General features: G+C 43.4%; 1 protein-coding gene and 1 pseudogene across 1 annotated transcript; both read right to left on the reverse strand.

Moving 5' to 3' along the window:
- Positions 1–36751: 36751 nt before the first annotated feature.
- LOC118758875 (zinc finger protein 271-like) lies at positions 36752–96695 on the reverse strand. The gene is made up of 6 exons (XM_036494906.2): positions 96646–96695; positions 48099–48156; positions 41433–41559; positions 41100–41192; positions 40490–40550; positions 36752–39201 (listed from the first exon to the last, which is right to left on the reverse strand). Exons 2-6 carry the CDS (start codon positions 48132–48134, stop codon positions 36849–36851), a joined length of 2670 nt encoding a protein of 889 aa, XP_036350799.2. The 5' UTR covers positions 48135–48156; positions 96646–96695; the 3' UTR covers positions 36752–36848.
- Positions 96696–101973: 5278 nt separating this feature from the next.
- Positions 101974–102838, reverse strand: LOC101535628 (terminal nucleotidyltransferase 4A-like; annotated as a pseudogene).
- Positions 102839–144179: the final 41341 nt, after the last annotated feature.

Genomic DNA, 144179 nt, shown 5'->3' on the forward strand with positions numbered 1-144179 from the left:
TATGAGCAGTCCTGCGAGGTATACAGGCACCAAGGGAACACAGCTGTTTTCTCCTACATCAACTCAGATGGCAGTGGGCCCCTGGCACCTCTCCGAGTGTACTGCAATATCACTGGTAATGGTGCAAATTCCTTCTCACATTCACCCTTGTCCTTTAGCATAAAGCTAAAGGGCCTCTCCTTAAACAGAACACATGCTGAGCTAAATGTTCAAGAACACATGAGCAAGAAAGAGAAGAAAGCATGACTCTGATCTTAACAGTTTTTCACTGAACCAATATTCAGTTGTGAAGCATTTTGTGTAAGGTTTGCTATGGATATTTATTCATTAAAATTCATAAACAAAGAAAGCAAACAGTGAAAAAAAAAAGACTAGAAGCCATTGGGACACCCTCCCTCTGGAAGTCAGAAAGCTTGATTTGTGTTGAGTACTGAGGCCTGCGAGTGAGGAGCTTCAGCTGCATCTGAGTGAGATGGGACGTTCCTAGTCACTAGAGAGCTACAGATTAAGTGCTTTCAGTTATACTGGAACAGCCAGCCTGGTTGACAAGCCAGAAGACACATCACAACAGTGGAGCATTGCCTTTGAAAATGGGAACCTCACCACTGTTTGAAGCTGGCTTCCAAATTTCAGAAGCACAAGGTCAGAGGTAAGTGTTACACTGACTTAGAGCATGTGATCACGAGTTCACTCTGAAGCAATCTACCACAAAGACAAACCCTGATGTCATGGATATTTGTTTTTGGTCATGGATGTTTTAAGATCCAGTTATATGAGTAGTTCTAGCATTGTGAGCATAATTAATTGCTAAGTTTTCATTTGTTTTTTCCAAGTATTGGTCTTCAGAGAGGCCAGCTGTATCATGTGGAACAAAAATGTGGGGGCCTCACAAGGCTCTGAGAACCCCAAAGTCCAGCATCTCTGCCACCTGGCCACCACGTGGATAGAGCTCTCTGAAGCCAAACATTGCCCAGGACTGACGGGCACACAGAAATAATATCTAGGAATCAAAGTAACACTATGTCATAAGTGGCAATGCAGCCCTTTGCACAATGCTGCCCCAGTGCTTATCTTGTAAGAAGTTCCTTTGGTTATTTATTTCTTCATCTCTAAGGGGCTCTAGTCAGTGTCTAGGAAAGCTGTACTTCTCAGGATGTGAAACCAGTGCTTATCATGGTGTTTACATGTCAGGTATCTGGTTAACCCCTAGTTCATGCCAGGGCATACAGAGGTATTCCAGTTCAAAATGATTTGTTGAGATACCACATTGTATGCTATAAACTTGCTGGCCCCATACACAAGCACTTAATATGAAAAGCCACAAAAGAAAGTGATCAAGTCTTTTTTTTTAATATCTTTTTTTTATTAATTATTTTGCATTATGTGACAGTTTCATAGGCTCTGGGAATTCCCCCACCCCTCCCCACGCCCCTCCCCCCCTGGTGGATTCCTCCACCTTGATGCAGTATTACAGTTCAAATTCAATCAAGATTCTTTCCTTTTTCCCAGTGCATAAAAAAAAAAGTCTCACATAATGCAATGTAATTAGTTTTAAAAAAAGGAAATGCAATAAAATATGTTAAAAAAAAAAATCCTGTGACCAGGACACGTCCCCTTGGCAGTGGCCAAGAGTAGGTTGACACCTGCCAGACAGTAAGCTGAGGAAATACAGCCACACTAGAGCAGGTGCTGGAAAATGACCCATTGGAGAAATAGAGCCCGCCAGCTGTTTCTGTATGGCCAAGAGTTTCTGTATATGTGAATGGCTGAAACAAATATTCTAGGAAAGCATAAGATATCCTGATGTGAGCATTATGTAAAATTAAATATTCAGTTTCTATGAACACACACAGAAAAAAAAAGTAAATAAAACTTTTAAAAATCCCACTTGGTTCTGCCTTTTAAACACATAAAAATGTGTAAACATTTAAAAAGTTTACTGAATCAAGTCAAATGCTCAAGCCAAGATAAGGCCCTAATTAAAACTGGAGGGATTCACCTGTGTTACTTTTACCTGTCTTTGCCCAATCCATCCACAGTCTGCAAGCTTCTAGCCTTGAGTAGGTAATACCCTGATTGTTGGTCTCACTCTACCGGTTATGAATAGTCTGCCTAACTTGAAAAAGGATGAGGAAAGCAGTCAATGGTGGTTTTAAAAGCTTCAAGGAAACTGCCAAGTCTAAATTTTTTGTCAGAGATCTTCAGAGACCTGGAAAGTCTAGGTGAGAAGCTGAGATGAGAACTGGAGTAGTTAAAATATCCAAAACAGCCATTTATGCAAGAAAAATAAGAAAGTCATTCACATGCACAGAAATGCACACATTCAGAGAAAATTTAGCCCTTTGATTCTGATAATTCTAGAATGACTCAGTGCAGTTTCAGCTGAGGATGTGTGCCAATGGCTCTTATGCAATGTTGATGGATATTGTAGTGGTTTTTGCACGCTCTCTCCTTCTCTCTGTGTGTGTGTGTGTGTGTGTGTGTGTGTCAGCTTTAAGGAATGTATGTCCAGATCTTAGCTGAACACAAGCTGAAGGAACACAACTTCAGTGAACATGATTGATGATGTGTGTTTACAGAGTAATTTGAAGAATGTGCAGGCGAAAGACTGATGTGGAATTTACAATCAAGGCAAAGGAAAATGGAAAGTCTCAGGAAAGAGAAGGCTTTACAGAATGCACAAAATTATTGTAATAGGTAAGTTGCTCATTAAAATGCATTATAAGGAGGTTTTCAAGTTCATTTAAAGGGATTAAATAAAATTACAAAAAATATCAAGGAGTAAATTCAAATATTAGTTACTATCCAAATATTTTTGAAGTGTTTTTAAAATCAATTTCTTCTTCTTCTTCTTTTTTTTTTTTTAACAATCTTTACATGATTAGGGTAAAAAGGTTCAAGCACCACAGGAAGATGGGTAAGACAATTAGTTCCGTATTGTTTCCTTAATATATCTGATGTAAAAGGGGATTTTAAGGGAGAAGCCCCACCCAGTCTCCCACCCACCCCAGGTCCCAGATGTGGGGCATGCTCCAAGGGTCTTGCTCAAGTGGTTTTGATAGTTCACCAGTTCTGAATTTCTGCCACTCTCACCCCTCCAAGCACGATGAGGTCATTGGAAATCCACTGATTGACATAGTCCATCATAGAATCTCCACTTGCCTAGTATTTTGCTGCCAACATATAGCTGAGGTGGCTGATTGACCTGTTATGTCCTCTGCCTTTTGATGGTTAGGGTTCTGAGTCCAGAAGCTCGATTGAGGGGATCCCCAAAGAAACTTTGTGTGAGGTGTTCCCAGACCAGATTCTTGTGTGTACGAGCAAGCAAAGGGCCTGGCACAGTCCATTGCCTGGATCAGCTGGTGGTTACAATTGCTGGGTTGGTTCTGTTTCCATGCCTGTCTTCTACTGGAACCAATGGGTGTTTGTAGTCCAGCCTGGTGCTCCCCAGCACATACTCGGCCCTCATATAAACCAGTAGGAGCTGTAGCCTAGTTGGAGTGACCCACAATAACCCCAAGCAGGTGCGCCCCCTACGCAGGTTTGCCAGTATGTGCAGCAGACTAGTCCAGTCTGTCCCACATCCCATTTGGCTCTCGTACATGTCAATGGGTATTAAAACCTTGTTCCATCTAACCAGCTCAACTATCCAGCCTTCACGGATGTTGTTTGGTGTCTGTCTACCCACCCCAGCCCCTGTCCTGGTTTTCCTGCCTTTCCATAGCGGATGATAACCCAAGAGGAAGGAACCCACTATTTCCCTCCCAGGCTATTCCCACTCCTGGAACATGCACTCCCCAGGTGGTTCTGTGGTTTAACTTGACAGAATTAGTCCCCAGTGCCAGCTTCTGCCAGCTGATGATATGGCTAAGCCCCAAGAACCCTCACCCACTCTAATTGTAGATTGCAACAGTAGGAATAATCATCCCAGCCTGGTTTTTCCCTGAACTGGTCCACATAAGGTGCACAGGTGTGGTAACCCTGCCTAGTCTGGTCTGCCCCCAACCCGGCTCACGCTCTCCAGTGGGAATAGCTGTCCAGCAAGGGAAGCACCCCTTATTCCCCCTGCCAGCTCTGCCCACACCCTTGCTGATTCTCATGTGTGCTGGTTGGGTGCTGTGGTCACATGTGGCACAGGCACCTCACCTTGGCATTCCGTGTTGTGCACTACTTTTGTTGTGACCAAACCTGGCTCGACCCACACTCTGTTCTGGCATTCGGATTTGCCAGTGGATGACGTTGGTCTACCCCCAACCCTTGCCAAATGTATGCCAGTGGGACACTTTCCATGACCTTTTCTGGGCTGTTTCCCTCCATGCTTCTTGTGCTTACCTGCTGGGTCTGTGTCCTGCCAGAGGAGTTGCCCAGGCTCCTCCATCAGAACCCCTCCGAGTGCCAGATTTCGCACATACCAGTGGGTCCCTGAGCCAGCCCTACTCAGTTTACCTACTGTCCTAGCAGGAACAGTGGCTTGTCCTAACTGGCCTTCAACCCATTCTGGTTCTTGCTCTTGGATGTTTCAGCCCAGCCATGGTGCATCCATACTCACATATAGCTCATACATGGCTCAGTTGGGTTGAGACCTAGCATAGTCCGTCCCACATCTACCCTGGTCCTCTAGAACACCAGAAAGTGTTGCAGTCTGGCCCGACCTGGTACATCATGTCCCAGTCCACACTTGTGCCAAGGGAGACTACAACTGTATCCTGACCAGAACGCAGCCCCATTCCAGCTCGTGCACCCCATAGTGGGAGCCTTCACCCAGCTAGGGTGTCCCCTTAGCTCCCCAACTGGGCCTGTTCCCAGCCAATGTAGCATGCATGCCAATGGTTGCTTTGACTCAGCTTGGCAAAGCCCGTCACCTGTTGCAACCCCTGCCTTAGATACTGTGGTTCAGCGTCCATGGCTCATGCAGACCAGTTGGTGCAAGAACCTAGCTGGGCATGTCCTGTGCTCCATCCTAGTTATCCAAATTTTTTAAAAAGATTTATTTATTTATATTTCAAATTCAGGTATACAGAGAGGAGGAGAGACAGAGAGGAAGATGTTCCGTCCGAAGATTCACTCCCCAAGTGACCTCAAATGCCAGTGCTGCGCCAATCCAAAGCAAGGAACCAAGAACTCTTCTGGGTCTCCCACGTGGGTGCAGGGTCCCAAGGCTTTGGGCTGTCCTTGACTGCTTTCCCAGGCCACAGGCAGGGAGCTGGATGGAAAGTGGAGCCACCGGGATTAGAATCAGTGCTTATATGGGATCCCACCACATTCAAGGCAAGGACTTTAGCTGCTAGGCCACCACTCCAGGACCTATCCTAATTTTTTTTAACTAATCAAACATATTCCAGATTCCCAAGTAAAGTGGATAAATAAATTAGGAAATTAAGAAAATACACATAGACAAAATCAGAATAAAAATTGTGAAGAAAAAAGAAAATCATGGTGTTGTAAATTTCCATTTTTCTTCATGTTCCTGGTTTTGAATTGTGGCTTTTCATTTAAAAGGAGTATGTGGTGACTGTGAAATGGAGACTATTGTGTCCAGCTGTGAGGATGCAGTGCAGTGTGCATCTCTATTTTCTCAAGAGGTGTTGATAGTTCAACAGTCCTGAATTGCTAGCGATCCTCCCACTTCAATCAGGATGAAACCTCTCCTGAATCCACTGTCACGAAAATAAAATCAATGTCTCCCACCTGCTGAAGATGAAATGTAGCTGAATTCTATGACCTTTGAAAACAAGGGTAAAACAGCCATACTGAAAGACAGAAATCCAGCAGAAGAGGGATGAAATAACTCCTCTTTGTAAAAGGAACAGTTAATGATTTTCTGTAGATGAAAATTCCCAGGAATGTTTTCTTGCCTTTCAAACCCAGTAAGCAGCAAAAATGAGGGAATCAAAATAACTCTCTGCCACTCTGAGGTAAAAGGTCCTGTGTGTGTGCGAGTTCAACAACATGCCAGACAGGTGACCTTGAGAACATTGTTCATTCTTATCTTGGAAGTGTCATGAGTGAACATGACACATTCTCTTATTGTTTTTCTTTTTTTTGCCAGAGGGATTTCTATTTATAGACTTGTATTTTAAGGGGTGATTTATGTCCAGGGTTCCAAAGGTGAATTGCATCATGTTGCATGCTAGGTACTCAATGGAGAAATGGAAAAGAGGGACTGCTTTGAAGAGAGATTCTTAGATCTACCTCCAGTTAATCTTAGAGATTGTGTATAATATTTTAATATAACAGTCTGCCTCCTTTATATGGCTTGAAACCTGCGAAGATTGTGTGCTGGGAAAGAGGATGTACTAGGGAAAAATTCCTAAAATGATTTTAATATGGAAAGGGAAATGAAAAGAGCTGAGTGTATTCTTGAGGACTCAGCTATAAACTCTTACACCTACAATTGCCCGAGCAGGGAAAGTGACTGGATACAATAAACTAGAATTTATTGATCCAATCTTTTGTTCTATACTTACCTATAAAAACAACTCTTCCACTTAGTGAAATGTATTTTCTGAGAAGTTTATCTGATTTGCCAAAAGTCTTTGATTTAAGATACAAATGGTCAGGGCTGATTGTCCTAGTCGTTAAAACATTGCCTACGATGGCTGTAGCCCATGCTAGAATGCCCACTTAATATTCCTCTTCCTCTCCCTACTAATGTACAACCTGTGATAGAAGAAGGCTCAAGTATCTATATACCTGTCATGCACATGGGAGACAGACTGGAGTCCCAGATCGCAGCTCCAGCAGCTCCTTCCCAGGCCACTGCTAGTGTGTAGGCAGTGAGCCAGTGATGAGTTTACTCAACATTCCCATGTGCCTTTCTCTTTATCTATTTACATGACTTTCAAAATAAATAAGGAAAAAAAGTTTTTAGAATATCAGATGATCTTATGTGTGAATAGATGGTATTATGTAAGTGTTATATTGACAATTCAAATAAATTTTTGGTTCTTTATTAAAATGTTTACTTAAGAGATTACTAAATAAAGTGCAGGATGTTCTCACTTATTTGAACATTCTGTTGTTGCGTATAAAATATTACATAAAAACAGAGAACTGACCTTAAAGAAAAGCACCAACCTGTGACAAGAAGTGGTTTCTGCCAAAATTAACTGTTTGACATTGAGGAAGTTAGTCTCTTTAATTATCATTTGAAATAGGTGAAGGAGCTGAGAGTGTCTTATCAGGAGCCAAAAACATCTGGTGTGAAGGTTTGTCTTGGAACAACCAAGTCCCCATGCTATCTCTTCTTCATGTCTCCCTCTGGTTGTGAGTTAAGGAGGAAGCCTCCCTAACCACAATGCTCTCTCCCTTTATCCCTTTGCTCAGGTTGGCTCTGTTGCTGTTCCCTTTTGACTTTCCTCAAATTTAATTAACATAGAAAACCCAACCATACAGACTCTTAGTTCCACCTAAGATAGGGATGAACAAACCTTGCTTAACTTCTTGTAACAAGAGCTTTGACACACTGGATTTTGGGGATATTAAGGTGTATGTTCTTAGAAAGGGAGTATAATCCTACAAGCATGGATGATGGTCACAGTGAAGTTTAATAAAATTATCTCTTCTTTAAGCATATTATCACTGTCTGTTCCATCAATCCTGACATCTGGTGCCACAAACAGGGACCTGAGGAAAGCTGAGAGAAACAGAAAGGAAAACAGGAACGTTCAAGGTAAATTAATTTTTGGAATTTTATAATGGGAAAGTCCTCTTCAGTTAGGAAGCAGTGTATTGATCTGCTTCTATATTGGTGGGAGGAACAGGGGTTAAAGTTAACTGCAACACTTATAAACCTCATTTGATACTACTAGTTGTCATTGCCACTGGTTTCACACTACAGGGAGTGTGTACTTAACTAGAAGGTATGATCTAAGGTTTTGAGGGCTTTAAGAAGGACACAGCAGAGAGGAGAAAGACTCCCTGTAAACGTCTGGACTCTGCTCTTTAATATCAATGAGGCTTAAGCCCTTACAGTCAGACCCAGAGGCATGTAGGGAGATTGTCACTGATGCAGAATATGGACTGGAGCCCCCACCAGTGATGAGAATATATCAATCTGCTGTAGAAACTGCAGAGAAATGAAGAGAGTCCTATGCCCCACTACCAAATTTAGAGAAAAAAGAAAAAAAAGAAAAGTGTGTCTAACCCTGTGGCAGCGCTAGAGCAGGAAGCCTCTTCTGTAAGTTCTGCATCACTCTCTGATTCTGATGATGATTCAGAAGGGGAGTCAGATATTGTAATTACTAAAGCACAGCACAAAAATTTGCTGAGTGAAGTAAAAAAGTTGGCTAGTGAAACAAATAAAGCTGAAATGCAAGAGAAAAAGAAACAAAGGCCTACAGTTCTGTCAGATATCATAATTAAGTGAAACACAAAAGTCTGTTGAAGGAGATACAAAAGCTAGCCAGAGAATTAAATAAAACTGACATATAAGAGAAGGGAACCAGAGCCTATACCTCCCTGGCCCACGTCCCTATTACTGCTGCCTCCCCCACTGGATCCCCCAGCTTGGAGACAAGCAGTGCATACATACCTACAAATATTACACATGCGCCTGTCAGACAAGCTGGTCCCGAGTACACAGTTCTGTATTCTATTCTGTTAGGTTTTAAAATGCAGTTAAGTACTTAAGATTCTTTTTTAAGATATATTTTTTGTCTTGATAATATTTACATAGTTGATTAGGGCAGAAAGGTTTAAGGGCTATAGGTAAGTGGGTAAGAATATTGTTTCCACACGAATATCATTTTTTTTCTGTACTTGGGATAAACGCGAGATAAAGAGAGAAGCCCTACCCAGGCTCCCACCTGTCCCAGGCCCCCCATGTGGGGCATGCTCCAAGGGTCCTACTAAAGCAGCTTTGATACTTCAACAGTTCTGAATTGCTGTCAATCTTGTCATTCCAAGCATGATGAAATCTCTCCATAATCCACTGGCTGACATAGTCTCTTCATGGTTGGGGTTCTGAGATCAGCAGTTCAGTTGGAGGAATTCCCAAAGAAAGCTTGTCTGAGGTGATCGCAGACCTGATTCTTGTGTGCGTTTGTCAGTACAGGGTCCAACAAAGTCCATCACCCCAATCAGCTTAAGTACATGCTGGTGGGTGCAATTACTGGATCAGTTCTGTCTTCAGTGCTGTCTTTCGCACAAACCAATGGGTGTTGCAGGACAGTCCGATCTTGCCCACTTCATACCTCACACAAACCAGTGGGATCTGCAAACTACTTGGGGCAACTCCCAATAACCCCCACCAGGCCTGCCACCTGCCCTGGTTTCCATGCATGCCAGTATGTGCCGCAGACTTGCTCAGTCTGTCCCACATCCCATTCAGCTCTCCTACATGTCAATGGGCATTGAAGTCTAGTTCAACCCAACTAGCCTTACTATCCAGTCCACACACATGCTGGTAGGTGCCGTTCTGTCTAGCCACATCTGCCATAGTCCTGATTCCATGCTCTCCAGTGCGAATGGTAACCCAAGAGGGAGAAGCCCACTATTTCCCTACTAGGCCAATCCTACTCCCGGAACATGTACTCTCCAGGTGGTTCTGTGATTTAACTAGACAGAATTAGCCCTAAGTGCCAGCCTCTGCCAGCTGATGCTGTGGCAAAGTCCAAGAAACCCTCACCCACTCTAGTTTATGCTTGTACCAGTTGGGACAGTCAGCTCAGCCTGGCTTTTCCCTGATCTAGTTCACATGAGGCCCACAGGTGTTGTAGCCCTACCTGGTCTGGTCTGCCCCCATCCCAACTTATGCTCTCCAGTGGGAGTGGCTGTCCAGCAGGGTAGCCCTCTACATTCACCATACAAACCTCCCTTTCCTGGTTTTCACGTGTGCTGGCTGGGCACTGTGGCCAAGTCTGGTATGGTCTACATCACCTTGGCACTTGCCAGTGGGTGCTGCATCCTGGCCCAGCCTGGCCAACCCCAATTCTAGCTGATGCTGGTGAGAGTTACAGCCTAGCCTAGCCCAGCAGGCACCTAATCCCAGCTTTAATGTGTACTGGTATGTGTTGCAACTGAACCTGGCATGACCCACATTCTGTTGTTGTGCCCAGATTTGCCAGGGAGTGATGTGAACTGGGTCAGCCTGATCTGCCCCTAACCTATGCCAAATGTATGTCAGTGGGTATCTTTTTCTGGTCTGGTCTGGGTTGCTCCCTATTGTGGTTCTTGCGTTCACCTGCAAGGACTGTGACCTGATAGAGGAGTTTCCCAAGCTCCTCCATCAGAATCTCTCCCATTGTCAGATCTCTCATATACCAGTGGGTCCATGGGCCAGCCCTTCCTAGTCCACCTCCTGTCCTGGCAGGAACAGTGGCCTTTCCTGACTGGCCTTCAACCAATTCCGATTCTTACTGATGGGTGTTTCAGACCAGCTGGCATGACCCACATTCTGTTCTGGTGTTAATTTGCCAGTGGGTGGTGTGAACTGGTTCAGCCTGGTCTGCCCCGACCTATGCCAAATGTATGTCAGTGGGCATCTTTCCATGGCCTGGTCTGGGTTGCTCCCTATTGTGGTTCTTGTGCTCACCTACAGGGACTGTGTCCTGATAGAGGAGTTGCCCATTTCCTCCATCAGAACTTCTCCCAATGCCAAATCTTGTGTATACCGGTGGGTCCATGGGCCAGCCCTACTTAGTCCACCTCCTGTCCTGGCATGAACAGTGGCCTTTCCTGACTGGCCTCCAACTAATTCTGGTTCTTACTGTTGGATGTTTCAGACCAGCCTGGAAAAGAATTTTACTCCTTAATGAAGCATGTGTGGAGGGGCCTTCTCCTGTACCAACTTCTCACAAGGACTTGAAGCAGGGAGTCCCAGCGACTTCCTTGTGCACATGAGACATCTAAGCTGAGATCAGTTGCTGAACCATTTCTGGGAGAGAGAATCTGATCTGATTAAATTCAAGAAAGAGCTCTATGAGACACTGAGCTAATTGTTCCTTTATGTTATATGAAGTCCTATCAACATCTCAACCCAGTTAAGTGTTGATTCTATACATTGAGTCTATCAGCGAATCACCATGCTTAGCCTTCTAGCCTGTGATGTTCAGGGTTAAGGAGGCTGATTTTCTTCCAACTTTTTTTTAATATATATTTTTTTCTGGATGGACGGGTGTTTGTATGAGACCAGAATTATTATCTCTAGAATTCCCTCTCTTCTTTTCAGAGACACAGGACTAATTTTTTAATATACTTTCTTTTGTGAAAAGCAATTATTGAGTTCCAGAGAAAGCCTACATTGTATTTAACTAGATTACAAATCAAAACATATCCCAAACAAAGCCATCATATCCACAAGGTGATTTTTTCAAACTCCCTTAGATATCTTCATCTAATCATTAGTCCAAAAATATCAGTAAATTTCTAACACAAATGGTAGCATAATGTAAGAGATTCCTTCTTGCTCCAGGAAATGGTCAAATAGGATTAAAGTTATACAGCTGGACATCATGGACATTAAGAAAATTGCTGACTTCAAACCTTTTTATTTCTTTTAAATGACAGTACAGCACACATAAATGAGGAAATCTCTTTCACATGAATACAGTGAAGTAATGAAATCCAGTTATTGCCTCTTAGTGCCAATTCTTCAGTTGTAAAAAAATAACAATTTCATTTGGAATGATGCTAATTTAATTTTAGGGCAGATAGCTAGTTATAAAATTTAGGTGCATAAATTTATTACATTTTAGGAGTATGAAACTATGTCATCTGAGCATTGTAGATGAATTAGTCATGTTGATATGTATAGCAGTTATAGGTAGCTATATAACTGAAAGCATTAATATTCATTTAAATTGGAGATATACTTTTTGTAAAGTTAGGAACACAGATTATACTTCAGTTAGAGGAATAGATACTTTTTGTTTGAATGTAGATGCATACGTTTGGATGTGGCAATATCTGCAGAAATTGTCAGTATAGGAATTTACCAGAATTAGAGTGTAAATCTCTAACTAGGCTACTGTATAAATATCAGTTTATCTCTTATCTTATTATGTTGAACCATGGATCACACCATTGAGCCCCACCTAACAAGATATATTATTTATGTTTTTTTAAATTATAACTATACTGGCAACTAAGAAAAAAATATTTCGGGCCCGGTGCCATGGCCTAGCGGCTAAAGTCCTCACCTTGAACGCCCTGGGATCCCATATGGTTGCCAGTTCTAATCCTGGCAGCTCCACTTCCCATCCAGCTCCCTACTTGTGGCCTGGGAAAGCAGTCGAGGATGGCCCAAAGCTTTGGGATCCTGCACCCACGTGGGAGACCTGGAAGAGGTTCCCGGTTCCCGGCATCGGATCGGTGCACACCGGCCCATTGCGGCTCACTTGGGGAGTGAAACACCGGACGGAAGATCTTCCTCTCTGTCTCTCCTCCTCTCTGTATATCCGGCTTTCCAATAATAATAAAAATCTTTAAAAAAAGAAAAAAATATTTCATTAGTAATATGCCAGAACTCAGTTGTTAGAAATATGAAGTTTATGACCATAACAGAAGCAATTAAGTGACAGATATGATGTGTCCCTGTGAACTTTCAATGACATAAATAAAGGGAATGTTTGAAACATTCATAAAGGGACCAGAGTTGTGGTACAGTGGGTTAACACATTGCCTGTTTCAGTGGTATCTTGAATTGGATGGCTGAATGTGAATCCAGATGATCTGTTTCCATTACAGCTTCTTGCAAGGAATACAGCAGATGATTTCTCAAGTAGTTGGGTCCTTGTCACCCACATGGGAGAACCAGTTGGAGTTCCCTGCTCCTGACTTCAGTCTGCCACACTCTGTGCCATTGGGGCCATTTGGGGAGTGAACAAGTGAATGAAAGAATCTACCCCCCTGCCTTCTCTTTGTCTCCTCTCCTTTCCTTTCCTCCCCATCTCTCTATCACTCCATCAATAAATCTAAAAGAAATATGCAAATGGAAAATGCCCATTAAAATATTTCATGAACTGTTAAAATACCTTTTGTGTTACATCATAACTCCTCTTATTATTCATTATACAATATAAAATGAAGCAATACGGAAGATGAAAATATATCCCAAAATTCTATCCCTCCCTGATGCATTTTTCCCAAGGACCCTTAAGTTGGTCAGGTGAAATCACGGCTCTGGAGAAACCTATGATGTTGTGAGTTTGTATTGTGCATGTCACATATTTTGAAGATGAGGATACACTGGGAGGATGCCACCAGAGGCTTAACACAGAAGGCAAAACTCAAAACCAGGAGCCCATTGAGCTCTTAGCAGGCAGAGGACTAACATGGACAAGGAAGCATTCAGGTCCTCAAAAGGAAAGTCATTCAATTAAAAGCCCATATTATTATTGCAAATACTGTTCCTACAGTATCTATCTGCCATCTGCAGAGCAATGGTGACCATTATATTAACGTATAAAGAGTTGTTATAAAAAGTTTACTCTTGTGTGTCATTATATAGTTGCATTCATTACTACATATTAGTGTTCTTTGTAAACCATATAAGTTCTTGTGAGCTAGAACCAGTCCACTCTGCTGTAGAATTCTGAGTAGTTTCTGTTGTCTTGTAACTGAATTTTGGTAATCATTATCTAAACTTTTTGTCTGATCATTTTCCTAGATTAAAAAAAAAGAGTAAATGAATCAAATTTTAGCTCTGCTAGTTGTGTTTGTGCTGTGTTTAATTGCCCTTTCTCTGTCATTATCATATGCTCCGACTTATTGCTTATTTAATTTATTTTTTGGGTTAAGATTTTTGCAAAAGAAATTTTGTTCATGGGTTTTAAATGCTTCTCATTCCAAATACATGCGTGTAAATGTATATATTTAAAGTTACTTTGCTTGCATTTCTCTAAAAATACTATCGATTTTAGATTTCACTAATATTAAAATATTTTTAATTTTGTTTGGATTTTCTTCTTCTCACCATTTGTTTACTAAGAAGTGCATTGCTTAGGGGAGAGGCATCGGGTACAGGCACGTATAATAAGACTGAGAATATTTAGACAGGGTGAATTGCAATAAGTAGATTACAGGGAAAAATAGGGCTCAGGCGGTAAGCAGGGGGTACCTGGAGACCACCCGGACACAGGGAAGCTGTGGCAATGGGGCAGCAGTGTTGTAGTAGACTGAAAAATCCACCAGCAGTCTGCGAGCAGCAACTCAGACCCCAGCAATCCAGGCTCTGGTGAGCAGGCTTCAGCGATCCCTTTCCAGCACCAGCCAGACATCCAGCAGTGGCCTCCACACAGATGTTGTGACTGCTAGGTGAGAGCCTGGGTCCGCATAGGGAGCTAGGAAGGTGAGTGCAGTCTGGGACTGGGCAATCAAGCTGGGTGACTGGGACCAGCCACAGGTGGAGAGAATAGGAGACTCAGGGCGCCATCTTGTGTGGAGAGGCAGAAGGTGGAGTTGACTGAGCAGCATAGAGGAGGCTTCTATCTGGCTGATCACATGGAACTGATCCAACTGGGGAGGGTAGCACCAGCTTCACTCCCTGCATGGTCAGTGTGGTCCCTGGAACTGAAAGCCAGCAGCTGCAATTCTCCAACAGCGTCCTGCCTGGCGCCATCTCGGGTAGCAGGGCAGCAAGTGTGGATCCCAAGTGAAGGTCTACAGTGGAAGTGTTACTTGCTAATTGCACTGAGGTGAGCCCACAGCACCAGCCTTGCAGCCTGTATGGAATCTGTGGTCCCTGGAACTGCTGGCCAACAGCCCCCTGATCTTTGTTGGTGCCCCTTGGACACTGAGGCAAGTGCTCCAAACACTGATAAACTGCAAGAGGAGGAGTGGTAAATTGCACATGTGCCAATGTAGCAGCTCTCAGATAACAGTGTCATGGGACCAGACACTGTTACACTGAAGGGAGGACAGCTGAGCTGCTCAAGAACTGACCTTGGCTATACATGTTTGGATTTCCTTCTGCTGTTTCTATTCTGTGCCATGATCTTCTTCTCTGTTTCTGTACCCATACCAGACTGGTTTTTTTTGTTTGTTTGTTTTAAAGATTTTATTATTATTGGAAAGCCAGATATACACAGAGGAGGAGAGACAGAGAGGAAGATCTTCCATCCGATGATTCATTCCCCAAGTGAGCCGCAATGGGCCGGTGTGCGCCGATCTGATGCCAGAAACCAGGAACCTCTTCCAGGTCTCCCACGTGGGTGCAGGATCCCAAAGCATTGGGCTGTCCTCGACTGCTTTCCCAGGCCACAAGCAGGGAGCTGGATGGGAAGTGGAGCTGCCAGGATTATAACCGGCGACCATATGGGATCCCAGGGCGTTCAAGGTGAGGACTTTAGCCGCTAGGCCATGGCGCCGGGCCCCAGACTGTTTTGATAACCATTGCTCTGTAGTATGCCTTGAGGTCTGGAATTGTGATTCCTCCAGTTTGATTTCTGTTTTTCAGGACAGCTTTAGCTATTCATGGTCTTTTGTGATTCCAGATGAACTTTTGTATCATTTTTTTCTATTTCTGAAAAGAATGATGCTGGGATTTTGATTGGGATTGCGTTGAATCTGTATATTGCTTTTGGTAATATGGTAATTTTGATAATGTTGATCCTGCCAATCCAAGAACATGGTAAGGTTCTCCATTTTTCAAGGTCTTCTTCTATTTCCTTGATTTATAGTTTTCATCGTAGAGGTCTTTCACATCTTTAGTTAGCTTAATTCCTAGGTATTTAAGATTCCTCTCCTCTATTTTAAAGGAGACTATACTTACAATTTCTTTCTCAGTCATGGAATTATTTGTGTACACTAGTGCCATCAATTTGTGTTCATTAATTTTGTATCCTGCTACTCTGCCAAAGTCTCTTATAAGTTCCAATAGTCTCTTGACTGAGTCTTTTGGTTCTCCTATGTAGAAAATCATGTCATCTGCGAATAGCGATAATTTCAATTCCTCATTTCCAATTTGTATTCCTTTAATTGCCTTTTCTTGTCTAATAGCTCTGGAAAGGACTTACAAAACTGTATTGAAGACTAGCGGTGAGAGTGGACATCCGTGTCTAGTTCCAGATTTTAGTGGGAAGGCTTCCAATCTTTCCCCATTTAGTATGATACTGGAATTGGGCTTATCGTAAATTGCTGTGATTGTGTTGTAGAATGTTCCTTCTATGCCTATCTTGTTCAGGGTTTTTAACATGAAGTGGTGTTGGATTTTATCAAATGCCTTCTCTGCACCTATTGAGAGGATCATATGGTTTTTATTTGTCAATTTATTGATGTGATGTATCACATTTATTGTTTTGCGAATGTTGAACCATCCCTGCATGCCTGGGATGAATCCCGCCTGGTCCGGGTGAATGATCTGCCTGATGTGTTGTTGGATCCTGTTGGCTAGTATTTTATTGAAGATCTTTGCACTTATGTTTATCAAGGATATCGGTCTGTAGTTATCTTTTTCTGTTGTTTCTCTTCCTGGCTTTGGTATTAAGGTGATATTAGCTTCATAGAAAGAGCTTGGAAGGATATAGTCAACTAATCTTTGACAAGAAAACTGAAAACAATCCAGGTAAAAGCCTGGTCTATTCAACAAATGCTGTTGGGACAACTGGATAGCAGCTTACAGAATAAAGCAGCAAGACCCACACCTTTAACATTATACAAAAATCAGCTCTAAATGGATCAAGGACCTATAAACCATCAAACTATTTAAGGAAAACATAGGAAGCCCACTCCAAGATATAGGAACAGGGAAAAAATTCTTAGAAAAGACCCCAAAACCAAAGGCAATCAAAGACAAAATGAACAAATGGGACTACATCAAACTAAAAAGCTTCTGTACAGCAAAGGAAACAATTAATAAAGTGAAGAAGCAACCAATAGAATGGGAGAAAATTTTTGCATACTACATAAGTGATAGGGGACTAATACCCAGGATCTACAAAGAGCTTGAGAAACCCAGGGACAGCAAAAACAAAAACAAAAACAAAAACAAAACAAACCACAAAAAACCCTGTAACAAAATGGGCAAAAGAAATGAACAGACATTTCTCAAAAAAAGTTTCATATGGCTCACAGACATATGAAAAGATGCTCAGGCTGCCTAGCCATCAGAGAGATACAAATGAAAACCACCTTGAGGTACGACCTAACTCCAGTGAGACTGGCCTACATTCAGAACTCAACTAACAACACCCGCTGGTGTGATTGTGTGGAGAAAGGCACCCTCCTTCACTGCTGGTGGGAGTGTAGGCTAGTACAACCACTGTGAGAATCAGTATGGAGAGTAATTGAAAAACTGCAAATAAACCTGCCAAAAGACCCAGCTATCCCACTCCTAGAAATATACCCAAAAGAAGTGAAATCTGCATGTGAGAAGGGGATTTGTAACCCTATATTTACAACAGCTCAATGCACGATATCAAAGACATGGAAACAATCTTGATTTGCGTCCAAGGAAGAGTGGTTAAAGAAACTGTGGTACATCTACCCCATGGAATATTATCCAGCTGTTAAGAAGAATGAAACTATTCTATTTACAATCAGGTGGTCCCAACTAGAGACCATTATGCTCAGTGAAACAAGTCAATCACAAAAGAACAAATACCATACATTCTCTCTCATATAAGGAAGCCAACATGGAAAGGGTAACTCCAATCATCCAATCTATATTATTGTTTGATTGTTTGCTTTTTTGGCTGTATCCAATGTGTTTTGATGTTTTTATTTCAGTTTCGTTCCTTCCAAATAATCTTTTTTTTCTAGTGAAATTCATCACATATTCATGAAGTATGTGATGGTATCATTTTTCCCGAGAGACTTTTGTGTTTCCTTTTTGTCACTCATATGTTAGTTACTCTGTGGCGTATTATTTTTTCTAGGTGCTATAATTTGTTGTTAATGTTGTTGTTGTTGATGATGTGGCTGTTCTAACTCATACCGTTGACCTCGTTTCATGGCTTCTCACTTATGGTAATGTATAGTGATGAAATACTGGGGTCTATCTTATAAAGACGTGGGGGTACGATGGAACATGCATCCCTGCATCAAGACGAATGAAACTGTTGGACATGTGTAGAATCAACAATTGCAAAAACTTGGAAGCAACCGAAATGCCCATCCACAGAGACTGGATAAAAAAACTATGGTTTATTTACTCCATGGAATACTACTCAGCTATTTCAAAAAAAAAAAAAAAAAAAAATGAAATGCAGTTCTTTGTGGCCAAATGGGCCCAACTGGAAACCATTATGCTAAGGGAAATGAGTCAATCCCAAAAGGTTATATACCACATGTTTGCCTTAATTTAAGATGGAATGATGTCAATCCAAAAAAACAGTACCTGTAAACCATATTACTTCAGCCTCAAATAGCCTGTCTCATGCATAAGATATTGTGAAGTAACCAATGAGCCAACAATCAATGTGAATCAGACTGCTTATGATCTACATCAAAGAACTGTAAAACCTAATATACTTTTAAGACCCTAGTAGTCACAGGATTTGCTATTGGGAAATGGGGCGGGAAAGCAGAGAAATCTTCCATCTCCTTAGAATGTGTGAGGAAGACCTGAAGCATAACCTATCAGGAATGTATAACAGGTGACTTATAGACAACAGACTTGAATCAGCATTAAACAATAGTAAAAATACAAAGACATACAAGGGGAAACAAGAGCGATCCTGACAACCTCTTAACAGGAGGTCATATGCACAGAGCAGGGGGGGACTCCAGAGCAGAGCAGGTGGACAGGAGGAGGCTTGTATCCCAACCCTGGAGACTCCTGGATCCTAACCAAGGACTATTGTGCACCAAGGACTACATCCCAACTGCCAGGGAGAACACAGGGAATTGGAGTTCCTTCAGAGGCTGAGAACTCTGAGGTCATCCACCCCCATTTGGATCTACCACATGGGATGGAAGAAGCCCAAATCCTTCCTCACAGGATCCAGGGTCATTGGAACAAAATCCAGGAGCCCTGAGCAGTCCGCGAAAACAGAAGAACAGTAAGCTTCCTTCAGGACTAGGGAGAGGAACTTTCTCTTGTCCATGCATAGTTTCAATTTTGGATCCCCACCCTCTCTTGCAATGACCATCAGGGTTGCTCCGGAGCCCCCCATCCACACACACACACACACACACACATACACACATACACACACACACACACAAATTAGAATAGATAGAGAAATACAAGGAAAGCTTAGAATCAGACAGGAAACGATCAGTGTGGACATATACATACCTTACTAGTTAGGACACAAAGATTAGTTATTCCTCACTAAAATATTGAAGATTTCTCGCACAACCCTCCTAAAAATGTTTTGCACCTTCAACTGTTGACATATGCCTTGTTACATTTATAAGCCAGTTTAGACTATCCTAAAATCTGCCAAGTTCAGCAAAATTATGCTTCAACACTATAAACTGCTAAATATTAAAATGAAAACAGACATGAGACAGCTGAATAGTACTTTATAGCTATGTTAAGGTGTATAGAATCTGGTTGAATATAAACAAACATTGAAATGTCAATGAAGTAGTCACAGGATTTGGTTAAATACTTGTATTGCTTTAACATATTGATTACTCAATACCATGTCAATTAATTCCATAATGTTGTAAATTGTTGTTGATGTCATGTTGTGCCTTCAGGCCAGAGATGGTCTCCCCAAGAAACCGTTGAATTTATCTGGACAATAAGATGCTGGACTCTATGCTTGATATAGGTATGCAAAGAAAGAATCTTGACTGAATTTGAACTGTAATACTGCAACAAGGTGGAGGAATCCACCGTGGGGGAAGGGTTTGGGGAGGGGTTGGGGGAATCCCAGAGCCTATGAAGCTGTGTCACATATTGCAATGTAATTAATAAAATAATAATAATAATAATAATAATAATAATAAAGTTCATTGTTTAAATTTATGTTTCAGTATTATTCAAAAACCATATTGTTATTGCTTTATAATTTGTTTGCTACTATCAAATAATATGCAGTGCAGAATCTTGATCTCTTGAAATAAATTAGAACTAATTTTTGTCAAACAAGAGTTAATCATACTGCAATAAATTTTATAAATTAAACTGCTATAAATCTATGCACATCAGTAAAAACATCAGATAGATAAATTCATAGATGGATATCCATTAGTATTTATGATTTCAAATATTTACAGGGTTTCAGGACATTCTTCTTTATATTGTTCTATTAATTGTTGAAGAATGTCATGAAAATGTACTGATTTGAAACTCACTCTGCCTCAATTTTCTTAAAGTTCATATAAGCTACTTCACTCTGATGTCAAGTTGCACTCACTAACCATTGTCAGTTAGTGAGTGCTGTGACAGCTGTTAACTCTCTCTCTCTCTCTCTCTCTCTCTCTCTCTCTCTCTCTCCCACACACACATGCACATACATGAGTACAGAGCAGGGTTGTGAGGCAGCTGCCTACAGCATGCAAAACCTCTCTTGTTGAACCACCCAATGTAAGCAAGGAGGCAGTGAAGAATGGGAAACATCAAAGGGGTCTTTGCTTTTACCTGTAAAAGACTGAAGATTACATAGGATATCAAAGCCATTTGTTGTTTCAATCCATGAATAATGAACACAGGTAACAAGAAGCCCTTCCAAAAATCTCCAGACCTTTCAACCTGAACTACTTTTCAAAGACATCCAGAGGAGAAAGTTGCAAAGGTAAAGGGATTATTACCCCCCTAAAACACAAATAATTCCTGCAAATCAACAGCAACAAAGATAAAACTCTGATTTGAAACTGGATAAAAGATCTCACTAGTTACTATATACACAAATGACAAGTAGACATATGCATCATAAGAGTTCAACATCTTGGGCCCGGCGGCGTGGCCTAGCAGCTAAAAGTCCTCACCTTGAAAGCCCGGGGATCCCATATGGGCGCCGGTTCTAATCCCGGCAGCTCCACTTCCCATCCAGCTCCCTGCTTGTGGCCTGGGAAAGCAGTTGAGGACGGCCCAATGCATTGGGACACTGCACCTGTGTGGGAGACCTGGAAGAGGTTCCAGGTTCCCGGCTTCGGATCGGCATGCACCGGCCCGTTGCAGCTCACTTGGGGAGTGAATCATCGGATGGAAGATCTTCCTCTCTGTCTCTCCTCCTCTGTGTATATCTGGCTGTAATAAAATGAATAAATCTTAAAAAAAAAATAAGAGTTCAACATCTTATATCACAGAGAATTGCAAACTGAAGAGATTAAAAAATCAGTAATAAACAGTCTGTAATTTATTAAGGAATTATGAATAGAATTATAGCCTTGACTGGTTATAACAAAGGTAAATCCTTATTCTATAAAACAGAAAAGTTTCAAATTTCTAATTTATTCTTTCTCAAGTTTTATTATTATAAGGAGAATGGAATTCTCTTTATATTAATATGAAGAAGTGGGAAGCTGTAGATAATTGGAATTACTCTGATCTCTTTTGAGAAAAATTAATATTCATAAAAGATGTTTCAGGAAACAGAAAAATTAGAGTATATTGTCTTTGTGAATTTGTCCATGAAGGCTTAAGATGATTAAGTCACAAAACGGACTTGATGGTGATTATGAACACAATGACAGAGAAAGAGAGTTCCCCTGTGCTCGTACACTACCCAAATGACAGAAGCTGGGACAAACCCAGAGGAGCCCAGAAATCTATTTGGGTCTCCCACATGTGCGACAGAGTCCCAAATCATAGGGCCATCCTCTGCTGCTCTCTAAGGTGCAGTAATCAGGAACTGGATCAGAACTCTAACCCTCTAACTTCAACAAGGGATACTGGCTTTCACATGGTCGTTCAACCTGCAGGAGCCCAATGCCAACAATTTTGAAATGAGAAATACATTGTGTGCAGGGCCCGGTACCCAAGGGTTAAATCCACAGCTTAGCTTGTTTCTCTGGGGGTAATAGGATGGGCAATTTTGGCCTGATACATTTAGCCCCTGGCTTGACCACAAACTCCATCTTCCCTGCTTCCCCTTTTTTAAGATGCCCTCGGGGGAGCTTAGGAGTTGCTTGAGCATTGGGAAGATACTGGGAGGAACTAGGCAGACTATAAAAGAGGCAGGAAAACTTCGAATAAATGGCATTCTCTTTACAAGAATGACCCACTGCGTGTTGTCTTTTTTGTAACCCTAGTCCCTCCACTCGACCCACAGTATGCGGCGGTGCGGGCATTGCTGAGAATTGTACTCTAGAAATATATGCAATTATTATCTGTCAATAAAATATATCATTAAATAGAAACCAAAACAAATCCAAAAATAACTGTATGAGAATACACTTCAAAACATATGTTTAACTGATAAGTTATGCTAATCAATAGGTAATATACTCAGTTTCTATATGCCCCTCTCTAGTGACATGTAAAATAAAAAGGTCAATAAAATATTCTATTTAATAAAATTTAGTATTAGGTTACTTCCTCCACCCTTAGTAAAATATTATTCTACATGAGTGAAACATCTGCAGGCTGATTGGGAAACCAAAAGAGAATCTTTTAGCACATATGGGTGTTTTTAATGCTTGGTTAGTGGCTCTCAGGTAATGATTGGTAGCTCAATACATGTTGTTTTTTTCTGTAAGAATCTTTCAACTTTTGCGAGCATTTAGTGAATATTGTGTAGAATTGCTTGCAACAATGCATAGAGACAAGATTTAATAAAAGAATAAGGGATGACACTTCATAAGCAATTATACTTTAAGATTTAGAACTTACAACCAGGGCCCACCATGATATGCTAGTGGCTAAATTAATCACCTTCAATAAACTGAGATCCCATGTGGGTGCTGGTTCACATTTTAGCTGCTCTACTTCCCTTCCAGCTCCCTGTGTGTGGCCTAGGAAAGCAGTAGAGTATGGTCCAAAGCCTTGAGATGCTGTACCCATATGGGATACCTAGAAGAAGCTCCTGGTTAATGACTTTAGATCAGTTCAGAATCAGCTCCATTTATTGTGGCAGCTTGTGGAGTGAACCAGTGGATGCAAGATCTTTCTTTGTGTTTCTGCTCCTCTCTATAAATCTGACTTTTGAATAAACATATAAATTTTTTTTTTTAAAATAGGGTCCACGTAGTCTGGACAGAGTATGGGTAATCTGGGTCCATGCCAGGCCAGAATTCCTGTTGGGGATCCTAATTACCCATCCACTGCTTCTAGGTGGTGGGAGGGTCCTGAGCTTGTCCAGGCTTGAGCTTAGTGAATTCGCTCTGTCTGTAGTGATCATGCTGTGGGCAGATCTTGGACAGTTCTTGGCATGCTCTGGACCATTGCACCATCCACCATTACCATGCTGATGGGTGGAGTCCAGGTACATCTGGACAGAGACACAGGTGTCTGGATGCCCTAGCTACATGGTTGTGATTGGGAGAATCCATGCCAGACTAGGCTTCCTGCTGGGAATCTGAGTTCCCTGTCTACCACTGCTAGTCAGTAGGAGGGTCCTAGGTTTGCAGGTGGCCAAAGTGCCAATGACACTGGACATTGGGGGTGTGTGAAATTACTGCCTAGGGACATCCATGGATAAGGCCACTGTACATGTAGGTGAGGAATGATTCCTGAGGGACACCCAAAGACAAGGTCACTGTACTTACAGATAAGCAAAGGGACTGAGACCTGGTGGTTTGAGGAGAGAAACAAGAAAATTTGTATGGGTCATAATGATGTATCATCCCACAGGAGAGTCCTGAGTTGGACTTGTTAGAATGGGACATTGTTGACTACCACAACCCAATCTACATGAAAGCTAGGGCTGGGGCCTGTCCAGCAGAGATAGATCCTAGTACCTGACCGAATATCGGAACAAGAGACGGTCACATTAGGTAGGACCATAACACTAACCATCACACAAGAGAATCAGGTCCGGGGGTAGATTCTTTGTGGTATTTGTGGGCCAAACTCTGTGGAAATTCAAGTCCCATTGGTTAGCCCAAGAGTTGTGATGGTGATGGACTGAGTTGCCAACAATCACAAGTCAGGGATCTAGAATTGTCTGGGCAGATCCAGGCTGCAGCACCCACATGTGCATCCTTAAAAAAAAAAGGGCTATTGAGCAGGCTGGGCACAACATTTGACTGCTCATACAAACCAAGATGGAGTAGCAGGCTATGCCAAGCAAGGGTCTAGCACCCACTGGCATACATGAGATCTGCATCTGGGAGTGGTCCAAGTGAGGGAATGTGAGAGGCTCCCCTAGTAGGTCATAACTCCTGCTGGTGAGCACATGGTCCAGGCCTGAGAGTTAAATAGGTTCAGTAAAGTAGCTCCAACTACTGGAAAATGTGTGGCCTGCTTTTGGAAAGGGGCTGACTGGGCAGGGCCAACCAAAAGTTACCAGCACCAGCAAATGCAGAAACCAGGCTGGAGTACAGGTCATGATAGGCTAGACTGTCACACCTATCATTTTGCATGGGCCAGGGATGAGAACAGATTGAACAAGGCAAGAATCCAACACCCACCAGTGATAGTCGGGACTGGGGGCAGGCCTGTTTAGGCCAGGCTACATCATCCAGAGGCAAAGGAAAAGACAGGGGAGGGACTATGCCAAGCTGGGTCAGAGCAACCACTGGCATGCTCAAGATCTATGGCTCGGAACAGGTGTGATTGGGGAGCCAAGGGGGAGCACTGGCTGAGTTATGGTTCCAACTGGTGAGTGTGAGGGCCATGGTGGGGACTGCTGTCTTGTCTGGACACGGCTGTATTGTCCCTCAGCACAGGTGTGGACTGGGTCTGGGTGCACCAGACTGTGCTAGACTCCAGCACCCACAGGTGTTTGTGAGAACCAGGGTAGCTGTAGGTTTGGCTTGGCTAGGTTTCTGCCCTTACTGAGAAATGTGCAAACTGTGTCTGGGTATAGACCAGGTTTAGCTGGGCTGTAATACCCAACAGCAAAAAAAGAATGGAATGGATTGAAAGCCAGTCAGGAAAGGACACTGTTCCTGCTGGGCCAAGAGGTGGACTAAAGAGGGTTGGCCCATGGACCACCGATGGGTGTGATCTCTTGCATTGGGAGAGGTTCTGATGGAGGAGCTTGGAAATTCCTCTGTCTGGACACACTCCCTGCTGTTGAGAGTAGGAACCAAGAAAGAGAGCAGCCTAGACCAGCCCAGGTAGAGTACCCACAGACATACATTTGGCGAGGTCTGGGGTGAACCAGGCTGGGTCAGCTCATATTACCCAATGCCAAGTCTGAGCACAAGAATGGAGTGTGGGTCAGGGCAACTCAGGCTTCAACACAAGCCAACTCACATGAGAGCCAGGACTAGGAGCTGGCTGGATTGGGCTAAGGCTGTACCGCCAACCAGCATGAACTGGAACTGGGATTGGGTTGGGCCACGCATGGCTACAACACCCACTGCAAAAGCCAAGGTGAAGCAGGCCATGCCAGACTGAGCTGTACCACCTAACCAGTGCACATGAGACCCAGGGGGGAAAGGGTGAATTCGGTATAAGGGCTACATGGGACTCTTCTGCTGGATCACCACTCCCACTGCTGAACATGAAAGCTGGGATCGGAGCAGACCGGGCTGGGCCAACTTGGGCCTCATGTCAGCTGGATCAAAGGAAATTCAGGCTGGGTTGACTTGTTCCTATTGGTTCATTCATAAGCCAGGGTGGGTGTGGGTTTTTTGGGCTTTGCCACAGCAAAGGCAGATTTGCAGAGAGAGGAGACAGAGAAAGACCTTTCATCCATTGGTTTACTCCCTGAATGCCTGCAACACTCAGAGCTTTAGCACATCTGAAATCAGAAGCCAGGAGCTTCTTCCTGGTCTCCTCTGTGGGTTAGGGTCCCAAGGACATGTTAATCATCACCTGCATGCCCAAGGCACAACCAGGGACCTGCATGGGAAGTGGAGTAGCTTGGACATGAAGTAGCATCCACATGGGATGCCATGCTTGAAGGTGGAGGCTTAGCAAGTTGAGTTACTGTGCCAGATTTAACTAAATAAAAGATAAATAAAAGATTCAAATAAATCTTTTTTTTAAAGATTTACTTATTTTTATTGCAAAGTCAGATATATTCCGAGAGGAGGAAGGACAGAGAGGAAGATCTTCCGTCCAATGATTTACACCCCAAATGACCACAACAGCTGGTGCTGTACCAATCCAAAGCCAGGAGCCTCTTCCAGGTCTCCCACGCGGGTGCAGGGTCCCACCATCCTCGACTGCTTTCCCAGGCCACAAGCAGGGAGCTGGATGGGAAGTAGAGCTGCCGGGATAAGAACCAGCGCCCATATGGGATCCTGGTGAGTTTAAGGCAAGGACTTTAGCCACTAGGCCACGGTGTCAGGCCCAAGATTTAAATAAATCTTAAAGGAAGAAAAAGGTTCATAAAAACATTTTACAAGAAAAAAGCTGTGTGTATTTCAAAAGTTTTTGTACTGAAAGTTTTTGTACTGGAATAAATTTTCTGTTTAATACATTTTTCTGTGAACTTTCTGAGGTACTATTATATCAGTTCTTCCATTAAGCCTCATTGTCACAACCCATATGATGGCTAACACATTCTTAACTCCTGTGATTCAAACCCACTTCTGGCTTTTTTTCCTGTTAAAGATAAAATGAAAGCAGGCAAAAGAATGACCTATACATTAAATCACAAAAATCTTCCAATGAACAGGACTGTAGTTGGGAAATTTCTGGGCTTCAGATAGTTGTATGTTAGATTTATCTAGTTTAAAATAGATGTGAGGCACAAATTTCATACTTTCTTTTTTGATCCTTCTAATTGTTCCTGCAACTGTTGTGAGGCTTTGCTTTCTTGCTTATGGTTTGCTTTATTTTATTTTAGAGGCTACACCACAATTAGCACCATTCTCTTCCATTGCAGCTGTGCCAGACTTGAGGTCAGCTCATGAGCCACAACACTCTCCTCTGTCTCTATCCCTTCGTCAGGTGATATGAAGCTAATTTCTTAAACCTAGTCAGAAGTCAAAGTCATTATGGAACACCTCCAATTAACTGAGCTCTTATACCTCAAGGGACTTGAAGTCAATACTATTATATAATTCACTCTGGGCTAGATGCAAAATCACCAGAGATCTCAAGAAATTTTCTTAGACACAACAAACAAAATATTTTTTACATTTTCAAATGATTAGAAAAGCCAAAAAATTCTTTTGTAACAGATGCAATTTATGTGAAGTCCACAATTCAAAGTCCATAAGTAAGCCTTACAGTAAGTTCAGCCATGTTCATGTGCTCATGAATTCTTCATGGTCCCAGATATTGTACAAAGCAAAGCTGACTCCCAGTGGCAGACATAGCATGGCCTACATGGCATATTAAATGTATTATCTGGCCAGTCACAGCACCTCACAACCCCTGGTCTGACAAGGTTTGATCTTGCAGAAGTCTTTCATGTAGGTCTGTCAAGGGGACAGAATCTGTCTTCCACAGAAAGGAAACTTGAATTCCCATGAAACATTCATTGAAGGAGCAAGTGGCAGGCGTGCTCATGTTAGCAGAGAAAATCTGAAAAGCCAAGAAAGAAAGAGAATTTTCTTCTAGTAATGAGGATAAAAGCTTTTGCCCTTGATTGGCTCCCCAGTGATGATATCAAACGTGCTGAAATGCCAAGGAAGTTCATGCCACTCCCCACCCACTCTTACCACCCACGGGTACTTGCTTTCTAGTCAATTCCTTTCCAGTGTCACTCTTCTGCCATGCAGAGTCTCTGGTAAACATCCTTAGCCCTTCTTCCTTCCAAGACCCCCCTTTCTACAACTCAGTTGTAAACAGCTTTAACGTGAGTTTTCATCCAAAGCAAGGCTAGAAATGTGCTTAGCATTCAAGATTAATTGTAGAGAAAGGCAAGGCACGGGGTGAGGGAAGAGAAGAATGGGAGAGGTGTCCACAGAGCTTAGTTTGCTAATAAGTGTCATGCAAGAGGTAAAAATCACTTCCGCTAGCCCTGGCTAAGCTCTTGCCTAAGGCCCCAGGGAGACAAGGAGCCGCAAATCCTTTCCCACTTTTGCACGTCCCTATTTCAGACAAATAACTAACAATGCGAGGAAGTTTAGGAGAGTAAGACCCAGTCGCTGGGTTTCTATATTCACAAAACACACGGCATTTGTGAGCCCAGTGCAGGATAAACCAAATAAACAAACTGCTTTATTTTCTTTAGATTGGAGTGAGCTAACATTTTTTGCTCTCCATCTCACTTGGTGCTGGTCAGAGCCTACTGGCTCCATGACTGCTCACCTTTTGGGACCTTTATGACCAATACTGTCATTACCTCCTGACCATAGGAGCATTGTGGAGCAAAGTTGGCAGCGCGAATGAGAGTACACAGCTTATCCACATGTCCCCAAATGTTCTCAGCCACTATTACACACCACTAACTTAGCCCTGAGCTCTCCAACTCAAAGGGACCTGATAAAGTCTTAAAAAGTCTTTCCATGCAAGAGGATCCAATCAACCTCCACCCAGCTCCTCTTCTCCAGGCCACCCATGGGCCAGTCCTCAGTGCTCCAATTCTAGGCTCCAGTAGTGCTACTGGAGTAATTGGAGGAGGGCCAAGGAGATGAGAGAAAAGGCTACAGAGGTGAAAGAATGTGGCATTTCTGCAGCATAATTTCATGCAGAGTGATTTCAGATCTCCCAAAGAACTGAAACAAACAACATGGATTCTGGATTGACTGCCTAGAAGAGTTTGTGTTCTCAGCAGCTCTGAGCAGCCAGTTCTAGCTGGAAAAGCACAAAACCACAGGTCCACACTCTAGCTCCTGGGGCCCCAACTCAACCCTGGAACAACCTAATCCTGCAAAACACACATACCCCACAAAGAAGCAAAGGCAGACTGACACATACACATCATGAGTTAGCTCTAACTAGAAGTCATTAGGGAATAGTAGCAGAGTACAGTGCAGAGAGGAACTCATATATTCCCCACTCACCTACATGCCTATTCCAAAATCCTGGGTCTACTTGGGGAGGAGATTGCAAACAAGATTTGCTCTGTTCTATGGCACTGTTCTGGAATTCTCAGCATGATATCCCAACAATTCCCCACCCCTACTTTCTCAGTGGCTGTGATTTCACATAGTAGTGCAGAGAAGCTGCACACAACCCCATTCCCTCAACATTGCTCACTTTTATTCTTTAGGTCAACCCTGACAAATGTTCATACCTCAGGTTTCAAGCACATACAGGCATAGGTGTATGGACACATTCAAACAGGCACCCTTGTGTGCAAAGACACAGATGTCCATACATGCATGCCACCTGCTGGCATACATAATGTAAACCACCTGCTGGCTTACATAATGTTGCTCTGCTGCAGTCAACCTGCCAGCTTTCAATTATTAGTGCTGGCTTGGAGATGCAGCTGCAGGGGTTGTGAGCATTGGTACCTCTGCACTTGCTAACCTCCCTCACCAACCAGACAAAATACAAGACACTTCATCCAGGAGGCTTTGCTCCTTCTGTGGCCACAAATTATATCCCAGGTGCTGCCTATTAGTATATGTTTCTGCGTGCTGACACTAAATACAGGAACAGGCACCTGGTTCTAAATAGCACCTCACAAATATTTGAGAACAGATATTTTTGAGTGAATTTCCAGCCAGCAGTCCCCAAGATCACATATGGGCGAGGCGATAGTGTTCTTTAGCCACAGAACCACCAGGCACAGTCTGGTGAGTACTCTGTTTACTACTGTAAAGCCAGTACAACTTACATAGATTAGGCAAAAGGGCTGTCTCTGACAATGACACTGTAATTGGTTAGCAGGCATGTCTATCTCTTTAAACCCCTCCAATCATATCACAAATTATATTCTTCATGCACAGGTGGAAACTGTGCATCAAGTCATGGGCAGGTAGGCCATGAGTCATGCCCACCAGTAGCAGGCAGAGATCCAGTGGTGATCTGTCACAAGCTATTCCCCCTGCCCTGGCAGCTTTAAGGACCACAGTCTATAAAAATAAAATTTTGGGGCCTTTAAAAAGAAATGCCTCCTGCATATCTTAGGCCACAAAGTGATGTTCGTCACACCATAAGCATCTCACTCTTGTTGAAGAGAACGGCACTCCAGTTAAGCACCAGCATTTATAACAGCACAAGGTTGGCTGTATTTTCAAATTTCATGCTGTAATTCTTAATACTTTTTTTTTCTCAGTATGTGTATTCACTGGAATGTAGGATGGACACAAAACTCTTGTGCTTACTTGATTTTGAGCCATGTCCCAAACACGCCTTACTGACCCATCTAACAGATATGGGCCTCAAATTCTGGGAAGAAATTCCTAGCACCTGATACACAACTGAAGCATCCTGTACAGTGTATCCTACCATCCCCAGTGAATGACTCATCCATTCTGATCTTATATCTGAAGTTTCCATCCTTGAAAACAGACTCAGATGTGCAGTGACATCCATTCCAGCAACATGAGCCTGGGTACACCCAAATGTTCACTCCCTATCAATTCATGATTTTCCTTAGAGCTCAGGACGCAACCTGATTGCCTGAATAAGGCCATATGGATAGTAAAAATGTTACACAGCCTGAAAAATGTTTGTCTGCTGCAAAGATCATAAAAAGAACTTCAGGCTATATGACCCTACAACTTTCCCCCAGGGACACAGTCAGGCTCCCAGCAAGCCATTATGCATTTCTCTAGCACAAAATTAATTGTCTACACTGGGAGATAATTGCTATGCTTTCAGATCATTGCTCAGGCTTAGAGAAAGAAAAAAAAAATTCAAATGAAACCAATGTTGGGAGCATTCGGGTTTGAATACAAATAACTGATACTGGAAATTTTTCCATATCCACTTACTACTTTTATACCTTTATGTCTTACCTGTATTTCCACATCTCACTTCCTTTCTAAACTTAATAGAGAGGTTACTATGTCTGCCCTATTATATATGCCTGTTTGATCATACTACAGTTTTCACTTTACATGTGGTTCAGTGAAGTTGGGGGAAACACTGACATTAGGAATTACTACATCAACTTGATATATTGACTCCTTCATCATTTTTAACTCTTCTCTCTGCAATTCTTGAAATTAAAACTACAGCTTGGGCCTGGCACAGTAGCTTAGTGGCTTAAGTCCTCCACTTAGATGCACCAGAATCCCATACAAGTGCTGATTCCTAACCCAGCTGCGCCACTTCCTTTCCAGCTCCCTGCTTGTGGCCTAGAAAAGCAATCAAGGACAGCCAGTGGGATCCTGCACCTGCACAGAATACCCAGAAGCTCCTGGATCCTGGCTTTGAATTGGCTCAGCTCTTGTTGTTGTGGCCACTTGGGGAGTGAACCAGTAGATGGAAGATCATTTTCTTTCTCTCCTTCTCTCTATAAACCTGACTTTCAAATAAATAAATCTTTAAAAAAAAATAAGTTTTTTTAAAAAAACATTTACTTTTTTCTTTCTTCCTTGCCCATTTCCCTTGCTCTCCTTTCCTTTCCTAGGAAGAGTCTTGATGATTACCTAGAGCCTGAACCTGGATAGGGTCCCAGGAGGTGCTTGAGACCAGAGATCCACAAGGTAAAGTAGTTGCCTTATCTGCAGTAAGGTGTCTGGGGCTGGAGCTGTACCACCTAGAACCGGGAACACATAGAAGATAAGCCTTCCTATTCAAGCAAACCAGTTGAAGATCTCAAATTCCTCTTGAAAAGGAGAAAAGTAAATTATAGCCATCACCTTTTCTGTTAAGGCTGTGGCACCTTAAGGTAAGCAAGTTTTACTGACCTCATGATTCTATCTGGAAGCTGCTGTTCTCTGGAAGCTGACACTAATCTTAAACAAACAAACAAACAAAATGTACCATGGCTTTAGATAATTTTTCCTACCTTAAGGACAGCCTCTACAGCAAGCATCCAAATATGTAGATACTCTGTCTAAAGTAATCATAGATAATTGACAGGCCTAATGATATATTTTCAACAGAGTGGTCAGCCATAGGTCTGACTCTTGTATTCTAGGCAGGCTGCACTTATGGTATGATACCATGTCAATCTGAGAGCTGCCAGCTAAGGGTCCAATGCTAGCATCCTACAAGATGTCCGGACCTGCACTGACTGAGACAACAATCCAGGGGAGTGCAGATTGTAGGCCTCATAGATAACAGAGAGGTGGTATAGCGTTTCACAAAATGATATGAAAGTGGGTAAGCCAGAGCCTGTTGCTGGGGCTTAGGCAGGTCAAACTCATGGAACACCAAAGCATTAGTCTGGGAGCCAGCAAGCTTATTGCTTGAGTTGAGGTCCTAGGCTGGCCATTTAGTGATTATCCAAATTTGCAGGCTGAAAGGGGGCAGTCTGGGGCCTAGGTGATACTAGGCAAACTGTACCTGCAGCATGCAAAAGCACTGATCTGGAAAAGGGCAATCCAGGGACATTTAGGGTCTTTCTCAGACTGTATCACATTGCACCAAAATGCAACTCTGTGAATGTCAGACCTAAATTGTAATCCTGGGCTAATAGGTAAGTAAGTTCCACTTTTAGTGTACCAGTGAGTTTGGCCTGAGAATTGATGGAGGAGCCACTGATGGCCCTTGGCAGGCCAGATATCTGGCAGGTTCTGCTTATGCTGTGGTCACTGAGATTGTATTATCTTGGAAAGGCAGGGCAGGAACCTGATGGATTCTAGGTGCTCACAACTGTGCTAGGACAGCACCCAGAGAACAGAGTATGAGTGAGAACCCCACTGATGGGCTTTGGCATCAAAGTGAAACCAGGACTCTCATGTCCTAGAAGCAACAGGAACTCTAGTCTCAAGTACAAAAGAATTTGGTGTGAGTCTTGGCATTGGAAAACACATTGCATGTTGTGCTACTCCCTGCAAACCAGTTGAGGTTCTTGGATGCCACTTTAAATGACAGAGTAAGGCCAATAACTTTTTTTCTTTAGGTCAGTAACTTCTCAGAGTGACTAAGATGACATGGGGATCATAGCCACCAACAAGAGCCACACATTATATGGTTTGTGACATAAATTCATCAGATATGGAGAGATTTCTGAACACACGACTTCTAAGGTCTAAATGTATAATAAACAAGAAGCAGCTGCAAAAGATTAAACGAAACTATATCTTTGAGCAACTTATATGAATAGCAGTTGCAAATCTCAGGAGGGAATGAAAAGACACAGGCAGATAGCAAGCTAAGGCACACTAACTGGAGGCCATTTATCTTCCTCCCAATACAGCTTGCCTGCTGGTCAGTCCTATACCCTTCCCTAAGTTTTACTCACACTCATCAGGGATTGGAGAGTCGTGTCATGTAACTATTCCCCTTTCCAGTCTCATTAGAAATGAGGCAATGGAGTTCACTCTCTCCCCGTGGATACAAGATGAATGTAGAGACAGTTTTCTTCTACTTTTCCTCTCTCTGCCTACTCTAACCCTGAATGATTTTTCAGTGATTTCCTCAAATTCTAAATAAACCTGACACACAAAAAAATTTCGCCAAGTTCTAAAGCATTCTTTGAGTTATATCTGAGTGGTTTTATGAGTGAGCAGTATACATTTCATATACATTTGCTTACTGATCTTCAAACGTTTCTGGCATAAACATGGCTATTTTACTTTCATTTGGGCTACTTTTCAACAAAACATGCATAACAATTTATTTCACTTAAAATCTGCTTATCCTATGGTTTAATCACAGAATGAAGGCAAAATAACTGGATGCTTTTAACTCTTTTAAAGCTCAGCTTTCCCTAAGCAAATAAAATTCAATACAGAGACAATACTTGAAACATAACCAAAGACACAAATTCATTGCTTAATAAAAAAGTTGAAAAACCTAAGAAAATCCTTGTATAAAATATCTACCACAGGACACCATCTCTTTACTTGGGAGAATTTAAATATATTAGAAGAAACCAGAGGTAAAGAACTAGGTAAGAATTGATTACATGTTGAACAGGTGTAATTAAATTCAACACAAAACAAACAAAAATGCCTTAGAAAAAATGGTTTGAAGAATTAAAAAAAAGATTCTGAAGTAATCAAAATTTTTTATAAACTATTAACATAAAAACTTGTTTAAATTTATGGGATCAAATTCTAGCTTCATTGGAGTGTGCTTTTGTTATTTATGATCAATTTTTAGATAATATTAAGAATGTTGTTTTTCTAACTTCAATAAATCGAATTCCATGTAATATTCATCTTCCATAAACCTTGAAAAGCACTCTTATATTCCTTCAGTTGTTTGTTCTGTATTGATCCTATTTTATTTGCCCTATAGTTTATCTCCTTTATCAAATTACTACCTACAATTCAGATAGATCACATCTCTCATAACTCAGTCATCAATATTTATGACATTCTCATGCATGTCGATTCAATTACAATTCTCTCGCCACTATTTTTGGATTTTTCACTTTACATTAAAAAAAAAAAACAAAACCTAGGACTGTCAATGATGGTAAAGCAGGCGAATCCTCTGGTGTCATGCCAGCATCTTACGACAATTGGAATCCAAGCTGCTACATTTCATGTTTAACTCCCTACTAGATGGCTGTAATTTTTAGGCCCCTGCACACACATGGGAAAACTGCAGGAGACTCCTTGTTTTCAATCGAATCAGCTATGGCCATGGCAGCCATTTGGAGAGTGAACTGATGAATGGAATATCTCTCTGCCCCTACTGTCAATCTATCTTTCAAAAAAAATTAAAAAATAACCCAGTCTATCTAAATTAAGAAGATTAAAAAGATTCAGTTTTATCTGTAATTATTTTGAAACAATTTTTGGAGTTTGGAGGAATTAAGTGAAAAAAAAAAAAGGTAAATATTTTACCTGGTTTGTATCCCTGCTGCTCACTACCACCTCCCTGCTTGTGGCCTGGGAAAGCAGTCAAGGATGGCCCAGCACCTTGGGACCCTGCTCCTGGCTCCTGGCTTTGGACCAGTTCAGCCCTAGCCAGTTGCTGTGGCCACTTGGGGAGTGAAGCAGCAAATGGAAGATCTTTCTATATTTACACCTGACTTTCCAGTGAAAGAAAAAGAAATTTTTAATTTTATGTTACATAATACCTTCTTAAATGGTGTTACACTCAAGTACGGAACAGTTTTAAGACACAGAAATCCAACAGTTTGAGACATTATTAGAAAACAACAGCAATTGCACATGAGAAAAGACAAAAATCAGGAGTTTTAAAGTAAGTCCTTGTTGCTCATATACAGGAAGTGGAAAGATACAGAAAGTGGATCCATTACTCTTGAAATTTGCTCAAACCCATGGTTACTGAAGCAGGATCTATAACTTAAATACATAAATACTATTTTATCTCAACCCTCACAAATCCCTTCATTTCCGCAATTCCACCTTCCTAGGAGGCAATCAGAAGAATCAAAGGACATTAGAATGCTGTCAGAGGGACTGGGAATGTTTGAGAAAGGGAACTGAAAAACATGAAATAAATCTCACTGCAAAGTAGTCTCTCTGAGGTGTGTTCCTACAGAGGACCTTGTCAAGGATCTGGTCAGCACCAATATCAGATGGTTCACAGCTAGGGGCTGCCATGAAAATGCTGGTGGAAATCAGACGTGCACAAACTTCACTCTGCAAGATACAGTCTACAAAAAATCATGCCTCTCTTGCACTTGATGCTCAACATTTTGGAGCTTGATAGGGTCATGCATCTAAATAGTAAATAATAGAAGTAGTCAAGGCTGTCACAGATGGGAACCATGCCAATGAGCTTAATACTAGACATTTGACTTACCTCAACTTCAGTCGCGATGCCCACGACTAAAATAACATTTTTAACTTACTTCAACATGGAATTGCTATAAAGAGACAGAGGCAGAGAGGCATCTTCATTCCACTGATTCAAATCCCAAATGATTGCAACAGCAGTAGCTGAGCTGGTGTGAAGCCAGAAGTCAGGAGCTAGATCAGAAGTGAATCAGCTAGGACATGAACCAATGGTGCTCCAGGTTACCATAGCAGGGTAACCAGAAACTTACCCTATTATGCCACAGTGCTCGATCTGCTGCTCATCCATATAGTTGAAAGTATTTAGGAACAGGTTGGTATCCATTGGCAAGAAACTTGCTGTGGAAAGCCATGATGCATTAAAGCAGTGCGAACGTGAGCAGTAGTTGTGGTAGCTGATATTTAAACCCCAGTGGCCATTACCACATACCAAACTGTTGACAGAAAATTCTTGCATACACCTTTAAAATTATACAATGAGACACGGGCCAAAAGTGATCCATAGTTTGCCAGATGTCACAAATGAATTACTCCCAGCTCTGAACAAAAGATCCACCCTTCAAAGCTGGGTGATTAGTATTACAATTGCCACATGCATCAGCTGATATTTGTGAGTCCCATATTAATCTGCAATAGAATAGTGGTGATTTAAGACTGTAAAAATAGCTATGTTGGATAACTGTATAAGTGATATATGGAATTTAAAACAAGTATTTTACAAAGAATATTTATTTCCAAAATTAAAATTTGAAAGCGGAACTTATTTACAACAAAATGAGACCAAGTAGATTCCATCTCAAATATTTCAGCAACACATAACCTTGTTCTAAAGTATGACACGCTTCATATTTAGGACTTGACAATTGTTGAGACTTTCAAAGATTTTCCACATCCTACTACAATTTTAAAATATGTCCTATCTGTGATCTTACTAATACTTGTTTTGGACTTCATAAGATTTAACTATGACAGTAGGTTTATAGTAGCTAGTTTTTCTGTGTACATGCCTTCGCTTTTCTGAGCTTCATAGGATCTGCAGAGGATTCACTTCAGAAAAATGATGGTTTTTAGTCAATGCACTATTTTTGTCCCTTCCTGGATATGCTCCTGAATTATAAACCCATGTCAGTATTTGCTTTCTTTTGCAATCAATGTTTTTTGTATCAGTTTTCAACACTTGTTTAAGCATGAGAATTGGTTTATGTAATAACTCTATGCTAGCAAAAAGATTTTTCATACTCATCATATTGAAAAAGTTTCTCTCTTGTGTGAACTCTATGATGATTCATTAGGTCTGATTTATGGCAAAATGCTTTCCCACACTCAATACATTCATAAGGTTTTTTCCCTGTGTGGACTCTCTGATGTATGTTTAGGGATGACTTTTGGTAAAAAGCTTTTTCACAATCACTACATTTATAAGGTCTTTCCCCTGTGTGAATTCTCTCATGTATTATTAGGTATGACTTTCGACAAAAAGCTTTTTCACACTCACTACATTTATAAGGTTTTTCTCCCGTGTGGATCCTCTGATGTCTAATGAGAACTGACTGCTGGCGAAAGGATTTTCCACACTCACTACATTCATAGGGTTTTTCCCCTGTGTGGATTCTCTGATGTCTAATGAGCCCTGACTGCTGGCAAAAAGCTTTCCCACATTCACTACATTCATAAGCTTTTTCCCCTGTGTGGGTTCTCTGATGTGCATTTAAGGATGGCTTGTAACAAAAAGCCTTACCACATTCACTACATTTATAAGGTTTTTCCCCTGTGTGAATTCTCTGATGCACAATGAGACCTGACTGCTGGCAAAAAGCTTTTCCACATTCACTACATTCATAAGCTTTTTCCCCTGTGTGAATTCTCTGATGCATGATTAGATTTGACTTCCGACAAAAAGCTTTACCACATTCACTACACTTATAAGGTTTTTCTCCTGTGTGGGTTCTCTGATGTATGATTAGATTTGACTTCCGACAAAAAGCTTTACCACACTCACTACACTTATAAGGTTTTTCTCCTGTGTGGGTTCTCTGATGTATGATTAGAGATGACTTTTGACAAAAAGCTTTCCCACATTCATTACAATCATAAGGTTTTTCCCCTGTATGAATTCTCTGATGTTTAATGAGACCTGAATGCTGGCAAAATCTTTTTCCACATTCATTACATTCATAAGCTTGTTCTTCTGTGTGGATTTTCTGGTGTATGATTAGTTGTGACTTTTGACAAAAAGCTTTCCCACATTCACTACATTCATAAGCTTTTTCTCCTGTGTGGGTTCTCTGATGTGCTTTTAAGGATGGCTTGTAACAAAAAGCCTTACTACATTCACTACATTTATAAGGTTTTTCCCCTGTGTGAATTCTCCGATGTACAATGAGACCTGACTGCTGGCAAAAAGCTTTTCCACATTCATTACATTCATAAGCTTTTTCCCCTGTGTGAATTCTCTGATGCATGATTAGATGTGACTTCCAACAAAAAGCTTTACCACACTCACTACACTTATAAGGTTTTTTCCCTGTGTGGGTTTTCTGATGCATGATTAGGGATGATTTTTGACAAAAAGTTTTTCCACATTCACTACATTTATACGGTTTTTCCCCTGTGTGAATTCTCTGATGTTTAATGAGAAATGATGGCTTGCAAAAGGCTTTTCCACACTCACTACATTTATAAGGTTTTCCCCCTGTGTGGATTCTTTGATGCATGGTTAGGTGTGACTTCTGATAAAAAGCTTCTCCATACTCACCACACTTATGAGGTTTTTCTCCTGTGTGGATTCTCTGATGCATGATCAGGGATGACTTCTGACAAAAAGTTTTCCCACATTCATTACAATTGTAAGGTTTCTCCCCTGTGTGAGTTCTCTGATGTATAATGAGAAGTGATGGCTTACGAAAGGCTTTTCCACACACAGTACACTTATAAGGTTTTCGCCCTGTGTGAATTCTCTGATGTGTAAGGAGACCTGATTGAGCACAAAATGATTTTACAAGTTCATTACATGCATATGGTTTCTCCTCAGTGGGAAGCATTTTATCTCTAGTGAATTCTGACTTCTGGTAAATGTTTTTTTCACATTTATTGCACACACAGAAATTTTCTCCTATGTCACTTCTCTGTTTGGTGGTAAAGCTAGAATTACAGTTAAAAGACTGTTTGCAGTAGCCACATTTATAGTGACTTTTCGCTGTTTGCATGATCTGATTTATTTTGAGATCTCTTTCATAAATAGGACATTTCTGACTCTTGAAAGGTTCATGGAGTTTCTTTCCTGAGTGTGTTTGTTGATGCTTGCCAAAGTAAGGATTGCTGTGGAACATTTTCTTGTCAACCTGAATTGTTTCTCCTACAATGACAGGGTCATTACATGAGTCTTTGATACAAATTTTCTCACACTTAAGGAACAACTTCCTTCTAAAAGTTTTTTCTTTCCCATTGTGTTCAAAAGATTGCTTACAAGTGTACATCTTGTCATGCTGAATGAGATTTTCCCCACATTGGAGTTTGTTCTCAGGTACATTACAGGCATGCTTTTTCCCAAGTGACATTTCATCAGGCTTCCTAGGAAAAAAACACATTTTGAAATAAATCATGGTGTCCTTTCCTCCCTTTTCAAAGGGCACCCCATCTTTGAGATCTTTCCTGAGACACACTTTCCACTTCCCCTTTTCTTTCTAAGTTAACCTGGTCACTTCGGAAGGAAACCTTCGGTAAACAACTGAGTCCAACGTTCTGTTCCTATACTAAGCTGAGGAAAGAGCCACTGAGATTTTCTGGTAACATTTTCTCTGGTACCCAACAAAGGACATGAAAAAGGCTTCTTATACCAGTCATGTGGCTTGACTCAGCAAAAAGAAGAGTTTACCGTGTTGGTGTGCTTTCCCTCAAGTGGGACTGAACCTTGAAAATGAATCTTGATACCCCATGGCTCTGCATAAATATGGATTCCTCCACCCCATCCACTGTCCACCACCTAGCTCTGGTTGTAACTCAAAATAGGATGTTTTTTCAAGGAGGATGAATTGGTGTTTTCCTATCATCTCAATTTCCCATTTGGGAGTAAGGCTCTGGGTGCATGTTTTGAAGAAACATGGTAGAGGACTGACAGTCCATGTCAGAGACTACTTTTTTGCATGACTGGAAACTCCCTAGGTGGATTCTGAATGCTGACCACCTGGCATGGTACCCAAGTGCCAAGCTTCTTTCTCATGTTACATGTTGGTTTATCCTTAGTGAAGGAGGGCTGACTCATGGCACCCCCACAAGTATTCTGCTTGGTTTTGATCATTTGAAATGACTCATGTGGACGTTTGATGACCCCCTCTTCACTCCTGAGATGAACTGAAAAAAGACCAGTTCCTTTATTTTGTCTCCTGTCTCAGTTCTGTCACCCATGTGGCTTCCAACATCTGAGATCTGAACAGCCATAGACGGGAGGAGTACATTTGAAACTACACAGTAGGAGCTGTAGGTTGAGAGAAAACCAATGGAAAATGTCTTCCCACAAGTTCCTGCTCAGACAAGGAAGAGTCATGGAACATTTAAAAACCCAAGACCCTTCTAAAAAATGTTGGTGTATCTCCTTCTTTCCACTCAACAGGTACCCCATCTCCTGCTCTCTCTGAGGTGGTCCTTTTCCACTCCCTCTGCTTTCTAAATTCACCTGGTAACTCTGCAAATAAACCTTCTCTGCAAATTAAAAAAAAAGAAGAAGAAATTATATTTCTAGTTTCTTTTTTATACAATTTCCTTTTCATAGCATGTTTCAATTATGGCCAGAGCTTAAATTAATCACCTTTGGCAATGCAACTCTTTCTAAAGTTATACAACTTTTGTGATTAGAACTTGCCTGAAAGTGGTTTCTTGATTTTCCTGATTAGTTCCAAGCAGCTCATTCTTTCTGTAAAGATCTGAAATGAGGAAAAAGAGTAACCATATCAGTGAATCACATCTAAGTATTTCTTTTCAAATGCTCAAGACAATGACGTTTCTTGCCATTCTAGATATAACAGATTTTAATTTTCAAAAAATGCACACATTTATGATCATTACATTTATTAAGTTAATACAGTAATACAATAAATAGGGTTTCTTTTTCCATTTTCAATTACTTGGGATTTTGTATTGTAAGTTGATGGGGGAAGGACAGAAAATATGGTACAGAAATTCAAACTAATGCTTGGGATGTATTATATCGCATAACAGTTCCAGTTTGTCTTATCTTGCTGGGATCACGTAAAAGATCAATATTTATTTCTACATTTTTGGTTTCAAGATAATAAATTTTAATATTTGAAGGCATTGTTAGAATAGAACTGTGCATGGAGACTGTAGAGTGCCTTTGTCTCACGCATGACATAAGCTGATTTTGGAAGAAACGAAAAAAACATCAGCATGAATTCCAGGGAATATTTACTGAGATATGTATCAACTTCCCTTCCTAATACGTACTGCCCTACCTGGAAGTTGCTGGTGTACAGATTTTTCTATAGTCCATGCTACTGATTCTTGTTCCAACTTGAAGATCACATCAGGTTTTGTTATGTGGTACCCTGTTAATTGGAAATAATAGAGATTTTGTGAAATCACTATCTTGGCGCTTAAAGAAGAAGATTGGATCTAGAATCTGTGTCACAAAATGGCTAATATGAATCATTACCTGAAGAGTAGATATTAAGATTCTTTAAAGCCTCAAATACTAGTCCTACTAGGTACTAAACTTTATAAATTCTTCTTTAATTTGTCAAATATAAAGAAAGTATTCTGCTTGGGCTTGACAGAATTTCACTCACCCACGGACAGCAGATTGCTATATGTCTCAAGCATCACATCCCTGTACAGGGTCCTCTGAGTATTGTCCATCTTCTGCCATTCCTCCTGGGTAATGTCCACAGCCACATCTTCAAATGACACCAACACCTGCAACAGCACATATCTCTTCAATTCTGGATCACTAAACAGAAAGACTGACAGTACATTCTTCTACATATGTTTGATTTGCAACTTCTATGGAGGCAGCTTAATTTATAACCTATATGGCATTATAGAGTAAAAGCAACATGAAAATACTTGTTCTGCATTGTTTTTGCAATTCCATAACTATAACAGACTATTCCTTATTATTCTGTAGCAGATTCTTTCCTCTAATGACTCTGATTTTGATTAAATGTTGAAGGCATCGTTAGAATAAACCTGCAAGTAGAAGATATCACTCTGTCCCTGTTATTGCCACTCTGCTTTTCAATTAAATTAAAATAAGCATTTGAACACTGAGCAAAAATAGAAACTCAATGCCTGTAATAGTAAGCTGAGTGTTTTCCAACTGGCATGCTCCCCAATATTCTCTTTCTGCAGAATTTCTTCTTATAGGAATGGTATATTGGGGGCTTCTCTACTGATTTTTCAGCTATGAAGCAGGGAAAGTTTTCTGGATCACTCACTTAGGAATAGGATTAGGGGGGTTCAGGCCTTGGGTTTGGGGGCAAGTGCCGCTCCTCACAGTGTGGTGGCTGTGGGGGGTGCCCCTGCCGGGTCGGACCCAATGCTGGGGGCTACACCAAAGACACTGCTGCAATGCAATGAACGAGTCCTCGGCCACCCCTAGGACCCAAGAGAGCTCTTTCCTCAGGGTAAGTGCTCCATGAGGGAACTTGGGGACTGGGTTAAAATTCCTAGCTCTGCCCAGCTGTTAATATCTTGCGGTTAGGTGAGTTTGGGAGGAGTTCGGGCCTTGGGTTTGGGGCAAGTGCCGCTCCTCACAGTGTGGCGGCTGTGGGGGGGTGCCCCTGCCAGGTCGGACCCAATGCTGGGGGCTTACGCCAAAGACACTGCTGGAAGGCAGTGAACGAGTCCTCTGCCTCCCCCAGGGCGGCCAGTGCACCAAGTGGTGCCAGGCTTTGCCTGCTGGCCTCCCGGCGGCAAACTCTGTTTTTTTTAAGATGTTTTCTGCTGGGGACACCCATGACTAAGTCCAATTTTATTGCAGGTGAGTAGTGAACCTTGGGTGATTCCCAGTGACAGGGTCATGGAAGTTTTAGGCATGCGTGGGGAATGAGACCTGGTGGTTTGGAGGGAAGTCCCCAGGAGACAATTACTGTTAGTCATATACACCAACCCAATTCGGAATACAGAAACGGCCTGTTTGCCTAGAACATCACTGATCGTCACTCACCAGCCCACACCAATGCTATGGATGGGGGCCTCTTCGGCAGTGATGGATACCATTACCCAACTGTTTGGTGGAGTGGTCACATTTGGCAGGGTCAAGACTCTATCCAGCACGCGAGAGAACCTGGTCTGGGGGTAGACTCTATGGGGTTGTGTGGGCCCAACCCTGTGGAAATACAAGTTTCCCTGGTTAGCTCGCAAGCTGGGGTTGGGATGGACTAAGCTAGATGTGACCAGGCCACCTGCCATCACACACGGGTGCAGGAACCCAAAACAGTCAGCACAGGTCAAAGCAGCAGCACCTGAAAGTGCATCCTTTAACAGGATGTGGGGTGGGCCGTGCTGCCACTGGAAGGGGACAGAATCGGCAGGGCTGAACAAACCTTAACTCACAAGAAACAACAGAAATCAGGTTGGAGCACAGGTCATGCCAAGTAGGTCCTGGCACCTACTGATCTGCGTAAGACAGGGATGCTAAGCCACAGAATCTAAGGGGACAGGACAAGAGAGGGGCTCTACCAAGTTGAATCAGAGCAACCACTGGCCTTCACAAGATCTAAGGCTGGGAATAGGCCCAGATGGGCAGCTAAGGGGATACTCTAGGTGGGTTAGTTTCTCACCAATGAGAGCATGGGCTGTAAATGGGGCTGCGTTCTGATCAGGATACGAGTGTAATCCCACTTGGCACAAGTGTGGACTGGGAATGGAAGCACCAAGCTGGGCCAGACTCCAACACCATCTGGTGCTCTGCAGGACCAGAGGAAATGTATGACAGACTAGGCTAGGTCTCAGCCCTTACTGAACCATGTGTAAGCTGTATGGGGGTATGGAAGAGCCATGGCTGGGTTGAAACATCCAACAATAAGAACCAGATTGGGTTGAAGAACAGTCAGGAAACACCACTGTTCCTGCTAGGACAGGAGGTAAACTGAACAGGGCTGGCTCATGGACCCCCTCGTATGCACGAAACCTGGCACTGGGAGAGTTTCTGATGGAGGAGCCTGGGCAACTCCTCTGGCAGGACACAGTCCCTACACGTAAGCGCAAGAAGCACAATAGGAAACAGCCCAGAACAGGCTATGGAAATTATCCCACTGGTATACACATGGCATGGATTGGGGGCAGACACCCACTGGTGAGTCCGAGCGCCAGAACAGAGTGTGGGTTGAGCCAGGTTTGGTTGCGACACATACTAGTACACAATAAGGAATGCCAAGGTGAGATGAGCCGTACCAGATGTGGTTGCACATGTGATAATCACGGGGAGGAGGCAAAGCTGACAGTTGAATGTGGGCTCCCCTGCTGGACAACTACTTCCATTGGAAAGCGTGAGTCGGGATGGGGGCAGATCAGACTAGGCAGGGCTGTTACATCTGTGGGCCTCATGTGGGCTAGATAAGGGAAGGGCCATGGTGGGCTGACTGTTCCGATTGGTGCAAGCAAAAACTGGAGTGGGTGAGGGTTGGTTGGTTTAGCCGCAGTACTAGCTGGCAGAGGCTGGCACTTGGAGCTAATTCTGTCAAGTCAAATGCCAGAACTACCTGGAGAGTGCATAATCTGGGAGTGAGTGTGGCCTAGAAGGGAAATAGTGGGCACCTCCTTCGGGGCTACCACTCTCATTGGACAGCACGAACACCAGGACAGGGGCAGGGGTGGCTGGACAGAAGGGCACCTGCCAGTAGGTGTGTGGGCTGGATAGTAGGTTGGTTGGGTTGAGCTGGGCTTCAATACCCATTGACACGTGTGAGAGCTAAACAGCATGTGGGACAGACTGGACAAGCCTGCAGTGCGTACTGGCAAGCATGGGAACCAGGGTAGGGGGCAGAACTGGTGGGAGTTATGGGGAGTCGCCCCAACTAGGCTGCAGCTCCAACCGGTTTGCGTGAGGACCAAGTATGTAGTGGGCAGGATCGAACTGGACTACAACACCTGTTGGTTCACGAGGAAGACAGGGCTGGAAACAGAATGAACCCAGCAATCCCAACGACCAGCATGTGCATAAGCTGATTGGTGTGATGGACGGTGTTGGACTCTGTACTAGCAAACTCGCACAAGAATCAGGCCTGGGACCATCTCAGATGAAGTTGCTTTGGAGATCGCTCCAACTGAACTGCTGATCTTAGAACCCCAACCATGAAGAGACTGTCAGCCAGTGGATTCTGAATAGGGTTCATTGCGATTGGAACTGAGAGATTGGCAGCAATCCAGAACTGATGAACTATCAAAACTGTATGAGCAGGACCCTCAGAGCGTGCCTCCCGTTGGGGATCTGGGATGGGTGGGAGGTTGGGTGGAGCTTTTCCCTTTTTTTCCTGACCCCAGATACAGGGTAAAATGATATTGATGTGGAAACAATGGTATTACCCACTTTCACCCTGTAGCCCTTGACACTTTGTTCCCTAACCAACTAAGATTATTAAAAAATAATTTTTTAAAAAAGGAATAGGATTAGGAAGTGAGTCTCTTCTCTGTTGAAAACCATACATTAAAAACAGAATATGTATCCATGGATGTCTCACATTCAGTCTTGTGAGTGATATGACTAAAACTTCAGCTCAGGATTACTATTCTCTGCATGTTTAATTTGCACCTTCTAAAGACACAGATTAATTTACAATCCATATGGCAACATAAGGTAAAAACAAAATAAAACATCTTGTCCTACATTGTATTTGAAATTCTGAAGTTACAATGGAATTCCTTTATCATTCTGTAAGATTATTTTCTCTAATAATTATAAAATGAGTTAACTGTGTAATCTGTAGATATAACTATGAACGTTGAGCTAAATAACATGCAAGATTAGATAAGAAAGACACATGTTTAATAGGACAGTGAGAAAATTTTTGAATAATTCATTATATTTTTCTCCAACAAGCTGATACCTAAAATCTTATAAAGTGACATTAATAAAATTCATTTTCCTATTTCAACTTGAAAAATGAAATATTAGAAAAAAATTTTAAATTAATCTTGACAAATGAGTGAATAGTGCCTACAGCTTACTCTGGATTTAAATACATAAGTGATTTTTTTTTTTTTTACTCTGGAGGATATATATATTAAAATCCCTTCTGCTTTGTATTTGTTTCACTTTTTATGAAAAAAAACATTTAAATTAAGCTAAAATTTTAATTGAAGTGAACTTCAAACTTAGTAGGGAAACAAATTACAACCTCATTCAGAACTACCTTCTTGTAACAAGTAGGTAAGTCTCAGGCAGTCATAGGCTGCCAATTGTACAGAAAATATACATACAAGGCAAACGCCATGCTGTTATAAACCAACTTGCTTCTGTGTTTTGGAAGTTATCTCTTCTGTTTCCTAGCTATTTATTTATTTATTTATTTTAATATCATGTTTCACCATTTGAGAAGATTGCATTTGCACCAAAAATGAAAAACACAGGTGTTTCTTCCTTTTGTTTTTGTTGCTTTTGATTCTTCAAGCTACTCTATGTAATAGAATATGTGATATTTATATATCTGTAACTAGCATATTTTACTTAACCCCTTACCCTCTAGTTACACTCATTTTCATGTAATCCACAGAATTTTGTTTTCATAGCTGAATAATAGTCTATCGTACATATGCACATTTTCTTTATTCCCTCATCTAATGATGGACACCTCAGATCATTCCTTATATTCTGTGTTATGAAAACTGCTACAGTAAACAAGATGGCTATTGATATCTCTTTTATACCCCATGGTCATACTTTCAGGGCATACAACTAACAGATGGCTCAATCATACAGCAAAACCATTTCAGAAATTTTATACAGTTACTGATTTAATTTATAACCCCATCAACATTGTATAAAAGTTTATCATTCTCCACATATTCACCTGCATTTGTTGCCATTTCTTCCAAGTAATAATAATCATTTGAACAGAGTTGTGGTGATATTTCATTGTGATTTTGATTTACATTTCCCTAATAGCAACTTTTTAGGAATGATTTACTGAGATCTCAAGCTCACTCACTCTCTTTCATCTTTTTCCGCAACTCTGCATTTTAAATAAAAACCAAAGCATATGCAGCAGGAACCATCCCTTTGCTTTAGCAGATAAAGAAACTGACATACCACATGGTCATTGGTTCATATCCTGAATGCTCCACTTCTGACCCAACGCCATGATAACAGGCTGAGAAAGGAAGTGGAGGATGGCTCAAACACTTGGGTTCCTATAACCAAGTTGGAGACCTGGACCACTGGCCCATGATTTAAGACTTGCTCATCTCTGGAAATTCTGGTTATTTGAGGAGTGAACCAGCAGATAGGAGATCTCTGTTCACCTCTCTCTCTGTCTTAGTAGCTCTGCATTTTAAACTAATAAATCAGAAAGGAAGGAAGGAAGGGAGGAAGGAAGGAAAGAAGAAAGAAAGAAAGGAAGGAAAGAAGGAAGAAAAAGGAAAACACCCTGCAAAAGGAAATGGATTTGTGGTATATCAGGTTAAGCTATCACCTTGCCCATTTCCAATCTAGCTTTAAGCTAATGTGCAGTGGAAACAGCAGAAGACGGCTCAAGCACTGGAATGGGAGATTCATCTAGAAGATACAGTTGGACATCCTGGTTCTTCTCTTTGACACGGTCCAGCCCTGATCATTGCGAACATTTGGAAAATCAATCAGCAGATAGCAGGCATGTCTTATACCAGTTTTTAAAATAAATAAAAACCTTCAGACGGCCCAGTGCCTTGGGACACTGCACCTGTGTGGGAGACCCGGAAGAGGTTCCAGGTTCCCGGCATTGGATCGGTGGCTCACTTGGGGAGTGAATCATCGGATGGAAGATCTTCCTCTCTGTCTCTCCTCCTCTCTGTATATCTGGCTGTAATAAAATGAATAAATCTTTAAAAAACAAAAACACCTCTAAATGCTACTGGGCACCATACCATTTCAGAAATTCCAAAAAAGCAAAACTGAAAACTTGATAACTATTTTATATTTGGAAACTCTTACTACTCCCAAATGTTGAGTGCTTATTTTCAGGTTGGTACTGAATGATTTTCATTATATCATCTGTAAGATCAATAAACACCATTTCAAACTTGATATCCCACAATAATTAACAAATTCTTAGTTTCAATTTGAATCAGGTAATAAATATGTCTTAGTTATATCATCAGAAAACTTGGAGGGAAAGTTTGAATCAGATTTAACTGCTCCAATGTCTAGTTATGACAATCTTACCTTCTCTCATATTTATTTATTTTAGTTTAACAAAGCATCATAAAGTTCCTACAACACAATGTAAAACAAGCTCAGACATAAACATAAAACTTACTGAAAGTGTGTTTGTGTTCTCTAGACTTGGAAGCATGCAGTGGGTTTCAGGGTTATACCTGGAAGAAAAGGTGGATAGAGGGAGTTATGAATTTGTTTAGCTTTCCCAAGTTTCCTTATTATTTCCTATTGTGTAAGTAATGCCAAGACAGGAACCAGACACAACGGCTAGAGAAACGAACACAGTCAAGTTTCCTGGGCAAGAATACTGAATTACAGATGACAAGTGCCATGAAGGTTTCCTAGAAACAGCATAAACAAGTTCAATAATTGGCAGTGATTAAACTTATGTTATTATTAGGCTAAGCAAACATGTTGGGCCCGATGCCGTGGCCCAGCAGCTAAAGTCCTCGCCTTGAATGCATTAGGATCCCATATGGTCACCGGTTCTAATCCCAGCAGCTCCACTTCCCATCCAGCTCCCTGCATGTGGCCTGGGAAAGCAGTCAAGGAAGATCCAATGCTTTGGGAACCTGCACCCGTGTGGAAGGCCTGGAGGAAATTCCTGGCTCCTGGCTCTGGATCAGCACAGCACCAGCCATTGCAGTCACTTGGGGAGTGAATCATCGGAAGATCTTCCTCTCTATCTCCTCCACTCTCTCATATATATATATATGACTTTGCAATAGAAATAAATGAATCTTTAAAGCAAATATATTATACATATGTAAAAATAAAAAAATATTACTGCCAAGAACTAATTATTTTTTTCAACAACTATTGTTCAAATTACAACATACCAAAAAACCATATTGTCACTAAAATTTATGCTACTCAAAAATAATTGTGGGTATTAAGCATTTGTCTATTTCTACAGATGAGCTGCATAAGACTCCATATAAGGACATCCATTAGAACATTTATTGCTAGGGGTCCGGGCCTTGGGGTTGGAGGCAGCTTGCAACTCCCTACAGTGTGGCAGATGTGGGGGGTGCCCTTGCTGTGCCTGATCCAATGCTGAGGACTCAGGTCAAAGCCACTGCTGAAAGGCAGTGAAGGAGTTCTTGGCTTTCTCCAGACCCAAGAGAGCTCTTCCCCCATGGTGAGTATGCCATGAGGGGAACTTGGGAACTGTATTAAAGTCCTAGCTCCGCCCTGCCGCTAAATCTTGCAGCAGGCTGAGTCTGGGAGGGGTTTGGGCCATGGGGTTGGGGGTGGCCTAAAACAGTGTGGTGGCTGTGGGGGTGCCCCTGCCAGGCCGGATCCAATGCTGGGGACTCCGGTGAGCTCTGGGGTTTTTAGGATATGAAATTGTTGCTTAGGGACACCCACAATTAAGGCCAGATTTAGTGTAGGTGAGAGATGAATTCTGCGTGATTCCCAGTAACAGGGTCAGGCAAGCATGGGGACTGAGACCTGATGGTTTGGAGGGGAGTGTCGATAAGATCTATTTGGGCAAGACTGATTCATCAAGCCATATGAGAATCCTGAGATGGGCTGTTAGTAGAGAGCATCACTGATGGCCACACACCAGTCCACACCAAAGCTATGGATAGGGGCATGTCTGGCAGGGCTAGTTACCATTACTTGACTGGGTGGTGGAATAGTGGACTGTTCTCATTTGTCAGGGTCAAGACACTAACCAGCATGTGAAAGAACTTGGTCTGGCTGTAAAGTCTACGAGGGAAGTGTGGGCAGAACTGTGTGGAAATACAAGTCCCACAAGGTAGCTCACGAACTGGGGTTGAGACAGGACAAGCTAGGAGTGACCATGGCACCTGTTATCACTTGCAGGTAAAAGAACAGATGGTAATCTGGGCAGGTCACAGCAGCACCACCCAAAGCTGCATCCTAAAATAGGATGTGGGGAGGGCCAAGCTGCAACTGAAAGGGGGCAGACTGGGCAGGGCCAAGTAAACCTCAACTCACAGAAAGAAAAGAAATCAGCATGGAGCACATGCCATTCCAACAAAGGCTCTTACCCCAACTGGTCTTCATAAGGCAGGAATACGGCACAGTATGAAACGGAAAGGGTGAGACAGGTGAGGGGCTAAGCCAACTGGGTCAGAGCACCCACTGACATGTGTGCAATCTAGGGTTTGGGAATAAACTGTGGGGGAGCTGTGAGAGTACACCCTTGCTGGTTTGGGATTCCCACGGGAGGGTGTGGAGGCTGGAGTGAGGGATGTGTTCCAGTCTGGATATGGCTGCAATCTACCTAGGCACGAATGTGCACTGGGGTTGGAGGCACCAAGCTGGGCTAGATGCCAGCACCATCTGGTACTCTGGAGAACCTGGGTAGATGTAGGACGCACTAGGCTGGGTCTCTGCACCCATTCAGCCATGTGTGAGCAGTATCTGGGAATGGACAAGCCTTGGCTGGGGTGAAACAGCTAACACCAAGAACTGGTATGGCTTGAATGTCAGCAATGAGGGCTGGCCCATGGAACCACCAGCACATATAATACCTGGCCTAGGGAGAGGTTCTGAAGGAGCAGCCTGGGAAACTCCTCTGTCAGAACACAGCCCAAGAACCCACAGCGCAGAAACCATGATATGGAGCAACCCAGACCAGGCCAAAGAAAGATACCCACCATCATACATATGGCATAGGCGGGGGGTAGACCAGGTTGAACCCGTTCACATCAATCGCTGGTGAATCCAAGCGCCAGCATAGAGTGTGGGTCAGGCCAGTTTCAGCTGCAACACATACCAGTACACATTAAGAAATGCCAAGATGAGGTGAGCTGTACCAGATGTGAATGCAGTGTCCAAACAGCACACGTGAGAACCAGGGAGCAGGAGGCAAAGCTGGCAAAGGAATGTGGGCTCTCCTGCTGGACACCCACTCCCATAGGAGAGCAGGAGTTGGGATGGGGTCAGACCAGACTAGGCAGGGCTACAACACCTGTGGGCCTCATGTGAGCTAGATAGGGGAAGGGCCAGGTTTGGCTGACGGTTCTGACTAGTGCAAGCAAAAACTAGAGTGGGTGAGGATTGGTTGGATGTTATTGCAGATTCAGATGGCAGAAGCTGGCACTGGGGGCTAATTCTGTTACAAGGAAAAAAAATTGATATTAGGGTGGAAATAATGGTGTAACCCACTTTCCTGTAGCCCTTGACCCTTTGTATCCTAATCAACAATGTAAGATTACTTAAAAATAAATAAACAAAGTTAAATACATATTTATTCTATATAGCTTTCTAGTAACTGCACCAACTGAAACTTCCTAAGACGTCAATGACATTTCCCAGTTCTTAAATTTTCAGTGACACTTGACTTTGCCATTTTATTTGCCTTAGCCCATAGGACATCCACAAATATGACAGCAACATAGTTTGAAATGTATTATTACTTTACCTCATTCAATAGTTATATTATAGCAACAGTCATAGAAAACCATCAGACTTAGAGAATTGAATGCCATGATACAGGAGGTTGGGTTATTGCTTGGGATAGATCACATCTGATACCCAATTGCCTTGTTTATGCCTACCGGCTATTCAACACTTTCAACACAGTATCCTGCTACTGTGCCTGGAACACAGATGGTGGGATACAAAATGGGTTATTGGCATACCTAAATGGATTCCTGTTGCTGGACTAAGCATTGCATATCCCTCAACGATCTGATGGAATATCTTTCTCCTCTTTGCAATCTACCTTTCAAATAAATATTGTATTAATAAAAGTGATTATAAAGAAATATACTGTATCTAAAACTACATATTTTAGATTGATTTATAGATATATCTTGTGAGGAATAAGGAATTAAATTTCAACTTCAATTAAACAGAACTTCACAAAGACATTTCTTTAACTTGTTTTTTCAGGTATTTGGGTGCTCTAGTTTGATTTATTCATAATAAAGATTTTATTAGTAGTAGTAAAATGGTTTCTATATTTTTAAACACTTGAAAATGAAACTGGTGTGGTAGTATAGCGGCTAAAGTTATTGCCTTACATGTGCTGGGATCCCATACTGCAGCTGGTTTGTCTACTGTCCAGCCAGTTCCTGTTCCATCCAGTTTGCTGCTTCTGGTCTCAGAAAGCCACTCGAGAATGGCCAAAAGCCTCAGGATCCTGTACCTGCACGGGAGAATCAGAAGAAACTCCTGCATCCTGCCTTTGGATGGGTTCAGCTCCCACCACTGAGGCCACTAGGGGAGTGAACTAATGGATGGAAGATCTTCCCCTGTGTCTCTCCTCTTCCTTTTTATCTGACTTTCCAATAAAATTAAATTTTTAAATACTTGAAAACTGATTCATGCTAAAATCTGAAGCACTTCAGCCTGTCAGTAATGGGTAACATACTAAGTAAGAAAAACTGCATTATAAATCTATTGTACTCATACAATCCAAAGTATTGAAAAAGGATTTGCAGAGAAGAGACAAAGAGAAAGGTCTCAATTCCTGCTCATTCGCTCTCCAAGTGGCTGTAATGGGCTGGAGTTGAGCCTATTTGAAGCCAGTAGCCTGGAGCTTCTTTCTGGTCTCTCACACAGGTACATGTTCCCAAGGCATTCTCTACTCCTTTCCCAGCCCACAAGCAGGGGGCTGGACGGGAAGTGGAGCATCTGGGACATTAATTGGTACCCATATGTGATTCAGGTGTATCCAAGGGTTAGCCCTTAGGCTACAGCACCAGGTCCATTAGAACTCCACTGGCAGACCTGAGAAGCAGCTTGCAGGAGGAGCAAGGGTTGTCCGTAACCAACTAGGCTGCAGCACCAACAAACAGGAGCTGGAACTGTGGGTAGGCTGGACTGACCCAGGATGAAGCACCCACTGGTTGATGCCGAGGCGAGGCAAGCCATGCCATTCTGGGGTGGAAAGGCAGTGACTGTGAGGCTTGGGAGCAGTGGTCTGATAGGACCTGGGTCAACTGGCCTGGGTCCTTGGGCTCATCTGTGTATTGGATGCTGGGACTGTGAGCCCCGAGGGGACGGGGGTTTGGGCGGGACCAGCATCACGTGGTCAGGGTCCTTGGGCTCACCTGTGTGGTGGGTACCTGGTCCAGTGGTGTTCAAGTAACCTGGCCGAGGTACTTGAGCCTGCCTGCACAGTGAGTGCTGCTGGGTCCTTGAGCCTTGGGGACAGGAGATTAGTGGGGTCCAGGTAGTCTAGCCCAGTCCTTCCTTGAGCCCATATGCAGTTGGATGCTGTGTTCATGAGTCCTGGGGAGGGGAAGTCCGGTGAGATCTGAATCACCTTGGACCCACCTGCATGCTGAGTGCCAGGTCTGTGAGCTCCAGGGGCAGGGGTCTGGTGGTGTCAGGGTCGCATAGCCCAAGTCCTTGTACACTGGGTGCCGGGCCTTGGGCCTCAGGGGCAGAGGGTCCAGTGGGGCTCAGATCACATGGCTCATCTCTTGGGGCCCACCTGCATGGTGAATGCTGCTCATGTGAGCCCCTGGGGCATGGGGTCCAGTGTGTGTGCCAAGTCTCCTGGTCTGGATCCTTGAACCTGACTCATATATTCTTTTTAGAAATAAGTAAATTTTATGAGCCTGTTTCAGTAGCCTAGTGGCTAAAGTCCTCATCTTGCACATGCCGGAATCCGACATGGGTGCTCGTCCATGTCCTGGCAGCCCTGGTTCCCACTCAGCTCCCTGCTTGTGGCCTGGGAAAGCAGTAAAGGATGGCTCAGGACCTTGGGACCCTACACCAATGTGGGAGACCCAGAAGAAGCTCCTGGATCCTGGCTTCAGATAGGTTCAACTCTGTCGTTGCAGCCAGTTGGAGAGTGAATCAGTGGATGGTAGAGTTTCCTCTCTGTCTTTCCTCCTCTCTGTATATCTGAATTTCCAATCAAAATAAATTTAAAAATAAGTCAATCTTATTTTTCATGATATTTACACACGAGAGGGATGCATGCCCATGAGGACCACCAATTAGTGGGGAGGTTGAGGAATGGAAGTAGATGAGAAGGATCTTTGGATGACACTGGGTGGCCTTGCCCCATTCCTGGGTAGCTGTTAATGGATTGCCACAATAGCTGAATTTCAGTATACTCAAACACTTGAGGCTATAAATGAACACAAGGCCCCATCTACTGTGCCAGTTTATCTGGCATGCTCTGTATTCTTTCGTGTGTTTCAGAAACTTATACTAACAAGTCTTGTCTGTCTCCTCCTGTATCCAGCCCTATGTGCCACTAGCTATGTCTGCTTTTATGTATCTCAGATCTTGCTCATGGCACTGTAAGTTATCTACAGTTTGAACACCTCACATGACTGGGACCCATATTCATCTTTGCATTTACCCATTTTAAAAATCTTTCATTTAAACCACATCATTAAAGTCAATTATCCTTGTGCCTACAGCATAAGCCAGCTGCTTGCAAAAAATCATTATTCACTCTGTTCAATAAGCAGTATTTTTAGATATTCTATACCTGACTGGAACAGTGGCCACTAACACAGATGTGCCACCTTAAATACCTGCTGCTCCTAGGTCTTGAACACCTTAGGGCCTCACAACTAAGCTTCATGCCCTTTAGGTTTAAACTGTATTCTCTGCCAATCCTCTCTACTTTATGACATGGTACCTGACAGCTCTATTCATCAATGCCCTGTGGTACTTATCCCCTTGTCCATTTACATCTGCATCTGCCAAGCCTGCGACCCTGCACTCCCAATACCCACCTCTATACCTTCCCATTCTTCTGCTTTCACTCACCTCTTTCTTTATCTTTCCCTCACTTCACTTTCCTTCCCCATCTCTTATCTTTGTTTCTTCCCCACCCATCATGCACTCACTGGGCTAGGGCTAAAAATAATTAAGGAAAAAAAAAAAACTATTACTTACAAATTTGTTCAGTAGCTTGCTGTTAACAGAGACCTCCAAAAACAATGGATATTCAACTAAACATCTTTTACAGAGTTTAAATTTTAAGCAAGATATTTTCTTTTTTAAAGAATAGATTTATTCATTTTTTTATTGGAAACTCAGATATACAGAGAGGAGCAGAGACAGAGAGGAAAATCTTCTGAATATAAACTTAATACCTAGCCTCTTGTACACTATGAACAATGTTTGTGCATAATTAAATATAACACTGAAAGCATTCTCTAAAAAATACAATGTTTATATCAAGGATAAACTGGTATAGAATTAAAATATAATTAATTTTTAAATTGTTTCAATGTATGAGAGGAACTCATGTTCTCTGTTAGTTAATATATTAAGATGCAAAATGGTTACAAACATGGAAATGTGTTTTTGATGAGGAAGATTGTGAAAGAAAAATTTGTGTGATATAATTGATAATAGTTTTTACCATTTGCTACATTTTTTAAACATTTATCATTGATACATGTGATAGAAATCTGATCCTCTGTTAAAGCAAGTTTTAAAATACATGTTATTATAACATCTTTTAAATGGTTAAAGGGCTTTTACCTAATTAACAAGACTTTCCACCTAGCTCCAGTAAACTCTAGCTCTGTTGAATTGTCTCAAAATATGAGACATATGAATGTACTATCTCTTATATCCAAGTAATTTTTATATAAAAGTAATCTTTGTGTTTTCTGACTTTCAACAGGCTTTCATTTCTTAAGATCAGCAAATGGCCCGAAATGGTAGCCTAGTGTTTGAAGTCCTCACTTTGCAAACACCAGAATTTCTTTTAGGCGCTGGTTATAATCCCAGATGCTCCACTTCCCATTCAGCTCCCAGCTTGAGGCCTACTGTGGTCCAATGAATCTTTAAAAAAAGAATTTATTTCCTAAATTAATCATGTACACCCACTTAGCACACCATCATAAAAATCTACTCCTTGAAAGAAGACTTTATTTTTGAAAAGTAATGTGAACATTGGCCCTAAGACCCCAGCCATTTTGGAATCAACACAATTTTAAATATCTGTTTCTTCTAAATCTCAGCTTCCTTAAGATTCACATGCCTTTCAGTTTCATTTTGTTGTCTGCCAATCCACTGTAATTTCATAACCTTATTCCCAACAATCCACTGTAACCTCATGGCACCATTCCTGAAGGCCCTATCTGTCAATCCACTGCTGCTCCTCCCCCTAGTCCTTGCTCACCATTGTACCTACCAATTCCCTCTGGGCCCAACAGTTCTATCCTCCAACTCCTTGTGGCCCACTTATGTCCCTTTCTAGCAATCCCTCACGGCCCCCCGATACTTGCCCTCAGCCGTAATGGCACACTCCCACATGCTTGCCATGCTTCTTCTTGCTCTTCCCCTCTAACCTACTTCCCCTGGAGCCCATTCCTGCCACTATGGCAGAAGATGTCTTAGTTCCCTTTTTCTGCCTCTGCACTTGTCCCCATGGCCATTTTTCCTGTTGGAATAAAAACTGCATGGCTTGCTACATCTGGTGTTTTGGCTTGAGGCAGCAAATGGAAAAGACCTGATACTGAATGAAATAATATTGGAAAGGGTCAATATTTCTTTTCATGTCTGGAACTTGACACAGTAGATCCTCAAACAGGCATTTGTTGAAGGAGCACTGATTGCAAAACAGAGCAAGGAGCTGTGCTTCTAACAATTAGAACCCTCTGTTCACCAGTTGAGCATCTTGCATTGTGCAGCAATGAGCTCCATCCCTTAAATCATTCAATGACAGGACAATCTAACACATCACAAATGGTTTGGATGCACAACAATTAATGAATTTGAAGGCTTCTTTTATCTATCTTTAAGCTTGGGTTCAATGATGAAATTGACAAAAATTAGGAAGAGGACAGACAGAAGGAAACGAGAGTTGCATAAATGAGTGAAACTCCAATACTCAGAAAGAACAACTTCAGAAAAAAAATAGCAAGTGTGTTTCGTATCGTTATTGGACAAGAGATTCTTAATTTCCAGCATGTAGTAGACATGGGAGGCTCTGAATTTCAGATGTGGTGGATGAAAAGGGATGTCAGAGACTGTAACATTAACCAACTATTTGATCTCTACTGTTTCTTGCTGAACCTGGTTTTATTTCTAAATTGAGATTCAGCTCAGAAGAGATTCAGACTGAAGAACCAACCAGAAAATCGTGCTAGTCATTTTGAATGTTTTCTAAGCTGCTTCCTAAGAAAGCAAATTTAACATTTGTCAGCCTCATTCCTGAATAATAAAAGCAATGTCACTCTCTCACAAAGCAAAAGACAAAAGGTGGATTTGGCATTTGTCAGTGCAGAATGGAGTTCAGAATGATGGAAGGCTGACAGTGTCCTTTATAGACTTCCCACATGGTCACATCAAGAAATTAAATTAGTTACCCACGCCTGTATTTGGAGCACTCCAATAGATGATCCCTCCAGGAAACCTCACCACTTGTCTTTCCACTTTCCCAGTCTCTTGCCTTTAGTCATAAATAAATTCATTTGTAGAATATAAGAATGACTGGGATGGAAATACAGGTGAAGAGAGGAATTGTAAAACCAGAACTACATAGCACATGTTAACAGGGAACCACAGGACAGTTTGTATTTCTCTGCCCATTTAAAATTCCAGCTTTATTTTGTATATTAGTAAAAACACGATGAGGTTATACATTACAGAGTATGTTATCACATGCCATATTCTTTATACATATGGATTCCCTGGTTTTCACTCATCTTAGAAGTTATGCACTATCATCTCTACTAAACAGATTAGGAATTCATTCTCAGACAAACTAAATATCTTACCCAAAATCTTACATTCCATAAGCAGTAGAGCCAGGATTCAAACACAGATTTTTTTTTTCTCTGATTCCATATCCAGATCTGATTATCACTCCAGCACAGTCTCAAAGAGTCAGACACTTCCTACTAATAAAGACCTTGCAAGCTGTCACCCTAAGTTAACCATGGGCAATCTTGCTACAAGGAGAACCATCCATCCAGAGACATTTTAACATTTTAAGCTGTCACAAATGGGCAGGTGCTACCGGTATCTAGTGAGTGAAGGCCAACCATGTCCCAAACACCCTATAATCCACAGAAGTGATAGCACAATGAAAGATTAGCAACTCTAAAGCATTAATAATGCCAAAGTTAAGAATCTGTGGTGGGTGCCAGGTCAGGATCGTCTCCATGCTCGGAGCCCTGATTCCAGCCACCGCGTCCACGTGGTGGCCTGTCCCTGGGCCTGCCCTAACTCCAGAGACTGCTCATTCATGGTGAGTACACTAAAAGAGGAAGTTTGGAGGGCTGGGGGGCGGGGGCAGGGCCCCACCCACCGCCACCAACATGGCGTGGTGGATGGGATTGGGTGAGCTTGGGACCTGGGGATTTAAACTTCCAGCAGCCTTTTGACTGCTGGTGGGCGCCAAGCTGGGATCATCTCCATGCTCAGAGTCCCGATTACAGCCACCACATCCACGTGGTGACCTGTCATTCAGCGCCAGGGTCTGCCTGCTGGCTGGACGGCAGCATGCTCTGGGGTTTTTGGCTCTGAATTGCTGCTTAGGTATCTGCATGTCAAGCCCACTGTACTTCACGGATGTCAATCAATACTAAAGAATCCCAATGACAGAGTAACTTTTCCTTTCAAGGTTAGCGAGGGTAATGAGACCTAGTAGGTTGGAGGAGAGGGACAAAATGATTTTATGGATAAGACTGATATATCAAACTCCTTTAAATACTGTGTAGTATTGTAATCACCGAACACCAGTCCATGCAAAAGCTAAGGCTTGTCTAGCAGGATCATATCCTATTACCCAACAGAATGTTGGATCAGGAAATGGATCATATTAGTCAGGGCCATGAAATTAAGTGCCACTCGAGAGAACCATATCCGGGGGTAGATTCTGTGGTGGACGTGTGGGCCAAACCCCATGGAAATACTAGACTCACTGGTTAGCTCAAGAGTTGAAGGGGTGATGGACTAAACTAGGTGTGACCAAGGAGCCTGCCATCACTAACAGGTAAAGGAACCCACAACAGTCTGGACTGGTCAAGGCAGCAGCACCCAAATGTGCATCCTGAATAGGGTGTGGGGTGGGCTGGGCTGCAACGTTCACCAGCTCATACAAGGCCAAATGGAAGGCTAGACTATGTGGGACACTAGCCTAAAACCCAAGGGCGTGTATGAGAACTGGGGCCGGGAGTAGGTCAAGTGGAGGAACTTGGGAAACTCCCCTGGCAGGTCATAGTTTCTGCTGGTGAACGCATGGTCTAGACCTGGGGGTCAGTCAAGCTGGGCAAAGTAGCTCCAACAGCTGGCTAATGTGTGGATTGGTAATGGAATGGGGTGGACTGGGCAGATCTGAGCAAACCTCAGCCAACAAGGAAAATTAGAAATCAGGATGGAGCACAGGTCATGCTGAGCTAGGTTCTTGCACCTACTGGTCTGCAGGAGCCAGGGACACTAAGCCACAGTGTGTAAGTCAAGGGCCAGGAAAGGTAAGGGGCTGTGCCAAGCTGAGTCAGAGCAACCACTGGCATGCTGAACACTGGCTGGAACAGGCACAGTTGGGGAGCTAAGGGGACACGCTAGCTGCATGAAGGTTCCCACCAAGGAGCATGGAGCTGGAATGGGGGCTGCATTCTAATCAGGAAATGGTTATAGTCTCCCTTAGCAAAACTGTGGACTAGGAGTGGAAGCACCAAGCTGGGCTGGACTCCAACACCATCTGGTGTTCTGAAGGACCAGGGTAGAAGTGGGACAGACTAGGCTATGTCTCAGCCCCCACTGAGCCATGTGTGAGCTGTATGTGGGTATGGACGAGCCATGGCTGGGCTGAAACACCCAACAGTAAGAACTAGAATGGGTTGAAGAACAGTCAGGAAAAGCCACTGTTCCTGCTAGAACAGTATGTAAACTGAGTAGGACTGGCTCATGGACCCCCTCATATGTGCAAAATCTGACATTGGGAGAGGTTCTAATGGAGGAGCCTGGGCAACTCCTCTGGCAGGACACAGACCCTGCAGGTAAGCACAAGAAACATGGAAGGAAACAGCCCAGAACAGGCCATGGGAAGTTTCCCACTGGAATACATTTGGCATGGTTTGGGGGCAGGCCAGGCTGAATCAACTCACATCATCCACTGGCAAATCCCAGTAGCAGAACAGAGTGTGGGTCGAACCAGGTTTGGTCACAACAAAAACCAGTGCACATTACGAATGCCAATGTGAGGTTACCTGTACCGATGTGACCTCAGTGCCCAACCAGCATACGTGAAAACCCGGAAGAGGGGCCGAGCTGGCAGGGGGAATATGGGAGTGCTCCCCTGCTGGACAGCTACTCCCACTGGAGAGAATGAGCTAGGATGGGGCAGACCAGACTAGGCAGAATTACAACATCTGTGCGCCTCATGTGAGCTAGGATCAGGGAAAAGCCAGGCTGGGTGCTCACTTTAGCAGCACATATACTACTGTGAAAAGCCAGGCTGGGCTGACTGTTCCTGCTGGTGCAAGCATAAATCAGAGTGGGTAAGGGTTATTTGGGCTTTGCTGCAGTATCAACTGGCAGAAGGTGGCACAGGGGGATAATTCTGTCAAGTTAAACTGCAGAACCACCTGCAGAGTGCATGATCCAGGAGTGGGAGTAGCCTAGAAGGGAAATAGTGGGCTCCTCCCTCTTGGGTTACCACCCGCACTGGAGGGCACGAAAAACAGGACAGGGGCTGGGGTGGCTAGACAGAAAGGGACCCAACAGCATGTGTGTGGGCTGGATAGTCAGGCTTATTGGGTTGAACTAGGTTTCACTGTCCATTGACATGTAAGAGAGCTGAATGGGATGGGGGACAGACTGGACTAGTCTGCTGCACATATTGGCAAACCAGGATAGGGGGCGGGCCTAGTGGGGGTTATTGTGGGTCACTCCAACTAGGCTGCAGCTCCCACTGGTTTATGTGAGGGCCGGGTGTGTGCAAGGCAGAACCAGGATGGACTGCAACATCCACTGGTTCACGTAGAAGACAGCACTGGAAACAGAAGCAACCCAGCAATTGCAACCACTAGCTGATTAGGGCAATGGACTGTGTTGGGCCCTGTACTTGCTAGTACATACAAGAATCTGGTCTGGGAACACTTCAGATAAAGTCTCTTTGGGGATCTCCCCCATTGAACTGCTGGACTCAGAATCCTAACCATCAAAAGACAGAGGACAGAAGTTGGTCAACCACCTCAGCCATATGTTGGCAGTGAACAACTTGGCAAACGGAGACTCTATGATGGACTATGTCAATTAGTGGATTCTTCAACAACCTCATCGTGCTTAGAATTGCAAGACTGGCAGCAACTCAGAACTGTTGAACTATCAAAACCACTTGAGCAAGACCCTCAGAGCATGCCCGACATCAGGGACCTGGAGTGCGTGGGAGACTGGGTGGGGCTTCTCCCTTAAAATTCCCCTTTACCTCAGATACATGAAGGAAACAATGTGGAAATAATAGTCTTAAAAAAGGAAAAGGAAAAAAAAAACACTCCCAGAACTGTCGACAGCCCTGCTACCCAATGACTTCAGAGACTGTCCCCTTACATCAATTTGAAAATCTGTCTCCTGGATGTTTTCTCAGATTCCCCTTTACTCAGGGTTGGGTCCTAAAAAAATCAATTACATTCCAGAAATTAATGGTCATGCTGCCTTGCCTTCCAGATCCTCATGCACTTGCTTATTTGGTCATCCTGGAACACTGCTCCACTCCCTCATCCAAACTCCCAGATGCTCGCCACAGAGCAAGACCACAGGTCTCTGTTGAAATTGCTCTCCTGCAGGACAGCCTCCAGTCAGATGCTTTGTACCCATCATGCTTCCGAGCCGTCTCTCACAACCTTGTTGCTTTATCTCTTGTCTCCCCAGTGAGATCTACTACTCCAGAAGTGAAGAAATCAAGCTTACTGCCTGCCCAGCAATAATAGACTTTTGGATAATTTCAGCATGGCAGATTTGAAAAAATTTGAGTTTTGCTGAGAAATTAGAGTTCATAGATTAAAGGAAGAATTGTAACACCTTACTACAGAGAATGGTATAAGCAACAGATCCTACTGAGCTATGAATTTAGGGTGAGAAACGTGTGAAAGGAGATGATGCCTGGCTATAATTATCAAAGAGCCAGAGAGAGAAAATGGAAAACTGGGCACTCGGCGACAAGCTGTGCAAGGGGAGAGACTTCCAGAAGGAGGGGTGGGGACTTCTATGCTGCAGGAACGAGCTTGGCATGTAGTTTTTGGGGAAGAATCTGCTTTAAAGTTTGCTGTGTTTACATTAAGGATGCTATTTTGAAAAATCCATCTCTTAAATCAAATGCAAATATGCAGATACAATAAGGGATGGTAAATATGAAATGTTAAATTTGCTGATTTTTGAAGGGTATATTAGATTGTAAGTGGCTTATTAAAAAACAAAAAGGATCTTTGCACCAGAAGTTCCCATCATCATATAAAAGAGTCTCTGTTCTTCTATACAGAAGGGAGAAATATCCTAACTTATTTTGGGGGGGAAGAAGGTGTCAAACTTCATTAAAAAAAAAAAAAAGGAAAATCTCTACATAAGCATATGTCAATTTTTGTTTCCATGATGTTGTCCAAATACATACAAAATTGAAATATTATATCCTTTTGCTGCATCTTTAGCATTTGACTAGAGCAGCAACCAGACCAACTCATCTGGTTATGAAATTGTACCATATACTTAAAATAAAATAGAGGAAAAAACAGACTAAATTTACACAAAAAAAAGAGAGAAAGAGAATATAGAGAATATATTCATCAGATTTAATAAAATGTAAAATAACTTTGAAGATATTTTTCTGTCAATTATTTTCCTATTTTCATCTTTCAGTTTAACAAAATAGATATAACTTTTATTTTATTTTATTAAAATTTATACTTTGTAAAGTAAAAGAAAATAATAAATCTCTGCAAAAAATATATTTTTTTCTGGAAAAATGCTACCTTCAACTGGCTATTTCCAGTAGTCCAGACCAGGCCATTTTACATTGCCTGCCAGCATATGTGTAGGTTAGGTCTGAGGGTGAGCCAGGTTGGGCCAGTTCATAACAACCACTGGCAGATTTGGGAATCAGAATAGAGTACAGGGCAGGCCAGTTCAGGCCCCAGCACCAGCCAGTTTACATTAGGACAAGGACTGGGGGCTGGCTGGGCTGGGTTGGCAAATGTAGCATCAACCAGCACAAGCTAACTGGAGGCAGACCAGGCCAGGCTAGGCTGTAGCAGCCACTGGTATATGCCAAGGTTAAAAGGGCCATGCCAGAAGGGGCTACAGTACCACCAGCACATGTGAGATACATGGGAGTGGGGGACAGGTATGAGCCTACTAGGGGATCTATGCTGGGGTAGTATTCCTGTGAGAGCTGAGACTGGGGGCAAGACAAGGCCATGCAAGGCTACAACTAGTGTTGGCCTGATGTGAACTGGGTTAGAGAGCCAGGCTATGCTAACTGCATCCATTGGTGCATAGTAAGTATAGGTTGGTTTGGCTTTGCCACAGCATCAACTGGCAAGTGCTGGGACTGAAAGCAAGCCCTGTCAAGCTATAGTGCAGAACCACCTGGAGAGTTCAAGATCCATGGTCAGGAAAGGGTCCAGTAGGGAAACTGTGGGAACTTCTCTGATAGGCTGCAACTCCCACTGGTGAGCATAACAATCAAGACTGGGTGTGGACCTGGCTAGACAGGTGGTAGCACTTGCTGACATTAGTGAAGGATGGAGGATAGAGTCAGTAGGGTTGAGTTAGGCTTCAATGCCAAATGATATGTATGAGAGCTGAATGAGATGTGGCACAGACTAGACCAATCCACTGTAAATACCGGAAGCACAGGAACCGAGGTTAGGAGACAGCCCAGTCAGGGCTCTTGGAGGTTGTTACCACTGAGCCACAGCTCCTATTATGTACATGGCAGCCAAGTGTGTAGTGGGCAGGGTTGAGCTGGGCCACAGCATCCACTGGTCTGCATGAGAGAAGAGGCTGTAAACAGATCTGACCTAGCAGTTGCAACTATCAGTGAGTGTGTGTGCAGGCTGATGTGGATGACAGAATGAGTTTGACCCTGGACTGGAGGGCACACATAAGATCGCCTTAGATAAGATTTCTTTGAGGGTCCCTCCAACTTAATCATTGGACTCATAACTCCAACTATGGGAAGAATGGCAGGACCTCTGATTTGACAGTGGGATGCATTTGTCAGAACTGGGTTTCCTCAGTTTTGCATGTGGAGGATTTGACAGTCCATTGCAGCCTGCAAGGACATCTGGAAACATATGGCATCTGCAAGCCATAGCAGAGGAAGAATGGTAGAACAAATTGGTTAACTACCACCATTGAAGCTTGACAGCAAATTTCTAGGTGAATGGAGACTGAGAGACTATGTCAGCCAATGGACCTTGAGAATATTTCTTCATCTTTGAATCTATGGGATTGACAGCATGTCAGAACTACTGAAACAATTTAAACAGAACCCTCAGAACATGCTCTACATCAGAGACCCTGAGATGATGTCGGGTGGCTGTTTTCCTTCCCCAGGGACTGAGGTGGCTAGCAGGCTGGGTGTGGCTTCTCCCCTTATCTTTCCCTTTCTTTCAGAATCAGGAAGAAGAAAAAAGAAAATGTGGAAATAATAGTCTCAACCACTTTCCCCTAATCATCGACCCCTCCCATATAATGAACTATGTAAGCATTAAAAAATAAAATTATGTATATATATGTGTGTGTGTGTGTGTGTATTTGGAAAACACAGAAATTAGATGAAAAGTATTAAATTAAAATCCCACATAATTAACTGTGTCAGCATTACAAAAAATAAAATTACACACATATATATATATATGAAAGTATTTGGAAAATACACAAATTAGATGAAAAATATTAAATAAAACCATCCATCATCTAAAAAACTGAAAAAGAAAAAGCACTTTCAAATGGCAGCAGTGTGGTGTACAAGCTAATTCTCTAGCTGAGGCACAGGAATCTCATATGGATTCCAGCTCTACTCCTGCCTACTTCCTGCAATGGCCTGGGGAAGCAGCAGAAAATGACCACATTCTCAGGCCCCGTTATCCAAATGAGAGACCCAGAAGAAATTCCAGGCCTTGGATGGCCCAGCTCTGGCCTTTATGACCAGCTGGTTAACAAACCAGTGGATGGAAGATCTCTCTAACTCTCCTTTTTCTTTCTGTAACTCTTTCAAGTAAAAACTAATCTCAAAACAATAAGGGATTTTGACATATTATTAGTGAGTGGTGTTTGTCCACTTTGGTTCATTCAGGCACATAATATCTACTTACCACTCAACATTTGTCCATAGAAAATTTCTTAAAGTACACTTCTTTGCATCTTTTTTGTACAAAAATCTTAACAACTGCTGAGCCTTTACAGAGCTATCAGGACATATGAGGTATTTTTTTTTAAGATTTATTTTTTATTTTTATTACAAAGTCAGATGTACTGAGAGGAGGAGAGATAGAGAGGAAGTGGAGCTGCCGGGATTAGAACCAGCAGCCATATGGGATCAAGGTGAGGACCTTAGCCACCAGGCCACGCTGCCGAGCCCCAGGACATATGAGGTATTAACATTATCTCCAAACATAAAATATGAGAACCATTTCTGGAAATAATGAGAGTAGCATAAAGTGATGGAAATGTGCTAGGGAGTAATACAGAATCTCTGATACGAAAGCTAATCCCTTCACTGAGAATAACATCATCAAGAACCTTTCAATTATTTTCCTAGGCCCTTGTCTATCCTGCTCAATGGACTCATATATATTTTAAAAAATAAATTCATTTCACTTTTGATGGTATTTACATACTTGAGAGGGGTGCATGCCCATGCATACCACCAATTAGGGTGAGGAGGTTCATGGAATGGGAGAAAGGGGATGAAAGAACTGCCTCCAATCTCCTTTCCTTCATTGTTCCAAGGTTGAGGAAATCCTTCCAAGGTCTGTTAGCTCACATAGTCCACTTTAGAGTTTTGATCCTCCCAGATCTTGGTCCGGGAGAGCTGTCCAATTTGTTCTGCCCTCCACTGGTACTAGATGTCCTCTTGACTCATATATTCTTACAAAATTTCTAATACTATCCATTTATTAGAAGCCTACAGATGAGGTGCTCTAATCTGATCAATCTGAAAGGGAAAAAAGGTTGTTCAGGCAATGCAAGGAAGGGTGCTCACCTCTTCAGGTTTCGCTTGCTTCTACTGTGAAGCACTAGAGTTTGGGCAGTGAAGCACTATTTAAAGTGAATTCCACTTCATAAAGCTTATTGCTTCCTTTCGCATGAATAACTGTGTTAGGAAGGAAACAGGATTTGTGTTATTGCTGTGGATAAGCAGAAAAAAGCTCTGCCTGTAATGCCAGGATTCAACACTGGTGCCAGCTGAAGTCCTCAGTTTCTCCAGTTCTAATCCAGCTCCCTCTTAGTGCATGTGGGAAAGCAGCCCAGTACTTGGAGCCTGTACCTGAGTGAGACAGGGAGAAGTAGAAGAAACTCTTAGTACCTGGCATTGGCCTGACCCAGCTCTGAACATTACAGCCATTTGGGAACTAAACCAGTGGATAGAAGGTTGATCACTCTCTCTCTAACTCTGACTTTCAGATATACAAATATTTTTTAAATGGAAGAAAGATCTTAATCCATACTCTAACAGCCATCATAAACCCCTCAACCCTTATAAACTAAGTTTTATATAAAGCTCTATAAACTCAAAGAAAGAAACTGAGAAGGTACATCACACAGCAATGTAAAAAAAACACTCCATTTTCTGAGAGGACATTATAGCACCCCATAAATTCACCTGTCCCATAGTCGAAAAACAAAAGATCCAGGGATCTTGCTGGAAATCTGGAGATGTATTTTACCAACATTTTGAAACCAAAGAGATAAACCAAGGCCTTATAGGTGAGTAACAGCACCCTTCAGTGGCTGAGCTTGAATCAAACCCACACTGCATACTTTGTCTCTCATCTAGTTTAAACATTCCCTTTGTTTAAAAATAATAGAAGCCTAATTCAATTCTCTGTATTTTCAAGAGTTTCAGAACAGATGAAGCCTATGAGTAAGCACTGAGATGATTAACACAGCCCTGGCAGTTGATTCCAGCTTCCAGGCTCACAGGATTTGCATTGACCGTTAAGCATAAACATGTATCTCACCACCTCATCTGTTTCTGTTCTGAGTACTCATCTTGGACTCAGGAAGGTTGCATGCCACACAGCTTTATAGGTCAGGCTCCATAGGAGATGTTGTTATGGTCCATCAGGTTTCTGAATTGTTTGAGTCTGGTGGTCACCTGTGTATCTTGATGTCTATGTTTCTGCTAAAACTGTTGAATTCTACAGGTGTGGTGGAGAGATAACAACTGTGAATCAAAACTCTATCCCTACAGTCCTCTACCATGTATTTTACAAAACAAAAATGGCTGTTGCTTTACAGTAAACCTAGCTGGCCTCTATACTCCTTGAGATTAAATAAAAAAATGGCTGCATAATAAATTTTAGTTTTATGCCACACTTTTCCAGTCAGAGTTATTTTAGAAATATTTTAAATTGTTAACACACATTACTGTCCGTGCTTACTGGTCAAAAAAATATTATACCTTTCAAAAAAATTAAACCTTTCACCTATTGTGAACCAATTTTTGGAGTTTTCTGTATAAAAAAATTTTTTTTAAAGAATAGATGTTATATATGTTTCCTAAGTCAACTTGGCAAAGTATAAATTGGACAAAGCTAAGAGAAATAACAGCTATCTCATTCATTAATGAGTTTTATGGTTCCAGCCACAACTGTTTAAAATCTGACTCTACCTATATTTGTAAGTCATCTTAAAAAAAATTAATAAACTCATATTACTAAAAGCAAACACAAATCTAAAGATCTTAAACTGATGCTAAAATTAATTTATTGTTCTGCCCTAAAGAAAAATCACAAAGTCAACACAAATTATCTCTGGTTCATATAATTTAAACATTTAATAAAAACTGTTTTTAATATATTTTAAATCACTAATACATTTATGCTCAAGTTCACCAATCTAACAAGTTACTCATGTTATTTTCTGATTAGTGCCTATAATGTACAATTCAGTTTATTAACTTGTACTCTTAAATTTATGGCAAACATCAAATCTTTGGGTAAATGTTTTCTAAAATTGTTGTTTAATAGTTTTCACTTAATATTGTTCCTTAGAGTAAACAACCTTGTGACTCAACTTTTTCTTCATTTTTCCTCTATGTGCTCTTAAAACTCTAAACAAAAGCCTCTCAGGATCTCCATACCCTATAGAAATAATGAATCATTCTTTCTGTAGTAATGCCTAAACACATATAAAAGAACAAGTAACAATTATCTCCTCATGGACATTACCTCATAGTATCTGTAAATTCCTCTAGATACAACCTATGAGTTATAAATGCACTTTAACTATCAAATCTTTCCTTTTTACCTATTTTCCTATCATAAAAATTCCCTTGACTATTAACACACCCAGTAAACTTACATATACTAAGCAAAAATTTCAAACCGTCTTAGAGCAATCCATCCAAGCATTCTTTATAACCTTTAAAAATAAACTATCATTAAATGTACACATCACATCATACCCTAAAAAAAGTCAACTGGTAAAAAATAACTTAAAAAGAAAAATAAAAGGGGTGATACCCCCAGAGACACTTTATGCCTAACATTTTTAACACTTAATTTTTAAAATTTCACATCACACCCTAAAAAAAGTCAACTGGTAAAAAATAACTTGAAAATAAAAGGGGTGATATCCCCTAGAGACACTTTATGCCTAACATTTTTAACTTTATTTTTAAAATTTCACTCAAAAAGGCTTTAATATTCCTGTTAACAAATATTCTCCAATATGGCCTTATAAATCATTTCCTTGGTAAGACAACTAACTGGCTGGAACACTACTGTCCCTGGGCAGAGATTATGCTCTTATCTCCACAGGATTTCCTGATGGATCCTCTGAAAAACTGCAGGTTTCTCTGTTGCTCATTTGGCTTGAAAAGTGCATTAGTTCCCATGGAAACATCCCTGTCCCTGAAGAAAATGGATCTTCCCTGAAGAAAATGGAATTTCACAGGATGTAGCTGATAGCCAAGGTGCCATATATCACAGTGTCAACTGCCAAACTGCTGACATGGCGTCAACTTTAGAAGCTCTCACGTGAAGCTATCAACATGGTGCAACGTAAGTCTGTCTCCAGAGACATTGTTTCTAGCCATGGTTGCCATCACCACTCTGTCCTCTGCTTCAGGTGTAAGCTGGGGTAGTAATCACACTTACTGGACCTACATTCCTCATCCCCCACTAAACTGTTCTGTAACATGGTAGGATTCAAGTGTTCTGGTATATGTCAATGATTCGACTTGGATTCCTAAAGCTTTTTTATGACAAGGAACCTCTAATAAAGGAAGAAAGGAAACAGTTAAATATAACTACGAGTTGGGGTCAGAAGGGACTCCCATTTGCATAGGGTCACATTCTCACTGATTGTACCCACAGCAAAGGGCTTAACTTACTGTACTAAAAAAATAAAATCAACAATATCATAGCAAAACAATTGTTTTTTTTGTTAGCTGGTATAGCTCTTCTTGAGTCCATAGTTAATACACATGGCTATCAGGCATAACTGTCACACTCCAGTTTATGATTCCATTATATCATGGCTTTCTTGGGTATCTTGTGTGGGACCAGAAATAAAGACGTTTAATATTTCCTATGAAAATGTCATAGATCAAAGCCCTGTGGGCTCTGCCCATAGCCAGTCCAATGGAAGTTTATTGTGACTGAATGAGATTAATGAAACCATTGAGATTCATGTTAATTCATCTGATTCTATCGTTCGGCATGGAGGTGGCATGACTGTTCCTTCCCCTTATATTCCTGGATACTCCCATCAGGACCACATTTGGAAATTAGTCAATGCTCTGGAACACATGGAGACTTGGACAGAGACAGTCTCCAACCAAACTGGAAACCTGTCAGTGTCGTTTACAAAAATTTTAACTCAAGCTTGTGTTAGACTACCCTTTGTGTTGATGGTGGGGTCTGTACATTGGAATCAATCTGAATTCTCTATCATGCATGAATTGGTCTTTATATACACATTTATCTACAAATAACACTGCAAATTTCCCCCTGGGAAACTGTATGCTTTCTCACGGCTCATGTGGGGTTGAGGATACTTGTTAGACTAGAAAGAGAATGGGAAGAGTCAGCATCTGTGTTCATTCTTCATACCTTGATTCAAGAGCTTAAAAAACAGACTACTCGGTTTATACAAATATTAATTGCAGCCATACTGCAGATCATTGTGATCACTGTTGCTGCAGCTGTGGCTGGAGTAGCCTTGCATCAGGGAGTTCAGACTGTATGTTTTGTGCAAAAAAGGCAAAAAGATTCAGAAGATTTATGGGTTTACCCAGAGACAAATTGATAGTCAATTATATGCTAAGACAGCCAGTTTGAAATCAAGTGTTAGGCTGGGAGACCAAATAAAATTCATTTACCAGCAACTATCCCTAAGATGTGACTGGAATTATTCTACTGCATGCATGACTCCTGTGGCTTGCAGTAGTACACAGCTTGACTGGGAACAGATTAAAAGACATTTGACTGATTATGGTAATATGGCATCTGAAATAAAGGAGCTTCAATCTACTATTATGACAGCTTTTCAAACCTAATTAAGTCTCATATGTGGCAATCAGTTATTGAAAGATATAGATAAGGATGTTTCAACTCTTAGTCTCTTAATAACCATAAGTATTGAGGAAGAGGATTACTTTAATCATTTATACTTTTTTTGTAAGTTTTTGCTATCTTTATGTAGTCAAGATAAGTTTCTCCACATTCAAGTAAACTGCACACCATCACAGGGTGGTTCAACATATTATACTTCAGTGATCAGCTAGAAGTGATTTGCCAGTTCAGGTAAGGCTCTTGGAAGAACCTCTGGCTTATTTAATAGTTTTTGCTGTTTTGTTTGTTTTTAAAGATTTATTTATTTTTATTGGAAAGTCAGATTTACAGAGAGAAGGAGAGACAGAGGAAAGATTGTCCATCCACTGATACACTCCCTAAGCAGCCACAATGTCCGGTGCTGAACTAACCAGAAGCCAGGAGCCAGGAGCTTCCTCCAAATCTCCCACAAGGTTGACAAGGTCCCAAGGCTTTGGGCCATCCTCAACTGTTTCCCAGGCCACAAGCAGGGAGCTGGATGGGAAGTGGAGTCACCAGGATTATAACTGGAGCACATAAGCGGTTCCAGTATATACAGGGCATGGAATTTAACCACTAGGTTATCACGCCAGGACCAGCTTATAAAATGTAATTGTCTGTTTGAGGGCCTGCTGACTTCAGTAACTTTCACTTTGCTTGAGATGTTATTGCAATAGAATTAACAGATAGCTACCAGTGACCACTCTGGAATTGTTACTGTTTGTATATTCACTTTGACTATAAAAATTCTGTTTTGCTTTCCCATTGGTGTACTATCCTGCAAGATAGTTGCCACCTTGCTCCATAACAAACTCATTTTTTTTTCCTTGAAAGGTTGAAAACTCTGCATTCTGATTTACAACTCACCACATCAACAAACTGGAGAGTGAAGACCACATTGCCATCTCAATCAATGCAGAGAAGGCATCTAATAAAACCCAGCACAATTTCATGCTAAAACCTTAAGTAATACATTACCTGGAAAGAACATTCTATAACACAATCAAAACAATAAATGAAAGGCCAATGTCAGCATCACACTACATGGAGTAAGGCCAAAAGCTTTTCTGCTAAGCTATGGATCTAGACCAGGATGGCCATTTTCATTACTTCTGTTCCATATAGTATTAGAAATAGTTGCCAGAGCTATTAGGCAAGAAAAACAAATTAAAGGAATTCAAACAGGAAATGAAAAAGTCAAATTATCAGTGTACACAGATGATAGGAGTCTGTACTTAGCAGAAATATAAGACTATAAAGAGTATTGAAGCTCATGAGCGAGTTTGGCATGGTAACAGGATACAATATTAATGAACATAAATGAATTACCCTAGTATATACAAAACCTATGGCTGAGAGTGAACTTGTAAGTACAGTCCCCTTTAAAATAGTGGAGAGGAACCTTAAATACCTTGGAATTGTTCAACCTAACTAAGCATGTGGAAGATCTCTACAATGCAAATTACAAAACATTTATAGAATAAATAGAGGAAGACATTAAAAGATGGAGAAATTTATCTTTTCCTTGATCTGCAAGATCAAGATCATTAAGATATCCATAGTACTGGGCCAGGTACAGTAGACTAGTGGCTAAAGTCCTTGTCTTGTACATGCCAGGAGCCCATATGGGCACCGTTTCTAATCCCTATGGTCCACTTCCCATCCTGCTCCCTGCTTGTGGCCAGGGAAAGCAGTCGAGGATGGTCTAAAGCCTTTGGGACTTGCACCTGAGTAGGAGACCCAGGAGAGGCTCCAGGCTCCTGGTTTTGGACAAGCTCAATTCTGGCCATTGTGGCTACTTGGGGATTAAATCATCGGACAGATCTTCCTTTCTGTCTCTCCTCCTCTCTGTATATCAGTCTTTCCAATTAAAAAAAAAAAAAAAAAAAAAGAAATTTTGAGGAGTATGACCTTAGATCTGGGTAGAGAGAACTTTGGCTGCTGGGAGCACCCAGGCCGGGTTGGACTCCATTCTTGGGGCCCTGGCTAGAGTCACCTCGACCATGTGGTGAGCTGGGCCTGGGCAGCCAGTGTGCCATTTCGCACCAGGCCCCACCTGCTAGCCGCCCAGCAGCGAGCTCTGGGGTCTAGGGGATGTGGAATTGCTGCCTAGGTACATCCATGAATAAGGCCACTGTGCATCCGGGTGAGGAATCACTCCCGATGGACTCCCAACGACAGAGTAACTTTTCCTTGAAGGTCAGCAAGGGTACTGAGACCTGGTGGTTTAGAGGGAAGAGATCAATCTGTATGGGTCAGACTGATACACCAGCCTACTTGTGAGTCCTATGTAGAAATTGCTATCACCAAACAATGCTGACCACCACATGCCAGTTCATGTGAAAGCTAAGGCTGGAGGCTTGTCAAGCAGGACTAGATCCTAGTACCCGACAGAATGCTGGATCAGTGGACGGGTCACATTTGGCAGGGCCATGACACTAACCAGCACACGAGAGAACCAGGTCCAGGGGTAGATTCTGTGGGGAATGTGTGGGCCAAACCCTGTGGAAAAACAAGTCCCACTGGTTAGCTCAAGAGTTGGGGTGGTGATGGACTGAGCTAGGTGTGAACATGGAACTTGCAATCACTCACAGGTAAAGGATCCAACAACAGTCTGAGCAGGCCAATGCAGCAGCACCCAAATGTGCATCCTAAAATAGGATGTGGGGTGGGGCGGGCTGTAATGTTAACCAGCTCATGAAAGACCAAGATGGAAGGGCAGAGTATGCTGGGCACTGGCCTAACACCCACTGCCATGTTTGAGATCTGGCGGGAGTGAGTCAAGTGGGGGAACTTGGGAAACTCCCCTGTGGGTCACAACTCTTACTGATGATCACATGGCCCAGCCCTAGGGGGTCAAGAAAGCTGGTAAAGTTAACTCCAACAGATAGCTAATGTGTGGATTGGTTATAGAAGGGGGTAGTCTAGGCAGGCTCGAACAAACGTTAGCTCACAAGCAAGAACAGAAATCAGGATGGAGCACAGGTCATGCCAAGCTAGGCTCTTACACCTACTGGTCTGCATGAATCAGGAATGCTAGGCCACAGCATCTAAGGAAAAGGACAAGACAGGTGAGGGGCTATGCCAAGCTGGGTCAGAGCAACCTCTGACATGCACATGACCTATGGCTGGGAACAAGCCTGGTTGGGGAGCTAAGTGGACACACTGGCTGGGTTGTGGCTCCCACTGGTGAGTATGGGGACCTGAGTGGGGGCTGCATTCTGATCTGGATATGGCTGCAGTGTCCAATAGCACAAGTGTAGACTGGGACTGGGGTGACCTGAGCCAGGCTAGACTCCAGCACCATCTGGTGCTCGTGAGAACCAGGGTAGGGGTAGGAAGGACTAGGCTAGGTCTCGGTCCCTACTGAGCCATTCATGAGCCGTGTCTGGCCATGGATGAACCTTGGCTGGGCTGAAACATCCGATAGTAAGAACTGGAATAGGTTGAAGGCCATTCAGGAAATGCCCACCATTCCTGCCAGGACAGGAGGTGAACAAAGTAGGGCTGGTCCATGGAACTACCACTATGTGCAAGATCTGGCACTGGGGTGGTTCTGATGGAGAAGCTTGGGAAACTTTTCTGTCAGGACACAGTCCCTGCAGGTAAGCGAAACAATCACAACAGGAAGCAACCCAGGCCAGGTAATATTGCCCAATGACATACATTTGGCATAGGTCAGGGGCAGACCAGGCTGAATTCACATCACCCTCTGGTGAATCTGGGCATCAGAACACAGTGTGGGTTGGGCCAGGTTCAGTCGTGACATATACCAGTACACATAACAGCTGGGATTGGGTGCTGGCTGGGCAGGGCTAGGCTGTAATCTTCACCAGCATCAGCTGTAACTGGGGGTGGGCCAGGCAGGCCAAGCTACAACACCCACTGGCAAATGCAAAGGCGAGGGGGGAGCTTGGCAGACTGGACCACAGCACCCATCCAGCACACATGAGAACCAGGGATGGAGGAGGCAAAGCTGGTAGGGGCAATGTGGAGGGTTCCCCTCCTGGACAGCCAATCCCACTGGAGAGTGTGAGTTGGAGTGGCGCAGACCAGACCAGGCTGAGTTACAACATACATGGACCACAAGTGAGCTAGATTCAGGAAAAAGCCAGGCTGGGCTGACTGTTTCTGCTGGTGCAAGCATAAATTAGAGTGGGTGAGGGCTGCTAGCCTTTGCCACAGCATCAGCTGGCAGTGGGGGCAAACTTTATTAAGCTCAACTGCAGTACCACCTGGAAAGAGCATGATCCAGAAGGAGTGGCCCAGTAGGGAAATAATGGGTACCTCCCTCTGGGGTTATCACTCCCACTGGAAAGCATGAAAACCAGGACTGGGGCAGTGGTGGATAGACAGAACAGCACTTGTCAGCCTGTGTGTGGGCTGGATAGTGGGTTTGGTTGGTTTGAACTAGCCTTCAATGCCCACTGACATGTAGGAGAGCTGAGTGGGACGTGGGACAGACTGGACTAGTAGGTGGTACATATGGGAAAGCCTGGGATACAGAGCAATGGGAAGGCCTGGTGGGTGTTATTGTGGGTCGCTCCAAATAGTCTTCAGCTCCCACTGGTTTATGTAAGGGCCAAGTGTGTGCTGGGCAGATTCAAGCTGGACTGCAACACCCATTGGTTCGAGTGAAAAACAGGGTTGGAAACAGAACTGATCCAGCAATTGCAACCACCAGCATATGCATAAGCTGATTAGGCCGAAAGACTGTGCCAAACCCTGTACTGGCATGCACACACAAGAATCTGGTCTGGGGTCACCTAGGATGAAGTTTCTTTGGGAATCCCCCCAACTGAATTGCTGATCTCAGAATCCCAACCGTGAAGACAAGTGCAGGTTACGTGGTCTAAACATGGAGTGCATGTGTCAAAGCCAAGCCTTCTCGGAGGGTCAGACGGTGCAGTGGACAGCATATCCAGGTACACAGGGAGGATATGGCAGTCCATCGGAACCTGCAGAAGACACCTAGTACCACAATAGAGTATAGAACTAATAGATCTACTATCCCAGCCATGTGTTGGCAGTGAAAATCTGGGCAAATGGAGACTCTAACGTGAACTATTTTAAGCCAGTGCATTCTGGAGAGATTTCATTGTGCTTGGAAGGGTGAGATTGGCAGCAATTCAGAACTGGTGAACTATCAAAACCACTTGAGTAGGACCCTCAGAGCATGCACCTGTAATGGATGTGAGGCTGGGTGGGGCTTCTCCCTTTAATTCCCCCCTTACCCCAGACACAGAAAAAATAATAATAATGGACACAGTAGCCACCACATACACGTGGGGAGCTGCTCCCAGATTTGCCAGAACCTCGATGGCTACCCCTTTTCTGGGTGAGTCCCGGGGGTCTGTATAGCGAGTCTGGGCCTCCCCTACTGCTCGCCATGTGGCTGGAGCTGGGGGGAGGAGCCAGGAGGGGTGGGACTGGGGCCCAGGGACTTGAACCTCCGGCAGGCAGCTACCTTGCTGCCTGCCGGGGGGCCTTGGGATGGCCACGCCTCAAGCCTGGGAACACACAGTAGCTACCACGTACACGTGGGGAGCTGCTCCAGGGCGGCCAGCAGGCGGAGCCTGGCGCCAAATGGTGCACTGGCCGCCCGGCCAGAGAGTTTTTTTTTTTTTTTTTAAATATTCATTTATTCATTAATTACATTGCATTACATGACACAATTTCATAGGTACTGGGATTCCCCCCCCTTCACCCCAAACCCTTCCCCCATCATGAATTCCTTCACCTTGATGCATAACCACAGCTCAAGTTCCGTTGAGATTCCCTAATTAAAAGTTTACACCATACAGAGTCCAGCATCCCACTTGTCCAGTTCAAGTTCAACGGCCTCTTAGGGAGGCCCTCTCAGGTTTGTAGGCAGAGCCAGCAGAAAGTCACCTCGATCAATTAGAAGCACCAACATATCATCAGCAACAGTCCAGGTATGATGAGGCTGGTGCAGAGTCCACTGATTGACATAGTCCGTCTTAGGGTTTCCCCTTGTCCAGTTTTCTGCTGCAAGCATAAAGCTGAGGTGGTTGATTCATCTACTCCATTTTCCATCTTTTTTTGATTAATGCTTTGATTCCTCCATTTTGTTCAGGGGAATCCCCCTAAAAAAAACTTTGAGGCATTCCCAGTCCAGGCTCCTACATGTACTACTAGTAAGCACAGTGCCCGCCACCGTCCATCACTCCGATCAGCTGATGGTTTTAACCCCTGGGTTGGTTCTCTTCTGAGCCCCGACCTCTATTGGAACCAATGAGTATCGCATCTCTCCCCGGCTCTGCCCATCACACTCTTGTCCCTCACCTAAACCAGTGGGAGGAGTGCTGGTCGGGTGTTGCATTCCCTACTAGCACAGGCCATTTCACCTTGGCATTTTGTGTTTTGTACTGTTTTTTTTTTTTTTTTTTCGCAACCAAACACGGCCAGGCCCCCACACAGTTTCAGCACTTGGGCTTGCCAGTGGATGACGTGAACTGACTCAGCCTGGTCTGCCCCAACCCGAGCCAAGTGTATTCCAGTGGGTCACATTCCAAAGCCTCTTCTGGGTTATTTACCTCCATGCTTCTTGCGTTTATTTGTAGAGTCAGTGTCCTGTCAGAGGATCTGTTCAGGTTCCTCCCTCCGACTCCTTCATGGTGTCGGGCTTCACGCATTCCAGCAGGTCCTTCGGCCAGCTCCGCTCTTCAATCCATTCTGGTTCCTGCTGTTGAGAGTTTCAGCCCAGCCACGGCTCGTCCATACCCACGCATATCTCATATATGGCTCAGATGGGGTTGAGGCCTAGCCGAGCCCGTCCAACGTCTATCCTGGTCCTCCAGAGCACCAAACTGTGCTGTGGTCTAATCCGGCATGGTGCGTCAAAGCCGAATTGATATTTGTGCCAAGGGATTACAACTGTGACCCGACCAGAACTCAGCCTCCCTCCAGTTCCTGTGCCCCTTAGTGGTAGGCTCCACGCAGCCAAGGCCTCCACCACGCTCTCCAACCAGGCCTGTTGCCAGCCAGTGTTAACTATGCCAGAGGTTGCTCTGGTCAGCCCAGAGCGTCCTATAGACTGTCATGCCTCCTGCATAGACTCCACCGGCCCTTCTAAACCGTCCAATGGGGTCAGAGTGTCAGGGCATTGGTCCACGTATGCCTTACACATTCTAGCCCCGAGTATGGTTCTTGAATGCCAGTCAGTGTCACAGTAATGCCTTCTGTGACCCCTCTGCTGATCCCTAATCCTATCAGGTAATGGGCCGGCCAGAGAGTTTTGGACTTTTGGTTCTTTGACCTGCTGCCTGGGAGGCTCCCTCCTGAACCCTCAGTGCTTGGGGCGTGAAGCACTGTGCTTGCTAGTAACCTGATCTGGGAACACCTCAAAGTCTCTTTGGGCATCCCTTCAATCAAAATGGAGGAAACAGAATGCTGGCAATGAGGGAATCCCAAATGAACTTGAGGCTTGCACCTAATGGTCCTCAGAGCAACCACGGGCAGGTGCATGATTTACGGCTAGGAACAGGCCCAATCTGGGTGGTAAGGGGAAACCACAACTGGGATGAGGCTCCCCCCAAGGAGTGTATGTGCTGGAATGGGGGCTGTGTTCTATCTAGGAAACAGTTGTAGTCACCCGAGGCACTAGTGTGGGCTGGAATTGGATGCACCAAGCCGGTTCAGATCCCAACACCATCTGGTGTTATGGAGAACCAGGGTAGATGTGGGACTGACTAGGCTGGGTCTCACTCCTCTTCTGAGCCATGTGTGAGCTGTATGTGGGTATGGACGAGCCATGGCCAGGCTGAAACATCCAACAACAAGAACCAGAATGGGGTGAAAGCCAGCCAGGAAAAACCACTGTTCCTGCTAGGACAGGAGGTGAACTGAGTAGGGTTGGCTCAAGAACCCCCTGGCAAGTGCAAAATCTGGCATTGGGAGGGGTTCTGATGGAGGAGTCTGGGCAACTCCTCTGACAGGACACAGTCCCTGCAGGTAAGCGCAAGAAGCATGATAGGAAACAGCCCAGAATAGGCCATGGAAAGTTTCTCACTGGCATACATTCGGCATGGGTCAGGAGCAGACCAGGCTGAATCAGTTCATGTCATCCACTGGCAAATCCGATCACCAGAACAGAGTGTGGGATGGGCCGGGTTTGGTTGCGACAAAACCAGTACACATTATGGAATGCCAGGGCGTGGTTGCCTGTACTGGATATGAATGCAGCACCCATCCAGCACACGTGAGATCCAGGAAGGAAGGAGCAGAGCTGGCGGGGGGGATTAAGGGGCTGGTCCCCTCGCTGGTCAGCTACTCCCACTGGAGAGCTTTGGCTGGGATAGAGACAGACCAGACTAAGCAAGGCTATAACACCTGTGCGCCGCATGTGGACTAGATCAGGGCCGCAGCATCAGCTGGCAGAAGCTGGCACTGGGGACTAATTCTGTCGAGTCAAATCACAGGACCACCTAAAGAGTGCATAAACCGGGACTGAGAGACCTGGGAGGGAAAAAGTGGGTTCCTCCTTCTTGGGTCACTATTCCCGTGGGAGGGCATGAAAACTAGGATGGGGGCTGGGATGGCTAGATAGAGAGGCACTCAACAACACCTGTGAGGGCTGGATGGTTGAGTTGGTTAGATAGAACCAAGCTTTAATACCCATTGACAAGTACCAGAGCCAAATGGGATGGGGGACAGACTGGTCTTCTGCTACACATACTGGCAAACCAGGGTAAGGGGTGGGCCTGGTGGGGGTTATTGTGGGTCGCCCCGACTAGGCTGCAGCTCCCACTGGTTGATATAAGGGCCAAACCAGACTGGACTGCAACACCCATTAGTTCCAGTGCAACTCGGGACCGAAAATAGAACCAACGCAGCAATAGCAACCACCAGCTGATTGGGGTGATGGACTGTGCTGGGCCCTGTGCTTGCTAGAACATACAAGAAACTAATCTGGGAATACCTCAAAGTATCTTTGGAGCTCTCCCCAATTGAACTGCTGGACTCAGAACTCTAATCAAGAAAAGACAGAAGACAGAACAGGACAATCATTCATTTCAGCTATATGTTGGCAGCGAAATATGGGGCAAACGGAGACTTTATGATGGACCATATCAATCAGTGGACGACCTCATCGAGCGAAACTGGCAGCGATTCATAACTGGAGAACTATTAAAACCACTTGAGCAAATATCTCAGAGCATGCCCCACATCCGGGACTTGGGGTGGGCGGGAAACCGGGTGGGGCTTCTCCCTCAATGTCCCCCTCTACCTCAGATACATGATGGAAACAATATTGACATAATAGCATTACCCACTTCCCTATCCCCCCGAACCTTTTTTTTCTTTTTTTTCTTCTTTTCCCTTTAACTGTAATTACCTATGTAAAGATTGTCAACAACAATACAACAAAATAGATAAACAAAACAAAACAAAATAAAAAAAAAAACAAATATACATGAAAAAGCCTGTCTCATCATAGGAGTCCAATAAACGTTACTTTATTCTTTTGTATTTTAAAAAAAAAAAAATAATAATAATGTGGAAACAATGGTCTTACCAACTTTCCTGCGAGCCTTGACCCTTTGTTCCCTAGTCAGCTATGTAAAGATTATGAAAATAAAAATATATATTAAATAAACAAATAAACAAACCTTTAAACATCCACAGTACTGAAAGTAATATACAAATTGAGGGTGATATGAATCAAAATGCTGAAAACATTCTTCTCAGAGCTAGAAAAGATCATACAAAAATCCATCTGGAAACAGAGAAGACCACAAATAGTCAAAGCTATCTAGAATAACAAAATGAAGCTGGAATCATAATTCCAGATCAAGCCATATTACAGTGCAGTGGAATCAATACAGCCTGGTACTGGTACAGAAGCAGAGACAAGATCAATGGACCAGGAAGTGGTAGCAATTAATTTTATCTTCATCCACATCGAGGGCAAGGATCCAAATCTCTGGGCCAAATTCCACTGCCTTCCCAAGCACATTAGCAGGAATCTGAATAAGGAGTAGCCATGAATTAATCTGGCACTGCAATATTCTATGCAGTACGACCAGCAGTGATCTAACACACACTATACCACAATGCCAGGCCCAAAGGTTAGTCTTTTTGATTCATTACTACTAAAAATATTGTCATGTACCTTTAAAAAATTAATTCATTTTATAATCCCATTCTTAAAAAGACATGCACATTAATGTCACCTTTCTCCAAAAGCTTTTAGCTCTGAAATATAGTAATTCATGTAATTTATGTGTGACCATCCCTTACTGTTACATTTATACTCACATCAACATATAAATACGCAGCATAGCTTATACAGGAAATCACACTTAATGTTGATTGGAGTTAGAGATATTAAAATATAATCTATCACCTGAAATTTTTGAAGTAATTCATTGCATCCTTTTATAATGTCAAAATGATATAAGTAGAACTCACCAGAAAATTTGTAAATTTAACTCATTTTTTTCAATTCTGATCATCACCACCACCAATTTTCAAATACTTTTAACTTCTAAAAACTGCTGCCACAGTGATTTAGTTTCTGTTTCATATAAACACAACCCAGAGTGCCTGGCTGAGATGCAACCATCATGCCAGATTCAATTATAGCTGACTGCACAAGTCCACTTGGAACATCACTGAAATATGAAGTTCAAGTAACATGTTCAGCTATGTTGGATACTTAGATTAAGACATAGCTTCCAACTATTAACAATCATTTCATTTATTTACAATGCAAAAACAACTTCTATCTAGTGGTTCATGCTCCTCACACACTTACAAGAGCCAAGCTAAGCCAAGCCAAAGCTAGAAATGAGGAACTGCATCCATGCTTGCTCCCATATGGATAGTTAAAATTTCAAGTAGGGGGCCCGGCACAGTGGCCTAGCAGCTAAAGTACTCCCCTTAAACATGCCAGGATCGCATATGGGCGCCGGTTCTAATCCTGGCAGCTCCACTTCCCATCCAGTTTCATACCTGTGGTCTGAGAAAATACCCAAGGACGGCCCAAAACCTTGGGACCCTGTACCTGTGTGGGAGACCTGTAGGAGGTTCCTGGCTCCTGGCTTCGGATCAGTGCAATTCCAGCCATTGCAGTCACTTGGGGAGTGAATCATTGGATGGAAGATCTTCCTCTCTGTATCTCCTCCTCTCTGTATATCTGACTTTGTAATAAAAATAAATAAATCATTAAAAAAAACTCAAGTAGGTTTTTGCTGTCTATCCAGAAACATCAGCGGGAAGCTGCTAATTAAAAGTAGCCAAATCCTGATCTGGCATTCTTTTAACAAAATACTGGTATCTAAATCACTTGCTAACTTTCTGTGCTACCATACCTGCCTCATTAGTTGCCAGGATTAACTTAGTCCATTACAAGAATTTGCGTAGTGAACCTTATGAGTACTTATGAGTGAAGCTTATGAGTACTCTCTCTCCATGCTCTTTGCCCTCGCCTCTAAAAGAAAAACATACAGAAAGATTGGACCAGCAGTCAGTAGCTAAGCACCTGCAGTGCTGGCATCCCACATGGCTGCTGGCTCAAGTCCCAGCTGCTCCACTTACAATCCAGCTCCCTAAAGGCCTGGGAAAGCAGTGAAGGAGGGTCTAAGTCCTCCGGGCCCTCTACCCATGTGGGAGGACCAGGAGAAGCTCCACACTATTAACGAGGGCCAGCTCACCTTCAGCTAATGAGGATGTTTGTGAGTGAACCAGCAGATGGCAGATCCCTCTCCATCTTTCTTTTTCTGTAATGCTGTCTTTCAAATAAAAAATAATTTTTAAAATAATGTTTATTTCAAGAAAAAAAGCCCAGTCCTCTGTGGACTTCTCTCTAACACCTTTAATACTTCCAATGCAGAGTCCCTGCAAATGTGCTGCTTCCATACAGATTCACCCACAGTGGAACTGCAGATGGACAAGGTGGGATTCACGTGTCCTCATGCTCATACAGAGCCTCTTCACCCCTGCAGCCCTCGGGCCCATAGCCCCGCTCCACTCAGCCAGAGCGTGGTTCTGGCCACAGGGAACTGAGGACAGAAAAAGCAGTGATGTCACCTTCTGCTGGCAGTCAGCAGGAGGTGGAGTCCTGTGTTCTCACTTGCAATTGCTGAGACTACGGGTTTCCTTTGACCGGGTCATGATTGGGGACACAGAAATCAGTCCTAAGTTCAAATAACACTGAGTCTCGCTGCCTTTATCGAATCTTGAATTTTCTTCAAATATGTCTCTATTTGCTCTCTCTTTGAAACCATTTTGAGAAGCTTCGTGAGAATTTTCCTTCTTTAAAATATTTTTTTTTTTTAAAGATTTATTTTATTTTTATTACAAAGTCAGGTATACTGAGAGGAGGAGAGATAGAGAGGAAGTGGAGCTGCAGGGATTAGAACCAGTGGCCATATGGGATCAAGGCGAGGACCTTAGCCACTAGGCCAAGCTGCCGAGCCCCTTTAAAATATTTTTAATCAGAATTGTCATAGAGACAAAACAGGTTGAGCCACCACTTGTAATGCTGTCATCCTGTTAACAGAGCACCAATTTCTACACCAGCCACTCTGCTTCTGATCAACTTCCTGATGAGACCCCTGAAATGGCAGTGATTGATATCAGAGATTGAGCCCCTGATACTTACAGGAGAGCCCCAATGGGATTTCTTGCTCCTGGATTGGACCTGGTCAAACCTCGAATTGGAGACACTGGGTTCATGGAGGGAGTGAATTGGTGAATAGAGGGTGTTACTGTCCTTTTATTCTCTCATGTGTGCTTGCATACTCTAGAAATTTACATGTCTCTACTTGCCACACAAGTAGAACATATTAGATAAAAGAAAATTAAATTAAATGATATGTCTCCATTAATGACCCACATAATCTGTGTGTGGGAGCCACAGAGATGGTCTGGATCATCCAAGCTGCTGTGGCAGAAGTTGGTCATCATACAAGGTTGCATGTTCGGGGCCATCTAAACTCAGAAGACCCCTTTGAGGCATGCGGATAAGGAAGGGAGCGCTCCTCTGGGAGAGATTGTTAGAGTCCGGGCCAAAGCCCCCGGACGTTAGGGTGCGAGCTAGTCAATCTCCAGAGAATGACAGTCTCACTGGTAATGCAAACAGCAAACAGTTTATTGTGCCAGCATGCTGGGGTCAGACTGCACTTGGGGCACACAGGCCAGCCAAGCCAGGCGGTCGGACCCCGAGCAGTTTAAGACAGAAGCTTATATAGGCCCTTTTGGGCTGGGAAATACATCAAAAGTAACAATCTTAGACATGTTTTCTTTTTTTTTTTTTTTACGGCTTTCAGGCACAGGGAGCCTGTTCTGTTCCCATGCCCACTATCTTTATGGCTCATCCCATTCTCACCCCCTTATCTTCCTCTTGTTCTTGGGACCAGAGAAGAATTGTGCCCTTGCCTTCACAAAGTTGCAAAGCAGAAAAGAACAGACTTATCGCTAAAGTGGAATCCTCCTAAAGTCCAGGCTCTTCCTGGTCTAGCAAAGTAGCAGTTGTTCAGTACAAAGGAATTTCACACTGCCCAACAACAACATTTTACCCACACTAACAAGATGATCAGGGATGGGGTCCCTTGTGACGTTTTCTCTTGCTTGAGTCAGGCCAAGCTTTGAAAATATTAACAATATAATTTTTTAATCTAATAACTAGAATGTAAATTTTCTTTTTAATCTTTTTAAAAAAGATTTATTTATTTTTATTGCAAAATCAGATATACAGAGAGGGGGAGAGACAGAGAGGAAAATCTTCCATCCAAAGATTCACTCCCCAAGTGGCCACAATAGCTGGAACTGCACTGATCCAAAGCCAGGAGTCAGGAGGTTCCTACAGGTCTCCAAGGTGGGTGCAAGGTTCCAAGGCCTTGGGCCGTCCTCGACTACTTTCCCAGGCCTACAGCAAGGAGCTGGATGGAAAGCGTGGCCACCAGGATTAGAACTGGCATCCATATGGGATCCCATCATGTTCAAGGCGAGGACTTTAGCCACTAGGCTGCCACAATGGGTCCCAATTCTTTTTAGTCTTGTAAATATCACCCCTAGTTCACTAAACTGGCAATATCATTGCATGTGTTGACAAACACACCTATGATAAGTTTGAAGATCTTAGTATAACAGTTGCTTGTCAAACAGCAGAAAACCTTCATTGATTTATCATTGGGTCAGTTTAGAAGATAATGTAGGAGGGCCCGGCGGCGTGGCCTAGCGGCTAAAGTCCTTGCCTTGAAAGCCCCGGGATCCCATATGGGCGCCGGTTCTAATCCCGGCAGCTCCACTTCCCATCCAGCTCCCTGCTTGTGGCCTGGGAAAGCAGTTGAGGACGGCCCAATGCATTGGGACCCTGCACCCGCGTGGGAGACCCGGAAGAGGTTCCAGGTTCCAGGCTTCGGATTGGCGCGCATCGGCCGTTGCGGCTCACTTGGGGAGTGAATCATTGGATGGAAGATCTTCCTCTCTGTCTCTCCTCCTCTGCGTATATCTGGCTGTAATAAAAATGAAGAAAATCTAAAAAAAAAAAAAAAAAAAAAAAAAAAGAAGATAATGTAGGAAAATAAGCAGCATTAGCTAATACTGTGTTATAATGGTATTAGGTTTCTGTTTTTGGAAATGCATCACTCCATGTCTCATTTAGTCCTAAGTGCTACTTCCCAGGGCAAGTGATTTAAAGTATGTGCTGATGTGGATGCCTGGCAGACATTCCAGAGCGCCAGAAAGCAGAAGGCTCCCCTGCTCCCATTCACATGCAAGAACCTTGCATGGGACTGGAGTTTTGGAAGACTGGACGTCAGAGTTGGATGTTTTATAATCCCTTGGAATGTTGCCTAACCCTATACTCCCCACAGTAAGGCTCATAAATGACTGGTGCTCTGAACCTCTGTGGGTGAGCCTGACACTGTATAAACTTAGTTAATCATTACCCAGCACTCTACTCTGCAACTGTGTTTTCCCCAATTAAGTCAAGAATAATCATAACACTAACCCACTTCAGAGATGGCTTTCTTTTAGGGCAGTTGACTGGTACCTGTCTAACTACTATGGACATAAATGTGTTTCCCTAAATTTTATATCATGAAGGGTAGACCACCAATGTGACTCTATTTTGAGACAGCAGTTTTAAGAAGCTTCTTATCAGAAAATAATATGAAAACTGTGAAGCCCTGTTTAAAACTAAGTCAGGTTTCTTAAAAAAAAAAAAACGTTGCACATGGATAGAGTAAACACCATGTGAGGTAGAAAAAGACTGAGGCTGTGAGTTAGCCAAAGAGAAGAGACCTCAGGAGGAACCAAGTCTATCATTATATTGCTCTTAAATTTTCAATCAGCTGGTGCAGTAGCCTACTATCTGAAGTCCTCTCCTAGCACACACCAGGATCCCATATAGATGCCGGTTCTATCCCGGCTGCTCCACTTCTCTTCCGAGATCCCTGCTTGTGCACTGAGAAAACAGTATAGAATGACCCAAAGCCTTGAAACCCTGAATCTGCGTGGAAGACCTAGAAGATGATCCTGGCTCCTGGCTTTGGATCGACTCAACTCCAGCCACTGTGGCTACTTGGGGAGTGACTCAATCAGCTGTTGGGAGATTTAACCTACATCTGACTGTATTTTAAATTGAAAAACACATTGAAATTACTTCTTAATGCTTCTTCCGAAATAACTTTTCATACCCTAGACTAGCTAAAAAAAAAATTCGTAAAGTATGCCTGATAAAAATTCAGGTAAAATTAATAACATAATATACATAAAATGAATCCAACAACATACCAATAAACTCACACATAATAATTAAGGTGCATCTAACTTCAGAATGTAGAAAATGGGCCAATAAATGAAAATCAACAAGCCAAATATTTCACATAAGCAGGATGGAAGATAAGCATCATTGAAATAATCTTATAGAAAACTTTCAATAAAATTCATATATGTACGTCATACAAATCTACAAATGTTTATAGATATACCCTAATATACCACAATACTTTACCTCGGTAAAGTATCTACAGATGACAAACCTATAGCCATCATACAACCGAATGCCAAAAAAAATCAAAACCTCTAACATATGCAACAAAATAAAAATGCCAACAATTCACTGCTATGCAATTTAAAATTTTCCCAAAGAAGGTAGGCAAGGGAAGGAAATCAAAGGCACAGAAGCAGAAATGAAGACACTCAATTCTTTTTGTTTTTAAATAGTTTCTCTTGAATGTATTAGTAGTGAAACCTAGTGACTGCCAAGATGGTATTCAGCCATTAAAAAGAATAAAATATTATTATTTGCTGCAAAATAGATGCAACTGGATATAACAGGGCTCAGTGTGGTAGCCTAGGGTCTGAAGTCCTATCCTTGCATGCACCAGGATCCCATTGAGGTATTGGCTCGTCTCCCAGCTGTCCCACTTCTCATTGAGCTACTTGCTTCTATGCTCAGAAAGCAGTTGAGGATAGCCCAAGGCCTTGCGACCCTGCACCCACCTGGGAGAATCAGAAGAAGTTACTGGTTCCTGGCTTCTGGCTCCTGGCTTTGGATCAGCGCAGCCTGGCAGTTGTAGCCACTTGGAGACTGAAGTAGCAGATGAAAGATCTTTCTCTCCTCTCTGTAAATGCGACTTTTCAATAAAAATAAGTAAATCTTAAAAAAGAAAAAGAAACTTAATATTATAAAATGAAATAAGGCAAATGCAGAAATAAATCCAGCATGTTATCATACATACAAACATCAAAAAACAATGGGTGCAAAATTAGGATGGTGATTATTACAGGTTACGAAGAATGAGGACTGGGGATAGGAAGGACATGGAACTGGTAGCAAAAGAACATGTGACAGAAGGAACAAGATCCAGTGTGCCATCGCATTGTGTGGCGATTACAGTTCACAACATGACAAACTTAAGAAAGTGGAATGAAGGACCTGTTATGTCATAACAATAAAGATAAATGAGAAGCCTGGCTACCCGGCTTACTCAGCTTATGCTGTATATATATTCAAACACTGCACTGTACCTTATGATAGCATTCATAAACACGCTGATCAAAATTTACTAGAATTTTCAGAAATCAGAAACCACCCCTTCACCTACTATATAAAAGAAATTTAACAGTTCCCATCTACAGAGTACAAAATGTGGTTATTGCTCTTTTAACTCTTTATTACTTTTTTTCTTTTTCTTTATATTTAGTTCTTTACATATCCCATGCAAGGCAAGGATTTTAGCCACTAGACTATCACTCCAGGCCCTTTTAAATTTTTTAAAAAACTATTTATTTATTTGCTTAAAAGTGAGCAAAGAGGGAATTTCAACTGAACTTGAACTATGCTTATGCAACAAGGTGGAGGAACCCACCATGGGGGGAGGGTGGGGGGGAGAATCCCAGATTCTATGTAATTACAACACAATGTAATTAATGAATAAATTTAATAAAAAATTTCCATATTTATATGATTAAAATTAAAAATCATTGATTAAAAAAAAAAAGTGAGCATTAGAGCAAGAATCAAAGCCAGACTGACTGAAAGTTTCCCTCCACTTGTTCACTCCCCATGTGGCAACAATAGGCAGCAAGGTGCAGGTCCAAACCAGGAGCCTGGAACTCCATTCAGATCCTCTACAGGGGTGCAGGTGTCCAAGGAATCGGGACATTTTCTGCTATCTTCCAAGCACATTAGCAGGGAACTAGATCAGAAAATGAATATAAGACTATAACCAGTCCATTCCATTACGTGGAATGCAGGCAATGTAACATGTTACCTCACAACATCTGTTACAAAATCTTCTAATCAAAACTCAGGGTTGCTTTTCCCATTGAACCCCTTGCTCATCCCATACTTGATTTACAATGGTGTTACATGGCAATTTGTAAATGCACTGTTGGAAAACTATCCTTGAACTTGTGTGGAAAGATAGTTACATTCTTTAGTTACAATGTATCTACTCACTTGAAAGGAAGAATGACAAAAAACAGATGTTTCATTCACTGGTTTATTTCTGAATGGCTTTCACAGCTGTGGCTGTGTCAGACCGACTCCAAGCCCCACAATTCTTTTTGCGTCTCATATATGGGTGGGAGATTTGCAAGCCCTTATGCCACCACCAGCTGCTTCTCAGATGCATTTGTAGGAAGCTGGACTGAAAGGGTGGAGTAGGGCCCAGCGCGATGGCATAGTGGTTAAATTCCTCGCCTTGCATGTGCCGGGATCCCATATGGGCGCTGGTACTAATCCCGGCAGCCCCACTTCCCATCCAGCTCCCTGTTTGTGGCCTGGGAAAGCAGTCGAGGACAGCCCAAAGATTTGGGACCCTGCACCCACGTGGGAGACCTGGAAGAACTTCTGGCTCCGGGCTTCGGATTGGCTCAGCTCCATGAGTGAATTGTCGGACAGATCTTCCTCCCTGTCTCTCCTCCTCTCTGTATCTCTGTCTTTCCCACAGAAAATAAATGAATCTTTTTTTTTTTTTCTTTTAATTTTATTTTAAATTCATTAATTACATTGTATTATGTGACACAGTTTCATAGGTACTGGGATTCTCCCCACCCCTCCCCAAACCCTCCCACCATGGTGGATTCCTCCACCTTGTTGCATAACCACAGTTCAAGTTCAGTTGAGATTCCCCCATTGCAAGCATATACCAAACATAGAGTCCAGCATCTTATTGTCCAGATAAGTTCAACGGCTTCTTAGGTATACACTCTCTGGTCTGAAGACAGAGCCAGCAGACTATCATCCCGATCAATTAAAAGCTCCAACATACCATCAGCAAAAATTTACATCACCATGGAATTAATTGACATAGTAACGAGTAACCAATATGGTAAAAGTGAATGCGATTTCTTATCCACCTTCTGTGACCACCTCATTGACATTTCAATTTAGGTTTATACACAACATATAACATTCATAACATAACTTGTTATACATAACATCGTGTCATCTTAAATTAAGGCAAACATGTGGTATTTAACCTTTTGGGATTGGCTCATTTCCCTTAGCATTATGGTTTCCAGTTTGGCCCATTTGGCCACAAAGAACTGCATTTTGTTTTGTTTAATAGCTGAGTAGTATTCCATGGAGTAGATGAACCATAGCTTTCTTATCCAATCCTCTGTTGATGGGCATTTTGGTTGCTTCCATGTCTTTGCAATTACTGATTGTGCTGCTATGAGCATAGGAGTGCATGTTGGTTTCTCATAAAACAAGTGTTCTGGATATATTCCTAGGAGTGCTATTGCCGGGTCATACGGTATGTTGTATTTGAGTTGTTTGAATGTTCTCCATACTGATTTCCATAGAGGCTGTACCAGCCTGCAGCCCCACCAGCAGTGGAGTAGGGTTCCCTTTTCCCCGCAACCTCGCCAACAAGTGTTGTTGGTGCTTTTATTCATGTGGGCCAGTCTTACTGGCGTTAGGTGGTACCTCATTGATGTTTTAATTTGGATTTCCCTTATTGCCAGGGAACTTGAGCATTTTTTCATATGTTTATTTGCCATTTGGGTTTGTTCCTTTGTGAAGTGTTTGCCCATTTCCCGTGCCCATTTCTTGAGTGGCTTGTTTGTTTTGACATTTTGGTTGTTTTGTAGCTCTTTGTATATTCTGGAGATCAGCCCTCTATCACCTAAGTCGTGTGCAAAGATCTTCTCCCATTCTGTGGGTTGCCTTTTTACTTTGTTGATTGTTTCTCTAGCTGTACAGAAGCTTCTTAGTTTGATGAGGTCCCAATTGTTTATTTTGGTCTTGATTTCTACTGCATTTGGAGTCTTTTTTAGGAAGTGAGGGCCTACCCCTAAGTGTTCCAGTGTGTTTCCAACATTTTCTTCCAAAAGTTTGAAGGTTTCTGGATGTAGGTTTAAATCTTTTATCCATTTGGATTTGATCTTAGTATATGGTGAGAGATGTGGGTCTATCTTTTTGTTTCTGCAGGCTATCAACCAGTTGTCCCAACAGCATTTATTGAACAGACCTTCCCATTTGCCTGGGTTGTCGTTTGTCTTTTTGTCAAAGATTATTTGGCTGTATTTCTGTGGGTTCCCATCTGGTGTTTCTATTCTGCTCCATTGATCTTCTTCTCTATTTTTGTGCCAGTACCAGGCTGTTTTGATAACCACTGCCCTATAGTATGTCCAGAGGTCCGGAACTGTGATTCCCCCTGCTAACTTCCTGTTCTTGAGAATGGTTCTAGCTATTCGTGGTTTTTTGTGTTTCCAGATGAACCTTTGGATCATTGTTTCCAGGTCTGTGAAGAATGTTTTGGGCAATTTGATTGGGATTGCGTTGAATGTATATATTGCTTTTGGCAGTATAGACATTTTAATGATATTGATTTTACCTATCCAGGAGCATGGGATGTTACTCCATCTTTCTAGATCTTGTTCAATTTCTTTTTTAAGTAGTTTGTAGTTTTCCTCGAATAGGTCTCCTACATTTTTGGTTAGGTTAATTCCCAGATACTTCATGCTTTCCTTTGTTACTTTGAATGGTATCTTGCTGGTTAGATCTTTTTCCAACTTGGGGCTGTTAGCATACACTATGGCTGTTGATTTTTGTTCATTAATTTTGTACCCTGCCACTCTAAAAAAAAAAAAAAAAACGAAAAAAGAAAAGAAAGGAGAAGGAGGAAAGGGTGGAGTAGCCAGGATTCGAATTAGGCGCATTGAAGCGAGATGCATTCACTCCACCATACCCATACCTGTCTTACCCTGTTTTATTCATTTTTATACTGCTGTCAAATTACAGGTAAGGTATTCAAAATTTAATTAACATATCTCAGTTAACGACAGTAATGAGAAAAAACAAAACAAAACAAAAACAAAAACACAAGATGAGTGTTTAGCCCAGCAGTTAAGAAACTTGTAGCTTACGTTAGAGTACTTGGGTTGCATTCCTAGTTCTGATCTTGATTCCAGCTTCCTATTATAGCAGACCTAGGGAAGCAGTGAGAGCCTTAGGCATTGGGTTTCTGCTACCCACAGGAAGAACCTGCAATGGGTTCTCAGCTCCCAGCCTAAGCCCTGAGACATACTTGGCAGTTGTGGACACTTAAGAAGTAAACCAGTGAATAGGAATTCTGATTTTCTCTCACATTCTCTTAAACAAATAATAGAGAAATTAATCAGGCAAAAAGTTCAACATGATTTTAGATGTCAGGTCATTCAAAAAGAATTTTTGACATCAAATGAGGGTACATTCACATTCTCTATTCACATATCATTTAATATATACATCTTTATTCAAAGTGATATTACCAACAATGAACAACATTGTTTCAACTTAAAATAACTAAAAGGAATGACAGAAATTATATATAGGATAGGTGAAAAAATTGGGACTATAACATACCTGAACTTCTCAAGGAATAGTACAGTTATTTAAAATTGGGTTTAGATTATAGGCAATGAACATTGCAGACTCCACATAAACTATACAAATAAAAATTTAGGAGACACACATCCTTCGTATCTTAATAAATGACAGAAAACAAAATCCAATAAGATGCTCAAATAAAATGAGGTGTGGGAATCTGGTGGAGTGGTTGAGAAAATGCTCAGAAGACCCTCATTCTACACTGGAATTGCTGTGTTTGTCTCATGACTCTACAACAAATTCCATCTTGCTGCTAATGCACTTCCTGGAAGCAATCAATGAATTTTGCAAGTGAGTCTTTGCAACTGCTCTCATCAACACAGACGGAGTTCCTGGCTCCTATTTTTGCAATTTTGCAAGAATTTAAGGAGTTAATCAGAAAATGACAGATCACTCTGTCTCAATGACTTTTATAAATAAAATACCTGAATAATAAATATTTAAAAAAAAAAACTGAGAAAAAGAAACAATTTGAAGGCAAGAATTGGCATGGACATTTGGTGCAGCTTTTTACACATAATTTTGAGGACCACAGGCTTCTCCGCAGTGATTCTAAACAGAGCAACATATTATGTTTAGGAAAATCTTATAAAACGCAAGTGAAGTGCACACCAACTTGTACAAGTTCCTGCTTACAGTATAAGTTAGTGGCAACTACTATTTAGCAAAGTTATCACACAGAGAATTCAGTTAATAGTAGATGAAAAAAATTAAGTCAAACCAACTCCTAGAGAATCACAAAATAAATAAATGTACATGAAGGAACTGTGAAACTCCAATCCTTTAACCTTACCAAAGCTTTATACTGCATCAGAATTTTTCCACGATTTTTAACATGAGAATATTGTCCCATATGTAAAACACTTGCTAGGATTCAGCATATGAGAAATAAAACGCAAGACAAATATGGTTATCAGTATAGAAAAAGCCAAGGCCAGCATTGTGGTATAATATGTTCAGCTATCAATTATAACACCAGTATCTCAAATGGAATCAGCTGCTTCGTTCCCAACCCAGCTCTATGTTAATCAGCTGGGAAAACCAGTGGCAGGCTCCTGGATTCAGCGTGGTCCAGCACTGGTCATTCTGGCCACTGGGGAGTGAAGCACTGGATAGATGATCTTTGTCTCTTTTAATCTGCAACTTTCACTGAAAAATAGATAAATGTATATTTTTAAGGTTTATTTATTTATTTAAAATGCAGAGAAAAATATTCCATCTGCTGGTTCACTCCATATATGACAGCAATTGCTGACTCATGCCAAAGCAAGGAAATTAGAGCTTCTTCTGGGTGTCCCGCAAGCGGCAGAGACTCAAGCACTTGAGACACACTAGGCTGCTTTCCCAGATTTATTAGTGAGGAGCGCAATTGTAAGAAGCAGCCAGATCTTGAACTGGCACCCATATGCAGGTAGCAGCTTGATTTGCTGTGCCACTACATTAATGAAGAAATAAATTTTAGGGAATCAAACACATCAGATAGAACCAGGACTCAGTCACCTCTGCAGACGCAGGTAAAAAAGACCAAGACTTGAACTCACAGATGCTTTTTCCCTCACCCAGTCATTAGGTTTACATTGTTTACAGTCTTACTGAAAACTTGGCAGAAAATAAAGTTGTCAAGAATCGTCTTTTCTTTCTCTGAGATTACTGAATAAACTCAGGTTCCATGCAAGAGAAAAACTATGTAACATTCAAATCAGGGGAAATATATCCTACATAAGTGATCCAACTGTAAATCAAACCACAAGGACATGACAGAGAATGAGCTCTAGGAAGCAGCCTGCTTACAGTTCACAAGGAGTCCCACTCAGAAACTTACCCAAGTTCCCAGACCTTGGGATCACTCTCACTGAGGACACAGTGCCCAGGGGGGCTCACTTCACTGATTGATCGAATTCTAAGCAGCCAGAAATGTGACAATCTGGTCCTGGAAACTCCTCACAGCCTGGAGTGTCCAGCATCTTAGCTCTCTGCTGCAACCACACATTCAAAACCAAGTGATGGTTGTGACCATTGAGACTTTTTTTTTTATTATTATCAGATGTGTTATGTTTGCTTAATACCAACTTACCACCAATTACAAAACAAGTCAATTATTTCATCTAGTGTAACTAGGGGCCAGGGAGTCAAGGCTCAACCTCTATACACAAGTGCAGGATAATATTAGTGGATAGCAAGTGTTAGCTCTTTCTGGTTTTTGTCACCTTTAAGAATTCATCAGGGACCCCACCCAGAGCTATCTCCTTAGCTTATCTAGGTTCTGGTACGTCCAAGTTCCATAGAATCAGGATGACTCTTTTGTCTCAGTAAACCTGCATGGTCTTCAGACCCTTGCACCAGATATTGAGCACAAAAGATACTTTTTCTTAAACCAGTCAAGTACATTAACAAATTTATAAGTACTCCAGGCCACCAGAATTTCACTTTAACAAAAATCCTTTGTTGGTACAAACTGCCTGTGACTGAATCAACTTGTGGATATAAAATGAAACTGCTGTGTATCCCAAGCACATTGTCCTAGGATTTACCTAGGTCTTTGCAAAGGTTTCACTCCCTAGGCAAGACTAGGTGAACCCAGAGTGCATCAATTATTTCTGCATTGTCCCTTAAGTAATCAGTTTCTAATTAGTTGATACCAATATGTCAGCAAGGAATGGAAAGAAAGTATTAATGCTGCAGGGGATTAACCATACAAAATGGAGGGAACACAATAGATGCCCTCCAGCTTTAGGGCAGCGTTCTACCATTCTACTGCTTTCTTTCAGGAGGAATGAATGAGCCAAGATAAGTTGGTCGTGTTTGTTACAAAGGTTTTTCAAACTCAGCAAAACAAAAAGAAAAAGGTATATCAAGAAACACGCAAATTCTCCAAGGGGAATCACAAAGTGAGGACATTCTGATAAAGTGCCCGCACTTCAGTTCGGTAAAAGGGACATGTACTAAAACCTTTAAGCTTCATCTAATTTTATTTACTGTGCACAGAGATAAAGGCAGACTTTTTCATCCAATGTCTCACGTTCCCCATGCCTGTAACAGGCAAGGCTGGGACAAAGCTGAAGCAACAAGATTGAAAATAAATCAGAATTTTCAAAACCCAAGCCACTACTGGCATTAACTTCACACTGCATTTGAACAGAACTGGAACCTATACATTCTGATAAAGCCACGTAAGTCCCAAATGTCATCTTAACCACTGTCACACTCACTCAGGACAATGACCTGTGTATGTCAGGTGGGCAACCACTGCTTTTCTCTTATGCCTAGTGTTCACAGAAAACAGTCCTTTTACAGAGCTTGTTGGGAGCCATATACTATAGTCATACTGAAGCCATTTTGAATATAGATCTAGGTCAGTGGAAAGATACCAGCTAGTAAAGTGCAAGAGGAACCAAGTCTTAAGACACCCTGCGGTTTCCAGATCACCTAGCAACCCACGCTGCTCTGACCACCCTTGGTGCTCATAACAGGAAGTTAGCTTATGCCCTACCAGCCAGCATCCTCTTGCGAGCATAAGGGGGTTTTAGAAATACCTGCCAGCATTCTCTTGCGAGCATAAGGGGGTTTTAGAAATACCTGCCATCATTCTCTTGTGAGCATAAGGGGCTTTTAGAAATAGCAACCCAGAAAGAGCTGTGAAACCATACCCCGGACCCTACTTCCTCTTTCCCCTCATCCACAGATCCTGTTTTGCAGAGTATAAAGGCTTGTGTGTGAAAAATAAAATTTGGTCAGCTTGATCAGACATACTGTCTTGCTGTCTGTTTCTTGTGCCTCTTGTCCCCCATTCTCTCCTGAGTTGGTTGCAACCCCCGTTGACTGTCCTGCTGGATGGGACAATAGCTAATGGTTATTTTGTGGGGGAAAAACAAAAATAAATCACTAAAGTTGAATGAATTGCATCTTGGGGGAAACAGTGGATTGTGTTGTGATTTTGCAGGGCAGAAAGTCAGCTCTTGGCATTATGAGCAGTTGTGGACATTTAGGGATTTATTCCCTGCCTCAATGCTCTCTGGAGAATCTGACCTATCCCCCTCTAAAATTAAAAAGACATTTATTCCCAATTACGAGAACTTAAGCAGTGGAGACAGGTGGCACCATATCAAAAACCATCAGGATAAATCAATCCAGGCAACTTGTAGCTTAATGGTTTACCCTCGGTTCTTCTATAGAAGCCCCTTTGGGGTAGTCCCTGCTGCACACATTTATTTGTCTGCAAGGTCTCTGTGCCACCCCTGGCTTCTGCCAACCAGAAGGCTATCAACAGATGCTACCCCTCAATCATGGAGCAAAACTGTGAGGTAAACTTCCGGAGTCTGTGCTGGTCTGACATTAGAACAAGGTGACTGTGAGACCCTTAGGAGGAGCTACACTGAGAACTTAGATGTGGGCTCCAGGCGCTGTTTCTCAACAAAATTGGGACCAATTTTTAAAAAACAAAATCTGGCCCAACATGAAGTTCGAACTGTCTCTCCCCTCCCCTCCGCATGATCTGGAGAAATGTGAGTCCTGAAGGTTCAAGGCCAATACTGCAGAATGAGGCCACCAAGGTCTCGCTACTGGCCCCCCTCCCGCCCTGGGGACCTGAGCAGACGCTCTCACACACTCACCACTTCCCAGCGTCTAAGGAGTCGGGCGTCCTTCCCAGGGATCCTGCGCTGGAGGATGGTCACCGCAGCAGGCGATGCAGAGCCTGCAGCCTCTCACGAGCAGAGCGGGTCTCAGGGCGGCAGGGACTGCAATGTTCCGGGCTTCTCTCTGTCCGGGGCCTCTCACGAGCGGAGGATGATCACGGCAGCAGGGGCTGCAGAGCCTGGAGCCTCTCTCACGGGCAGAGGACGGTCACAGTCACGGACGAAGCGGCTGCACTTCCCATGGACTCTCTCACAAGCAGAGGACAGTTTCGTGGCAGCAGGGGCTGCAGAGCCTGGAGTCTCACGAGCAGAGCAGGTCTCGGGGCGGCAGCGGCTGCACGGTTCCGGGATTCTCTCACAGCAGAACCAGGAAGTCGAGTTTGGCCGCTTCTGCAGGGCTTCCTGGGCGCGCGTGATTGGACGTTGGCACAGACCGTCAGAGGATGCGCAGCCAATCAGAATCGCACGGGTGTGAGGGCGGGAGGGGGAGTGAGGCTCGCTTCAGTGCTGACGCAGCATTCCCGTCTGCAGGGCTTCCTGGGAGCGCGTAATTGGACCGTTGGCACAGACCGTCAGAGGATGCGCAGCCAATCAGAATCGCACGGGTGTGAGGGCGGGAGGGGGAGTGAGGCTCGCTTCAGTGCTGACGCAGCATTCCCGTCTGCAGGGCTTCCTGGGAGCGCGTAATTGGACCGTTGGCATAGACCGTCAGAGGATGCGCAGCCAATCAGAATCGCACCGATGTGAGGGCTGGAGGGGGAGTGAGGCTTGTCTCAGCGCTGAAGCGGCCTCCCCTTCTGCAGCTTGAGCCTCCCCACAGCAGGAGACCCTGTCGGCTCAGAGAAATCCGCCTGCTGGCCGCTCTCCTGCCCTCTCTGTTCGCGAACTCCGGAAAGTGTGACAGCCTTCACCAGTTACAATTCACTGAACCTGCAGTAGATTCTTTCTCCGTTGTATCGGCCCTTTCCCGTTAGGTCGTTTTACTTTTTTTTTGCGGGAAATGCCAAATGCCTACTAGATGACTGAAATAAAGACGAGTTTAAATGCAGACGTCCGGTGTCCTCGAGCCACGTTAGGTACTGCAGGTTCTGGTTAGAGCCCCAGGGAAGACGCCGCAGCGCCGAGGCGGCCTGGGAGACGCGAGGCCCCCAGCCCCCAGGGAAGACGCTGCAGCGCCGAGGCAGCCTGAGGCCCCGAGTGCTGCCAGGGCCGCTCAGGGTCGCTGTGAGAACGGACAGTGCTGGAGCGGACAGGCCAGCATCCACCAGGCGGGTGGATTTCCTCTCTCGGTTTGCTGCGGGAAATGCACAGCAAGATGAGCAGCTGTGGGCCTGCGCAGGGCGGGCGGGTGGGCCTGGGAAGGAGGACGGACGGGGTGACGCTAGGCCTGTGCGGCTGGAGGGGCGGGGAGAGGGGAAGGGAGAGGCGGAGAGAGGTGGGGATTGCCGGAGAGGAAGGGGAGAGGGGCGGGGAGAGAGGGGGGAGAGGCGGGGAGAGGCGGGGAGAGCCAGGGAGAGGGGCGGGAAGAGCCGGGGAGAGCCGGGCTGGCACAGGGCGGAGGCAGGGAGAGGCGGGGAGGCGGCCTCAGCCTAGCCTTCTGGGAATAGCCGTGCCTTGGAGCGACGGCAGCTCCGCCCTCGGCCCCAGCGCTCGGCTACATCACTTCTCCCACCCCTTCCCACCCGCTCGCTTCCGGCAGGGCCTGCGGCTGCGCGCGTCACGTCTCTCCCCCACCGCCTGTCCCTCGGCAGGCCACTGTCCACTGCCCACTGCCGGGTGAGAACAGCCTCGAGCGTCCGTCCCTAAGGACTCGGGAGCCGGGGGCGGAGGTCTGCGGGCCTCGTGGGCTGGCACCTTCACCCGGGTGTTCGCCGGGTGCCGTCGCCATCTTCGTCGTGAGGCTCGCGGACGGCCTGGCGGAGGGAAGGGCCGAGATGGCGGCCCCGAGGAGGCTGCGGGCTCGCCCCGGACTGCTGACGGCGGGCTGTGCCCTCCGGACTCCGCACCGCTTAGGCTTCATCCAGAGCGCTGTGACGCCAGTCTCTGCGCTCCCCGGCTGGCTTTATAAAATACAGAACTGAAGAACATCTGAAAATACAGTATACATTTATTTTTTCAGTCTCATTTATCTTACGGGTGTTAATTTCCTGGTCTGTATTTTGTATTTTAATATTGTTCCATATCTGTTTCTTATTAGTACATAGCAACTTGCTTGAGTATCGCATTTTTGGTTTTGGTTTCTGTTGGATTACCTACATACATAAAAGTTCTATTAATGTAAATTGATAGTTCTTAAAACTTGACAACTATGTATACAATTTGCTTACTGTGTTTAATTTCCCGTGTGAGACTGAGGAACTAAAATAAGAGCTAAGTAGTACTTAAGTGTGCTGATAGATGAATTATGAAATTAGTGTGCTAAGCAATAGATAAATAGTACTAGGATGATACTAATAAGGAATTGCATTGGGGTGTAATATTAACAAATAGTTAAATAAACGAATGTCTGGCAAAAAAGAAAATCAAGTTAATGGCAAAAGTATGCAAGTGTTAGCAGAAAACATTAGGGATAGCATTAAAAGAGTAACTAGTAATAAGGTAACTAAAGCACATATGTAAGCATTAAGAGATAGCAGTTAGCAAAGAGTTGGATAACTAATGGCAATTAAAATATGGGATAAGTGATGTTAAAGTTATGCTGACTGATCAGTGGCTAAGCTAACCACTAATTCTGGCTGCTGTAATGAGAGCTTCGCTTGCTGTAAGGAGAACCAAGGTAAAGTCATGACAGGCCTTGAGCAGGCCTCAAGACAGAGTAGGCCTAAGTTTCAGTCCCTAGAATTGAGACAGTGGATTCCCCCGAAGTGGGCCACCACACACCATAGACACAGCCAAGCCTAGACAGAGCCAACCAATTAGAGGAGACTTGAAAGGTCCCTAGTCATCAAGTGGTCAGCTTCTCAAACTTGGAAGCCACTCCCCCATCACCACCTAGGTGTTCCCTTCTGCCCAGCTGTGATGCTCAGCTATTACCTCCTGGAACCTGAGAGGGAGCAGTATTGCATGGTTGTATAACCACCCCCCCTCACAATCCCCTATAAAGGCTCATGATAGGGAGGGGCTCAACACTCTGGCACTCCCTACTACCTGCTTGCTCTGGCTTCCCACAGTCTTTGAGGACAGCACGTAAGCATGGGCCCTGTTTGTCTGTAGTCCTCATCCTCTGTTCACTGCTTGGGCAGGATAGTGACGATATTAATGCTAAAATGCTTTGTATTTCTGATGTGTGTAGTTTCGAGAGTTCCGGGAGAGGTAAGACCTGACAATAATGGATAGGTCTTCAGCTTAACGGATGGACTTCAGGGTAATGACCATTTGTACCTCTTGGGATTATAGTTTGACTGGATTGCTGTATCTGACTTTTCAATAAAAATAAATAAATCTTAAAAAAAATTATACTTCTGGCACTTTCAATGCTGAATTTTCTGTCAAGGTTGAAAGAATAAAATCAAAATGCTAGAACTGCAGTCAGAACAGGATGAGAGCTGGACACCCTGTCCCAAGCTCTGGGGCTGAAGCCTTCAGGCAGTTAGCTTCATGTCTGACCAAAAGTAAAGTCATGAAACTGAAGTCTCCAAGAAATTCTGACAATGCCCATTTGACTACAGCTGACACAACGAACCCATCTTAGAAAATGCAACTTGGCAAAGGATCTGAGCTCGAGTTTTTTAAAGGAAAAAAAAACCACTTTCTTAAATATAAAGTGAAAATATGAAATTAAATTTAAAATCTGTTATTACACAAAGTGTAATTTTCAACATTTATATAGAAAAAGAGTTCCAAAGTTTCAAACCAAACATGAGAGTAGATACCGTCCATGCTTGTAAGGTTTCACAGGTGAGTACATGTTCTTGGGATCCAACACCACCATCACACAGACAGACATGAACAGTGATGGTTGTGGGCCCAGCCACAGGCTCACCTGCTGGCACTGCTCTGGGTCCCCATCGGCACCAAGGCCATTGGGCAGGCTAGGGTACAGGGTGTAACAGAGCCACTGTCTGCTCAGGCTCATTGGCAGGCTATCATTTGTGTGTGTGTGTGTGTGTGTGTGTGTGTGTGTGTGTGTTTCTTCCTCCAGATGTACTGGTGTGTCCCCAGTTGCCCACAGGGGACCCCCTGCCGCTGCTGCCCACAGCTTCCAAATAGCCATGAGAGCCTTTCATGGATAATGTCATGCTGTTATACCACTTACAATACAGATGGACACTGGACTACAGGGTGGAGGAGATGGCCATGGATGATGAATGATGGACATTCAGTGAGGTAGTCCCTTTGCCAGCAGCTTGTCTACAAGGAACTGCAGCCACCACAAGAGTCAGCAAAGGTATGATGAACCTGGTCTGATGTTTGGTTACCATGATCATCATTCTGGAAGACATGGACTGAGGTTTGCTATGAGGCATCAACTAGACTGGTTAATTTGATAAGCACTAGATGTGGTAAAAGGTAGCATGTCTGAGTCAATGTTGTTTCCAGAGAGTGACAACATAAAAGGTGCAGAGGAGTTGAAGAGAGAAGCTGGGGTTAGAGTCGGGCACCTGTGTGGAGGGTGACCTTGCTTCCAGTTCTGGGCCTTGACCCACCTGTGGTAGACGATCACTTCCTTAGTGACTCATGATCCTTCCTAAAATACTTTCTAAATAGGTAGGGGTGAGATCTCATAAGTGGTGACTTGGCATGAGCGAGAACTGTGGAATTACAGGTCAGCTGGGAGGGCAGAGACTCCAGGAAGGAGACAGAAGGCCTCCTTGCCCAGAGTAACTTTTTCCCCCAGTGACACCTTGGAGGTGCTTTCATGCTTTCCCAATAAGCATCGGTACTCAAGTTAACAAATTAGCTTAGAACAAAACTATACCCCAGATCAGAATACCTGTGTTAACTTTCCTGGAACTCCCTGCCCATATGAGACATGCAAATGACTAACCAATTAATTCTTGTGACAGAATTCTGAATTTGAACAATTTTGATTAATCCTAGTGGCATAGCCTAACGTAATTTAACCTGATATGGTAACTAATGTTTTGCAGAAGTTTAACCTGTTTGAACTAAGTTTGAAGTGTTGCTTTGCCTGACATATGAAAACAGAAACCGTGGAAATAAAACTTTCGTCAGTTTCCCACAAGACTGCCTTTTTAGACCCCTTCCCTCCCCAGGTACCCGGAAGAAAAAATTACAAAGCACAATGCAGGTGAATTTAACACTTCACTTCACCTGTATGAGCTGTAGGAGTTCCTACCAATATTATTTCCAACAGCAGAACTTGCACCCATGGATTGTGGCTTTCAAGATCTTGTTGATACAGGCATCTCCTTCTTTTATCCTAACACTAATTTTCAAGTAATTGAGGTTTCTTCCATATAATTTAAAAAATTCTACGAGAAGAATCCCCAGGCTCTCATTAGGTCTCTGGGCATTAATTCGTGGATGCAGCTGGAGAAAGCCAATGGCCACCAGAATGAGGCTGTATGAGCTGACTCCTGTCAAAACTCATTCAGGTCCCTCTGAAGCAGGAACTGTTTCAATACTAAAACCAATTAAAGCTGCAATTAATATTTTTTCATGCAGTCCTTGATGGCCTCTGCTGCCCATCTATCTTAAAGCTGCTATCCACTTGAACTTCACCCACATGAACTGTAAGTTTAATTATCAATATTGTGGTTTTCTAAAGGACCTTGATGGAGCATGTCTCCACCATGTTGTGCTTTGCGAATGACTGCTCCAACAGCTGCAAACAAGGACATGCCCACTTTCCAAACAATCCGGTCTATGTACTTGTGCTAACACCACCAAATATCTGCACATCAACCATCAGGTTCACCATCCATTTCATCATCTCCTTTCTCTTGGCTGCTTCTTCAGAACAATGGGACATGGTGTTATGACAAGCAATGATTTCCTCATGCAATCCCTGTGTCCTGAAACTCTTCCATGGTGATCAATACCCAGGGTGCCCTCTTCATTCAGCTGGCGGAGCCCTGGGAGGCTAGCACACAACAAGTAGTTGAGCCCCTAGGTGCTGGCCTTATTCTTCTGTTTTTAGATGCCCCTGGTGGAACTGATGCTTCAGCAGGGAGCCAGTGCATACAGGATCTCCTTCGAACACCATTGGCAAAATGAGCAAGGCACTGCTGTGCCTGCCAGTGTGCTCAGTGCCACAAATTGAGGCAGAAGTAGGACATGAAGCCAGAGCCACCATGGCCCATGCCCTGTGAAGTCTGCCAGATCTATATCTACAGGAAATTGGCCCACCCTTTCAGCTGTGCTGGATCCATGCTATGTGTAGAGCCATCCACACACCAGCCCGCATCCCCAGCACTGCTCACACTTTGTGTGTGGCCATGGGGACAGAATAGGCCCTCTGACCAGTGCAGGTGCTCAGGTTCCTGCTTACTCTAACTTCCATAAGGCCATGGCTGCCACTCAGGCATTTGGCACACATCTGGTTGCAGGCATCTCCAGGCTCCGCTTCAAGTGAAGCTGAGCGGAGACATTTCATTCTGGCGCAGGAGAGGTCATCAGAGAGGGATGAGCAATGGGGCTGAGAGTCAAGCAGGGCACCACATGGCACCACAGGGCACCACAGGCTGCCTCAGTCAGAGAATAGGGGAAGGGGAGGACCACCATCTCTGCTCCAGTGAGGGGTGAGGAGGGAACAGGGTTGGGGGTGCTAATGGAGACTTTGGAAGTTTCATAACTTTTGCATTGGTCAAGGTTCTTTTTAAGGATGTGAAGCATTAAAAATGAAGGAAGGAGACAAAAGGTTGGGGGAGAAAAGAAATGAACAAGGGAAGGAAAAGAAAGCAAGAAAGAAAACAGCAGTGTCTTCCACAGCGGGACCACATTAGCAGAAATTAGCCCAGGGATGGTAGTTAAAGGATGAGTGGGAGCCAAATTCACTTGTCTGGTGCTTAGAGTTTGGTGACAGACACATCCTTATACTATATCTACATTCTTTGTAGCAAAAGGAGAGGGTGAGAACAAAGGAAAGGAGAATTGAGGATGGGTAGGAGAAAATAATGAAGAAAAAGAGGCAGGTAGAGCTGAAAGAAGGAATAAGCAAGTTCCCAGATTAGGTTGACCTAAGTAAATACAAAAACTTTATGCAGCACCAGCATTAATGTGATTTGGAATGCTAAAACACTGTGAATTAAGTATAGAGCAAGGCCATAGATGCCCAAGCTATTCTTGAAAGGGATGTCTTTTTTTTTTTAATGTCTTTATTTTTCACAATCTTTACATGGTTAATTAGGGCACAAAGGTTCAAGGGGTACAGGAAAGTGGGGAAGACTTTTATTTTCGCACTGTCTTTTTTTCTGTATCTGGGGTAAAGGGGGAGATAAAGGGAGAAGCCCCGCCCAGCCTCCCACTCATCCCAGATCCCCAATGTGGGGCATGCTCCAAGGATCTTGCTCAAGTGGTTTTGATAGTTCAACAGTTATGAATTGCTGCCAATCTCGAAAAGGGATGTCTTAATAATATGTAGCTTAACTAGTAAGGACTGTTCAGCACTTTGACATGACTGCCTGCTTGTGGCCTGAAACAGAAACTGCCCAGTTAGCTGTGGCCTCCCTCCTGGGACCACAGGACTTGGGGAGCCTTAACCCTTAGGTGGGCCATGTATTGTTGTAGAGGAAGAATGAAGCTACTCTACTGAATGACTTAGTACTACTATGGTATAGATGGAGGACAGCTGTCTGAGCTGGGAAATCTTGGGAAATCTTGGGAAATCATGAAGGCTATCCCTTTATCTAAAGGACAATGTTGCGCAAGGATGTCCTGCATCCACAGGTCCCTATTGCCTGAAGCTATCTTGCAACCAAAGCCCAATGTCATTTCAGTGTTCTGTTCTCACCCACAGGTGTTGTGGGCTGAGGAGTTGATTTACATTCCTTAAGCTGAGCACTCAGGAATCGGGGCTAAGGCAGTAGCTCCTAGCCTTTGCAGACTCATTGGCGTCCTATTGTCCTGTTGATGGGCTTGGGGGAAAGAGGAGATAATATGGTAATAAAGAGGCTGGTGGAGAGACGGCTCGGGGAGAGACGGCTCCCAGCACTTGTAACACCATCATGGTCTCCGTGTGTCGGTGCTTTTCGCTCGGACATTCGCCGTGCCTACTATGCCGGCTCAGCTAGCCGCAACACACAGGCACTGTCAAATGGAACAGAAATGCTCCTGTCTCACGTAGGCATCCTACACCCACAGGACACTGTTATTCAAAGTTATCCCTACAACCAAATGCTTTAGTTGCATGAGGCCATCTCTGCAACTAAAAGACTCTATCTCATGAGGCCTTCTCTTCACACACAGGTCCCTGTTGCACGAGGCTGTCCTGCACCCAAAGGCCAATGTTATACAAAGCTGTCCTCATTCACATGCGCTGTTGTACAAGGCCATATCCATGACCAAAGGCCAATGCTGCACAAGGCCATGCCTGTAGCCAGAGGCCAATGTCACATGAGTGCAACCTGCACCCATAAGTCCCTGTCACAAGAGGCCATCCATGCACCTAATGGCTTCTGTTGGACCAGCTCCTCCTGCATGCACAGATGCTTTTTGCATGTAGATACCATGAGCAGGCCTCTGGCTCTAAAGGCCATCCACGATCCATTGCCCTGTACCACAGATCACTGTGGCATGAAGTGATGCCTACAGCCAAAGTCCTCCATCACACTAGCCATCCCTTAACCACAGATGCTTGTCTTCAAGGCAGTGCTGGCAAGAACAGGGACTGGTCCTGAAGGCATCCTGCATTATAAGCCCAACTCACATGAAGCACTCCTGCACACGTGGGTCTATGTCAAACAAGGCCATCCCTGCACCTACAGCCAAAGAAGCATGAAGTCCTCCCTGCACTCACAGGCTGCTGTCACATGAAGCCTTTCCTGAACAGAAAGGCCCTTGTATTGTGATGTCATCCTGCACAAAGGCTTTAGTTGCTCGAGATAAGCCCTACAACCAAAAACGAAAATTGTACAGGTCAATCTTGCATGCACAGATGCCATTCCCCGACGCCATGCCTGAAAGAAAACACCTCAGTTTGGAGAAGCCATCAGTGCATCCATATGCTTTAGATGTGCAAGGATGCCCTGCATCCACAGATTCATTTCACACAAGACCATCACTTCACGCACAGGCCGCTGTCACAGGAGAGCATTCCTGCACTCCAATACCCCAGCTACTCGAGGCCCTCCTACAACTACAGATCTCTCTCATGAGGTTCCTGTAGCACAAGGCTATCCCTACACACAAAAGACACCCTCACTCAAAGCCATGGCTGTACCCAAGGCACTTGTTGCATTGAACCAGTTTTTTGTCTTCCATGTAATCCCTGCAAACACAGGGGCTGGTCCTGTGAGGCCATCTCTTGAATTACAGGATCAAGTCATCTGTAACTGACTTGCATTCAGGCTTGTCACACAAAACCATCCCTCACTCAAAGGCCAATGTCTCATGATGTCATCCTGCACAAACAAGCCTCTGTCACACAAAGCCATCACTACAAAAAAAGGCCAATGGCAAATGAGGATGCTCTGCACAGAGATGTCCCTGTCACATGAGGCCATTCTTGCACCCAAAGGCCCCTGTTAGCCATCTCAGCCCACATAGGTCCTTGCACCATGAAGCCACCCCTCTACAAATAGGTTCTTGTCACCTTAACTGAACCTGCAAAGGCCGAAGTTACACAAAGCCATCCCTGCACCAATAGGCTGTTGTATAAGGACATCTCTGCAAGGAAAGGGAAATGCTGCACAAAGCAATCCTGCACCCACAGTTCTCTGTCACATGAGGTTATCCATGTACAAAAAAGACCACAGTTGTTCCAGACCATTCTGCACCCACAGTTCCCTCACACATGATGCCGTCTGTGCATGCAAAGGCCAAAGCTGCATGAGGGCCATGCCTGTACCCAAGGCACTTGGTGCACTAAACTGTCCCTAACCCTTCTGCTTTTGCAGAGCCAGAGCTGCTGGCAGCTTCTTTCCACCACCAGCTTTGCTCTCTTCTGAGAGCTCCTGGTTTTTTTTTTTTTTTTTTTTTTTTTTAAGATTTATTTATTTTATTACAAAGTCAGATATACAGAGAGGAGGAGAGACAGAGAGGAAGATCTTCCGTCCAATGATTCACTCCCCAAGTGAGCTGCAACGGCCGGTGCGCGCTGATCCGAAGCTGGGAACCAGGAACCTCCTCCAGGTCGCCCACGCGGGTGCAGGGTCCCAATGCTTTGGGCCGTCCTCAACTGCTTTCCCAGGCCACAAGCAGGGAGCTGGATGGGAAGTGGAGCTGCCGGGATTAGAACCGGCGCTCATATGAGATCCCGGGGTGTTCAAGGCGAGGACTTTAGCCGCTAGGCCACGCCACCAGGCCCGAGCTCTTGGTTTTGGTGAATTGCACAGGGAGATGTCAGAGCAGGCCTGAGATCATGCATGTGTTTGTCCCAAGGGTGGTGGCAGGAGGAGGACCCAGGTTAGTGTGGTGCACTCATGTGCCGTGCCTGGGGTCTCATACATGCACTTGTGTCCCAGGTTAGTGGAGAGGAAAGGTCCCAGACCTGCATGTGTGCCAGAACAGAAAGTCTGAGAACCCATCTATGATCTTAGATCTCTGGTGAACAGACCAACATGCCAGACACAAGGACTATAGATGATCTGGGAAGGGGTATGAGGATGTAAAGGCGAACCACTAAGGGAGTATGATGCATGTGAGAAATGACTTCTGGGAGATTTCCACCAAGAAGGCCACTGTACTTGCAAGTGAATGAGGGGGGCTGAGATTAAGTGGTTTGGGGTGGGGAGAACTGGAGAATGTTTCTGAGTCAGACTGATATGCCTGCCCAAGTGGGACCCCTGAGTTGGGCTAATTAGTATTGAACACCATTGACTATCACTTACTGGTGCACACTGAAGCTAGTGCTGGGGGCATGACTGGCAGGGCAGGATCATTAGTGCCTGCCAGTGAGTCAGAACAGAGGATGGGTCATGTTAGGCTTGGACATTCACTAACCAGCACTAAAGAGAACCAGATCCAGGGGCAGATTCTGTGGGGATATGTGGACCCACCCTGTGATCTGAAATTTCTGCTGGTTTGTGTAAGAGCTGGGGGCTGACAGGCTGAGCTAGGCATGACCATGGAACTTTCCAATACTCATGGGTGCTGGAATTGGGTACAGGTCAGGCTAGTCCAGACTAGCGCCTGCAGGCACACCCAAGAATAAGGTGTGGGGTGGGCTAGGCCATAACATCCACCAGCTCATACGTAGGCTGGGTTTGAGGGACTAGACTATGCTGATAAGGGCCTAGCACCTGCTGGCATGTGTAAGATCTGGGATTGGGAGTGGACCTGGTAGGGGAACATGGGGAAACTCCCTGGTGGGCCATAGTACCCACTGGTGAGCATGTGATTCAGGCCTGGGTGCTGGTCAGACCAGGCAAGGTAATTTCACCTGTCAGCAAGTGTGAGGCTTGATTCTAGGAGATGGGGGCAGATCGGGCAGGGTCAAACCTTAGCACACTGGCATATGCGGGTGTCAGGCTGAAGTGTGGACCATGCCAGCATAGGCTATCACACCTGCCAACTTGCGTGAGCCTGGGATGGAAGCGAACTGGGCGGGGCTAAGATGTAGCACCCGCCAGTGAGAGTTGGGACTGGGAGCAGGCCACAATAGTCCAGGCTACAGCATTCAATTGCAAAGGACAAGACAGGAGATGGGCTATGCTGAACTGGTTCAGAGCAACCACTGGCATGTGCAATATCTGTGGCTCTCTGGAAACTGGCCTGGTTGGGGAGCTAAGGAGGCAACCTGGCTGAGCTGTGGTTCCCACTGGTGAGTACAAGAGCTGGAAATGGAGTGGCAATCTGGGCTGAACATGAATGTAGTGTCCCTCAGCGTGGGTGTAGACTGGGTCTGCAGTGTTCCAGACTGGGGTAGACTCCAGTATCTACTGATGCTTGTGAGAGCCAGGGTGGGTGAAGGACAGGCGGGGCTAGGTCTCAGCTCTCACTGAACCATGTGAGAGCTGTTTCTTTGCATGGATCAGGTGTGACTGGGCTGTAACACACAACAGTAAGAACCAGAAGAGGTGTGGGCCAGTTGGGCAGGGCCACTGTTCCTTCCAGGACAGGAGGAAGACAAGTCTCAATCTGGGCCAGGAATCTACCAGTGTGTACAAGATCTGCCACTGGGAGAAGACATGATAGCGGAACTTGGGGAACTCCTCTGTCAGAATGCAGTACCCAGAGATGAGTGCAACGACAAAAGCTGGAAACATCCCAGACCAATCCAGTTTACAGTACCAACTGGTACATATGTGGGTCAGGTCTGGGGTACACACCAGACTGGGCCAGTTCTTGGTGCCCACTGGCAGATATGAGAACCAGAACAGGATAGAGAACAACACAGGTTGAGGCACAATGCCAGTCAGTTCACATTAGTCTCAGGACTGGTGGGCGGCTCGACTGGGCTGGACTGCGCTGCGGCACCCAGCAGTTTGAGCTGGAATTGGGCACAGTCCAGGGAAGGCCAGATTGCAGTGCCTGCTGGTTAGTGCTGGGGTAAGGAAGACCATGCCAGGCTGGGCTGTGCACCTACCAGTACATGATGGAGTCCAGAGGGGAGGTTACGAGCCTGGTTGGGGGCAGTGTGGGCTTCCCTGCTAGGCCACTCATCCCACAGGTGAACATAGGGGCTGGGACTGGGGGCAGACTGAGCTGGGAAGGGCTGCAGCACCTGTTGGCCTGCATGTGAACTGGGTTAGGGAGAGACCCCGGCTGGGTTGACTGGGCCTTCTAGCACATTCATGGGCCCAACTGAGTGCAGGCTGGCTGGTTTTTGCCATGGCATCAGCTGGTCAGTGCTGGGACTGGGGACATATCGTGTCAAGCTAGACTGCCATCACCTGGAGAGTGATCTGGGAATGGGAGTGGTCCCAGTTGGGAGGTTGTGGGCACATCTCTGATGGGCTGCAACTCCTACTGGTGAGCATGAGAACTGAGGTTGGAGAAAAGCCTGGCTAGACAAGTGGTGGCACTCACTGGCATTAGTGTGGGCTAGATAGTGGGGTCGGTTGGGTTGAATTACACTCCAGTTCCCATTTGTATGTAGGAGAACTGAATGGAATGTCAGACAGACTGAGCCAGTCTTCTGCACATATTGGCAAGTACAGGAATCAGATAGGGGTGGTCCAGGTGGGGGTTATTAGGGGTCTCTCCGACTAGGCTACTGCTCCTGCTGGTGTACTTGAGGGCCAAGTATACAATGGGCTGGGTTTACAAACTATTAATACAAGCAACAAGGACTATATCCCAACTGCCAAGGAGGCCACAGGGAATTGGATGCCCTCGGAGGCCGAGTACTCTGAGGTCACCCACCCCCAACCGGAGCTTCCGCTGGTGATGGAAGAAGTCCAAACACTACCGTACAGAAACCAACGTCATCGGAAAGACAACCAGAAGCCCTGAGCGGTCCGCAGAAACAGAAGAACAATAAACGTCCTTCGGGACCAGGGAGGAGAGCTTTCTCTGGTCCGAGCTGGCTCCACCTCTGGACTCCCATCCTTCCTTATAATGACCATCAGGATCGCTCCGAAAACCCCTCATAGCAAACAAACAATCATACAAACTAAAAAAACCTAAAATAAATAGACAAACAACAAAAAGAAGAGCTTGGAATCTGACAGGAAAGAGCTGGCATGGATTTGCTCATGCCTCGCTGGGTGGGACACGAAGATTAGTCACTCTTCACTGTGGTGTTGGGGACTTTCCTGCACCCCCCCCCAAAAAATGTTCAGCACCTTAATTGTTGACAAATGTCTTGTTAGAGTTACAAGCCAGTCTAGATTACCCCAAAATCTGCCAAGATCAGTAAAATTATACTTCAACACAACAAATGGCTAAATACTAAAATGAAATAGATATGAGACAGCTGAATGGTACCTTACAGCCATTTTAAGGTATATAGCAGCCGGTCCTGTATACAAACTAAAATTGAAATGTCAATGAGCAAATCATAGATTGTGGTTAAAAACTTGTTTTTTTGTTTTTTTTTTAAACATACTGGTTACTCAAAACCATGTCAATTCCATAATGTTACAAATTGCTGTTAGTGTTATATTGGGACTCTTAATTGGCTGGGATGATATTCTACCAGCTCCAACTTTGGACCAGAAATGGTCTCCCCAAGAAACTGTTCAACCCATCTGGACAATAAGTAGCTGGACTCTATGTTTGGTATATGTTTGCAAGGAAAGAATCTTGATTGAATTTGAACTGTAATACTGCACCAAGGTGGAGGAATCCACCAGGGGGGAGGGGCGTGGGGAGGGGTGGGGGGATTCCCAGAGCCTATGAAACTGTCACATAATGCAAAATAATTAATAAAAAAACAATGGGCTGGGTTGGGCTTGGCTGCAGTATCTGTTGGTTTGCGTGTGATGTGGGGCTGGAGACAAAACTGACCCCCAGTGATTGCAACTACCAGTGTGTGTGTAAATTGATGTTGGTGACAGACTGAGCCAGACCCCATACTGGCAACAACACACAAGAATAGGTCTTGGATCACCTCAGGTGAAGTTTCTTTGGGCTCCTACCAACTGAACCATTGGAGTCAGAACTCCAACCATGGGGAGAATTGCAGGTTTGATGGAGTTATCAATGGGTGCATGTGTCAGAACTGCTTATCCTCAGTGCCTAAGATGAAGCAGTAGACAGCATGCCCAGATGCACATAGAGGATATGGCAGTCCATTGGGGTTTGCAGAGGACATCTGGTACCATAGCAGAGGATGTAGGGTAGAACAAATTGGACAACTACCACAGCCAAGCATTGACAGTAAATATCTGGGCTAATGGAGACTCTAATGTGAATTATGTCAGCAATGGAACTTGGAAGGATTTCCTCATGTTTGGATTGGCAAGGTGGACATTTCAGAGCTATCAAAAATGCTTAAGTAGAACCTTTGGGGGCAAGCTCGATATCGGGGGCCCTGGGATGATATTGGGTGGCCCTTCTCCATCCCTGGATACTGATGGCAGTTAGGAAACTGAGTGCAGCTTCTCCCTTTATCCATCCCTCCTCCCAGATGCAGGAGGAATAAAAAGAAAATCTGCAAGCAATGGTCTCACTCATTTTACCCTAAACCCTTAACCTTTCCCACCCTGATCAATTTAAGTAAATATCATGAAAATGTCTATGCCAGGCCTCAATGGTTAAAACTTATATATTTAGGGCCCAGTGCGGCAGCCTAGTGGCTAAAGTCCCTACCTTGCATGCACCAGAATCCAATATGGGTGCTGGTTCATGTTCTGGCTGCTCCAGTTCCCATCCAGTCCCCTGTTTGTGGCCAGGAAAAGTAGTATAGGATGCTCCAGATTCTTGGGTCCCTATACCTACATGGGAGACTCAGAAGTTCCTGGCTCCTGGCTATGAATCAGCTCAGCTCTGACCATTGAGATCATATGGGGAGTGAAGCAGCAGATGGAATGTCTTACTCTCTGTATCCTTCTCTCTGTAAGCCAGAATTGCCAATAGAAATAAATAAATCTATTTTTAAAGTTATGTATTGTTTTGCAGGGGGCAGAATCCCAGTCTCTACAAAATTATACTATACAATTCAAAAATTCAAAATTAAAATTTAACAAAAAAGTTATGTATTTATGTATCTGTACACAGGTCTGCAAATTTGCATGATAAGACCTCTTCCGAGTTTTGATATTACTCCTAGGAAAGTCTGTTAATAAGTTTTAGAAGTAGAAACAGGGGCCCGGTACAATGGCTTAGGCAGCTAAAGTTCTCACATTGAACATGCCAAGATCCCATATGGGCATTGGTTCTAATCCCGGCAGCCCTGCTCCCCATTCAGCTCCCTGCTTGTGTCCTGGGAAAGCAGACAAGGATGACCCAAAGCCTTGGGATCCTGCACCCATGTGGGAGACCCGGAGGAGGTTCCTGACTCCAGGCTTTGGATCAGAACAGCACCTGCCATTGCAGTCACTTGGGGAGTGAATCATCAGATGGAAGATCTTCCTCTCTGTCTCTCCTCCTCTCTGTATATCTGACTTTGCAATAAAAATAAATAAATCTTTTTTTTTAAGAAGTAGAAACAGGATGGAGGGCTGCGGGAGAGGACGTCTAGCTCGGATCCCGAACCCAGCCCGCCATGTGCCTGCTGGCCGCCCGGCCGGGGAGCTCTGGGATAATGGATGTCTGAATGGCTGCTTAGATAGCTCTAGGGTGACCCCATTGTTTCTGGGACGTGAGTCAATCCTAAAGATTCCCAATGCCAGTAACTCTTCCTTTGAAGAACTTCCAATCCCTTAATAATGCTGAGCTTTGAACACCTATCAAGTAAAAGATAAGCTCCGGCTTGTCTAGCAGACTGGCACCTAATGGTCCTCAGAGCAACCACGGGCAGATGCGTGATTTGCGGCTAGGAACGGGCCCAATCTGGGAGGTAGGGGGACGCCACAGCTGGGATGAGGTTCCCACCAAGGGGTGTATGTGCTGGAATGGGGGCTGCGTCCTATCTAGGAAACAGTTGTAGTCACCCGAGGCACTAGTATGGGCTGGGATTGGATGCACCAGGCCGGTTCAGATCCCAGCACCATTTGGTGTTATGGAGAACCAGGGTAGATGTGGGACTGACTAGGCTGGGTCTCAATCCCCTTCTGAGCCATGTGTGAGCTGTATGTGGGTATGGACGAGCCATGGCCAGGCTGAAACATCCAACAACAAGAACCAGAATGGGGTGAAAGCCAGCCAGGAAAAGCCACTGTTCCTGCTAGGACAGGAGGTGAACCGAGTAGGGTTGGCTCAAGAACCCCCTGGCAAGCGCAAAATCTGGCATTGGGAGGGGTTCTGATGGAGGAGCCTGGGCAACTCCTCTGACAGGACACAGTCCCTGCAGGTAAGCGCAAGAAGCATGATAGGAAACAGCCCAGAATAGGCCATGGAAAGATTCCCAATGGCATGCATTCGGCATGGGTCAGGAGCAGACCAGGCTGAATCAATTCATGTTATCCACTGGCAAATCCGATCACCAGAACAGAGTGTGGGATGGGCCGGGTTTGGTTGCGACAAAACCAGTACACATTATGGAATGCCAGGGCGTGGTTGCCTGTACTGGATATGAATGCAGCACCCATCCAGCACACGAGAGACCCAGGAAGTAAGGGGCAGAGCTGGCGGGGGGATTAAGGGGCTGGTCCCCTCACTGGACAGCCAATCCCACTGGAGAGCTTTGGCTGGGATAGAGACAGACACGACTAAGCAAGGCTACAACACCTGTGCGCTGCATGTGGACTAGATCAGGGCCGCAGCATCAGCTGGCAGAAGCTGGCACTGGGGACTAATTCTGTCGGGTCAAATCACAGGACCACCTAAAGAGTGCATAAACCGGGACAGAGAGACCTGGGAGGGAAAAAGTGGGTTCCCCCTTCTTGGGTCACTATTCCCGTGGGAGGGCATGAAAACTAGGATGGGGGCTGGGATGGCTAGATAGAGAGGCACTCAACCACATATGTGAGGGCTGGATGGTTGAGTTGGTTAGATAGAACTAAGCTTTAATACCCATTGACAAGTACCAGAGTCAAATGGGATGGGGGACAGACTGGCCTTCTGCTTCACATACTGCCAAACCAGGGTAGGGGGCGGGCCTGGTGTGGGTTATTGTGGGTCATCCCGACTAGGCTGCAGCTCCCACTGGTTGATGTAAGGGCCGAACCAGACTGGACTGCAACACCCATTGGTTCCAGTGCAACTCGGGACTGAAAACAGAACCAACACAGCAATTGCAACCACCAGCTGATCGGGGTGATGGACTGTGCTGGGCCCTGTGCTTGCTAGGACATACAAGAAACTAATCTGGGAATACCTCAAAGTATCTTTGGAGCTCTCCCCAATTGAACTGCTGGACTCAGAACTCTAACCAAGAAAAGACAGAAGACAGAACAGGACAATCATTCATCTCAGCTACGTGTTGGCAGCGAAATATGGGACAAACGGAGACTTCATGATGGACCATATCAATCAGTGGACCACCTCATCGAGCGAAACTGGCAGTGACTCATAACTTGAGAACTATTAACACCACTGGAGCACATATCTCAGAGCATGCCCCACATCCGGGACTTGGGGTGGGCTGGAAACCAGGTGGGGCTTCTCCCTCAATGTCCCCCTCTACCTCAGATACATGATGGAAACAACATTGACATAATAGCATTGCCCACCTCCCTATCCCCCTGAACCTTTTTTTCTTTTTCTTGTTTTTCCTTTAACTATAGTTAACTATGTAAAGATTGTCAACAACAATGCAATATATAAAAAACAACTATAATAACTTAAAAAAAAAGAAGTAGAAACAGGATGGTGCAATATTTTTTTTCACATGCTTTTAAAAAATTTTGTTTTATAATGATTTCATGGTTGACCAGGATGGAAAGGATCAAAGTGCAGGGGAAATTGGGTGAACTCATCGTTTCCAAATTTGCTATTTCTTCTTGTTTCTGTGGGAAGGAGAGAGACAAAGAGGGAAGCCACACATGACTTTCTAAATGTCCCAGTGCCCAGGGATGAGAAGCCGCCACCTCACGTCAATCCAGAGTCACAATGTGTATATATTCCAAGGTTCTGACCAAGTGGTTTGGATAGTTCTAAAATCCTGTTGATTTCGCTGATCCAAGGATGATGCCACCGTGTTAATGTTCATCAGCTAACATAGTAAGCGTCAAGTCTCCATTCGCTGAGATTTTTTTCCTGTCATCATTTGACTGAGGTAGTTGTTCAGTTTGTTCTGTTCTTCTTCTTCTGCTATGGCACCAAATGAGCTGCCATATTCTTTTATAACAGGACTGGTGTCCACTGCTTTGCTTTTTTCACTAGGTAGGACATATTCTTGAAGGTAAGCCCAAGGACCCAGTCCAGGCCTCTCAAGCTTCGCTGGATTTCCCCACCCCTGGAGCTCACAAATCTGGCATCCACCTCGCAGGTAGGCTCCAAGACCCAGGCTAGGCAACCGAGTCCCTCTGGATCCCCTGTCTCCAGGGCTCATGGACCTGACACCAACCTAACAGATGAGCCCCAGGACCTGGGCCAGGTGACCAAAGCGTTACTGGATCCCCCACTCCTGAGGCTGACTAACCTGGCACTCCCCTCACGGGTGGGTCCAAGGAATCGAGCTGGGTGAACCAAGCTTGGACAAATTCCCCATCCCTGGGATGCATGAACCCGGCACCCATCTAGTAGGCAGGCCCCAGGACCTGGGCCAGGTGACGTGAGCCCCTGGGGCTCATGTACCTGCACTCATCTAGTAGGCGAGCCAAAGGACCCAAGCCAGGTGACCCAAGTCCCACCGGATCCCACAACCCTGGGACTCACAAACCCAGCACCCACCTTGCAGATGGGCAAGAGACCTGAACCAGGCAACATTTGTCCAGTGGATTCCCCTCCCCTACGGCTCACTAACCCAGCACCCTCCTCACAGGTGGGCCCAAGGACATGAGCCAAGAGTCCCACTGGATACCCAACCCCTGGGGCTCAAGAACCCAACACCCACCAAGAAGGCAGGCCAGATGACCTGGGCCATGCAACCTAAGCCTCACCAGATCCCCTGTCCCTGGGACACACAAACCTGATGCACATCAGTGGGTCTTTGGCCCAGGCTGACTTTGTTCACCTCCTGCCCTTGCATCAACAGTGGCCTTGCTCAATTGGCCCACACACATTCTGGTTCTTGCTGTTGTGTTTCAGCCCAGTGATATCTGGTCCCACACAGACACAGCTCTCACATGGTTCAGCTGAAGTTAAGACCTAGCCTAGCCCATTCTATACCCAACCTGGCTCTCATGAGCACCAGTTGGTGCTGGAGTCTAGCCCAATCTGTCTCTGCCAAGACCCAGCACACACCCACACCAGTGGAGGTTGTAGCCATGTTCAGCCCAGCTTGCTGCCCCAAATCCTATTCTCATCCTCACCAGTGGGAACCCCAACCAAGCTGGGACATCCCCTTAGGTCTCCAGCCAGTCCTGTGCCCATCCACAGTTCTTGGACATGCCAGCAGAGATTGTTTCATAAGGGTGAGCCCACATATCCTGCACAGATTCTGCTATCACACCCACTTCTCTTACTCTTGTTCTCCCCTCCAAACCAATTTGGTGTTAGCCCCCTACTTACATACTTATGTCATGGACTTTTCTATGGAAGTCCCTCAGGTGTAATTCCTAACTTGGGCACACCACCTGTGTGTTCCACTTACTACCACCTGTGTGATCCTGTCATTCCCCTGTAAATCCAGACCCCTCAAACTGCCAGGGTATGCTGCTGGGTGGCCATTGCTTTTGGCACCCAGGCCCTTCCAAAGGGAGCCACATAACCCAGCAGCATGCACCCCTGTGGGTCAATAAAAGAAGTCCTCTGAGCATCCCTTCACCCAGGGAACCAGAGAACTCAGCTGTGCATCCCTAGGATGGTGTTATTTTTTAATACTAACAGTTAATATTGTCTGATATCTCAAACTGTTTGCACGTGCATATGCTTTGAATGATGTTGTAAAGGGTTATTATGTCTTAATTCATAGAAACAGAAAATTGGCATTTTAAGACTATGAGCTGGATAGAATGTGGACAGTGGTTTTCCGTAGGGCACCTGCTGGCGTCCAACTGCTGGCACTGTCCTTTACTATGTGTCTGCCCAGAAGAATTTTTACACCAGTGTACTATTTATAGTTTATTAAATTTTTAAAGCTTATGTTGCAAAGTAACTGATTCATTTATGGGAAAGATGCATGATAGTGAGTGCCCCAAGACCCCAGAAGGCTGTGAGTGGGAGCCGCTTCTTTTCCATTTTCATTTCTGAACTGTGACACTGAGTAGTTTTTAGCCCAGGACTGAATTTCATTCATTTCCAAGGTACTCCAGGACGGGGCGCACATTGCGAGCTGAGTCCCAGCAGCAGCAGCAAGAGAAAGAAAGAAAGAAGAAAGGGAAGCCAGAGGTGGTTCACCTGATTGGGAACCTTCCCACCTGGACACTGCTCTGGGAAGCGTGTGATGGTGTATCTGAACCTGGACACGAAAGTGTCTGCTTCAGCCTTTCTGTTGTAGTCACCCCAAGAGACTGTGTCCTTGTTGGTGTCCCTGGGGCTTCCTGTTGTGGCCTGGGAAGGCAGCATAAGATGGTCCGAGAGCCTGTGCCTACACCAAAACTGGAGACCCCTCTGACCCTAACCCTAGCCCTGACCCAGCCCCAACAGTTGTTATCTGGAGAGTACACCAGCTGTTGGGGTATCTCTTGCTCTTGCTCAGCCATTCAAATCCATCTGTCTTTTAAACCTAAACACTACCATTCTTCCTAAAGCTAAGTTGGTGGTGGGCCGGGTACTGTGATTGTAGTGGACTAGACCACTGCCTGCAGGCTTGGCATCCATGTAGGTGCTGGTTTGTTTCCCAGGCTCTGTTTTTCATCCAGCTCCCTGCTGAAGTGCCTGTGGAAGCGGTGCAGGATGGTTCAAGCCTTGGTCTCCTAAACCCATGTGGGAGACTCATGTGCAGAAAGCAATTGACTCTTTGGCTCCTGGCTGAAGGTCACCACAGCTCAGCCATTTGGGGAGTGAGCCAGCAGGTAGAAGATCTCTCTGTCTCGTTCTTTCTACAACTCTGCCTTTCAAATAAAATAGAATAAATCTGAAAAAGAAGTGAATTGATACTGTTGAGAACACAATAGTTGCTGAAAACTTTCAGTTTTTGGTGCAATATATTGATGTGACTTACACACAGCATAATAATACCCACAGCTGGTCTGTATGCTGGCTGCAACATGGATGTGATGTCCATAGAGTGTAGTGACACCCACACATGGTCCATATTGTGGCTCTAAAGAGCTGAGTCTCTGTGGGACAGCCACATTGTCCTTCCCTATGATGGAACCTCCCCTCCTCCACGCACTGAGATGCTCACTTCCACTCCATACATCAGCACTGTGACAGGGTGATCATAGGGTCATTACCCTTAAGATGACACAGTAGTCTGGATAGATGGTATTTGTGTCCAGCAGGTGGCATCATCAGGTACACAGTCTGGTGAGTCAGCTGCACCCTGACCTATCACTAACCCTAACCCTGCTCTATCCTTAGCCTTTTCACTAACCTTCACACTGCCCTATTACTAGCCCTAAACCTGCCCTATCTGCCCAGCACCCCCACAACCTGCACTCTTTGCTCTTGCTGACCACAGTCTCTGTCATGTCTCCTGGTGGCTCCTTAAGAACTAGGACGGGGGCAGGGCACAGAGACAATGAGTGGTACCACCACCTCACTCCTGCCCTGGGCTTATCTGGGTGTCAATGGACTGAGATGACCTAAACTTCCGGGTGCATTCCGATGTGGCCCATATCCCCTTCCCCCAGCTGGCTGGCACCTTGGGCACCTAGAGCAGGCTTGTGGATCACTGCCTGGCCTCTCCAGGATGACACCATCTCCACCAAGCACAACTGAGTCAATGGCTGCAACCTGGCTTTCATGTAGCACTTTCTGCAACAGGAGCTCTGTGCCATACAGCTGGAGATCAGCAAGTGGAGGGATTCAATGCCAACCTGGCACCACCACTGCCAGGGGACCCAGGGGGCTGAACCAAGGCTTTCTGGACCTGCACTAGGATCATAGAAAGGGGTTTTATGGCTAAGGGTTGCTGGAACTGGACAGGTGTGAGGGAAGAGCTTATGTCAGGCCTGATGCTTGCTGGGCTGAACTGGGACCATGGGAGGGGCTGAAGCTTACAGGGCTTGACGCAGGGTACTAGAGGGGTCTGTGTCAGTAGCCCACCATTCTGGGGAGGGTGTGCCTATAAGGCCGAAGAGACAGGCAGTCATCAGCCGCATATGAGGATTAGTCCGGGGCCAACTGAGTGTCAGGGCCAGCTGCCTGTCTCAGGAGGCTCACGGGATCTGTAGCTTGGAACCCATGGGTTGCTCCCTTACCTCTCAGTGCCTCTGCTCACTGGGCCTGCACTAGGATCCTGTATTGTCTTTAGCAGTGACCACATGGCTAACTGGTCTCTCATTCTGGTTCAGGTCATCATGAAGTTGAAGAGTTTTACCATTTCCTCAAGGTCATCACTGAAAGAAGGCTCCTTGTTCTGGGGCAGAGGGCAGAAGGAGTACCAGGCTGGGCCACTGGAAGGCTGCGTTTGACATCAGCCACCTTGCAGAGGTGCTGCTCTTTGTCATTGCACACCCTGACTTCCAGAGAGTGGACACTGGTGAATTCTCACCATAGCCTCCAGAGCTGCTGCTATGGCTGGAGGAGGCCATGGCCACCACTGCAGACCTCATTACCCACGGAGGATGGCTGCCAGGGTGCAACCTTCCTTCCAGAGACTCTCCATCAGCCCACGTGGCCTGCTAAGTGCTAAGTGCTCCTATGAAACAAGAAGATTGTCTTCCTAGACACCTGACAGCTTCTTCCTGGACCTCTGCCAGCCCAGGGCTGATTTCTGAGCATCCCAGGCATGGGTCCTTGGGGAGCACAGGGCCCTACTTGCTGAGTAGTGAAGACAAAGGGTTTATAGCCCTTCTGATGTGGGTGCAGGCATTGGACCTGCATGGGTCCTGCTAGGGCAAGGAATGTTGGTCTTTGTCCACCATTTACCCATATGTGGCCTTGGCTACTCTTGGGGTGTGCCAGATTTCTGGCTGAAGTCATTGTGGTGTCCACCCTCTTCTTGTAAGTGTGGTAACCACCATGTGTGTCTTTCAAATATGAAAAAGAAAGGGAGCATCAAAGAGAGAATGGGAAGGTCATTTGAAAGTGGGGGGGGGGTGTGTAAGGAAAACCCAAAGGCTATGGAACTAAAATAAATAAGTAAATAGATAAATAAATGAGAACAGGATTTTTCAACTTCTGATTCACTTCTCAAATGGCTTCAATAAGCAGAGCTGGGCCAGGTGGAGAGCAGGAACCAGGAACTCCATCCTGGATTCCTACATGAGAGAAGGCCCAAGGATCTGGCTCAGTCTTCAGTGCCTCCTCACATATGTTAGCAGTGAGCTGGATTGGAAATGGAACAGCCAAGACTAGACCTGACACTGTGGTGAGGTAGGCAGCTAGTTCAGGGTCATAAGCCCCTATAAAGGTTCATGATAGGGAGGAGCTCACCCTGTTGGTCGTGTGTGTCTGTTGCTCTGGCACTCCAACTCTTGGCCTCCCCAGTACCTCTGAGGACAGGTATGCCCTGAGCATGGCCCCTGTGCATCTGTATTCCTTATCCTCTGTTTACTGTTTGGGTAGGACAATGAAGATAGCAATGAAGTGTGTGCAGCTTATTTGTTGCATATCTCTCAGGATAACTTATATTGTTGAGGAGGATGAGACATAGGTCTTCAGCTTAATGGGTGGACTTGAGGGTAATGACCATTTGTTCCTCTTAGAGTTACAATTGATTGGATTGCCATATGGACTTGTGATTTGGTGTTTCTAGTGGGCCCTGTTACCATCAAGCTTGGTTAATAAAGACTACTTAATAAACCATAGACATGCCTGACATGATCTTGCTCACACCCATCAATAGCACATTGATATGGAATGCTACTGGCAAACACTGTGATTTAAATTGCTATGCCAAGTGGATTGGCTCATGCCTCGCTGGGTGGGACACAAAGATTAGTCACTCCTCACCATGGTGTTGGGGATTTCCCTGCACACCCCCCCAAAACAAACAAACAAAAAAATGTTCAGCACCTTAATTGTTGACAAATGTCTGGTTAGAGTTACAAGCCAGTCTAGATTACCCTAAAATCTGCCAAGATCAACAAAATTATACTTCAACACAACAAATGGCTAAATACTAAAATGAAATAGACAGGAGACAGCTGAATGGTACCTTATAGCCATTTTAAGGTATATAGCAGTCGGTTCTGTATATAAAACTAAAACTGAAATGTCAATGGGCTAATCATAGGTTGTGGTTAAGAACTTGCTTTCTTTCTTTTTTTTTTTTTTTTTGTAACACACTGGTTACTCACAACCATGTCAATTCCATAATGTTGCAAATTGCTGTTGATGTTATGTCGGGACTCTTGGTTGAATGGGATGATATTCTGCCAGCTCCAACAATGGACCAGAAATGGTCTCCCCAAGAGACTGTTCAACCCATCTGGACAATAAATAGCTGGACTCTATGCTTGGTATATGTTTGCAAGGAAAAAATCTTGATTGAATTTGAACTGTAATACTGCACCAAGGTGGAGGAAGCCACCAGGGGGGAGGGGCGTGGGGGGGGGATTCCCAGAGCCTATGAAACTGTAACATAATGCAAAATAATTAATAAAAAAGAAAGAAAAAAATTGCTATGCCAAGACTGTCTCCATACTGTCTTTTCTGTGATGTTATTTTATTGTATATTTATTTATTTATTAGCAATTATGGGAGAATCCTTGGAGGTGTTTCCTTTATTTTGCAAACCAAGACTTACAAATATTTCTAGAAAACACTATATTTCCCTATGTGACACACATGGTAAATAAAAGAGATTTCAGTCCAGCTAATATATGACATTTGATCACTCAGGCAGAAACATGATGGGGAAAATTGTTTCTAGGAATAACATCACTTTTATACTATTCCTTCTATTTGGTACTCAGGGGAAAGTTGGTGTCAATGACAATAAACAAAAGCAGATGACTACTTTTGTGTCCCCACAAATGTCCCTGTTTGAGCCCTGAACTCTTTCTCCTTTGCTGCCACATGAAGGCACAGAAGATGGCCATTTACAAGCCAGGCAAAGGCTAGATCATCAATACGCCCTAATGTTAGATTGTAACAAGTAAAACAAACCTCACTCCTTTTTGAATTTACCCAGCCCTAAGTTTTTCCCATAGAAACAGAAAGTGAGTTGAAATATATGGATATAAAATTGTATTCTAGTTTAAATCAGTTGTAAAATTGAATTTTTAAAATTCAGTTTTAAAAAAAACTTGGTGGTTTCCCAGATTACATGTGAGTTGATAATTATCTATTTTAAAAATTAATAGGGACTTAAAGTCAGTATAATAGACTGTAAGTTATGGCATGAGCCTTGGAACCTTGCATCATAACAGCAAGTTGCCTGCTATTGAAGAGTTCCTGGTGCTGCCTGATGTGTCTTCAAATCTCACCAGGCCCACAGGCTGCATCATTTTCTGCATCAAGGATTAAAGAAAAAAGCTGTTCTTATCAACCAAAAAGCAGCTCAAGCTTTTAGAAGGTCATTCAGGTCTGCGCTATACAGGTAATCTCTTCATGTGTGATTTGAGATCATCCAAATAGACCGGAACCCCCAAAACGTGCTCTGACTTGCCTCCCCTAAAACATAGAAACTAATCCATAACTTCAGTATTGTTTCCATAAAAAGCTACTCGTGTTGTTCAGAATTAGTGCTGCCAAGACAAGAAAATAGACTTTATGTTCTCAGTAGACATGCTGCCTATGCTCTGGGAAAAACATGTTTCTGTAAGTCTCTGAAAATCCCTGCCCTGTTTGTAAGAGTTTACTATTTTCTTCATTATGTTAGATTTTTCCTAGTGTAGTCACAGAGACCTCTTGGAATATGGTGGAAGTACAACCAAATTATAAAAAGAATGGTCTGGTCTTTGTACATATTTCAATGTACCCAAGATTTATGTCCTTTAGACCTTTTTTTTTTTTCATAAAATTTGAATGACAAGATGGGACTTACTTTACCATAACCTTGCATTACATTCATTTTCATACTAACACGAAACCAACCTGTAATTATTTATTTACAAGTAAATTAGTTTAAGATATTGGGAAAATACAAAATGTTTTTTCCTAAGAGAGTCAAACACTTTTCTTAAAGGACATGTGTGATGCTGTTCATTTCAATGAAATAGCTCCAAATATTTGTGGAGAACTTTACAGTTTAAGAAAGCTTTTGCAAAGTACACTTTGGTTATAATTTCAGCAATACACAAGTTGTTTTAAAATTATCTATTTTATTATAAATGCCATCATTGACATTCACATGGGAATTCATATTTCTTTCAGTGATCCTTCAATGTGCATTGTGTATGCAAGATGTTTTGTATACTGCTGAAGGTTACTTCAACCACAGTCTTTTTGTGGCACTTGGGCCTACCCTCTGGGCAACTGGTCATGCCCTTTGTGCTTTTGACTGTGTTCTGTGTCAGCCTTACTTTTTCAGGAACAGTAGAATATGTTTGCAGAGGATTTGTTTTATCAGCCTGTTTCTGTTTGTACTCACATGCGGTAGGACCCCATGCCATCACCCTTCCCTGAAACACTTTCCCAAACTGTCAAGCTGTTTGCATCCTAGGCTTCCTGTTGATTCACCTGGGAAGTTAGGGCAACCATTGCAGCACTAGTGACTGCTTCTGATCATAAGTGTGTTGGATGTCAGTGGTAGGAAGAATTCCCCTCAAGTGAATACCCTACATCCCACACCCAAACCCATGCCATCTGTGAATCAGCTAGAAAGCAGAATACACTGTGAAGACATATCAGCTTTACAACCCTTACAAAGAAAGATGATCCTAAATGGGCCCAATATTGTTACGTAAAGATTATTTGCATAAGTCAAGGGAACTGGCACAGAAGAACACAACCAGGTTTTAGGAACAGGTAACACTCTTCAGGTAACAGTCAGAGAGGAGAAAAAAATCACTTCAACCTTAGCTACCTGAATCCAGTCTAGAACATTTTTCTGAAGCATATCTTAAGGGAAATTTAAAGTAACCTGTATCTTAGAAATGCTTACAAAAAGTATCGCTCAACATATTTAAATCTATGTAATCCAAGGTTGTATATGTTTAGTCTGCCTCTATTTTTATTAAAAGGTTTATTTATTTGAAAGGCAGAACTAGAAAGAAGGAGCAACAGAAAGAGAGGTCTTTCTCTGACAGTTTGTTGCACAAATGGCTGCAATGGCTGGCAGTGGGCTGGTTCAAGGCCAAAAGCCAGATGTTTCTTCCAGGTCTGCTCTGTGGGAGCAGGGGTCCGAGCGCTTCTTTCTCAGGTACATGAGCAAGGAGCTGAACAAAAAATGGAGTATCCATGACTCAAACTGGTGCCCATGTGGGGTGCTGGCACTGAAGGCAGGGGTCTTACCCACTACACACAATACCGACCTTCCCAGTCTATCTGTCTGTCTCTCTCAAAAAACATTATGAGTTAATTGTGTGCTTCCTGATATTTATTCAGCCTCCCATAGAAAGTAAGACATAGGTAAGATACAGACAATAAATGAATGAATGGTTCTCTCAAATTTAGAGTGTGGTCCGCAACACATATTTAGCATTCAGAAAGACTGTTTCACTATTGGCTCCCTTTTGTTATGCTTGTTCAGGACCCTCCTTAGTCTGGCTGTGCTCAGGACACACTTTGTACAGTCCTATCATGGTCTGTGCTATGCACTCATGAGGAATAGATGTGAACATCCTATGTTTGACCATGGAGCAGGTAGACCCTCCTCAGGCTGGCTGTGCTCAGGATACACTTTGTAGAGTCCTATCTTATGGTCTTCTGTTATGTGCACCGATAGGGAATGGATGTGAAAGTCTTATGTTTGACCCTGGAGCAGGTAGAACAAGATGTCTTCACAGGAGCATAGCTTCTCCCATATTTCAGAAACAAACTAACGTTGATTATTGCTTGACTTTCTAAAAATAAGAACAACTTTAATCTTAAGCATGTTATGTCACCCAACTACCTGCAGATGATCAACTACATAGTGGACAGACTGGAGGAAAGGATTAACACCTCTGACAAGACGTTGCTCTTCTTGGGTGGGCCTGTAATGAAATGTATGACCACCTTCCAGTAAGTACTAATTCAGTCTGTACGCGGATTAGCTGTTGAAGGGCGTAGTTGCTTGCAATGTCTAGGACAGAGAGAAAATTTCTCCCAGACTATTTTGGAAAGGAAACATTGGCCCTAATCATGAAACAAGGCAATGACTAACATTTTGACTCCAGTAGAACTCGTTGAACATGTTTTAATTCTAAATCTGTATAAAAAAAATAAATATTGGGGCTCTTATTCACAAATGATATTCTTGTCTCTGAGCCAACATATTCATCCACATGTAAGTAATCTTTAGGGTAATTTAGTTAGAATCCTTCTACTTGTTACATCTGAGTAGAACAGGAAGCTACAAAAGTCCTCTGCAAATTAACAGCTTTTTCTACTTGTGGAGACTGAGGCTTTCATCAGCTAAATGACTTTCCCAGGGTCTCATAGCTTGCATCCCATGGTTATGATTCAGTGCTGACATTCTACACCAGCTTTTCTGTAACTGTACGGCACACTTCCCATTTCTGTGATATTGCTGTACAGATTGAATCCATGCAGAGACCAGAAATGAGGAAGGCAGTACTTGAGCCACTGCCTTGTTTATACATGCACTTATAGTTTTAATGTAGTGTGGACATTTCATGTAGTTCATTTTTAATCCTGTTTCTCTGGTTGTACTTATTCAGGAATAAGAAGATGTAGTTATTTGGGAATAATAAAACTGTCATGAATGGTGTTTTGCCATTATATACATTTTTCATTTTTATGTTGTGATTAAAATGTAAATTTTTGAAAATAGTGCTTTACAATAATTGTCCTTGTAAGAATAAATGTGTTATGAGAGCATTCTCTCTTAGATGCTGACCAGCCTCCTGCTGCTCAGGGGACAAATTTTTTCTTTTCTGTACTTTTATGTGTATTTCTTTGTTATGCATACTGAATTTCAGTAAAATGTTATAAAATGGCCTTGAAGAATGAAGTCATTCTAAAGTTCCCTAATCTCCATGCATGTTTTGTTTATCATTAGGAAGCTACAGATGATGTTTTTACCTTTTTCTTCTTTCTAGACTATGAGCCAGAAGTAATAGTACTTTCAAGTTTCATATATGGAAGTCACTCTAGAGTACCAAGGAAACTGCTCCATCCATAACCTGAGAAGGGCCAGGGCCTGCAATCCATGTAGGAATATTTTATACAGTGTGTCTGCTGCTCAAACTGCTCATCATGTGGGCCATGTTTCTAACTGATGTCTTCATTTCTTGCAAAGTTTTCAACTCATAGTTTAATCTTTATGAGTCCATCTATATGATGTGCTTAAAAACATTAGCTACATAGATTGAACTGAAATGAGTTATTAGCTACATAATCTACTTTCTGCTATTGAATTTGATTAGGAACATCAACATATCCCAAGAGGAGGAGCATGCCAGAGGCATTCTCCTTCATGGCTTTGCATCAGTAATTAAACTTCCAATTCTAGCTGGAATTGTATAAACTTGTGTTTGTAAGCCTTTCTCTTTGACAAATTTTAGAAATTTTCAGTTCCATAAAGCTAAATGAAATTATGTTGCTCAATAATTGTTTTCCATTTTCTGTCTCTGTTACTCTGTGATTCCAAAATCATGAATATTTAAGTCCTTTAGGTTTGTCTACAGACTGAAAAGATGTGTTAACAGGATACTGCCTCCTGATGTTTTCAGATTCATTGACTTCCTGTTTGCCAGGTTAATCACACTTCCAAGCTGAGCCAGAAAAGCTTTCTTTTAGATATGTTCAAGTAAAGCAATATTGTCTTGTATTTTCACTTTCCCTGCATCATCTTGCTTTCAAAGAGATGAATCTCTGAATGTTTTTAATTGTTCACAATGAAAAGAGGATGTTGAAAAAATACGTATATCCTTATAATACTTTTCTATTTCCTGTTTTCTATATGCCATGCAAACTTGCTGATTTTAAAACCATAGAAATTATGAACATTTTAAAAGCTTCTTTTTAAATTTTATAAAACAATATTGGTAGTGTTTTAAAAGTCTATGTAAGAACTGACAGAAATCCATTGAGAAATTGAGAATTTTCAATGAACTCTAAGGCCTACTGTTTGCATCTACCAAAACATTTTATGTTAAGTATCTCTTTTTATTACTAATTTTTGTGACCTAAGTCCTGTAAGTGTGAATGTCTGCTTCTATTGCTTAATATTTCTTTAAGCTTTTATTTTCTCATTACAGGTTACTCTGATGTTATGAAATGGACAGGCACAGTACTGTTGTGCCGGGACCAGTTCCAAGGCAGCGGGATGGGTCCATACTCCCCTGCACAGTGGAAACCACAAGCGGGAAAGGAGCTGTGAGCAGGTGGGACTTCCTGGACCACAGCACGGCCAGGCACTGCAGGTGAGCAGCAAGCAAGAGGGGGCGGGGTCTCAGAATTGTTCCAATCCTGGACAGTGTTACAGCTCAGTGGGCACCAGCCAGCAGCCAGTCTAGTCCGCGTACATCTCTACAGGCCTCTAGCAGTCTCTGGGTTGGCGTTGCAGCTCTACAGCCAGAGACGACCTGTGGCCATCACAGCCTCGAGCACTAGCAAGCCTCCACCCCTGTGGTCATGGTCACTTCCCTCGCCTCCTCTGTGGCTGCTGCCTGCACCGCTGCTGCCCCCTATGTAGGTGCCGTTGACGCGGTCACCGTCTCCACCGCCACTGCCGCTGCCGCTGCCACCACTGGGCTTCCCTAAAGAATCACCAGGAATCAGATGTCAGAAATATTTATTCCAGCATGCCCTTGTTTCCGAAGAAAAGGAAAGACCCCGAACCTCCAAACTTTAGGGTTTTTATACAAAAGTCAGCCAATCAGAGGGTTAGTTTTCAGTATTCTACATTTGTATGGAATCTTACACTAGTGGTTAATTCAAAAGGTAAGTGGGGGCTTTCTATCAGGGTGATGGGACAAGTGTCACATAGGCAGGATGGTACCCTCAGGGCACCTGGGCAAATGTCTCCTAAATTGTAAGGCCTGGGGTCACACAGTCTCTTGCCAGAACAAGCCAAACAGAAGTTACTGAAGCAGGGATACAGCAATTAGCACCAAGCAAGGGCAAATGGTTAAAATTTTGGGCTGTATGTTCCTCAGTACAACTTCTTAGACACTTATTATTTAAAGACATTATTGTGGTTCTGGCACAGTAGCCTAGCTGCTGAGTCCTCACCTTGCAAGTAACAGGATCCACCCATATGGGTGCCAGTTAATGTCCCGTCCACTCCACTTCCCCAGCTCCCTGTTTGTGGTCTGGGAAAACAGTAGAGAATGGCCCAAAGCACTTGCACCTGCATGGCGGACCTGAAGGAAGCTTCTGGCTCCCGTGCTTCAGATTGGCACAGCTCCCGCCATTGTGGCCATTTGGGGAGTGAATCAGTGGACGAACAATCTTCATTCCTCAATGTCTATCCTCCTCTCTGTATATCTGACATTCCAATAAAAATAAAAAAATCTTAAAAAAAAAAAAAAGCACAGCTGCTTGCAGCTCAGATGGGTCAGCACACACCTTCTCAATCCTCTTCAGCTCTTTCAGGTTATTTTGATGAATTTTCTCCCTATATTTGTGGAGATGTCTTTCTGTGGATGTGATAGACAGAGGGAACTATTTGCTTCTTCACTGGCAGCTTTGGAAATGCAAGTTACATTTTGAAATGTTGTGCCTTGAATCCTACACTCATTTTTTCATACATTGCCACAGTGAAAAACTGACTCAGAAAAGGTTTTTCTATACATCGTCGTTTAACAATGAGAGTGCCTGTGATGGCCAGTTATTACGTTTTGACTTAAAGGGAATGTACGTTCAGTAACTAAAGAAGCCCATATTGCAGAAATGTAGCTCAGCGAGGCAGGGAATGACTCTGCTCCCCCTGTCTAAGTCATCCCTCATGTTGATGACGACCAGACCCTATAGCCCTGCATTCGCAGTCTTGTCAGTCATTCTCCTTCTTGCTAAAACTTATTCATAAGCACCACAACTGCTTTATTTTGTTTTTTTTATTTATTTATTTTTAATTAATATTTAGCATTATGTGACAGTTTCATAGGCTCTGGGAATCCCCCTCCCCCTCCCCCTCCCCCCTGGTGGATTCCTCCACCTTGATGCAGCATTACAGTTCAAATTCAATCAAGATTCTTTCCTTGCAAACATATACCAAACATAGAGTCCAGCTACTTATTGTCCGGATGGGTTGAACAGTTTCTTGGGGAGACCATTTCTGGTCCGAAGTCAGAGCTGGTAGAATATCATCACAGTCAATTAAGAGTCCCAATATAACATCAACAGCAATTTGCAATATTATGGAATTGACATGGTTTTGAGTAACCAGTATGTTAAAACAACAACAACAACAACAACAAAAAGAACAAAATAACAAAAAACAAGTCCTAATCACAACCTATGATTAGCTCATTGACATCTCAATTTTAGTTTATATACAGGACCGGACCTGCTGCTATATACCTTGAAATGGCTATAAGGTACCATTCAGTTGTCTCATGTCTATTTCATTTTAGTATTTAGCCATTTGTTGTGTTGAAGTATAATTTTGTTGATCTTGGCCGATTTTGGGATAATCTAGACTGGCTTGTAACTCTAACAAGATATTTGTCGACATTTAATGTGCAGAACATTTTTTTTTTTGGGGGGGGGGGGTGTGCAGGAAAATCCTCAACACCATGGTGAGGAGTGACTAATCTTTGTGTCTCACCCAGCAAGGCATGAGCCAATCCATGCCAGCTCTTTCCTGTCAGATTTCAAGCTCTACTTTCTGTTGTTTGTCTATTTATTTTAGGGTTTTTTTTTTTTTTTTTTTTTTTTTTTTTTTTTTTTTTTTTTTTAGTTTGTATGATTGTTTGTTTGCTGTGAGGGGTTTTCGAAGCGATCCCGATGGTCACTGCGAGGGAGGGCGGGGGTCCAGAGGTGGAGCCAGGCTCGGACCAGAGAAAGCTCTCCTCCCTGGCCCCGAAGGACGTTTATTGTTCTTCTGTTTCTGCGGACCGCTCAGGGCTTCTGGTTGTCTTTCCGATGACGTTGGTTTCTGTGCGGTGGTGTCACAACTGCTTTATTTTGAAAGAAATACACAGGCCCAGCTCAGTGCTAGAGCAGCTAAATTTCTTGCCTTGAACATTCCGGGATCCCATATGGGCGCCGGTTCTAGTCCTGGAGGCCCCGATTCCTATCTAGCTCCCTGCTTGTGGCCTGGGAAAGCACCTGAGCATGGTCCAAAGCCTTGGGATTCTGCAAGGACCTTGGGGACCTGAAGGAAGGTCCTAGTTCCTGGCTTTGGATCAGCTCAGCTCCAGCCATCGCGGTCACTTGGGGAATGAATCATCAGATGAAAAATATTCTTCTCTGTAGATCTGACTTTCCAATAAAAATAAAAACAAATCCTAAAAAAAAAAGAAGAAACACATACTTGACTGAAGAAATTTTCAGCTGTAAATTATATAAAGGAATGAAAGTGAAGTAAGGATCAGTGTCCTATATGTGCTTTACTGTATTGTTAGTCAAGATGAAACTTTACCTTTAGAATTAGTAATTATTTGACATGGAATATGAGATCATATGATTTACAATTCAATGAAAACAACCTTGATCTTTTTTTTACAGTTTCAAGTTGGGGTAGTAATCAGTCTACATGCAGTAAATGATTTCATCAAAGTATAACTATCGAGAATCAAGATGGCGGAGTAGGGTAAGGACACATTTAAACGGACAGAGAAACATTTAATCAGGATGAAGCAGAGAGGACATATTTCAGGAAATAGGAAAGGACAGAACAACAGCAGAGGGTTACCTGGAGAGTGTCAGACACAGGAAAGCAGCGGGCACAGTGGTGCGGTATTGCAGTGACTGATACTCCAGCAGCATTCAGCTAATGGAGATCTGAACTCCACCCACAGCTGGAACTCCACAAGCAACCACGTGGGAAGGGATTTTCACTTGGAGCTTGGGAGGTGAACACAGACAAAGAACTGTCCATCTTGCTGATACATTTGATTTGATCAGGAGCAGAGACAGAGAAGCAGATCTCAGATGGGCAATGTGAGAACAGAGTGGATTTCATAGCCTAGTCAGCCTCCTAGAATTGAATTGGGCCCCATTTTGCGTAAGGAGGAAAAGGCAAGCGAGAGGACTGAGCATATCCTGAGCTGGAAGTGAGATCATTTCTGGCTCCGTGAACTGCATTGATGTGGCATTCTACCAGTTCCACCTGGGGCAGGTCTGGGTAGCCCTTGGATCTGATGGCCAGCAGATCAAGAACCGTAGTGGTGGTATATCAGGTGCCATTTTGTACACTATGGCAATAGCTTTGTGACTGCAGGGGACAACAGTGGACTGTGCATGTGCTGAGCTCATGATAACTCAATAAGGTCCGAGGATTGCCTTGGTCCCACAGGAAAACAATACCAACAGTGGCATTGTACAGGTCAAATAGGTCCGTATGACACCCAGACCTAACGTCTAACAGGTTCCGGGAACAAGATCAGCACCACCAACAACCTAATTATATCGGACAACTGGTGCCTCTCTAATCCTGGGACCCGATCCAACTGAAAGTGGGAGAAAGGTTTCAGAGACAACGGTGCAGCCTCAGCACAGTATCACAGGAGGTGGAGAGTGGAGAGCCAAGAGCTTGGGCTGTGGAGACCATGGTGGAAATCTGATATAAGAACCCAGACCTGGAACTCACTGGAGGTTGCAGCACAAATGGCTGCAAGTAAAAATGTTGTGTACCAACTGCAATCAGTGAAATCGCATTGTAGACCTGTGGGTGACACAGCTTAGAAATCTGCTCCAAGGAGAAGACTCTGCTAACCAGAAGTACAATGACCAAGAGCAAAACAAGAGACAAAGGCACAATGAATATTACTGAAAACTCCCCTGCAAAACCCTATGCCAACCCCAGGGTTAATTGAGGAAGACATTGAGAAAATGGCGGACACAGAATCCATAAGACTCATTTTAAAGATTCTAATCAACAATGAGAAGCTCATGCAAGAGTTCAAAGAATTTAAGGAAGCAACAAAGCAAATCAAGGCTGATATATCAGAAATTAAGAATACAGTAGAGCAAATTAAAAGTGCAATGGAGTCTCCAAAATAGAATGAAGCAATCAGAAGAAAGAATCTCAGAATTGGAAGATATTTTCTGTCATCAGGGGAAGCAAACAAAAGGCTGGAAGCAGAGCTGGATCAGGCCAGAAAGAGTATTCAAGAATTGAAAGACACTATTTAGAGGCCAAATATAAGAGTTATGGGAGTCCCAGAAGGTGCAGAAAGAGAAGCTGAGCTTGCAAATGTATTTAATGACATAATAAAGGAAAATTTCCCTAATCTACAGAAAGAATTGGGAAACGAGATCCAGGAGGGGCACAGAACTCCCAACAGGCTTGATCAAAAGCGATCTTCACCACGACATATGATCATCAAGCTCTCTTCAATTGAACATAAGGAAAAGATCCTTAAATGTGCACATCAAAAAATCAATTGACATATAAAGGAATGCCAATTAAGCTCACCGATCTCTCACAGGAAACTCTACAGGGCAAGAAGAGAATGGAGTGACATATTCCAGATTCTAAAAGCAAAAAAATTGTCAGCCTAGGGTAACATGTTCTGCAAAGCTTTCTTTTGTCTTTGAAAATGAAATAAAATTCTTCCACAGTCAAGAAAAGTTAAAAGAATTTGTCTCTTTCAAATCTGCCCTACAAAGGATACTTCAAGATGTTGTCTTGACAGAGAAGAGGAATAGCACCTACCAAAACCAAAGGCAAACAGGAAGAACATCCCAGTAAAATGACAACAGACGACTAAACCAATGAACAACCCATTCCTAAAATGACAGGACCAAAGTACAATCCATACATATTAAACTCTGCATGTAAATGGCTTAAGTTCAATCAAATGTCATAGATTAGTACACCAGATTAAAAAACAAAACCCATCTGTTTATAGTCTGGAGGAGACACACTTCAACAAAGATCACCAGAAACTGTATCACATGGGTTTTGTTATTTTCTTTTAGTCTCATCTCTTCAAAAACACTTCTGATTAAATCACTCAATGACTAGTAGATCATGCAGTGGCATCATTTTCTTCAAGAAGGTTCTTGATTCTCATTTCTTCAGCTACATGTTAGTCATTTACTAGCATGTTATTTAGCTTCATGGTGTTGTAAATTTCTTCTTTTTCCCTTTTTCTTCTTTTTCTTCATTTAGCTTCATGGCATTGTAAACTTCTATTGTTCTTTCTATTGTTGACTTTGTATCATGACTTTACATTTAAGGGGAGGTATAGTAGCTGTGAAATGGAGACTAACATGCAGATGTGAGGATGCAGTGTAGTATGCATTTCTACTTCCAGACAAAGATGGACTTACAATGAAACTGTTTACTATATCTTGACAATAGGATTCTGGACTCTCTGCCATTGTCCATGCCCACAATGATGGACATATGACTGAGTATAAGGAACTATATGTTAGTAATGATATAGAGGAACTAGGTGGGGGGAGAGAATTGGGGAGGGGATAAGGGAATATGGAACTGTATCATAAAATGATAATAATAATAATAAAATGTTAAAAAAGTATAACTATTTATATTCATAATATGTGTAAGGTACCTGCAAGTCATTTGGAGTTTAAAAATTATTCTTAAGATTAATAGGTTTCTACCTAGTTAGTAATACATGAAATAAATATGTTTTACTGTATTCTTCCCTATAGAAGACAATATTATAGCTATTGAATGTTTTTCCCCTCTATACCAGAAAGATATTTAAAAACTTAAAGCAGCAGAGAGATAGAAGTGTACCATGATAAGCAGGCATTTTAGTTACAATGAGGAACAATACACTAAGCTTCCAGCATAAGTGAACATAAAGGTTAGCATATGACTCTTCTTTGGATAGGAAAGTGTGTTCCTCAATCTTCTCCTCGTGTTAAACAGTGAAATATTTAGGCAGCATAAATGAAAAAAATTGTTTTTTTTTTTTTTTTTAAATTTTATTTTAAATTCATTAATTACATTGTATTATGTGACACAGTTTCATAGGTACTGGGATTCTCCCCACCCCTCCCCAAACCCTCCCACCATGGTGGATTCCTCCACCTTGTTGCATAACCACAGTTCAAGTTCAGTTGAGATTCCCCCATTGCAAGCATATACCAAACATAGAGTCCAGCATCTTATTGTCTAGTCAAGTTCAACGGCTTCTTAGGTATACCCTCTCTGGTCTGAAGACAGAGCCAGCAGAGTATCATCCCAATCAATTAAAAGCTCCAACATACCATCAGCAAAAATTTACATCATTATGGAATTAATTGACATAGTAATGAGTAACCAATATGGTAAAAGTAAATGCGAGTTCTTATCCACCTTCTGTGACCACCTCATTGACATTTCAATTTTGGTTTATACACAACATATAACATTCATAACATAACTTGTTATACATAACATCATATCAAATTAAGGCAAACATGTGGTATTTAACCTTTTGGGATTGGCTCATTTCCCTTAGCATTATGGTTTCCAGTTTGGCCCATTTGGCCACAAAGAACTGCATTTTGTTTTTTTTAATAGCTGAGTAGTATTCCATGGAGTAGATGAACCATAGCTTTCTTATCCAATCCTCTGTTGATGGGCATTTTGGCTGCTTCCATGTTTTTGCAATTACTGATTGTGCTGCTATGAACATAGGAGTGCATGTTGGTTTCTCATAAAACAAGTGTTCTGGATATATTCCTAGGAGTGCTATTGCTGGGTCATACGGTATGTTGTATTTGAGTTGTTTGAATGTTCTCCATACTGATTTCCATAGAGGCTGTACCAGCCTGCAGCCCCACCAGCAGTGGAGTAGGGTTCCCTTTTCCCCGCAACCTCGCCAACAAGTGTTGTTGGTGCTTTTATTCATGTGGGCCAGTCTTACTGGCGTTAGGTGGTACCTCATTGATGTTTTCATTTGGATTTCCCTTATTGCCAGGGAACTTGAGCATTTTTTCATATGTTTATTTGCCATTTGGGTTTGTTCCTTTGTGAAGTGTTTGCCCATTTCCCGTGCCCATTTCTTGAGTGGCTTGTTTGTTTTGACATTTTGGTTGTTTTGTAGCTCTTTGTATATTCTGGAGATCAGCCCTCTATCACCTAAGTCGTGTGCGAAGATCTTCTCCCATTCTGTGGGTTGCCTTTTTACTTTGTTGATTGTTTCTCTAGCTGTACAGAAGCTTCTTAGTTTGATGAGGTCCCACTTGTTTATTTTGGTCTTGATTTCTACTGCATTTGGAGTCTTTTTTAGGAAGTGAGGGCCTACCCCTAAGTGTTCCAGTGTGTTTCCAACATTTTCTTCCAAAAGTTTGAAGGTTTCTGGATGTAGGTTTAAATCTTTTATCCATTTGGATTTGATCTTAGTATATGGTGAGAGATGTGGGTCTATCTTTTTGTTTCTGCAGGCTATCAACCAGTTGTCCCAACAGCATTTATTGAACAGACCTTCCCATTTGCCTGGGTTGTCGTTTGTCTTTTTGTCAAAGATTATTTGGCTGTATTTGTGTGGGTTCCCATCTGGTGTTTCTATTCTGCTCCATTGATCTTCTTCTCTATTTTTTTGCCAGTACCAGGCTGTTTTGATAACCACTGCCCTATAGTATGTCCAGAGGTCTGGGACTGTGATTCCCCCTGCTAACTTCCTGTTCTTCAGAATGGTTCTAGCTATTCGTGGTTTTTTGTGTTTCCAGATGAACCTTTGAATCATTGTTTCCAGATCTGTGAAGAATGTTTTGGGAAATTTGATTGGGATTGCGTTGAATGTATATATTGCCTTTGGCAGTATAGACATTTTAATGATATTGATTTTACCTATCCAGGAGCATGGGATGTTACTCCATCTTTCTAGATCTTGTTCAATTTCTTTTTTAAGTAGTTTGTAGTTTTCCTCAAATAGGTCTCCAACATTTTTGGTTAGGTTAATTCCCAGATACTTCATGCTTTCCTTTGTTACTTTGAATGGTATCTTGCTGGTTAGATCTTTTTCCATCTTGGGGCTGTTAGCATACACTATGGCTGTTGATTTTTGTTCATTAATTTTGTACCCTGCCACTCTACTGAACTCTCGTATAAGTTCTAGTAGTCTCTGTGTTGAGCCTTTTGGCTCTTCCATATAAAGAATCATGTCATCTGCATATAGTGAAAGCTTGACTTCTTCATTTCCCATTTGGATTCCTTTGATTTCTTTTTCTTGTCTTATGGCCTCAGCGAGTACCTCTAGAACTATGTTGAATAGCAGCGGAGAAAGCGGACATCCCTGTCTTGTTCCAGATCTCAGTGGGAAGGGTTCCAGTTTTTCTCCATTCAGTATGATGCTGGCATTGGGTTTTTCATATATTGCTTTGATTATGTTGTGGATTTTTCCATCTATGCCTACCTTGGTTAGGGTCTTTAGCAGGAAGTTGTGCTAGATTTTGTCAAAAGCTTTTTCTGCATCTATTGATACTATCATGTGATTCTTGTTTTTCAGTTTTTGGATGTGGTGTATCACATTTATGGATTTGCGAATGTTGAACCATCCCTGCATTCCAGGGATGAATCCTACTTGATCTGGATGAATGATCTGTCTGATGTGTTTTTGAATTCTGTTGGCTAGGATTTTGTTGAGAATCTTAGCATCAATGTTGTGAAAACGTTTGCTCAGTGAGTACATGTAGTTCAAGTCAGAAGGCCCCCACCTCCAGATGCATTGTGGGTGTGTACCTCTGTATGTATGAATGCGACTCAATTCAGAATTTTCTAAAGTCTAAAAGTATAGAATGTAATCATGTAAACTGTAAGTGCTTATTACTTCTCATTCAATAGTGTTATTCAGAGCAAATTATCACCAGACCCCATCAGCTTGGACCAAGTTGCTGATTGCCTGTAAAATTAGCTTCATACTATAGGAAAACATTCTACTAATTTTCAGCACTATTCAGCTTTTATCTGCAGTCAGAATCAACCCTAATCATTTCTGCATGTGAAATCATGTAAAATTGCAGGCCGGCTTCCATAGAGGTGACGGTTGGGATGACTGTGAAGAAAATGTTGTTACATTGAATATTCCTATAATTTCTTTGTAATTTCTCCAATTTACAGTTGATAAAGGATTGCCTACAATTCAGAGATGATGATGGGATAATTACCCTAAGCATGTCTAAAATGCACAACCAACCGTTGTCTTTAAGACCTGTTATCTTCTGTGATAATAATAATAATAAAAATAATTTTCTGGTAAAGAATGATCAATGTGAAGTGGTTTTTGATTTGGTTGTAAAGGTGGAGACCAGTTTCAATATACATGCAAGACTGTCACTTTGTCATTTTCCTATTGCTTTTCTCCTAGTATTGCAAATATGTAGTCCTTCACCTTTGACCACACATTCAAAATATGTGAATTGGTTAATGAGGAAACCGATTGGATAAAGAGATGCTATTGAATAAAATTACCCAATGCTCCATATTAACATTGCAAATGAGAAAGTTAAACGCAAAAGGTCCATATATGGTTAAGTAATTGAACTCGCTGAGTTTTTGCATTTATGAATGTTCTTCAATGATTCTATTAGATAAATAAGTCCTTGCAATGAAGCAGTATACCTGTCCCATTCTGCCTTTCAAATGAAGTACAGTTTAATTTCAGCAAGCTTCTAGTGTGACATATTCTGGAGTGTAACAAGTGTTTGCAGTATAGTTTTGTAAAATTAGACATGAAGGTTGCCATAATTAAAGAACCATGTTGGAGTTATAACAAAACTGAGAGGTTGTGTGTTTAAGCCACATTGCTCTATTTCCATGTATTTTCATTGGGTTGCAATAATGGTATTTAAATGTCTTGTTATTTTTATCTATATACACAGCTTCCTTATCAAACGACTTGTTTGAAGACTGAAATTTCTGTCTATAGGTTCTCAAAACACCTTCCAAAAATCAGCTATGTTGTTTTGTGGTACCTGATGAGTTTCCTACCCATGATGTTTCAACATTCCTCATTCAATCCAAAGACAACTTTGAAGTCACCGTTGTGTGTTATTGCAAGCATGCATTCCCATCAGCAACCCACTTTCAAGATACCAACATTGGAAGAGAATCAGAAGGTAGAGGGATGCTGTATTTTGTAACCTGAGGAGCAGAATACTCATTGGAACATGAGATTCTGGGGCATAAATTCTGATGGGCAAATTTATTGTGTGAAAATTCAATATAACTATAAAACTATATATATTCCCATATATATGACCAACTGTGGGTGGTTTAGGCCATTTATTCAATTATGACAGTGATGGGAATGTAGATTTGTGGGCAGAGTAGCAGTGCGATGTTTCTCCATTCTCATCCAGGAGACAATTCACTGACCTGACTAAACCACATAGAGAGAAGGAGATAATGTAACAAGCAGGAACCTGCAAGCCAAGGGGCAACTCTGGCTCTCAGCTCTGAGTTGAGGGAAATGGGAACATAGCTTCCACACTAAAATTTTCTCTGCTGAATTGTTGGTAATTGACAGTCTCCTGAGGTTGTAATTAACCTTGCCCGGCTGGGATAAGCACATGCAGTACCATGCCCAGTGTGTCCTCTGCCAGCGTTGACTCATTCAGAGAAATGCTTAGCTAACATTTCATCTCTGCTGCTGCAATATGAAAATCAGCCCAAGCTTCTGAGCATCGATAATAGAGTCACATATCTTCACCCTCAATATAGTCACAGCTCTTTCCCAAAGCCCTACCTCCCCATTGAGATGTAAAGCTCGGATCAGAGTAAGTACAACTGTGTTGTGAGGGACTGCAGCTAAACCACTCAACTTTTTTTTTTCATGGTTTTATTATTCATGATACAGTTTTGTAGGTATAAGGATTCCTGCTTCCGGCACATGTACCACACTTTCCATTTTCCCCTCCCACCCCATTTTGCCCATATTACAATGGTATAGTGCTTTAGTAACAGCTTCAAGTTTATCATTCTGCTATTTAACTCTATCAGGATATGTACATATAGGAAATGAAAATAAATTTAGTATCAAATTGTCAAGATCTATTTAACTATTTCACCGAGAGTCCTCCTTTTATGCAGTTGTAGAGATGACAACATATCTTTACTTCCCGGGATGCATTGTGTTGTAGAATGTTCCTTCTTTGCTTACCTTGCTTAGGTTTTCTAGCATGAAGTGATTTGGATTTTATCAAACGCTTCGTCTGCAGCTCTTAAGATGATCAGGCAGTATTTCTTCTTCATTTTGTCACTGTGGTATTTCACAATTATTTATTGCAAATGATCAATCATTCCTTTTTTCTCTTTCTCTCTGCAAATTTGCCTTTCCAATAATAATAAGTTAAATATTTAATGACTAAATTAATTTAAAAGGGGTGCCCTGGCACAATGATTCAGTGGCTAAATTATTTTCTTGCAATCACCAGGTTCCCCTATGGACACCAATTCATGTCTCGGCTGCTCGATTTCCCATCCAGCTCCCTGCTTGTGAGCTGGGAATGCAGTAGAGGTAAACCACTCAACTTTTTGAGCTTACTTGTTTCTTGCCAAATTTCCCACCCAGAGTCTCTGTTTCCCAAGTTTAAGATGCTTCACAAAGTTTTATCTACTGGATTATTTGCAAAACTTAAAGAGCAAGGTAGATATTTACCCCCAAACTTCCTGTATGTTAACTGAAAATTAGCCTAGCTTTACTGATGGAGTTAGTGATATAAAAATGTTGTTAACAGAACTGGGCCACAAAGCCTAAGGCTCTTCTGTTCGAAGTATTTTGGCATCAGTTATGAAATATTATCTCAAGTATAATTATTTTTCTGGCAAGAAATATTTTTCAGTCAACTAGGAAGTTTTTTCTGATTCTGATTTTTGTGTTCTTTATAACTTGAATATCTCTTGATGACATAGTTTAGAACTATACCAAATGAAAAAATGCAACTCTATGTGTCAGATTTCTGTTATACATTGTCTGGTCAAAAATTGCCTGTGGGTATATAGAGATGCCACCACTGTATTCCAGATGAAATGCACCCAGGTGTTTGCCAGCAGCTTTGGAGAGAGCCTCAATTTCGACATCTCCGAAGAGAGTGCCATGCATCTTGACAACAGCTTGGATGAGAGTTCTGTGGACTGGGATCCCAGGGAGAACACATCAGGGCCTCAGTGAAATGTTTCTGGTTTTAGTGGGGAACTAATGCCAAAATTCCCAAGAGGTCATAGGAGCTGCTTATCCAGTGCCCTGGGGCACAAAGGATAAGGTTGCAGGGCCTATGTCTCTGCTCTGTTACAAAACCTGCAAGAGGAGCTTCCCATTGTCTTGGGACCAAAGAGAATGTATGAACATTTTTTTTTTTATTTAACGTAATTATCGATGAAAACTGTAACTCCATCCAAGACATCATATGATAATAGTTCAAGTGAAAACATGGTTTTAGTAAATTTAATTTGACCTTCTACCTAAGGGTACCATGCAGATTTCTATGGAGACATAGAATTAAAACATCATTTTGTTTCGGTGCTAACAAATTTAAATTAATACATCTTTTCTTTATTGTAGGCATTTTCCACATAGTGTGGAAAAGTGTTTTTGTATCACTGTAAAGTCATACTTACCACTTCATTCTCCATGAGTTTATGAATTGCTGTTAGATGTACTAAATGTGCTCTGCGGAAATGCATTTGAATGGCTCACAAGGTTGCCTGTCTTGTATCTCTGCCACTTCATACTCTGCAGAATCTGAGGTAGCAGTTGTCCAGTGCCCACCAAGGTAGCTAGTGAAGGATGACCTCATGGAAAAATAAGGCACTTAGTCTGAAGTCTTATAAATTCTGCAGGACAATTAAAATTTAATTTTTGATGATGTGTACATAGTTGAGAAGGATGCGTAGCCATGCGAACCACTGATTAGGGTGGAGTAGAAAAGTGGATCAGACCATGGATTCCAGCTTTCTCTTCCTTTCTTTCTATCTGGGTCAAGTGGGAAAAGAGAAGCAGAGAAGCTACATCCAGCATCCCAACTTCATCAATCTTGGGCATGGGGGACTGTTGATGTTCAATGATTCCAGCAATTCTCTAAGGCAAGTGAAATGATTTTAATCTGAGCTCAGGGCCTTGGAAAGTGCCTTAAACACCGAGGTGGGTGGGCTCAGCTGGAAGAGGCATAACTTCCCTCCTTAAGAGACAGCCTAACTGCCACCTAGACTCAGCCCACACCTGGTAGTTCTTCTGATTGAACCATCTCCTCATCACTCTTAGGCGCCATCCAATGCCCCACTTCTTGCATCTGTGCAAGCAATTTACGCCCTGTGGTATGAATAGCTTCACCCCCAACCCTGGTAGATATTTTCAACCTGGAAGTATTTTGTGTAGAAACAGACATTGTCCTGTGAGTTCCTCTGAGAAACTCCGAGGCCTGTCAACTGTGAACTGATTGGATTGGAATGTGTTCTGTGGAACCTGTTAATATAATCAGATCACCCGTGAAGGGTTTATGTTGAGTGTTTTCATAATCCCAGCATTTAGACTGGGAAGGTCAAAGGCTCTGGTTTCCACCCACCTACACCTGTCATCTAGGGTCAGTTCCCTCTTCAACCTTGGGGTGATGTTTGGATCTTACCCAGTACATTCAAATCTTTGAGGGTGACACAAGGAAACACTCCCAGCATCTATCACTCCATTAAGGTACCATTACCATATTGAAAGAAAGCAGGCTTACCTGGAGACCTCACAGAAAAACAGGCTCACAGGTTGGTCACCTAGATAGAGAACAACTTGCACAATGGACCTGGGAGATGAGCTTACTCTGAGGCAGGAGGGACAAGGCCATTTCTACTGAACATGAAACTAAAATGTGGATTAAAGAGAGAGCAAGTGCCAAGGGCTATGTTGTGATCTTTTTTCCCCACCACGTTGATTTGTTTGTTTGTTTTATTTTTAGGATTTATTTCTTTTTATTGAAAGGCAGATATACAGAGATGGGGAGAGACAGAGATTAAGTTCTTCTGTCTGATGATTCACTCAGCAAGTAGCCACAAAGGCCAGAGCTGATTTGATCTGAAGCCAGGAGCAACTTTCATGTCTCCCACACAGGTGATGGATCCCAGGGCTTTGGACTATCCTTGACTGCTCTCCCACGCCAGAATCAGGGAGCTGGACAGTAAGTGGCACCATGGGAACAGACAATCATATCTATCTGGGATCTGGTGCACGAAAGGCAAGGACTTTTAGCCCCTGGGCTACTGCACCAGGCCCTTGGTGTGATGTTTTCACAGGCCAAGAGGAACAGCTGAATCACTGCTGCTATGCCTCCCTGATCGCTTGCTCCCGGTGCAGAAACCAGTGCACAGAGAATCTGAGACATTGTTCTGCATCTCTCTGCTTCCTGGTTCTCTGCAGTTTTCCAACCACAGTTGTCCAATGTCACTTGATGCCCTGAGCTGCTCATCAGGAGGTTTCCCATGGATCTGCCAGTAGGGCTAAGAGCCAGGGAATTTAGCCCTGGGAGGCCCATGGTTCTCTTGGCCCCTGCCATTGACTCGGGCAGTGACTGAATTTCTCCTTTACTGGGCCTTGCATCTCTGCCTCTGCTCTCCTTATGGTGACAGTTCACCCACTGTGACTCAGAACCAGCAGCAGCCTTCTCTCTCCTGATGGGCACCCCATGCTTCCTGTTCATCTGCAGCCCCAACTTACAGCCATTCCACCTGCCCTGACTCACAGCTCAAGTTCTGAAATTGTCCCTGGCTTACATATATCATGGGGTCTTTGCCTCACAGAGCTGGATGGTAAACTGACCAGTGGCACAGAAGCTGACCCATGCATATAATAACCAACCTGATTTATGGTAAAGGGGGAACTTCAGTATAAGCATGGGGTGGGAGGAAGCTTGGCATTATGTTATACAGTTGTGTACACATATAGAGAAGCAGCCTGCTTTAATTTCTGCCTGACACAAACACCAAAATCAGCCCTACACGAATGGCTAGTCTAAATCAGCAGGTAGCTCATGAAAATGCTATTTATTGATTTATTTTCATTTATTTGAAAGTCAGAGAGCAAGAAAGGAGAGATTCCAGCTACTGGCTCACACCCCAATGCCCAAAACAGACAGGGCTGGGTCAAGATGAAAGCAGAACCCAGGAACTATATCCAGGTCTGCCATGTGGATAGCAAGGACCCGACACTTAAGCCATCATCTGCTGCCTCCAGAGTGCACATTAGTAGGCACCAGGGATCAGAAAAGAAGACAGGACTCAGTCCCCAACATTCCAGAATGGATGTGGGCAATGCACGCTCTTTCATGCTTGCCCCTAGTAGGACATTTTTAAGTCATTCAACAGCAAGCACAATTGAGAGCCCATTGTGTACTGGGTTCTGTGCAGAGCAGCAGGATAGAGTAGTTAAAACAAATGGTCTTTGATTCTCAAAGAACACATAGCCTTGTTGGGAGGAAGTAACAAGGAGCAAAGGAGGCCCAGAACTGGGTGTGATGGGAGCCCAGAGGGGCATTCCTGGTTCAGCTTGAGAGGAGTTGAAGGAGGGCTTTCTGGAGGAGGCAATGTCTGAAGGAGGAATGAGGAGAAGGGCAGGGCAGACAGAGAAAATAGCATGTGC

The sequence above is a fragment of the Ochotona princeps genome, chromosome 3 (genome assembly GCF_030435755.1).
Source record: "Ochotona princeps isolate mOchPri1 chromosome 3, mOchPri1.hap1, whole genome shotgun sequence".
NCBI lineage: Eukaryota > Metazoa > Chordata > Mammalia > Lagomorpha > Ochotonidae > Ochotona > Ochotona princeps.

Bases quoted from the DNA above. Each gene is read 5' to 3' on its own strand.
- LOC118758875 (XM_036494906.2), bottom strand. From the start codon at position 48,134: ATGCTTCCAAGTCTAGAGAACACAAACACACTTTCA. The intron at 40,551-41,099 runs GTAGGGCAGTAC...TCCTCATTTCAG, and splicing joins TGTACACCAGCAACTTCCAG to ATCTTTACAGAAAGAATGAG. The intron at 39,202-40,489 runs GCAAGTTCTAAT...TTTTTTTCCTAG, and splicing joins AATCAAGAAACCACTTTCAG to GAAGCCTGATGAAATGTCAC.